The sequence below is a fragment of the Tetrao urogallus genome (assembly GCF_951394365.1).
Source record: "Tetrao urogallus genome assembly, chromosome: 3".
NCBI classification, from domain to species: Eukaryota; Metazoa; Chordata; class Aves; order Galliformes; family Phasianidae; genus Tetrao; species Tetrao urogallus.
The window spans coordinates 77,402,932-77,547,110 of NC_136815.1; the positions used below are offsets into that span (position 1 = coordinate 77,402,932).

Genomic DNA, 144,179 nt, shown 5'->3' on the forward strand with positions numbered 1-144,179 from the left:
GCCCAAAAGCCAATTATGTCCTCATTTTCATTTCTTAGCAATCGTATAAATAGTTCTTTATTCTCTCAACACAGGTACTGTGAAGAGCAACAAAGATACATTTTTGGGGCATTCAGAAAGGACTGTAATGGAAATCATGGGTATATCATTTATACCTCTATTCCTGAAAGATTTTAAAATCCTTTCAGGAAATGCAAAGATGATTTAGACAAAGGACAACGTACTTAGAGTGTGTTTGAGTGTATTTATTTGGGACTGTTATCGACAGCAAACAGGTGAAGGAAAGTGCCTCTGAGATGAACTTTCTCTCTGAAGGGTGGGAGATCAGAACAGCTAGAGTGTATAACCTACTTCATTTTAGGACCCCAGTAAAAACCTGAAATTTGAGGGCACCTGAAATACCAGGCATGAGAATGAAATATCCAGGTGAGCTGGAGAAGATAGCGACTCTCTTTTCTTCCTTGTTTTCAAGCAGCTCTTTTTCTTTTCTCAACAGGGGAGATCTTTCCAGGCTCAGCCTACCTGTTCTGGCCAGTACACTTGGCTGCAGCTGTAAGATCAGCCTCTCTGCACTTCCGGCAGATCTTCCAGCATGCTGATACCTGCCAATGCACTCCAGGCAGCAACACTTCTTTCCCTTAGCTCATTACCTTCCAGATCAAGAATGTCCCTACAAACAGAAAATGCAGACAAAAGAGACTAAGGTCTTTTTTTCTGCAGGCTTCAGAGAGTTCCTCTGGCTGAGCAACTCACTGCAACAGCAATGTGGTAGGCTACCACAAAGAAAATAAAGTAAGGAAAATAAGACAAGTGCAAATTCATCTACCCTTGCTTCATCTTACAGAGAAGTATTTTAAAGGAGGAATCCAGCTAACAACTAACAAGTTGTTGTGATGGATGGTCCTACCTAGCATTTCACTGCTAGGCAGCTGTACTCTGTTGATGAAAAATTTGCTGCAAAACACACCATCTGTAATTCAAACTGGGAATACATCAGGATACAAGGGAAGAAAGCTGTGAAATATTTTTTAAAAGCCTCACTAAACTAAAATCTCCATCTTCCCTGCAACGTGAAATGACCAGCACACCCCTAGACTGGTAGTCCATTTTAATTAGTGTTCACATATCAAGGAGACATTATACCTTCAAAATATAAGGAGGTAACCAATTTTTTTTAAGCAAAATCCATTTGAGATTAGTGGTAGATGGTCTAACGGGCAGCTCTGTACAATGCTTAAAGACTGACATGTGAGAATGACAGATAGGGATTATGGACTTTTTTCTTTTTTAGCATAGTAATACAAGTTCATTACGCAGCCATCATCAGTTTGTTATATAGCTGCTTTCCAGGTCATTCACTGCATATCCCAACAAGGAATCACATAAACAGACAGAATCCAGAATACCTGCCTGACAGCACACTAACCTAGGCTTACCAGGGAAGAATAATTACCAGAAACACTGATGACCAGTAATAATTACCAGAATAATTACCAGAAACATCTTTTTCTGAGTCTATACACAGTAAGATTTTGACCATTCCAAGAGTTAAACTGAGGCCTGCAGAGGGCAGTGGTATCTTCAACTGAACATTTTCACTATAGCTTAGACAACGAGTCAACGAGACAAAACAGGACCACCTTCTGATTTACTATTTCCCATGCAAAACTGTTTCAAATGCTGGACGCCAAACAGAAAACCTGTCAGGGGCAGGGTGAGAAAAATGCAGGGTGGGACATATGAGTCTCAGAAATTTTCTCAGAAAATTGTATTTCTCAGAAATCACAATACCATCTTTTTATCGCAATACTATCTCCACTAAAGATAAAACACTGTGTAGATGATCAACTCCCTAAGACCTAGCAGGCTTTATAAACTTCCACTAAACAAACTTTTCACAAGTGAATCACTTCATTTAAATACTCAGCCTGCATAATCGAATCGTCTTTGAAGTAGGAAGACAGATGATCAGGACTTGCCTTTTGATCTTCCCAAATTGTTTTAGTGAGTAACAACCATGCCTGAAGTCTCTTCTGGAAAATTTTATTAGCAGCAATGTTTACAACAGTCTTAGAAACGAAGGTTCTTTTAGTGTCTTACTGAAACTGAAATATCACAAAGTGAACTGCAGCTCTGCAAAGAATGGCAAATTTTAGGCAATTTCAACTAATATTCCTAATCAAATTATCTGTTTTGTTTGTACTATTATTCAATCATCTGTATGTTATGCATATTAAAACAAATTTTTAAAAAAAAAACGTTATTTCACAGGACCTGCTGGATCCACACAGACCTCAGTCTTGTTCTTCAGACATCTACTTGTACCCAAAACAAGTCAAGGAATTTTGCACCGGCACCTCTAGGTCAGAACAGATCAGGCTCTGGAGCAAACAAAAAGGAACTTCCCTCTATCAAGAAGCCAGAGATATATTCACATCTCCAAAAAGGAAGGAAAATGGTCCAGTCATATATGACAACAGTTCTGTTGATCCACCTGAGCTCAGCGATTATTTTTCCAAAATTTAAGTCAAACTTCACCTCATTTCTTTGTCACGTGGACTGCGTTCACTGTAAGTATTCTGTGCATTTCCTCATATTGCCAAACATGCTCACAGTCACTTTTTACTCAGAAAGATTACTGCAGCTTTGATGTAAAGGAAACAGTCTTCTTACAGATGAAAAAATGAAGCGTATAGGAAAAATGTAAGGAACGATGTATGGGAAGAACACAAGTGATGTTTAAGTACAAGCTGACACTTCCATTGGTGATATAAGGCATGATGAAATTAGCAAAGCAACCACACAAAAACAAAGGTGCACCTTCTATTTGTCAAACACTTGAATCTGGTCTCTGTTAAAAGAAAGTAACAGTGCACACGATTACCCATAACCTTCTACCAATGCACCACTTCAACTTATTGCTAGAAGCAGAGGGGCAATTCTACAGAAGAAATTGAAATACAAGACTTGGGGGCAGAGGGGTTGTTGCTTCTTGCTTTCTAAGTCTGTAGCTGTTCAGAGACATTTCAGCTTTTAATTTACAGATAGAAGCGATAAGGAGCTGCAATCACTTCTAAAAAGTCAAAGAACAGCAGCATCCAGCAGGGAGCAGCTCCTCGCCTTTATCTTGCTATTGTTATTATCCCTTCCTTTATGTTTTAATGGTTTATTACTGAATGTTTTTTTCTCTGGTCCTCTGAAACGGATTTAAAGCACCAATCCATTAAGAAAATACAATCATCCAAGCTGGAAGAAGTGAGGTAGTGCTGTGGGGTCAAGTTTTAAAAACATTTAAGCACACGTCACGTTGCATGTGTACAAAAAATGCTCACAAAAAAAAGCACACTGATTAGCTCAAAAGTGAAACTTTTGGAAGACATTTGAATAGTCTGATCTTTGTCCCCTTCAATAAAGTGCTTCCAGTGATCCCTGTCACACACCTACAGAAAGGTGCTTCAGACAAATGAAGAATTAGCACTGAAAACCAGTGCTAGAAAACATTGCTCAGAGTAACATGGCGATTTGAGCAAAGGGTTTTTGTTTTTTTTCAGAACCCCTGCATGAATCCTCTGGGCCACATTCACGTATCCATAGTCAAGAATCTGCCAGGTTACTTTATCAAATACATTTGTTATTCACACTAGGTAAGGTGAATAAGTGGATTGTCAAAAAAAAAAAAAATATATCTGAAGAAGGTAGAAAACGCAGAGCTCAAATTTAATCTTTTTTTTTTTTCTTTTTTTTTTTTTTTTCCCTCCCTTGAAAGGAAGATGCAGAGATGACTTCACTACACAACAGGTACTAGATGACACTTTTAGCTCACAAATCAGCAGAACAGAAATGAATGGCGGGAAGCAAGCAAGTTAAAAATAGAAATACAAACATCCACAATGAAGGCAATATTTGGTTGGAAAAGCATCAGTAGCCATAGTAGCTGTTTCATTATTTGGGACCATGCAAAGGTTTCCTTAAAAAAAAAAAAAAAAAAGTATCTTACACAAGCCTTCGACTTCAAAACTGAGCAACTGGATGACATAAAGGCAAGTCAGCAGACTTGGTTGTTCTGGTCTTAAAACCACCTACAAACTACATTTCTGGAAAAAATTCTGCCCTACTTTTAGAAATGAAATTCACCAAGCAGTAAGATGAGAACAAAACGAACCTTGCAAATGTAAATTATGTATATTCTCTACAAAAACAAACAAACAAACAAACAAACCTGGTATTCTTTTGTTTCAAGATTACCCTGCTTTCTTCTCCGCCCTCCCCTCCCTCCCCAGACATTCACAATATTGATTTAAAAGAACACCTTCCACATATCTATGCCACTGCGAAGGTGTGGAATGGTCAGTTCAAAATGTTTAAAACATAAGCAAACATCTCTTTGGCCTAGATTACTGTACCAGTCTAGGTAAAAGGACCAAAAGTTTACAGTTGTGGTTTAGAAGAGTCTAAAATTACATTTAGCTTCAAAAGTGGAGTTGGGTACATACTTAATTTCTCTGCTGATGCTGTATGCCATCCCTTTTCCTTCCTCCACAATTAACTTCATGCAATAATTGACAAAACAATGCAACACAGGAGACTTGCTAAACAGCATCTTCTCCTAAAGACTTTTGAAATTAATACTTTATTATTTCATACAAGATAGCAAAAAGAATAAAAATAATCCCACAACTTTTCATAAAAATTAAAATTTAAAAACAAATCTTATCAGAAGAAAAAAAAAAAAAAACTACCACCTGATACTTAAAACCAAACTAAAGAAACACTATATACACACTTCAAAGTAGAGATTATGATTTTCTATTTGATATCAACAGTCGCTCCTCATTCATCATCTGCAAAAAACTAGGTTAGGTCTCCATAGGCCACAGTCAGAGTTATTAGGTAAGTAAATATGCCACTGCTTCCGTGCCCTCCTTTTATTTCCTTGCTTCTTCGGTCTCATCCGTCTCTCTCTCTTGATGCTCTCTTTCCCACCTCATTTCTTTCAACTCTTGTCTGTATTTCCGTTCAATGAACCGTTTCTGATGGGCCATCTGGGGAAAGTTATCTGACACGAGAAAAAATATTTTACATTAATAAACAAACTGATAACACAGGGAAAATTTCATTATTTTTTTTTTTTAAGCTTTCATGAGATCAAGGTGGGATGAATAATATTATTACAATTTTTACTCATTTCTAATAATCCATAGAAACAAAAGGCTATCATAAGACTGGTTTCTTTATGATTTCCACATTTCTCCTGCAACAAAACACTGACAAATCTAATACACTCAGAAAAACAAAATATAAAACTCTAGTCTAGCAACATGGCCAGGTGTTGCTTAGATTTTACATTCAGTTCCCTTAGCAACAGGTGGTCAATTTTGAAATATGAATGCGATTCTACTGTCAAGGCTGCAAGCTTTTTTTCCCTTGTTCTCACTCCAAAAAGTATAAACCACTGTTTCCAAGTATTGCACAGGCGTTCCTTTTATTATTACTTTAGACCAGGAGGAATCCACTAGATGCCCCACGTTATGGCAAAGCTCCTAATGGAAAAGTAATAGTGTAGCAGAATAGATTGCAGTAAAATCCATTCTTGAAAAAGTTAGTGTTTAGCTATGTGCCAGTACACAGGCTTAGTGCAGTCTAGGGGCATAGATGGGTGAAGACTGGCTAAAACAGACTAGACACAGATAAGGTGATGGAGAGATAGCTAGGGAGGAAGATACTTCTGATTTCAGACATTTGAAGCTTTGCTGATACACAGGTACATGAGTAAAACAAAGGCTGTAAAATTAGCTTATGTGATTGATCAGAACTGCTCTCCATTTAGTGCACACCTGGCAGAAAATGGCATCACATGGGTGATGACATTCATCAGTGTCTGTTCTGCAGAGTAGTGCTTAGACCTCTGTCTCCAGCCAGCCTGAAAGCAAGAGGTGGAAGCTTGTGATTGGCAGCAAGTCCTGCCAGGGGCATACAGCAGCTGAGCTCTGGGATCAGTGCTGGCTGCCGTGTCTGAGATAAACGCAACAGGCTGCTGCACTGACCTTTAAAGCCATAACCAAGTCTGGGAAATGTCTTGGCAAATGTCTTCCTCGCTAGCTAGAGAACACAAAAGAATTTAGCTGAGGCTGCTCAGGAAGAAGTGCCTAGGCACCAAGAGAGATCTAGGTTCTGGGTGGGCTTTTCCCCAGGAGAGTTTCCCTCTTCTTTCTGAGTCCCAGGCAGCACTGTTTTTTTTTTCAAAGCGAGAACACAGTGCAGAAGCCATCTAATTTGCAGTTTGTGGTAGAGCAGAATGACTTTCTACTACTGCATTTTACTGGCTGGTGAAATGGGTTGTTTTTTTGTAGGTTTTTTTTTTTTTTTTTTTTTTTTTTTTTTTTTAAATAATACTACAGGAATACAAAGTTTACTCATCAGTTATTCACAACTTGGGTATAGGAGGGTATATTTATTTAAAATATAAAACCACCTAAACAAAAGTAAATTGTTTTTAAATTGTTGTTGTATTTAAAACTTCAGTACTTTGTTTAATGGAGTTCTGGGAGATTGTGTTGCTCATATGCACCATAAAACAGAAATTGCATTTTCAGTGCTGTGCCTGTAATGTGATTCTTTAGGAACCTGCAGAATTCAGCTTGGTAGCAACCTGTTTCATTTATAACCCATTTATGATGTAGAGAAATAAATTTATGTAATAAACATATCACAACTATCAGACATACGAGCCATGCTCCAAAAGTAATGCCTCCTATTTTATTTTGTTGGCCCATGAGGTCAGAAGCAGATGTTGATGATATGGCAGTAGAAGTTGAACCTTCCCACCACTATTCCGTTACATGCTGTTGCCATGTGATAGATGGCAGCAGAGGGGCAGTTGGACAGAATACCATTTGACATGGAAGTGCATACGAAGCAATGGTGCATTACTGATTTCTCCCATGAAGAAACAATGCCACCCACTGACATTCATTGAAGCTTGCAAAAAATTTATGATGACCAAACAGTAGATTGAGCACAGTGAGGCAGTGGTGGTGTGTTTCAGTAGTGGCAACAGCGAATCACCTCCACTGATGTTTAAGAGCATGGCATGCAGACTCTTGTTCATTGCTGGCAAAAATGCATAGCTGATGGCGGTAAGTGGCTCAAAAATAGTGTTTTGTTGCTGAGAATTTGCTCTATCAAATAGTGTTGCTCTGATCTTTGTAGTTTCCATGGAAATAAGTAGGAGGCATTAACTTCAGAGCAACCCATGTATAAACAAGTACACAAAAATGAAGTTTACTTGAAATAAACTACATATATATTCCTTAAAACAAAACAAAAAACCTGAAACCTCTCCATAAATCTTCATACCAGAAAAGGTGTCTGTAAGGCCTATGGAGTCTCTGTCTCTTAAAGAGACTCAAGATTTGACTGTACAAGGACCTGAGAAATATGATCAAACTTCAAAGTAGAGCTTGCTATGAGGGATAGATGGAATAGAGTCCTCAAGAAGTCCCCTCTACCTAGATTATTCTATGGTACCCAAACAGAAACACACTTCAGAAAAGAGCAGTGAGAAGTCTTACACTAAAATAGGGGATGAAGTTCACAGCTCTTTGAGAGGCAACACTCACAAGAAAAAAAACAAAAAAAACTTCAGGGAGATTCTGCAGTTATTTGCTGGAGAAGTTGTGTTTTCTACTTGTCAAATTTACTGGTGGTGAGATGTCTATGCCTAGCAGGTGAATATGAAAGTCTGAAATCCCTGGAATGACAGGGATTCACTGTCTCCTGAAAATTTAAGTCCTGCAATTTCCATATGCAGACATAATAGATTAAAAAGCTCTGGCATTTGAGAAACTGCAGATATTTCAATCAATCATAAAAATGAACCTTTAGCCTTTCTATATAGAGAGCTTCTTTTGCTGCACAGAACATGTCATCTATTTGTTTGCAACACCTGCACACCTGGCATTTTAACTCAAGTGACTGGTTTTCATCTAAAATGTCTGCATGTGCTCACTTCTTTCACTTCAGATTTCATTGCAAATGCTCGCATGCTGGCATTCCTTTGCACAATTTTGAAAGATGCAGGCAAGGATCACTGTACCTTCAGCTGATATAAGCTGTTGTTAACAGAAAAGTATCAACTTACATTGGATGGGGACCAGCCTGTTGGATTTTAACCTATCTTCTGTAAAACGTATGATCAAATTGGCAACTTAAAATTAATTTTCCTCCTCTTCTGAATTACATCATGAGATAGACAGCTTCACTGTGAGACTTACTAGGTTTATCCCACTGCATTTTTAAGGATGAAATAAAATCTAAATACATTTGCTGTAACATATCAACTCTCTTTAAAATGACGAATGATACCTGTAAGTTTTTATAAAATTGCTTACAAGTAGTAATAAGAAAATCTGTTACTCAGAAGCTGAAAGTATTCAGTACATTCTGTGTTTGATTTTGCTCCCACATAAAACCTGCACCTCACACTGAAGTCCGAACTAAAAGCAATTTTGTTTGTTGCTCAAATATCTTACATTTTTCAAGTGCATCCATTGCAGCTCCCATTTCTGCTTGTTGGATACTGTGAAAGCCAAACAAAAACATGTTAAATATGATTTAACTTGTGCAGAATAAACTGAAGTATCTATTTAATAAAGTTATTACAAGACAGAGTTTTATTACAAAACCCTTTGGATAACCCTTAGCCAGAAATTTCCAGAGTATCCATCACCCTTTCTATAATTATGAGAGCAATAGCACTACAGCTCCAATAGAACATTTTATAACTTAGATCAATAACGTTAACAAAATATTCTACTTTATCCTTTGTTGAAGCTTTTGAGCTGTGAGGAAAAAAGGAACAAAATCAGAGGTATGAAGTCTTGAAAGACAAAGATATTTTTATAAACACTACCAGTTTTGGTAGCACAAAATAAGATGATGTATTTTGTGTGTGCGTGGTTGAAAACTTTGCAATTTTAGAAGTCTTTCCAAAATTCCTAGATGTGATAACATCTGATGAAAATTAAGAATCTTGCACCCCAACTTTGCCAGCCTAAGCTGAAAAATAATCTAGCAGTAAGGCCAAAGACAAAGTTGTTATTTCCAGCACTCTGTTCTGCAGTTTCAACTCTGAGAGTCACAAATGGGAGATTACTGCTGGCCATCTTGTTCTTAAGTTCACCAGAAAATGAAGTTTAAGATCCAGAAGTATACAAACACTGAGCTCTTCAGGTATTCCTGAGGCAGAAACTCTGACCAGAGGAATGCCCCCTAGTGTTAATCTCCAAGGCTAATCAGATTATTCCCTATCTTCATCACGGTGGGTCGTTTTGGACACTGTCACAGTCAGACAAACTTTAACAACACAGGATTAATTTTTTCCACTATACCTTGGGCCTTTACCACATCCTATTCTTTCCCCTTTGAAATAAACAGCTACTGTGTACGTTCTGGCATGAGATGGTCCCACTGTCTGTAGAGTCCTGAAATGAGAGACATGATTTATTCAGGCAGGAAGTATTAAAAAGCAGAATCTGTCAGTGGCACATACATCACCAAGCTTTCAGTCCGGTAAATACATTTAGCGGAACTAATGCACAGCACGGAGCAAGAGTTGAAGGATGGCTTTATAAACTACATTAACCCACAGATCGCCCATATGGTGCGTGTGCAACAAAGAGAAGTAATTTATATAAAATGCATCTCATTCATATCGAATGTACTTATTCCTCAATGTTTAGTCAGGAGCACTCCGTGAAAACAAAACTTTCACTTGTAGGAAAAAATGCATAGTATGCACAAAGTGCTGAAACACTGAATACACTTGGAATAAAATCACTTAAATTACATGAATCTGTGCAATTGCAAATAAACACACCAATATGATTGTGCACTCTATAATTTTAATCACAGAGAGTTGTTCATCTGGCAAAGACTTCATACAGGACAAGGCACCTCACTACACCATGAATTGTCACAGTATTTTTCCATCAGCTTTGTAAAGTTTGAGGTTCTGCCACAAAACAAACTTTCCTTTTGAACTAGGAACGTCTAGGACATGCATCAACAACCACCTACAGGGGAAAAAGATAATTCCCTAGACATGCAATGAATTTGCTTCTTCGTCTGTCTCTTCCTTCTGTCCCAAATCTCTCCCTGCTGTCAGCTTGAGTTCTGTCCATTACCTTGTTTCTTTTTGGAAGAAGCAACAATTTCACATCAATTTTTTAAGCATCTAACTATAGTACTCTGTGTGCTGTGTAACAATAAACACGAGCAAATAAATGTCACCCCAGTGTGGCTGACTGGGGTGCAGCACTAAGTGCAGCAAAACACATAACCACAAGAAAAAGAATTTAACAAGATAATAGGAAGATAACAGCATATTACTAGCTCTAAGCTGTAAGACAGAAATCAATTTATTGCCATAGCAAAAACAAAACAAACATTTGGTACTTGATACTCAGTGGGTCTTACAAGAATCAGGAATCACATCTTTCGTATTCATTTCCCTCACTCAAGATGAAGGTGTAAGCCCTCACACCGTGACACTGAGAAGTGATGCTTGCAAAGCATCAGTTACAGTGTTGAAACGATCATATGTCTGAAGAGTATTGTTTCTCACTAACCGAATTGCTACAATTCATTGAGAACTTTTCTTCAGTAAATGTGACAAATGCACTCAGACTTTCATTCTTCATGTATTTTTGATCAAATAATACCAACAGCAAAAATCTTGAACTTTCTTAGCCTTTAACTCTTCTTTTGGAGATTAATACTGCACACATTCCTACATAATTGAGTAGATGTGAACAAAGCATACAATTCATAAATTTTATTATTGCCACTAAAGCAGCTATTATCTATTTTAAGACTGAAAGAGAAGGGAAATCCATCTAATCCTGATTTAGGTATCTAACTGAGGTGTCCTAGCTAAAATTCATCGCCCTGAGCTCTTCTGTTACTATACAGGAAGACAGATAAAGGGTAAATTGCACACCAAAAATATCCAGGATCATGGCTGCCCTTCAAATGCATCTGACTCTGCGGCCCACAAGCAGAATATGTAACAAAACATTCGTTGTGCTTCTGCAGGGATGCAGAGAAACTTCATACTATTACTGTCAAGATACCTCCATCCCATTTGTCTTCATATCCAAATAGCCACTGTTGTAATCATTCCATATAAAATATTCCAATTCCTTACACTGAAGAAATAAAAAATAAAGAATTATGCCAGTGAAATAATTCTATCTGTCCATCACACAAAACCTTTTCCCCTGAGCCTGTAAAAGTTACAATCACTTGCTAATTCTGTCATGGTTTAGGTCATCTAAAGCTTGGAAAACAATAGTTCAACATTTTCTATCTTCAGAGACTGGAGGGCTTGGATAACTACAGTAAAACTAAGCTTTGGGAAAAACATAGGATAATTGATATCACCTTCCTCCTTATAAAATAAAGATTGATAAGGAGTTGGTATGTGTGAGACACTGGCTCTTACTTGTAAAGAGGAATGTCTGGTTCCTTTCCTTCTGTCCTGAGAGTCAAGCAGCACTGCTGAAGCTGAGATTTAGGGTCATTCCAATCTTGATTTAAAATGAATTCCTATAAGAAGTTCACAAAAAATGTTTTTGCAGTTGAGAGAATGTGATAGGAGTCCAAAATATGATAATGTGTTAAAACACAGTAGTGACAGCCAAGTAAGAAACTGACTGGTCTTACCTTTAGTCGTGGAAAAAAACATACATTCATGAAAGTGTGAACATATTCCAAATCTTTATCAATGTACAGGGCAGCAATAAAGGCTGGGGGGAAGGAGAAAAAAAAAAAAAAGGCACTGTCATTCATCCAAGGAGAATGTTAATGGCTTGCACTTTTAGAAAAGAGCATCTCTCTCAGTACTCTAAAGCCACATTCAATTATGTTTCACAGCAGCAATCTGATGAGGGGATTATTATCTTGAATACACAGGAAAAAACAAAGTTGACCAAGAGATTAAATGACTTACTCAAATCCACTCAGTCACTTAAGGAGTTAGAAACAACACTCAGCTCCTAATCTCACATTTTAACCAGCAGACCATGGCTACTTACTAATAAATCACTACTAGGTACCATAAAAGAAGTTTCAGATATAAATCATTACTGTTTGTGCGCAATTTCCATTTGCTAAGAGGATTTGGCAAAAGCCAAGGAGCTTGAATGGCTCACAAAATATATCAAAACACACAAAATACAGATTAACTTTCTTTGCACGATATCTATCACTATTTCCACTTTATCTGGAAATAACTTAGCACACACTTTCATAAATGGAGCATTTAATTTCCACATAGCTTTCCTTCTAAGAGAATGATCTTGTAAAATGTAGTTAAATAAACCACAGAAATACTCACAGCTGATGGCATTACTTTATCTTCTAATAGTGACAAGAACCTATCACAAACACTGAAACTACTGTTAAAACAGCTTGACTCAATGGCAAGTTTTAACTTCTAAGACATTCTTCTGATCGAGGCAACATTATCACCATGGTCATCACTTCTAAGACTACAGTTTTATATCTGCAGTTACACTTCCCTCATATGCTCACATACAGACTTCACAAATTTAAGTTGATGTTTCAAAATTTGGTAAGCAGAGATATAGACAGAAGTGATTAGAAAATCTCAACATTCCTTTTTAATAGTGATTTGTATGTTTTCTGATGGCTTTCTTAAATAAGCCCTGAGGAAAAAAATAAAGTTACATAAGTGTGGTTATAAAAACCACACTGACTCACATTCCAAGAGATCAGCCAGAGTTTTAGTTCGAAGAGCTACGGGTCTTTTTGTCTTGTCATTAGTGATGGCAAACTCTTGCATTCCTAGCTCTTCTGCCACTTTGGCCTGTGTCCTGTTGTTCACCAAAGAGCTTCTCAACAACTGCAATAGAAAGAATTCCACCCAATGGTAACAATTAGCAATGCCAAAATATAAAAGGTAGCGAGACCTGGGGGAAATTATTCGTTTTTATTCTTGCTGCCTCTCACTTGCCAGTCTATTGTTGCTTGTTTCAGCACATCCTAAATTATTTAGGTAGACACACAGACACACACACACACACACACACACTTCTCCACATCCACATCCTCATTCTTTCTACTGATTTTCTCTTTCTGCTGATTTTTCCCTTATGCTTCACTTCTCATCAGATTTTAATTCTTTCTATCTCAAAACGCATGCCTTCTACAGACAAGTCTTACATTTAAAATGCTGGTTTGGGAGTTTCTTTGCATTCACATATCATCTCTTCATCAGTTCTATACTTTCTGCATTTTTCTACTATAAATAGTACACAAAGTTGTATAAACTTTATTCCACACAAAGTATAAACACACAACATTCCAGAGGCTATAGCACAGTCCCAAGCATCCACCAAATAAGAAATGGGCAGTAATTAAACACACATCGAAGGAAAACTGTTTAGTTTCAGAACCAGCAGGTGAGAAAGATGCTCCATTCATCTGGGCAGAGAAGAAAATGCTTATCTGGATAACCCATTTGCACTATTACACTGTTCTACTCAAGGCAGCATAGCTGAACTAATGCATCCTCGATGTAGATCAGGCTCTAACATTTTCAATGTGTGACAATGCCCAGGATATCTGATTCTCTAGCAGCCTCTGAAGTGCTTACCTCTGACTTTAGGCAGATTGCTTAAATAAACAGAAATCTGTCAAAGATAAAATCTCAGATAGCTGAAAGGAGAATTTTTGACTTTCAGGTTTCCATTCAATTTTCTGAATGCCTAATAAAGATGAGTTTTTTCTTTTTTTTTCTTTTTTTTTTAAATTAGATAGTGTTGTTTAAAAAATAGGGGATATTCTGAGAAGCACACCTCTCCTTTCCACCACTTATATATAATTTAGAGTCCTGGAGCTGCATACGACATTTTTACCTCTTTGTCTTTCATGTCACATTTGCACAGCTTATTAGATCCAAGTTATATTCTACCTGGCTCCAGAATGTCAACTGAGCTTATGAAAATAAAGATTTATTCACTACACTTGATACTTCATCTCTGACAACAGATAAATAAAGAACAGTATGTTCATAATTTGTTTGGCAATGATGTATGAAGCAGATACTCACAACCTGATCTTCATAAACTAGGCAGACTGCAGAAAGGATTAATATCATTCTTCCTAACCTGTGCTAAAACTCATCTTCTGTTTGTTCCTTTCCAAAATCATTCCTTTTCACATCCTTAAGACAAACAATCAATATTCCTCCCAACCAAATCCTAACTACACTATACAACCTATGAGAAAGAAGTGCGCCAAAAATCAAGTGACAATTATCAGTTCCATGCAATGAGAGAATCACGATTTCTTTTGCTGCATTCACAGAATGTTTACTTCAGCACGACCCAAACCCATGATTAGTACTATCATAAAATAACCACATACACATTACACAGAGTATTAGAGATGACAAGAGCCAGTTGCACTACCACCCATGCTGCAGCACAGTGCTGAAGTAGCTTCTAATACTCAACAGATTTTTTTCTTTTTAAAGATCATTTAGCTGTCTCAAAATACACATGTAAGATTACAATCCCCTTTTTCTTATATACAATTAACTTTGATTTTTCATCACAAGTTATCACTGCACATCAGAAAGACACTGCATAGCCAGTCAAGCAGTATCTTCCCATCCTTTACTGACACTGTTTTCTACACTACATCCATCTGATGTTTCATTACTTCAAATCTCTCCTGGAGGAAGGAACCTCATGTTTGCTGTTTCTCTTCAGGTCCCACATAATTCGCGTGCTCTTACTTCACAAGCCTCACTTCATTTGTCCTCACACTTAAAAGACTTTCAAAAGACTATTTTCTTTTCTACTGTAAGAATCCACAAAATTAAATTTCTGTTCTAGGCACTGCCTACCTCTCTGTACTGTTATGTACTTTCAGCATTCATTCTACTCTTTGTAGTTTCCCCTAAATCTTGGGCAATGTACAGCTTGTTCTACTTGCCAATTCACTTATCATTAAATTGAACAACACAGAGACATTCTGATTGCTGTTCGAGTATTTACACCCATTAACAGCAACACTATGTCCTTCCTGCCAAGCAATTCTTGAAAGATTTATCTTACTATAACAACACTGATGCCTACGTTCTTAAAAGTCACCTACAAAGGAAAAAAAAACAGAAAATCTGGATTTCTGCCTTATGTTTTTGTTTCCTCTGTGAAAAATTAATGACAAGCCTCTTTCCCTTTTAATTTTTACATCAAAAGATCAGGCTTAATCAACTCCTTCTCCGAAACAGTGCAGAACAATTCATACAAATGTAAATGAAAGTTTAGAAATGGTAAGGAAAAATGAAAATGAGAGCACACACACTTTCTGTTTCTTTCCCTTTCTTGACTTCAGAAAACCACTTACGCTAGCAAAGACATCTAAAATGTTACTCCCTAATTTCAACTAGAGAACTTGACTTATATCCACAATACATGCATCAATAAGAAAAAGTTAGAAAGACTAAGGAGAGTATCATCTTCTCATAGTACTCAATATGAACTGCAGTACTAAAGGATTCAGTTAATCAGGAGAAAAAGCAACCTATCTTACAACCCTACATTTACAGTAGTGTATATTATTGTAATACTAAAACCAAATTCCAAAGTTACTATGGGGGATACAGATTAAAAGCAATAGGTAAAACATAGTAAAACAGATAGTAAGAATTTCTTGTCTGGAAAGGTAACCCTGCTACCCTGTTACAGGTTCAATGGAAAATGAAAAAAATTCTGTTCATAATGTGTGTATTTAAATAAATGGTTTTAAACACGTCTTTAAATACAACCTAGTCATATTTCTCAATTTTATAACTGACATCCTTAAAATTATTGATTCCACAGACAACAGAAATTATTGCGCTGAGCTCATAAATCACTATTTCCTACTCACTGCACAACTCATGGCTTAAAATTAACCAAGTTTTATTAAGAACAGTGGTTGCTGGGGCTTCTTTTATTAATCAAATCTAGAATAATTCACTTGCCACTTCCATAATTTCAGACTCCATCCCACACTTGCTTTCCCGGAGAGCATGATTGATGGCAGTCTCACCGTTAAGTGCCCTTCATGATGATCGGGGAAATGTATGAATAAGTACTCTGTGGCTACCAACTGCATTATGGAGTCACCCAGGAATTCCATCCTCTGATTGTGGCCTCTGAAAAATGAGACATCAATCCAGCAAAATCAATAAGTACTCAGGGAGGAAAAAACAAAAGCAGCATGCATATACAAATTAAAATAAAGAAAGATCTGAAAGCGAGCCTTACTTATTTTTAAACACGTTTAAGACAAATTTCCAGTGTTAACACTGATGAGATGCAAACACAACAGAAACTGCTGTAACACTGACTTTGAGTTGGACAGCAAATCAGGGTAGCTATAGATAAACACAGTTATTAGATTACAGTCTAGGACAGCCACTGACATCAGGTTTGTGATGGGATGAAGTCTCTAACTGTAACTTCTTATAAGTAAGCAAATCAATGCATGCAAATGCAATGTAACTAATGCAATGACTTCATTAGAGAAAAAGGGTCTGTGTCTTCACAAGAAAAAGAAGGATCAGCGTTTAAATCCATGTGAGAGCTTGGACTAGGTATCTGCTGGTACGACTGTTTTCTTTACAACAGGGTCTAGCAGCTCTAGTCAGACACCCAAAGCCTGCTGCACATTATGTGATGTACACACAATATAATAAAGGGCTGTAGTTATCCCAAAAAGCATGACTTTACTTTTTGCCTCTGACCAAGTGTACCTTCAAGCATGTTCTGATACAGTGTCAGGAATAATGTCCCAAAGTCAACAGTCCAGGAAGCTCAGAAGACACATCAGGATTGTTCTCTAACACCCCTAGAATTCCCAAATTTTCCACTACTGATTATTATCAGAGACAGGATACTGAGCCACAGAAAGCTGGTGAACATTTCTATTCTTTCTCTTCTGGGGAACAGACAGATCACCTAGAGTTTGTCAATAAATAAAGCAATTTGGTCTACTAACAGTAGAGACACTGAGCTCTAAGAGGGCCCTTGCCACATACTCACAGAGTCAGGTGGTTAAAGCCTACTGTCCTCAGAGTGAATGCACGAGCTAGAAGTCGAACATGAGTAAAGATGACTCCAATTGCCTCCTCAAACTCTGTAAGCTTTTGAAGAACTGGCGAGGTCTCAATGAGTTGCCTGTCAGTATTAGACTCCTGCAGCTGTAAATAAGATGAAAAGCAAGTAATGACAAACTGGTACTTCAAGATATTTCAAAGTATTTCAAGAATTTTTCAAAAGAAAAACAAATCTTCTGCAAAACAAGGTCAAAGAACACAGTGAACAATGCATTTTCTCAGTTATAGCTTAACTGAGAAAACCCAGTTTTCTCTGGGTTACTATCATTCATAATTAGCACTAAAAGAAATTGCCAAGTCTGATGAACTTGCTTGAGATTTTTTTGCTTGCTGGTTTTGTCATTTGTTGTGTGTTTTTTTTTTTAAAGCAACACTTGAGGTATTTATAAGATATTGCTTATATAGTCTTACCTCATAGTGTGACAATGAAGCAAGACAAGAAAAAACAAATCTATTTCTCTCACTTTAGTATTAAAAATAAAGTATATAAAAATCACAAAAAACAAGAAAATTAAAATGATCACTTTAGGTCACTAAGTGTTCTTATCGTTTTCTTGTCTGATGTCCCTGATGTGTGACATTGTTAAATAACTTCCCGGGACTGGTAAGTTACTTAGGCATTTCCTCCAGCCACCCTAGGCATTTGTCTTGTATACCAATGCCTTAAAGGAGAAGGCACTCTGATGAGGATGCTTGTAATAAGTGTGCAAGCATATTAAGGGCTTTCCTGATAACTATCTAATTCTCCAACTATCAACTGCAAAGGACTGCCAAGTTTTATGTTAAGCATACTTAGTGCTCTACAGTAGTTTGTGCAAATCTCTTTCACAAGCTTGATCATTGCCACATGAAAGCTTTTGGAATTCCCAGAAATGTTTAGCAACATGTTCCAGATCCACTACTTTTTCCTAAAAAAACAGCTTACTCAATTTTGAACTACTGCTGCCTGTACTGAAACAGGCAGTGAGCAAATGGCTAACTGCTCATCTACTCATGTTTTGGATATGTCTCTTCCAGGCCCTCCCTTCATCTCTTTCCCCAGCTTGAAGATCACAATCTTAACTTGCTTTTTTCAAAGAGAAGCTCATCCATACCTTTGATCCTTTTTAGGATACCTTTGCTGCCTCACTAGTTCTTTCTTCCCAGCATCTTTTATGTTTTACATTTCCACTATAGTCTTTTCTCAAAATGTGAAGCAGAACACCTGATAATACCCAAGTGTACACAAGCCACACTGTTATCACCACTTCTTTGAAGTGGCGTTAGGTTTTTTTTGGTCTGTTCTCTGTCCCTTTTGAATTAATTGATAACATTCAGTTTGCTTTTTTATTTAAACACCACTGAACTTCTACTCTGTTTTTCATAGGCTATGCAGAATTTCATCCTCTTTTTCATAGAACAGCTACTGACTTTTGTATCCTGACTGTCAGGCTGCAATTCATCAGCCACACGACATCCCTGCTACCCTGAATAATTTGGTACTGTTAACCAACTGCCACCTCACCACTCCTCCTTGTCCCTAAAGCGTGGATGGGAACTGCTTGTATTTCAACAAAGATACCTGGGGAAATCTGATGATGATCTCCATTCCTTGTATGACTTGGTCATTGTAATCCACCCGTTTCTTATGTTTCAGCCATTCCTTTAAATCTGCCTAACAAGTGACCAACTCACTATTTTGTTGTTGCTTCTGTTTTACTTACTATTTTCCTAATCATAGTTTCCACTGATTTGACTGCTTCATAAAGATAAGGTTACAGGCCTACAGTCCTATATATCTCATCTGAAATTACTATTATTTAATTTGAATCTTATTTGCCATACTGTAATAGACACTTTAAGAATTTTTCAGGATAGCTCTATTCAAAGGCCAGCCTGAGGAGACTACATATCACTTCCCGACACATAGAGAACTAGGAATGGTTTCTGGGACATGGAAGAAAATACGCTTTCATCATTCAGAAGGCAGGAGTAAGAAATGACAAGCTGCATATACTATATCCAATCTCTAAAAAAGCATCTAAGCCTTCCTCATGAAAACTGAGGCAAAGAAGATAAAACAAAAAAATAAAGAAATTCAGAATAATAAAAGTTTTGTTGGGAACCGGTGTCACCATTTTTAGCATTGCTGGTGCTGTGTTCTTGGGAGTTTATCTTCTCACTAACTCTCTTTTCTGTTTAGTTTTGTCTTATACCCAGCATAGAGTTGATTTTAAAATGCTTCAGCAAGTGCACTGATTTGCTGCAAAAGATTTGTTACTACTAATCTAATCTATGTAACTATAGCAATAACCATATAGCTATATGCAATTCTTCAGATGAAGGACTCAAAGTGACCTGCTGAGGAGTGTAGTTACAAAAAATGTTTCAAAGGACTCAAACTGACTGCAAAAAACATCAGAGATTTGTTTGGACAAAAGAAACACTCTTAGATGTCTGTGTGATCCTGAAAACCTTACTGACTGGATCACAATGTGAATACAGATATTCTGGTGGCATTCCTGCACGCTTGGAAAATGTGAAGATGGGGAGCCACAGTGCAGAGAGGTTCTGTGACTTGCTTTAGTTCTCATCCAGAATTCACTCGGGGGCACAGAGTGAGAATGAGTTGTCCCAGCTTCTGGCCTTGTAAGCTAACTGCTTGAGCACTTCGTAAATGCATGAAAGATACATCAGTTTTCAGATACCTTTGAAATTACAGGTATTCAAATCATAGAAACAATGAACAACAAAAAAAAATCCAGCACTACACTCCTGAGACTTTTAAAGATTGTGCTTTTCTGTTGCTAAAGTTTTGGTCTTAATTTCAGGTTAACAAAATACATACACAGACTGTTTTTGTACCCTTCCACCAGCTTGCAGAAGATGAACAGGCAGATGCCAAGATGTTACATCTCACTAGATTTATCATAAGAGAAGTGCAGTTATATATCAAACGTGAGCCAAGGAAAGGTGGATGATTAACCCAAAGAAAGGCAGAGATTGTTCCTTACCCAAAAAGATCACAAAGGCAAATACATACACTACTCTGGTCACTTTTTAGAAAATTTTCTGAGATGTCACTATGCTGAAAACCTATGGAGAAGAATCCCTGAAAACAGAACAGAGCTATGAAATTTATTAAAGAAAGGAATACACTTACTTGGAGTGGGTGTAGTGGATAATTAAGCCATACATCCCGCAGGTCCTGCAAACATTGAGAGATGCCTTTAATGCTCAAGGGAGTCATTTAACAAATTCCACAGCACTAAATAAAATGTCATTACTTGAAATACTGAACTATTTCAGATGCTGACACTGCTTATTGCAAATTCAATAGTGCTGGCAAACTAATTTTTAAAATCGTGTATTTGCTGTTCAAACTGCCTGTAGTTCTCCCAATTAGCTTGTGTCAGAGGAGGAAGAATCCTTGAACCAAATAGAAAGTGGTTAAAGGAAATAATAAAAAAAAAAAGAAATAATTTTTCAGTCATCAGGTTTAACTTTATTTGCATTCTTTAGAAGCAAGGTTGATTTAACCTGAAGTGGGAATTAAAGAAGACAAAACCCTCTTCGCTCTTGTCTTTCATACAGGTTCCTTCATTACTTGCTTCTAAGTGCCTGTAAACACTGAGGGACAGCAGGCTTCAAAATTTCAACTACAGTTTGTTATTTCAGATTTTAAAGATGGAAAAGATGGTGTAATTAATCCCCTAATTACTGCCTCATGTATTGTCCCAGCAGAATGTACAGGTTATTTCCCTTAGTCATTATATGGGGAAAATTCCAACTAAAAGTGACCGAAGACAAAACGTGCAAGAAAGAATCTGACTAACAGGGTGTTTAACCTATTCCAGAATACCTTTTTCAAAGATACACCTAAAACTATTGGGGATCATATGATTCCCTTAACTTATGAAACAGAACAATTACTCAACATGTGCATCCTTTCTCCAAACTATGCTGTCCGAGTGGATCCACAGCACCAAACACTCATCAGAGCAGCATCGCATGGAAGCCTGCAGGTTTCCCACACCACACACCCTTCCCTCTCTAAGCCAACCAACACACAGCATCCCTGAGGGAACACCATGAATTTCTGTGCCTGAACCAATACAACTTGCTGTCATAGATAAGCTATATTAAATTTAATTTCTAGGAATTAACTCCCAGCTGTCTTCTTCATTTGTGATTCCCAGATAATTTATTTATTTTTAATGAAAGCAGAGTCATAAAAATACATAAATACCTTGTCATTGAAGAGCAAACGTCCAAATAATTGTTTGGCTTCTTCAAGACTACCCTCCAGATAAACTGCTCCTATATAAGGAGATCAATATGTTAAAGTCCAATAACACACTTAGTACCTAGAAAATACTAACCACAAACATTTTGTAACAGCATGCTGTGGTAATAATCAAAACAGAATATCCAATTTTTTGAGAAATCTAAAACACATTAGACACCAGCATAAATCAATGGCTGTAAAACACACAGAAAAAGCTGACACAGTTAAGTCTTTGAGAGAAAATGGTACATCCAAAGAGCAAAGTTTAAGCAAATTAGGCCAGAAGCAATCTATTTCTAGAAGTAGTCTGCACTTTTCCAGCTGTCTATACCATACGTGTAGACAGTGACAGGCATTAAATACATTTCAATATGCAGCAAATAGTTTTTATTTGCTCTGCACTTTCAACGTTATATTCTACATATAAACATGTCAGGAGTATTCCAAATTTCAGTGCCTCCCCAGTATCACAATACATTATCTGAAATGGAAACAGCATCTCTCGCAATTTTTAGAGACTACTTGCAGATATAAATATTAACTGCATATTCAGTCCTTGCTATCCCTCCAGTGGCATGTTTATAACAAACTGTGTGACTTGTGCTAGCAAATAACGCCTTTTGTGTGTATCATATGCACTCTGTATCTGCACAGGAGCTTTTAAAATTTAGTAACAACACTTGGTCCTCTGATTATATTTTACAGAAGGGCTTCGGAAAATCTCTACCTAGTCCTTGCAAGCACACCTGCTTAACAGCAAAGGAAATACACAGCTATGTTAAGCACAGCAACAGAGTCACTGTTCCCACAAAGTGAGAACACTGTATTACTGAGCTTCCACCCCTTCCCTCCTTTTTAATGCTCTCAGTAGGTCAGCCACTTTCTTTAGACTCTGGAGCATGGCTGGGGAGTTTATAAGAGCGTCTTACCTAAGGCACTTTATGAAACCACTGAATTTCAAGCAGGCCCTAGACAGTCTACTTACATTTTTGCTTACGATTTTCATCACAAGGAAAAACTGTCAGACTTCTAGAAGGGTTCTCAAGTAGGCGATTCAAGCCCCATGTCCATTTTTACAGTCCTTTTGCAAGGTGGCCAGATTTTTGCTATGATCCTGACAAAAACTTACTGCTCAACCAGCTTCATGAACGATTTCATATTGGATGTTAAACAGCAAGCCTATCCTCTCACAGAATTCTCATAGAATCTCAGTGCTTGTCCAATAGTCCTCTTTACCATGTCCCAAACAGACTGAAGGATATAAATGAAGCCAAAGATACATATCTAGACCTCATCTTCTGTGTTTTTTTTTATGTTGTTTATTCTTTTTTCCATTTTTTATTTTTAAATTAAAGATCAAAGCACCCCACAGAAAGCAAAAGAGTTAAAACGACAACTCTCATTTCTTGATAAGATGAAATACAATTTGGCCCAAGGCAGAACACAAAAAACTTGCCATCTAAGCCTGCTGTGATCTTTTTTTCAAAGCAGAACAAAAAGCTTTGAGAGCCTGGATAGAATGTAAAGACCTAGAACATAGTTAAGCCTTTACCATAGTTAGTATCACATACAGTACATCTGTACGAATATGAAAAATGAATCACACTCATAGTCAAGTTTGAGTTGTTTCATGCAATCAAATGGATTTATTAAAAAAAGCTACTTAAAATAGAACTCGTGTGGACATAAGCAGATTTCTCCCTTTCTTTTTCCTGATTTCCGAAACTGTGTTCAGGCACCCCTGACTTCTCCCATGTAAATTTATCACAGACAGTCACTGATCAACATCCTCTTGACCAGCAGCAAATTTGACCCAATTCCCCTTCATCCTCAGCTAGTGGGTTTTAGTAGCTTAATGACATATTGCCATGCTTTTTTATTTGTAAGAAAAATGAAAAACGGAAAGACAAAAAACCAAAACAATTACTGGACAAATGTCACGCTTAACCCACAGGTGATCAGGGCACAGAGGAAATGGTGGACTGCTGTATTCTGAAAGCAAACCACAGATTAAATGTCAGGGCTGAAGCAGGACTCCCTGCTTGCAGGTCTGTACAAATACTAATGGAAGCAGTGAGATTCCATCCTGACAGGTGATGGTGGACAAACAGCTTCCTCCCAGAAAACTGCACATGCCAGTCCTCAGTGGTGCATGAGTGGTGGAGTCCTGCAGCGACAGGTGGAAATGCCACACCACAACATCATGAAATGAGTGCATATTCTATACGTGGGAAGCACAACACTGAAGATGAGATTCTCCTTTATAATACTGCACGTTCATAGTGTTACACACATAGTATATGCACAAGAAATGAGAAGAGATGACAAATTTAGGCTTTACTGTTACCTACTCTTACAAGCACTACTCAGGACAGACCTACATGCTACGCAGACATAACGAAACAGAGCTATTTGCATACACAGAAACATGTGCTTTACCTATTAGGGCTTCAAAGCAGTTGGCCATGGCATGGCGGAGATCCGATTCCCTGCAAAGGTCTGGACCGTGAGCATAAAGCATAAATCGATCTAGTTCCAGCTTCTGCAGAACATATAAAAGAGTCAAATAGATGGTTATAAATACCAAAGAGTATAAGTGCTAATCACTAGAGCTCAATTACAATGCTATTACATAGCACCTGGATTTGAGGGAACATTAAAGCTGTTCTCCATAGTTTCAGCTCAGACATAGACTTTAAAGATAAAATTAGAACATTTTGTTTACAGGAGGCAAACAGTGCAATACTGGGAGAAAGCCAGGAATTACCCAACCAAAGCTTCAAGGGAATCCAGAGCAAAGCATGTTACTAGTTAGATTTAGGAAGGAGTTCATAAGGAAGGCTGAGAGTGTGACAAAAAACATCTGATATCAGACGGATGTTAAAACATGCCATGTTTCTTGCTATTAGTTAGCACCCACAGGCTTTGCTTTCAGAAATGCCAAGGGGGCATTCAAGAGAACGGGACTTTATGCTCCTACAGGAAGAGGATGAGAGAATGGGAACTCTGGTAGATACAATCCAGTAAACATCTGACTTATTCCTTTATGAATTTCAACAGGTGGTAATACCAAAAGCCTCTGGGCATTGAAAGGTGAAAAATGATATTTTAATCCACAGTGCCACCTAGCTTTCTTTTTCCCTTCAACTGAACATCATTAACATTCATGTTTCATAAGCCATAATTCTGCTTGCCAGTCAGAATCTTAGGTAGTAAGTAAGATACCTTATATAATATATGATAATTCTGCTATAGAAATGCAGGCCAGAGCGACTAGTTTCTCTTTCTGTATTCATCTTTTTGACACAAGCCCATTATTGAGATTTTTAAGGAGGAGAATCACGCATCTTGCAAAATTTGTATGAGAATAGGTACTTCTCAAATGGGTGCAAGTTGCTACTGATTGATTCCTCATTAACTTTGAACTTTGTCTTTCCAGAGCATATCTAAGAGGTAAAAGTGAACAAGCTAAGGTTTTGGGATGTGTAGTTTTAGACACACTTCAATTTGAAAAAAAGAAGTCTTCCATTTTCAGTGAGCAATTGCCTTTTCACTGCTCCTGAACAGAAGGAACCACCATTTACCACTTTACACAGTGCAGGAAGCACTTGCTACAGACAGCACCAAAGTGGAATATTAGCTTCTTTATAATGAATTTAAACTACTTAAAGACTATTTTCATTTGTTTGTATTAACTCTTTCCTCCAATATCCTAGCTCCAGTTTCAGAGATTGCATTCAGCACATTTTGCATGTTTTATCTGCTATTTCTGATTAAGACAAAGGGCTCAGATCATTTTTAACATTTCTGCTACAACTTCCCTTGGAAGCTACAAAAATTTATCTTCTGACCTTCAATTAAAATAGCATTCCATAGACTTATGAGAACTTAAGGAGTTGAGAATGTTATTGAGGAAGTAAACGGAACACAACATGATACTCCTTGGGTTAAAGGGCAAGAAATCAAGGTCACATAAAATGCACATGAACGTATAGATTTTTCAAATACTTCCAGTTCTATCTAATACAAATAGAGTTTAAAAAAATGTCACAAATTTTCAGAGGTAGACCATTTAGAATGACAAATACTGTGAACAGAGCTTGAAAAATATATGAACTCTCTTGATGTTAGTTTTAAAAAATAAATTCAACTGTCAGACAGTTTAATACCATTTTTAAAAACAAAGCCCCAATTGAACTGTTTTTCAATCAATTCATGTCTATCTAAATCATTAAAGAAAGCTTTGGAGGAAAATTATTGTGTTCATTCCCTACTTTGCATTTCTCCTGAGGTTTCAGCAAAAAGGCATGATAGAAATCATGCAGTTTTTTTGCCAAAATCTCAAGACTGTATAAGCTTGTTTAAATTATTATGTGAGTATGAACAGACAAGATTAAAAGAGACTTGAAAACCATCTGCAATACACAGCGGAGTAGTTGGGGGGTGGGAAGATGTGTGCACATATGCATAGAGTAATATATTATACCACTAAGCCTCAGTCTAGCCTTTATAAAAATGCTACCAAACTGTCTACAAACACAGACCTATTCAGCTTCATATGCCAAATTTCCACACACCAGTATCATGCAGAAATGTAAAGAAAAGCTCCCATCATTCACAGAATGAAATGAAATTCAGGGGCTACTCAGTTTCTTCCATGATTTTCTTTACTTTCTACTAGAACGCTTCCTAACATATCACTATTTCACAGTTCACAGTAAATTTGAAGGTAAAGGCCGAAGTTGTGGAGTGGACAAAACGATCCCTTTCTCTCAATCTTTACACTGTCACTACTGCCTACTGCCATATTCTATCAGGCAGTTCCTTTACAGTCAGCCAGTTTGTTAGGGTTTCCCTTTCAGTCCCACTACCTTTCTGTTATCAGTTTTGCCATTTGTGCTGAAGTAGTTAAATACAGAGACAACTTCAGCTAAACATCCTAAAAACCTATTCTGCTAGCAAAAAATTACTCAATTACTCTTCCTAAAAACCTGCTTTTAGAGTACTTCCACATTGAAAAAAGCTCTTGTATCCCAAACCTTGTGCACAAAAAATTGCAAAGATTGATACTTGAAGAAGACAGATCCTTCAAGAAGCAACTCAAGCACTAATAATCTTGTATACGGGTTTCAAATACAGACATGTGAATTACAGGAGCATACCTTAGCCAACATGGCCAGATGTTGGTTCTGAACTATAGCAGTTCGGTACGTAGCTAATCCTCCTTCCTCCAGAGAGGGAAACAGGTAGTACAAGTGGACACTGGCAAAACAAAATCAAATCAGACGCTGGCAGCACTCGGTTAAAGATGATTCACATGTCTTTACAGAAAACTGTTTTCCCATCAGTTCCTAGGTAGAAACACCACTTGAAGGTAAAGGAAATCAAATACTAAAACATTTCTCAATAATATTGACTGAGTAGCAGAGAGAATAGGGAAGGAAGAGTTCTGATTCTTTATCAGACAGCATATAATTTCCAAACCCCTGCAATGACAAGCAACATCATCGTCTGAAGGTCTAGCAGCAGTGGGCCCAGCAAGGCTGACAGACAGAGGATGTTGAGGAGCAAAGCAGATGGGTACAGCGCAGGTTGAAGACCATGACTACAGTGCTTTACTGATGATACTTAGGATACAGTATCATAGGATACTATGATATCCTACATATAGGATATTATTAGCAAATAACTGCTCTTAAATGCCAGCAAAAACAGGTTGCTTAAAAACAACAGCATTGAACAGATGCTAATGACACTAAAAAACAGAAATCAACAGTCTATATTTACCGTATCTGTAAAGTCATTAACATCATAAACAGAAAAATGAGTGAAAAATCACAGGCTTCCAATTGCCTTTAACAACATTTATCATCATAAAAGTAAGATACTTCATAGAACAAAAACAAAACAAATGCAGTGATACAAACAAGACCTGATTAAAGAATAACTGATTCTGACTCTCACTGTATGGCTATCTAACCCATGTCTGAAAAGTTAGAGACAGCATCCCACAACTGGTTGAATAATTAGTGTTCCCCTACCGATGTTTCATTAATCCACAAGAAAAGGAAGAATCTGCAAAAGGGTACAAAATTTAAGAACAAAAATTACCGTGGAACTCAGAGGCAATCTTATCAAGGATTATAAGTCACAAAAGCAGAATCCTGACGTTGTGTTAGGGAATAAAGCCTCAAATTTAAATAGGTGCTTACATGCTTTATTGAATAAAAATGCAGCTTTTCTTAATTGAGACAAAAGTTAGCACAAAGTCAAGCGATGGTTGATGAAGACAGACAGTGAAAAATGTAAGACGATTCATTTAGTAAGTCTTCCATCTTATCAGCCTGTACTTTTCTGTGAGAGAAAAGGCCATGTGTTTTAAGGGCAGCAAAGACCTTTATAGAGTAGAAGCTTTTAATACTGAGTAGCTAATAGCTAGTGGAGTCTAATAGTGAATGGAGATATGAGCAATTTGGTTATTTTTTTTAATCACAGACTTACTGTAAAGCTTTTCTTTATGCAAACAAGACTATTCCCTCATTAACAATGGTAAAACAAAGCAGTCAAAATGGATAATAATCTTTATTTTGTGCAAATTGGTTGCACTAAAAAAAAAAAAAAAAAAACAACAAAAAAACAGCGAAGGCAACTTTTACATTATCTCTGTATTATTCACTAATTTCTGAGTACTAGGAATGGACCCAAACTGGAGCAATTTTGATGAACCATGATTTTTTGCTATTACTTCTAAGCAATTTAGATTTGTCCTCAACATAATCCTAATAGCTAGAAATTAAGAACTGCAATACATTCAATATTACCAGTAAATGTTCCTCACTAGCAGCTAGAGAAAAAGAACCCATGAAAACAAAAATCTTAAAAACACATCTTAAAAATCTTTTTTGTAAGAAATTTTAAGAACTTCAACTTGTCTGCAGCTGAAATACTAATTTTTAATAACCTAAAATTTAAAGCACAATCCATGAAACGGAAATGGTTTTTCCATCAGCAGCAGTAGAAGTATTTTCAACAGGAGTTTGTAGATGTGCAGCTAGAACATCGAGGGACTGCCAACATGGACAGTAGTGAAGCATGCACTACAAAGCTGAATAAATCAAATGGTAGGAGAATAACATACAAAAATGAGGGCTATTTAAGAATTCCCCATTTACCTTGTTAAGAACTCCACCACAGCATCTCCCAGAAATTCTAAACGCTCATTGTGGTTAATCCTGAAAAAAGTATTTTTTAGGTATTTTTACTATCAGTTAAATATCACATGCTGGTTATTTGCATAGTATAACTAGAACAACGTTGAGTTCCTTGCTAGCCGGACATGAATAACCATTCTTACAGCCTTCTGCCACACTTTAAGCATGCACAATCTTTTCCAAAGCAGGAAAACCACATCAATCATGAAACTGATGAGTGACTCCACTGTCTTTGAAATTTTCCTACATTCTATTCTAAGACAGCATCAGAGCTTAAGAAACATAGAGAGGAAACAGCATTGGCATTCTGTTGACTGGCATTCTGCAGTACCCTACTGAGATTGAGCTGCCTTGTCCAGCAGAGGACATCAGGCAATTGAAACAAATGACCACCTTCAGTTTTCTATGTGCAACTAGGGAAGCAAACATAATTAACATCAACACCTGCAGGGTGTGATGATTCTGCAGCAGATCTGTTGGTATGGGTGAGCTACCAGGGAGTAAAAATGCTTTCGTTTTTCATGGTACTTTAAAATACCATACAGACATGCACACTATCCTGCTTTCTGTAATTTCCTTTGAGCTCAAGAGGAAAAACTACTGGACAAGAAGATGCATTCATAGATGCTACAAAGCTAGTAGAACTTTATATTCCCTATGTTTTTCCTTTCTTTTATGTCTGCCCATGTTTTCCCTTTGTTTTACATGAAGTTTCATTTACTTATAAAACAAACAGGACACAACAACTGAAAAAGAATTCAACTTTGTCTCCAAATATAAACAAATTTCTGCTCTATATCTTGAGGCATGTAAGCAGCATCATATGGACTACACACGTGATTGTAAGTGAATCAAAGCCACAGCCACAGGATTTCACTTTTTTTTTTTAATTTAATATTTCTCAAGTGTTTGACAGCTTTGACAATAATTTGCATTCCCTCAACAATTACATAGTTTATGTGCCTTCTGAAACAGCAGGCCTTTGTTATGGGCTGAAAGAATTCAAGTACCTATGCTGTTAACAACAAAGTGTGATGAATACAGCAATTACATCACATTGCACCACAGCAGAAAATACATCTTTCCGATGCAGGATTTTATATCTGGTATTATTTCATGAGAATCAATGCAATTTAGCTTATCTCACTTTGCTCTAAAAGAGATGAAAGAAGCTTGAGATTGACTCCCAAAGAAAAGGGCATGGTCTAGCTGAAACAGCATTTGGAGAAGACTACAACAATCATTTATTCAAAATTCAACTTCTCCCACTTCCCAGCTTCCTCCCAAACGATGACTATTTAAAGACCAAGTTATAACATTAGTTAACCAATACACCCTCTATCCTTTAGTATGTGAAATCTAAACGTGCCAACAACTGCTTCTTGCATTATCTCTGTCAGCTTTGTTTATTCAGTTTGGCTATATATGGTGTCTGTGGCTATTTATTTGCACAGAATTCTTAGTGGTTGTTTAAACGTTACTAAATAATGCCAATGACTCAGCTTTTTGTCGTTATCTGTTTATGCATGTCTTTAAATTGGAACAGTACACCAGTGAAGCCCAGACTGGACATCACACTCATGTTAACAAGATGCCATGCCAGGAAAGTACTGCTATGAGGAAAGGTGATAGAGAATCCAATTTACAGCAATGATAACAATAGCAACAAATCTTATTTTTCATTCTGCAGAAAGCAAAAGATAGCATTTTAGTTTTCCTCACCTCAAGGATAAAGAGAAATTGTAGAACTAGCTGTTAAAACCTTCCTCAGGAGGTCTCTGCAGGTATCACCAAACATTTACTATATCACTGCTGTACAAACTTCAGCATAACCCCAAAAAGTTAATTCAAAAGGATTTTCCATTAAAATTATTTTCCAAAGCTCTTACTAACAATAAGTTCATAGATTTTTCTAAACACCTCTTTTTAAAACAGTTTCTCTCCTTGCAAACATAGAATGTAATTAATATCCTCTACAAATCTAAAATCAATAATTATTATTACCTGGAAGGAGCTGGATCATCCTGTCCCAAACGGGACATAATATTTATCAGGGTGTTTATTCCTAGAAATATAAACAACGTGCTATTAAACAAACCACCTCTAATTTAATTCAAATAGACTTAAAAAGTAATTACTCAAAATGTTGCCTTGTAATACCTGTAACAACAAGATCTTCCTATTATTTACAGAGCTTACTTACAGTGAGTACTGTCTTCACGGAGGCACTCTGCCTAACTGACTGTAGACTCACTACAAGATGCTTTCATATGTTTGTGTTCAGAGAGTAAGACAGAAAGCCAGCAAGGAAGGACATGCCAAACATTATGTAAACAGTAAACAATTAAGTTAATTACATCTGAATGTACTTTTAAGTGGTAAAGAGTACTCTGCAGCACAGACCATGTATTCTCACATTAGGAAAATACTTGTACTGAAATCACCTCCAGGATGTTTACCGTATTGAAAAGCAAACTAAGAAAACAATACTTGCCAAAAATTAAAGAAAATACATCATTTATCACCCTTGCTTTTTCACAGCTAATCATTTGTTGACTAATCTCCAAAATTTAATCATTTAGAAAGGTTTCACTGGTTTCTGTGCAGAACCATTGAAATACTTCACTGAAGTGAGCTCAGAAGAGCAATGGCCAATGAAACAATTACGGAACTTCTTTTTACTGACTAAGGATGAAGCGATAGGAAGTGGTAGTGGTGTAATCCATACCTTTTTTTCTCATATGCATATGGTGAACTTTCCTGTCTCCATACTTTGGCTGCCGAATCCCACAATTGGATAAGGAATTTCTGGCATGGTCTGGATTCATTCCAAAGTTTAAGTGATGACTTGGATGAGTCATGGCAAGCTATAACATAACACATACAGAAATGTCTTAGGCATAAAAAAAAAACCATATTAGATTGGTACCTAATAATTGTTAGTTTTTAGTCTGAAGAAAGGCTACAGAGTGAAGTCGTAAATTACTAGCTTGGTTCCAGCAATTTAAATGTAGGATGTATGATTTCAGATGTCAGAAAGAAGTGACACGCTCAATCATCACTTTACCTAATTAACTTCCAGTAAGGTTGTGAGGTTTTTTTAAAAAGAAATAAATTAGCTTTGAAGAAGAAAGCATGAATTGCCAATTTGCCCTAACTTTTTTGCTTACCAGCTTTGCTGACTTCCTTTAAATGCAACTGCGTTTGATTATTTAAAAATACATTACAAAATTGCAAGAGTTAGAAAGGATCTCTAGAGATTGAGTCCAACACCCTTGCTTAAAGCAGAATGCACAGATAGGTGTCCAGATGGATCATTCTAACATTCATTCAAATTCAGGCCTATCACTGAGCAAAGATAGGGGTATGCCTAGATGCCTCTAATTTATTCAAAAGAACTGTTGGGATAACTAATACCTTGAAAGATCTGCAGTGCAAATGACCGACTATTTTCAAGCTATGTCAAAGCAGTTCACTTCTGTGACTTTATATAGAAGATGGGATTACAGACAAAATAATTTGAGGAAGACAAAACAGCAAGCAGTTTATTTTTTGCACATCTTACCTGCAGCAAGCACCTATCTCGAAAAGTGTAGCCTATCAACTTGTCCAAATGCATCAGACACTGATGGTAGCGAATATGGTGGGTGAGGACAGGAAGCATCATTGCGTGCTAAAACAAACCAGAAAAAAAAGCTTTCAACTTCAGTGTACAGAAGACACTGTTGAGTAAGCTATGAACAGAAACACACTCCATTTGTCACATGACCCACTGATTTTGGTTTAGACGACAGAACAAGAGAATTGGAGTTTCCCAATCCCCATCGTCAAAGATTTGCCCATCTGCATAATCACAGTGATGACCTGTATCAGTATAAATAGAATAATAGATACATAATAATAGCCTATTACCAAAGCATTCTGAATGAGTTTTAAAAATGTCTGGTCAACGGAAAGATCCATTTTCAATAAGCTGTGACTGAATACAATGCTAGATGCTTCTTCACTTTGAGGAAGAATTAAGGGCTTTTTGAAATGTCACAGTCTGGCAATTTCTGGGATAATGTGGTGGCAATCGAGGAAAGATTGTTGTATGTAGGACACAGATAATCTTTTCTGTTGGAGGAAAATTTAAATTAATATTAAGCTATGTTGCATCAACCAAAGTCTCCCTCTTTCAATATTTTAAAGCAGTATTTGTACACACTGTACAATTTTACTGTTTGTGAATGAATGTGTATTTAAATAAGTAGTATCAGTTTACCAGTACAGCAGTACAGCAAGTATAATAACTACAGACATCAGAAGTCTTGTATAGGAGTGAAAAGTGAGAGCGCTACAAGAACTTTATGAATGAAACCACTTCTGTGGCACTGATGTCAAATCTCACTTCATTTCTGTTAGTGGCATTATGTGAATATATTCAAAATAACAATGTGACTTAAGGCAATATAAATCCAAGAGCCACCCATATTAATTTCAGAAAAAAAAAAGAATGTATCTGATTACATATATTGTGTGGAGAGCTGAAAAAAGAGCAAAAATACAAAGAAGGTGATGTGTGATTTATAGCGTGACACAAAGGATTTCTGCATGTCATTAAAGAAGGGACAGCAGAAAAAAAATCTTGAGAAGTTTGAAATACTGAGAAGAGAATAACCATTAGCAAAGATTTCCACTTAAGTAACAGAAGGTCAGTTCGGTTCTTTAGTACTGAATACATAGCTAAAAGGTAGCAATGTACAGTAACTGGTTAACAGTAAGAAAGCAGTTCTCTGGATCTCTGAATGGCAGAAAAAAAAACGTAACCACTGCAACCAAAATGAATAAGTTATTCTGAAATTGTTTCCCTGTTACTCATTTAGAGCCACTTAGGGTGATGCACAAGCCGTGGGAATACTCCTCTCATCTCCACATAAACTCTTCAGAAGTGCTTCCTATGTTTTCCTTCATGGAAGAAATTATTTACAATAAAAAGGTTGCTTCCCTGCCCGTATGTTCCACTGCACAGACTGCCAGACAATGAAGTCCCTCAAGCCAAGTCCCTTGGTTTTCTTTACACTTAGCAACCAGCACACGTGGCCCAAAGTTTGAGAACTGGAATATGAAGTTTTCAACTATATCCGCCGTGGTGAAGTGAACGAGGAAGAAATATCTCCTGAGAGATACACTCAGAGAGGAGGTCTCTGATTTGACTCCTGCAGTTATATTGACAAAGTGCTGCTTTCACAGCACTAAATACTTGATTGGTTCAATTAATGTGTGTCATGTTAGATTATAGCTATTTGATGTTTCTGATGTTTTATTTATCTCCATAAGAAAATAAAGTGGAGGCTTTTAAAGTTGCATTAGTCTAAAAGAACAGCTAGTGATTACAAAAAATTTCCCCTGAAACAGTCCGGTTACAGAAGTTGCCCCATAACCTTTATACTTGAATCAGGTTATAAACACACTTGTAATCGTTATGTGTAGGATTCTAGCTGTGCTGCATTTTTTTTCCTGCTGCAGCTGCCATGGCAAGCAGCAGACTCTCACAGATGCCCCAGCTAGTCAGCAGTGACATCCTCCCCAAGGCTGCTAGGAGGCAAAGCTGCCAGTCTCTGGACGGATGCTTCTGACCTGAAATTACCAAGAAGTCCAGCAAGCCAACATAGTTTCATATTAAATCATTTCTCTCCTTATCCTGAATACTCAGCTGTTGAAGGCATGTCAGCAGCAACACAGGATGTGAGGAGTGGGTATCTTTTTGGTGGGACCAGTCTGCACCAAGGGTCCCATCTCAACCCTGGCCAAGAATTGCACTTCACCTACTGGATAATTTTAAATAAGCCTGGAAGAAGATTGTCACTGCACATTTTCAAACCATCATGCTCACCTTTCTTCCCCTCTCCCTCTAAGTATTTCATTTTGAAAAATCACAAAGACCAATGTTACAGCTATGTAGAACTTAGAGTAACTTTGAAACTTTTAAGTCATTGTAATAGCTTTAATCTTCTATCCACAATGCCTTAAAAAGGTAAGGAAAACGAGCTGCTTATACTCGCTACAGATTCACTCTGCCCACAGAGTTGATTTACATCTATTTAGTTTTAACATGGAAAAAAGCATGTAGTAACAATAGCAGCCTTTCATTTTTTACAGATATACTTTTTACCTACTCTTGACCTCTCCAAGAAATAAAATCAAAGGACTTTTCTAGTAGAACTGCCTGATTTAGATATTCTGGTTGTAAGTGTGCTCAAAACCACAAAATAGCTTCATTCCCATCATCCTTTACTGATTTGTTGTCCTTCAACAGCAAAACGAAAACCGAAACATCCCATGATACATTAAAAGATTAATTTTAAGACAATATGAATAACAAATAACTATCTCAATTCTCTCCTAAATTAGAACTTGATATTGTTTCCTTAACCTATAAAAATAGACACACTTTACTATGAAAAAAAAAACACAAAAAAAAAAAAAACACAAAAAACCAACACGATAACTTTTCTCTGCTACTATTTATTCTTTGGCTTTAGAAGCAATAGTAAATCAAAACAAACATTCCAGACAGGAAAAAAAAGCTATTTTAGTTATTAGTTTTTCTCTCTTAAACAAGTTTCCCCTCCAGCCTTAGGGAGGTTTCAATACATCAACACAATTTCTAATTATACCTTTACTAAATCAACCCTAAGTTAATATTGATTAAATTTTTAGTCTTCAATTCTTAATCAACACCTCCCAAACACCAAAAATGACCTAATTATACAACCAGTATATTTATTTGGCTGTTACACTTATTTGAGTTTTGCTAGTACAATATTAGACCAAAAAATGCTGGTAGCTGTCATCTGCTTTGAAACAGGATCCAGCAGAGATCTGTACCTTGAAAATGTCTCACATATGGGACGTTAACTTATCTGAAATACATCTTCCTACTGAAGGTTATCTTTCTATAATCCATGTTTGGTTTTTTTGGTTTTTTGTTTTTTTAACCTCTTTTCATGTTTCAGTGAAAAAAATAAATTAGAAATCCTTAAACAGAAAAATATCTTAAACTAAAAACATAACACCAACCCAACTGATGGATGCAGAAACTCTTTGATGTTTGGCACTAGAACCAAGACACAGCTGATATAAGTCAAGGCTGCTGCATTTCAGACTTCCAAGTCTCAAACTGGCCACTCTTGCAACCCCCCTACACCACTTTCTGCTTCACGTCACTCAAGAGCAGCAAGCTTCTGCTAGAAAATTAAACCTGTAAAATAGCTTTTTATAAGGAAAGGAAAGGAGGCTAGAATAGTTCCCTAAAGCAACAAACCATGTTGAGGCAAAAGTAGTAACTTCCAGTGGTTGGTTCCTCAGCATATAATCATAACAAACTCTTACACAAAGTAAGTGGCAGCTATCAAGAAAAACAACACATCAGGCATCTCTACAATCCAGTCACCTGGCAGACATCAGAGCGTATTCCTGTTTTCCAGAATCCCTGGCTACTCAACTCGACAGTCACTTCACGTCTCATTGTGTTCTTCTGCCGGATTTTCTGCAGTGCTTCCTAGACAGGAAGAAAATAGAGTTCTTGCAAAGAACTTTCTACAGCAAAGCAACATTAAAGAACGTATATACATTCACAATATTTGAAGTTCACTTTTGACAAACAGTTTCTAAAACTAGTCCAAACCTTGTAACTGCCAGCCACAGACTGTGATGGATGTGCCTGAGAATAGCACAGATAGAGGATTTTGTTAGAGTGAGTGAGAAAGAAGATGACTACAGTTTTTCTTGTAGATAACAAAACAAACCAGTTGTACTTGTACGTTCAAAATGATGCATACACAAGCAAGTTAAGATCCTTATAATGAAAACAATCTCTTAATTCAAGTCTACGTCCATATATATTTCTAGTTAGAAGCATTCAGTAGGAATAAGGTAATCAATAAATTGAGTAAAAGAAACATCTTGTTAAAGAATGCCAGCTACTACAGAACAGTTCCTGTTCACTACTGTCAGTATCACCAGTTTGGGAAATTGATTAGCATTCACTGATCCTGGAGCCTATTACAATCTTCCAATACTATTACAACGAAAGAACTAAAATTTTTTAAAAATCTGCTTTGCTTTGACCACAGTTTGTTCAGTGTTGTGTCAACAGTGGTTTTGTCTGTATACACCATGAAGTGGATGCTTGGCTTCTTTGACAGAACCATTTTTAAGAAGCACTTTCTGTAAAAATGGATGAAAGAAAAATAGCTGAAATAAATCACCTCCAGATCAGGATCTCCTCTTTGTAATATTACCAAGTCTCTGGAGTATGGAAGCTTTTCACACAGCACGCACTTAAGTAAAGTCTTCTTTTCTCTTTAGCATACAAAATTTCTCAAAGCTGCAATCCATCCTCCTTCTTCTCCTTTTCCCTGCAGAGCACCTGCTCAAAGCCATCTATTCTCAATTCCCAGTCTGAAGCCCGTGAGCATCTCTGGGCAGGAACGGCTCTGCCTTCTACTCCTCAGAGACTCATGGAATGGCTCCAAGGGGCACATTTATCCAGACAGCTTCATCAAAGGTATTTCTAGACGGAACTGAGATGTCTAGAATAGGAGGCTAGTTACCCTTTCATAATCAATGAGGGATGATAAACTGCTTCAAAAAATGCATTTCTCTCCCCACTAACTTCAGAGCGAGCCTTAGAGTCTCAACTTATGCTCCTACTGTAAGTACTAGAAGGTAGGTATAAAGCTTCTAAGCACCACCTTATCACAAACAACATCATGCAATCACATGCAGTGATGAGGGCAAAGGGAAGACAAGTGCCTACATTACTTCAACCCCTTGAGCATCGCCTACAACTTGCCTTTCAAGACTGTGCCATTGGGTGTTCTCCAGTAGGTGCTGCAGTGCTTGCTGTACTTTCAGGCTGACTAGTTCAGGAGCACTCCAGCATTATTCATAATACGCGACTATCTTTAAAAGCACTGGTACAACTTAGGTGCAGCCCTACAGCTCCTACCACTGCTCTCATGTTTATTGACACCCAATTGGCAAAATGTATTATTTATCCTCACATGAAGCTCCTGCTTCAGCCCCACACATCTATCTGATTGCAGACAACTACTTGAGAAATCAGTCATCCTAGAGGGTAGTCTACAGACACAGACCAGAACACCATACAGTCAGTGATAAACACCAAAAGAAGCATTTTATCTTTTGAAGCTAAATTATCACCCCCCTACAACGAATCTACTACAATTTTATGTATAAGTCATTCATTAACCCCTAATAAAAAGATGCCTGTAACACAACAGTCTCCCTTTCACTTGCTCTTCTCTGAGAGGGGAAAGCTGTAGCAAAGATAATTCTATCTTCTATAGGGTCAAGACCAATTTCTCCTTAAAATTTTTGCCACTGCTGTTTTTAATCCTGACTGGTTCTTCTCCCCCACATTTACAGGGAAGGAAGCCAAGGACTTACTTAGTACCTATATAAAGTAAATGTTAACCCAGTCTTCCTCACGCAACAGCGTAGTACAGGCATACTGTCAAATATACCAAACAGCTTCCACATCCACAGCATTATCAAACTAAAGATAATTAAAACAAAAAAGCTTTTTAATAAATAAAACCACGACAGCAGTTAATTCCATCATCTACCGAAGAAGTTCATTTCTCCCCCTACAGATTTTTTAAGTCAGTCAGTCAATTATGAGTGCCTGGTAGACAAACCATCAGATAAATCAAAGATCGTAGTCCATGATCTTAAGTGATGGATGCCTTAGGACAGATTACTTTAGTCTCTCTTTGGGTGACTATTACTCTAATTTTAATTCCCTATTGGCTGAGAATATACACTTAAGAATTGTTTATTTCTCAGTGCACTGAGGAGAAAAATGAAAAAAACAAAAACTCAAAACACACCTCATTTGTCATTAAGTTCTGTTGAAAATAAGAGCCATCAGATTATTCCGATTTTTTTTGTTTTTTTTTTTAGATGTTCTATTACTTGAAGATCTTAAGGAATTCACTAAGACTGCCTATTAAATTTGGGCTTAAAACTATGCACAACCATGGCAGTTTCTAATCTCAAAAGAGAAATGTTTAAAATTATGAGACACTTAAAAGAGCATTCTGAAATGAAAAGTCCCTCTCTATGCTAATTCCTGAAACCACTAAAGGCAAGGGTTATAAAGAAGTTATGGTTCCACAAGGATCATTTTCTGTAATTGGTTAAAACTTGCAGTAGTCTGGGAGTTGAAAAAAGGAAAAAAAAAAAATCCATTCACTAGCAAGCAAGGATAAAAATAAAATCTGTATTAACAGCCTGAAAAGAAAACCTTTTGTGAAGGATTTCTATTGTTTCCATAAAAAGGGCAGTCACACAGCTTTACTCCATCCTGAATTACTGTACTCAATTATCAGACACAGGAAGGCCCAGCATACCTCTCTCTGTGATAATTTCTGTTTATCAGCTTGTTTGACTTTGGGACTGTTAGCTAGCAGGTGACGCAGCTTCACATAACTCTTCCACAGTTTTTGATATCTGAAGGACAAAAACAGAAAACAAGTATTTTAGTCAGTACAGTTGAAGCCTCTTGTAGTTTGGCCTTCTGAACTAAAATACACAGATCTATGGCATCATTTTGCTCCAGAAAAATCTCAGTGCATTTTCCAAGAAAGGTGGCAGTGCCCCTGCAGTTGCTAGAGTGACATGATCACAACAGCAGTGTGCACTGTGAGGTGAACTGCAAAGCTCAGGGCAGAAGACAAAGTCTCAGATACCCACCCACCCTCACTGAAGGACACTCCGCTCACTGAAAAGACTTTCCTACAGTGTGACATCTCAATTCATGCAGGTGAAGGTTCCCTCTTCACTTCCTATCACTCACTGAAAAGCAGTTACATTTTGCAAGAAGTATCTGTCATTACATTGGATGAAACATTCCAATGAAGTGCACAACAACAAAAAGGTCTACCAGCTGTGAGCTGCACACATTTATTTTATGACAGTGAAGTTTTATTCCCTGTGAAAACTGAAAGCCAAGTTTTCTATGGCTACCATATATGTATTTGTAATACTTTGGATAAAACTAGAAACACCTTGCCTGTTCATCATTCAGCAACATCTAATTACACATATATTTATAACAGCTCATCTGTAGAAGCCCTCTAATAACCTAACACTGATTTTCACAAACTAAGATGAGGATATTTCAGCCTCAAAATGAGAACTTGACATTTTGATGTACAACATATGCTTTACTACTAATATGGGCAGAAACAACTGTGTCATTGCACTTACTTTTGAGAAATAATGAACTGATGACAATACGAAAAAGTAACAAGAATTCTGTATTAGAATGTCACAAAAAACATACTATGGGAAATTCTTTTCTGAGCATTATATATTTCACACATACACCAGAGTTAAGGCTGAGATTTATCATGATGCAACTTTGTTACTTTGATTAAAGAAGCACATCAAAATTCTCCGGACAGGTCTAGTGAGGGAAAAAAAAAAAAAAAAACTTAAAATTTCTGTGGCCTTTCCTTTTAAGAAAGTCAAAATACAAGATGCTGGAAAAGTAATTTATGTGATATTCTAATATTTTCCATTGAGAAATTTAGCATCAAAACAGAGATAGTTTGCACATTCTCATTTAATTTTCTCATAGGTTAAAAAAAAAATAAATCAAGAAATTAAGAAATTAAAAGTTATACCCATAGTTAAAGAGAAAGTATGTTGTTGTTTAGATAAGTACTCAGTCTCCCCACTCCTGTGACTTATCTGGTGTTAACACGCAGGTTTAATTTCACATATCGTTTTTTCCTCATTATCAACATATCAAAGCTAATTAAAAGATGTCAACAGCATGCAGAATTTAGCTAAATCTATTATATTGCTAAGTTAGAATCCTTTCAGACTAATGTGGTATTTTCCTCATATAAATGGAAAAACACTGAAATAAACATCTGGTGGTGATTTAGAACTATTCCAGATATTAAATCTAAAATTCTCTGAGTTCTAGAATAACGCATGTCATACATTCACATGAGTGTCTAGGCCTCAAAAGTGCAAGTGAAATTCAATGTCATTAAGCGACACTGGAAGAAAATCAAGAGGAAAATGACAATCTTAACTATACTTGCACAAGAGATAGGCTCTGTATTTTCTGTCACCAGTCAGAAAAAAAAATATCTGTGAATTATTGGAAAAGTTCCCTGAAATTGTCAAATTGTTACCAAAAAAAATTGTAACAAAACCCAGAAAGCACTTCTACACCACTACACAAATCTAGAGTGAGACAATTATCTGCTCTGTCTGAACTTCTAGTTTCTTCTCCACTCCTTCACTTATGTTCACATCTCTACAGAGACAGAAAAAGATACAGGCAAAATTACCATGGATGCAAAAGCTTTAAAAATAGTAGACTCAACTTTGCAAGTCATAAAAAGAGACAACGAAGAATAAAACGACAAGGTGCAGAGAAACCAAATTCCATGAAGAAAGCAAAAATGAAATGGATACATTACACATTAGTAAACGTAAGAGCTGAAGAGCATCTAATTAAGTCAAATAGCTGCTCTGAAACAAAAGAAATCAGTCACTTTTAATATAATACGCAACAGAACAGTTATTACAGTACTTCCCTGTCAGTAGACTAAAAAGGTTCAAGCAGCAATTTGAGAAATTTAGTGAAGGTAGATTCACTCAGGGCTGTTAAACAAAACTCCATATTCTACACTGCCTGGAGAATGGTTTTCCCCTTCTCCTGTTACAATAGTCTCCCTAAAAAAAAAAAAAAAAAAAAAAAAAGACAACTGGCTGCTCAAGGAAATAAAATAGAGCCACAAAAACCTTTGGTCTCACCTAGAAGAGTTATGCTCTGGATAAGAAGTTTGCCATTGCACATGCATCAGAAGTTCTTGAACTAAATGAGAAAAAGTTGTATCTCATTCTCACATTTACAAAAGCTACTATTCTATGCCATAAGCACTATGCTTTATGTCAGATTGATAAGCTTATTTAAGTCATAGGTGACACTGAGTTTCTGAGCAGAAGATAGGAAGAAAAGCATCTTACTGAGGATCTCCAGCATAGCTGAGTTGAGCAGGTCGTATCCCAAAGTGGACAATAATGGGGAAAGTAATTACATCAGGATTGAATTGTTCACGGTCCAGTTGATCAATACGAACTGAGCTGGGTTTCTAGGAGAAAAACAAAATATACCTAATTGACAACAGCTCTATGGAAATTTTTTTTGTCTCCAGCCCACATTGTCCAGGCACTATGAAATAACAATATTTAAGCTTATTAAAATACACATAAAAATTATCCTTTATATAATACTCACTATTTTTCAATGGCAATGATTGAAATAAAGTTAATTGACTTAGCTCTCTCAGAGAAAAAAGAGAAGTCTATCTTCATTTTGAAAGTTAAGAAATATACAGTTTGATCACTTCTGAGAACCCAATGCAGCTTTCTTTGGTTAAGCATCAGGACTAGAATTCTGGCATCCAAGCTCCCACATGCCTGAGCACTTCACTAAGATTAGGTCACTTCTCTAATTTTAGTTCTCTTCCTGATTTCCCAATGTAAGCAAAGTCATTATTAGATCCATTCAATCACACAGACTGAACAGCATAAGAAAAATTTAAAGTGGAATGCTAGGTTGATTCATACAATGAGGAATACGGTTTTGTATAATGAGAAGACTGCCATCCTTCTTATGCTTCAAAACATACATTTTTCTATAGTTAAAAAGGACAGTGTAAAAGGAAGTGATTCTCATTTCACCTTTAAAAATGCAGAAAGAGTAATTACATGTCATCGCAGAAGACATGCTGCTTACAGAGCTCTTGATAACTTATCTAGCATTTAAAAAACTCTGTTGAAGTTGCAGTTTGTCTCCAAGTAAATATTTTTCCCCATTACCTTCCAACCTGCTTTGTTATATGCCTGTTTACTCCCTACTTCACAATCAGCTGTTTGAGGCCAATATTTTCTGCTTGTCTAAGCTTTCAGAAAAAGGACATTACTTCTAGTTATCTGCATCTCAAAACTTCTAATTGAGCATCGTGAACTTCTCAAAAATGGATTTCAGAATTACAGAAACAGCTCCCATCATAGTCTTCACAAAATAGTAAGAAGTGCATCAAGAACAAAGCTTTCACCCTTCAAACCACCTTCGGAGAACTGTTTGCAGGAATCATTTTCTGCATGGATAAGCAAAGCCAATTCTAGAAATAAAGGCAAACCTCCTCAGGTGGCAAAACTTCCAATCTATTCTAGAAAAAATGATTACCTAAAACTTGGGACTTGCAGATAGAGAAACATTTACCAAGGGAAAAATGCTTATCAGCTTCCTTTTGGATACGATGACAGAAAATAGCTGCTCACTCAAAAATTAAGTTACTCCGCTGATGCTAGCAAATTTTAAACAAAGAGGAATAAAGGTTTTTCTCACAGCACTTCCAATAGGAGGAACAGGGCAGCAAAACCTAATGAAAAACACATAATGAAAAGAGGATTTTTAACAGGCATAAAAAAATGCTCTTAGCCAGAACTTAAATTCTTGAAGTTTAAGTGTGTCTAGTTTTGTGGGCTTTTCTTTTCCAGAGTTGAATTGAAAAGATTTGGGGGGTGTGGATTAGCGTTAATCTTCAGAGAAGTTGCTTGTTTTTCTCCCTCTTAATGTTAAAAATGTGAAACTTTTTTTTTCTCCTCCTTTTTTCTACCTGTTTTTTTTAAAAGATATGGTTTTACTTCACAGCAACACCTCTGAGAATCAAAAAGACAGTATTACTGACAGAACACATCAACAATAATACTATGTACACTGACTAAAAAACACTACATTAAGGTACAATACAATGCTTTTGTATTGAAATACCTCACATTTTAGACATGTACAGACAAGTAACCTGATCCTCAAAAGTAAATGTGAAGAGATTTCAACACATCTGTTGCAGGGTGCACACCTGTAGCAAGCTCTGTGTGTAAAACATGTGGGCTCAGGACCACTTAAATCAAGCTGTTTTAAATCATCATAGAATCATTTGAGTTGGAAGGGACCCTTGAAGGCCATCTAGTCCAACTCTCCTGCAATGAACAGGGACACCTATAGTAAGATCAGGTTGCTCAGAGTCCTGTCCAGCCTGTCCTTGAGCAAAACCAGGGATGGGGCATCCACCACCTGCAACCTGCTCCAGTGCCTCACCACCCTTATTGTACAAAAAATTCTTCCTTATATCCAATATAAATCTCCCACTTTTAGTTTGAAACTATTTCCCCTTATGCTATCACAACACACCCTTGTAGAGTCTGTCTCCTTTTTGATACTGAAAGGCCACTATTAGGTCTCCATAGAGTCTTCTCCAGGCTGAACAGCCCCAGCTCTCTCAGCCTGTCCTTGTAGGAGAAGTGTTCTATCCCTTGAATCACTTTGGTGGCCCTCCTCTGGATGCACTCCAACAAGAGCCACTCAATTATGCAGTTGTTAATATGTTCTTAACTACTAGGACAGAAGAACTTATATCTTGATCACAATTGTTGCTTCAAAATGGTGAAGGTTATGAGAGGTATAACCACTCTGTGTGTCCCATCACTCCCAGATTATGATGAACACCAGCTTACCTCTGGTACTGTATAAGCAGCATCAAAGAAATACACAGTATAAAGTGCGTAGCAGCAAACAGGACATAAGCAAACTAGATGGTTTTTGTCCAGATGTTTATCCCTCCCTTCTTTAAAAAGGGCTGTCAGAGAGCATTTAACAATCACATTCAGAATCCTGTTTTTAACATCTCCCCCAAACCCAAGAAAATCTAACAGAACAGTGCCCCATTATCTTTGTTTCCTATTGCAAACCTCATCAGTCAAAGCTTTGCTCACAGCAGAAGGCAAGGTTGGGACTGCATGCAGATGTAGTACAAAAGCATGTTACAAATATATGGATTTGTACTGGCAGAAAAAGCAGCAGCATTTTGAAAAGAATGAAGTATTTAAAAGGATTAAAATCTGAAACTTTAAATCTCTTATAAAAATTCTTCACTGAACTAATGAAACACGATGAATAAATTAAAAAGTTATAAATACAGCTGAACTATTGTTAGTGGTTAAGTGGGACATATGCCTATCAATTTTTTTCCCCCTCTAACATGCATAAGATTCACTTTACATTTTATAGAAAAATTGGATCTGTTCAAAAGAGAAATTACTTCTGAAGTGACATTGTGGAAGAAAGCAGCAAAATAAAATTTAGTGTTTTTACTTTGTTGTGTCAAGTGGATAAAATTGAATTGAAAAGCTGTCATTTTCTAAAAGTTTCACATTGTCTCTCTAATAGAACTGTTTTATCTTCTAACCCTATAAAATGCACAGAAAATATTTTAAACCCCATTTTTCACTTACTTTCATATTCAACTGAATATATGGCAATGAAAAAAAAAATCCACAAACTAAGAAAAATATCATCACGTTTGTCTCCAGATACAAGTATGTACTAAGGACGGCATTATAACATGACAACTTTTCAAAGTGTTGCAGATTTCTTTTATGTTTACGTATTTTGAGGCCCATGTATCTTTGAGAACACTTTGTAGAATAGAAAGTTTGTCAGTAAAAATCACACAAAACCTCAGAATTAACACTGCCACTCAAAACGTGTTGCCTTGTGCAGAAAGACATCTGCAGGATGCCACAAAGGAGTGCATATGCATACCCTCACGTTAAAGGCCACCAAGTTTTCAGCTAGCTGAAGTCAGTGTACCTTTGGCAAAAATTAAATTAGTGAGTACCATTCAAATGCTGATGACTACACACTACCGAACAATTTGTATCACATAAACCACTAGCAATATTAAGTTAAGCAATTAAGGCTAACAATTTCTATTATAAGAGTCTACCTTAGTTTTAACCACCTCATGTAGAATTTTCCATACTGAGAGTTCACATGTACTCTGTATTTCACGTTCCCACACATGGCCTTATTTTCCTTTTGGTGTAGGAAGTTTTAGTCAGAACAAAAACACTGAATGAAATCAAGGGAAAAAGAAATTAATCTGACAAGTTATGATTAACTAATTTACTACGTGTAATACTACCATATTTAAAAATAGGAGTTTGAGATACCTATCTAGAAAGGTGACATGGCTTCAGTTTGGGGAGAGGTTCTTTAATTAAATTCCCCCTTAGGCAAGATTACACCACAATTTTTTTTTATGAAGAAGCTGAGAAGTTCTGTAATAATTAAAAGTAGAAAATGAAGTTGGAGGAAGAAAGGTCTTGTAACAGAGAAAGCTGCACAAAACTCCAAACTGAGGTCCAAAACATGCTGCTATTACCGAGATACCATCTCCGTGACGCTGGCCAAACCACGTGGACAGAATTTTGCAGCTTTTTGGAGGCACCTTTTAATCTTTCACACAATTCTTAAGTGTGAAATTCAGAAAAAAAAACGGCTAAATCTCCACATACGCTGAAAGAAGCCAAGAATTAATGCTCTAAATACTAACTGTTCCAAAAATCATAAAACAATATTGGTTTCAAGTTGGACACTGGATATGTGACACTGGATGCATGTATTCATTTATGTACATAAAATTCTTCAGTGTGAGCAACAGCAGTTTGAGAAATGTTGTGGGAAAAGATACCTCACAGAAAGGCAGAACATTCTCTATATTCAGGGCAGAATCTATAGAGAGCACATTACATAGAGTGTCAAAAGAGAAACATGAAATAGCATAGCAAATAATTACTAATTCTCTGGTTGTATGTCAGTGAAAATAGAATAAGATCACGTACATAAAGACCATCAGAAAAAATATGATTGCAGAGGAGCAAATAACATTTTCCTATACTTAAAGTACAGCCATTCCTTTCAATGTGCACATTGAAACCATGCTTCTCTGGAAATCTGCCCTTGGGTAGGACAGCAAAAGATAAAACTAAAACTCTTTCCAGGGTTGGAATAATGCAATAAGCTGTTCCTATAGCAATCTGCAACTGTCTCTGATCATCTTCACCCTCTGCAATTCAGACTCCAAAAGATTCTCTGAAACAAGATATGTACATGCTATTGAGTTATTAATTTGTCTTAATTATTTGTTCTACCATGCCAGGGCTGGTAACGATCATCCCTTTGCATTCCTCTGCATATTTCTGCCATTCCAGCTCTTCCCACTGAAGCATGTTGGCAATCTCTTCTTCAGGCACCAAAGCTTTATTGCATCGTAACAAGTAGAGAAGAATCTGATGCATCGACAGTACTTCCTTCCCTCCATCTTAAAAACATAATAAACAAAATGCATTTCAGATATTCACTCCTAAAGCACAAGGAAAATACGCAGCACATAAAATATTCAGATGAGCAAAATAAAATGCAAAATGTTTAAGCAACTTGACAAATAAGGAAGCAAATGTTTTACTGATGAATAGTGCACATACATAAAACACACTTCTTTGCTAAACTGGAAGCAATAATGGTAACAGTAACAAGAAAAACAGTTTCATTGTTCTGTAATGCTGAGGTTTCTAACTTGCCTGAAAAATTTCTAAATGAGTAGGCAGAACAAATCAGTTACGTAGTCCGGTTATGCCTTCCTTTTCACATTTCTACCATTCCTTTTACAACAGAAGTTAAAAAGCCTTTAGGCGCCCAAGCAGCTTTTTAAGGACCACTCAAGATTTTACAGGATACTTCTGGATGAATGTGGTAAGTTATCCTTGCATTTTGAATTCATCTGTGGTGCTTACATGCTGCACCTGCAGTAATGAAGACTAAAGAGCCTCGTGCTGTCTTCTGTCAGTAAATGAATTGAGAGCATGTGAAAACTGCTAAATACTTCCGAGACCTCTGGAAATACACACAGCAAAGACTGCCTGCAGGGAATTAAGGCAGTGTAATAAACATCTGATCAGTTCCAGGGAGCCAGTCAACATACAAACAGCAAAAGATGAGTGATAGTCCTGACAAAATAACACTCAGAAGACACTGGCTATTCAAATTCTGTATGTCTGCTCATCTGAGTAAGAAGACAGATATGTTGCTACAGTGCTTTAACTCTGAAGGAGGAAGTCAGAGAGATTTGTGCCAGCAATGGAGAGTTTATCTACAGTTATAGAGGCATCTTAAAGTTTCATCCCCGACAGAAGTAAAAACGTCCATCTCCCTTCCAAGAGAGCCATGGAGTACACACTCTATCACTAAACACACAATAAAGAACAGAGAAAAAGTAAAGCCTTCAAGTGGTATGAAGGATAATGCCACAGCATAGGGAACATGACCCCAGCACTCATAGAGAGTCTCGCAGAATCTCAGTGCCACAGCAGTGCCGCCTTTCACAAGACACTTGAGGAAACAAACACTTCTGTTCCAGCTGGGATTGCAGCACTACTCGGTAACAGGAAAGATGTAAGGGAATAACGCAACTCAGCCTCCTAAAACAATTAACCTCATTCAGCAATTTACCACGACAGCCCAAAGCACCAACTGCACCAGGTCCAGCACTGCCACCAGGCAAGGGGAGAGGTTGTCCCACTGCGCTCTATGGCTGCACTTCCAGCGCTGAGGGAAGGTTTGGGTGTCACAGTATAAGAAGAACGTGTAAACTATTAGAGCGTGCAAAGGAGGTGGGGGTTACAGAAATGGTAAAAGGTCTGGAGGGCAAGCTGTGTGAGGAGCAGCTGAGGTCCCTGGGTTTGCTGAGTGCAGAGCAGAGGAGCTGAGGGGAGGCCTCATGGTGGCTGCAGCTCCTCACAGGGAGTGGAGGGGCAGCGCTGAGCTCTGCTCTCTGTGACAGCAACAGGGCCCGAGGGGCTGCATGGGCTGCATCAGGTTGGGGGTTAGGAAAAAGTTCTTCAGAATGGTGGGCATGAAACAGGCTGTCCAGGGCAGTGGGTATGACATAGAGTTCATAGATTTCAAAAAGCACCAAGAGAGAATATAAAATGGGGAAAACTAACCCCAAAGTTCAATGGAAACTGAAGAGTTAGAGACATTTTAAAAGTTACTTTTCCCTTCAAATTAAAGAGGAATTCTATTTGCAAGACTTTTGGCTTTGCGAACTGGTTTAGACTGCTCTGCAAGAAGCACACCACATCCAACTTCTGAAACAATGCACAGCCTTACATACTGAAGATTCTACAGGAAGAGCACAAGTTGTAGCCATTTGCTACAGAACAGTTCAGAGACTGGACCTCTTGAGTCAAAACATGCCATAACTGGAAACTTACAATAGTTTTACAGTGTTTCATTCTTTAATACATTTTCCATCATTACAATACAGCAACTATTCTGCATGCCATGCATCTCTGGCACTCAGCAAACCTGACATGATTCACTCAAAGCTACTCTCAAGATCTGTCTCTGTAAGTATCTAAACACTGAAAACGTGGGCTGTGAGACAGGTTGCTCAGAGAAGCTGTGGACGTGTTTGAGGCCAGGCTGAATGGGTTCCTAGGCAGCCTGATCTACCCACAGCAGGGGGGTTGGAACTAGATGATCCTTAAGGTCCCTTCCAACTTAAGTTACTCAATGATTCTATGAAAATCTGACATCCTAAACCTTGAATTTTCAGACCGTGGTAGGAAAATAAGAAAGAAAAGTAGAAAGAATGAGAAATCAATTGATTTCTGTCTTTAAAGAAGCAGTTGATGGATCCGTGGGGATCTGTTGCAACCGTGTATCTTCTTTTAATAGACAGAAATAATGTTTTGCAACAGTATCTGAAGGACATGAATTCCCACTCTGGAGAATAAAAAAATATGTATATGTAATTAGAAATTTATCATCATAAAGATGCTAGAAACAAACTATATATGCAGAAATAGCAAGAAAAAGCCATCTTTATAGAGTTAGAGAACTGGGAGTGTTAGAAGAGAAGCACAAAGGAATACGTGTTAGACAGACTAATCTCTCCCTGCCAATAAATCTAACAACACAGGAAGAGGTGACTTCCTAACTAAAGCTAAACAAACCAGAATATAAAAACTCCAAAGTAACTGGAAAACACCCTCAAGCTACACAGTCCAGGCAGGTCAAACTTGCTCTCATTTTGTGATGAGGTCAAGTTAATCAGCCACATGCGGCTTGATAGCTTATTTTGTAAATTGCTTCAGTAGAACCAAATCAATGTTTGCTAGCAAGCCGCACAGCTCAGCTTCTGACTGAACAGTGTTGTGTATTCAGGAAGGAACAACAATTAGAAATACAGTCATCTAGCCTTCAGTACTCTCCACAGTAGTGAGCCAAACCTCATTTAGCTCCAGCTATAATTAATATAACAACTAAGTTTCCAAAACCCAAAGTAGAGAACACCTTCAGGCCACAGCCTTCTTGATGAAGTCCGTTTCACATCTAATCTGTGCTCTCAGTCCAGCAGCTGAGCACATCTTCCTTTCCACGCAACCCTTTCAGAACAATCATCAGGCAGCATCTCAGCAAGACACATTTTCAATGGAGACATGACATTTATATCAACTTGAAGTCTGTTCTACTATCTTAGGATGTGTTAAATGCTTTTGTAAGCTGTTCACTCAAACTGAGCATAGCTCTCTGCACTCAAGCTTGTCCTTGGCTGGCAGGCTAGGTCTGAATTGTACTACAATGGTGTTTTTCTTTCTTTCACTATTTCTTGCAAGGGCTAAACTTACATTAAAGATAAAAGAAGAAAGCAGCAGAGCAACCTGTGCTCAGGGGTGACAATCTTGCTGATTCTCAAAACTGCACATCAACAATTTCTGTGTAATCACATGGCACGATGGAATATGAAATTCAGTTTTATGTGTGAGAATAGACAACACTGCTCAAATCCCACAGCTCCATCACAGGACAAGTAAAGAATGACCCAACACTTCCTGCAGTTACCACACAACAGACAAAAGCTGAGGACGATACCTGGCCTGTCCATCAGAATTCTGGTGCTGAGTAAGCTACACAAGCTATCAGCGAGCAAGAAAGACTTCAGATGGACACATCAGTTCTTCACAACTGAACTACTTGACCTGCAATGAGTTTAAGCTCTTATTACGTTACCTGGAAGAAATCTCACAAATCGCGGCATGAAGTGAAATCTGGGGCAGGAAACAGAGTCATTTTCAAGTGAAGGACCTTAAACATAAAGGGAAAAAAAAAACATGGAGAATTTATGAATAGCAGCATATTTGCAAAAGAAGAAAAAAGAAGGAAATCCTGTCCCATATAAAGTCAGTGACCAGTGATTACATTTGGCACTAATTTCATACAGAAAAGTAGCAAAAAGCATGCAACAGAAAAGCAACTTTTAATAAACGCTTCCACGTAGACAATTTCAAAAGAAATTACAGTAGCTTAAAAACTAAAGAATCTAAAAACCACAGTATTCTATTTAAAACTGCAAAGAAAAATGTCTTATAAATTTTATCCACTTCAGTTTCAGAGGCAAACCACCAGTATTTGATTAGTCCCTTCCAGTTAGTGGTTTGTTTGTTTGTTTTTTCCTGTTATAGTAATAAAAATAGTAAGGAAATTTCAAAAGACAGTATTTTCTGTTTTTTTTTTTCCTTTTTCCTTTCCTGTTTCATCATCCAAAGCCTTGCACAAAAACAAAAACAGTAGGCACCTGCCATTAAAAAAAGCAATCATAATCAGTGGTACAAAATAACATTAATATCTGAAGACATTTAGCCAAAAATTACTACACAAAATGTATATTTGTGTGCTCCTCTGTTTAACTACAAGCGTACAGTATATCTCTATAAAGAGAGGACAGGAAAATAGCTACACATGCTGAATTAAAATTCCTTTGAAATTCTCTTTGTTTTCTTTTACACCAAGGGAAGGATCATTCCTGAAATTCTCCTCTGCCATAGCCTTCACAGGAACATACATTTTCATCTCAGCAAGTTAAAAACATTGTGCTATAACTCACCCTTCTAAAGCTGTCTGCATGATACTGCTATGTGAGCTGACTGTTGAGAAAAACTGCATGAATACTTGTTTTTTAGCTTGTAAAAACAGAGGATATTTTACCCGATGCCTTGTACATGACAATACTCTGCCCACAATACTGTCTAATAACAAACAGTAAGTTCCATTGCAACAGACAGTTTTTGGATTAAAGAAGAAATTTAGTTTATCTGTAGGAAAATAATGCAAGATTTTTGTATTTTCATTGCTATAATCCCCACTAACAACCTCAATAAACTTCACCCTCTTAAAGAACAAAGTGCAAGATTGCTCCTCTCACTTAATAGAGCATTTGACTATTATTTTGAGGCCACTCCCCAGCTTTTTTTTAATGTTTAAAATATAAAACCATAGCAAAACAGAGGTCAACTTTCCAAGTTTTTTTTTTTTCTTTTCTTTTGGAAATAAAAGTTACCTTTAAGATTCCAGTCATACAGCTCCAGAATATCTTTGAATAGGTAAGAAGAGAACAGCTCAAGACCTTTCACACAGAAATTCTGTGGAATAAAAACAAACAGGTTTATGATTACATAATATTGTAATACAGATAATGCTACTACCATTGTCTTCATATTTGTCAACTGCTAGAAATGAGGTTTTGGAAACAGCATTGATGCATCTTTAATCATTTACTGCAGCACAGTGGTCTAATCAGAAAAGCACTATTAGGAAAGCACCATAATGAAGATTCTGTATGTAATGCCTACATCCACCGTATAGGCAGAAATTACAAACATGGTAATCCACCACGTATCTCAACACTTCCTCCTTAGTAAGCTCATATTTCTGAGAAACATTTTTAATATTCCCTTTTTCCTTCATGTTTATAATAAAAATTCAGAAGTTATCAGCTGTAGCATTATGATCACTTCTTCCATTACACCAAGACAGTTCAATATAAACGGAGGATTATGACCTTAAAAGGCAGTGGGGAGGGGAGGAGGGGAGAGAAAAAGAACAAAAAAACCCATCTCTTGCTCATCAGATAGGGAAGCAGATCCTCCATAGCAAGGAGCTTTCAATCAGAAGTGACTTTACAAAGTCTCCCTGAACAAACAAGACCAGGTCAGATCAGGACAGGACAACATAAGTAACACATGTATGAAAATGGCCATAACTGCCAAGCTGAACAACTCAATCTTTCACAACAATGCATCAGTAAAGATGGCTTTAAAGTAGGATTTAGCTACTGGGTGTCAGACCAGGAGTCCAAAAAGACAACACACCAGATTCAGTAACAAGAAACGACCTGCACTGATCACATCAGTCTTGCTGAGGAATTTCAGAGATCTTGCATATATTTCAGATGGTGCTAAACAACAAAAAAGGAGATAACTAGAAAGAAAGATGCAACTATCAGACTAAAATACTGATCCTATCTTTGTAGTTAATATGCAGGGGTATTTCTGTACCTACATCTGCTGTTCTAATGCAATTTAATTCACAAACTGACTTTACCAGAGATAAATTTGTAATTTAAAGAAAAAAACACAATAGATTAAGAACTGAATGTGCTTTGTTTGTATCCACCAGAAACTTTTTTTGGCAACAGCTTATAGTAAGTACTGATAAGTGATACTTAGAGCTTCGTATTCAAGATTAATTTTCAGCTTGGCATTGACTCGTGGGTCTGGAAAACCAGCACCTCCACATACATTAGTTTTGTCATTTGTAAAAGAATGATAATGCCTAAGTTGGTTCACAGATAGAGTATCTGGCATAACTTACGTAACTTAAAATGAATAAAAGCACTTCTCACTATTTGATTTTAATATATGATAGCCTAGGTGGATGGATTTATGCTAGTACTTCTGAAAGAAAATTCCTTTTCAGACATTCTTTCAGAACATAGCCTGTCTCTTACCATCTTCTCTACAAGAAGGGATTGTGAAGAGTTTAATCCATTAACAATGTCAACAACTCTTAACCCACTCTGACTTTTTGACTAATTATCCTTCTTACCTCAGGCATCATCTCTTCAATGAAATGAATTGTATAGTCAATGTTAAATCTGATTACTTTACACAGAGGAATCTGGAAGGAAAAGAGATTCAGCATGAAAAGCTACACAGTGACAAACGTACAGTTCATACAATTTTGTATGCAGGGGTATTACTGTCTGCTGAAAAGGGAACTTACTAAAACAGCTGCTTAGTGGGATCATACAAAGACAGGAAAGCAAGCATTTGCAAGAGAAATGCCAATTTTAACCTCCACCTTTGATTACACAAGGCTAAAGAATAGTAAAGTAAGATAAAATAATGCCATCTACTGGAGATAAAGGTTTCTTTAGAAGAAAAAGCAAAGTTCAGTCAGAAGTTTCCACACCTGCTCTCACTTGTATATTTGGAAGTGAACTTATTTTTGGTGACACAACATGTCAGATAGATGCACTGACAGGCAAGCTGTTTTTAGTATGTTGACAATTCTGTTAGCCATACGATGCTAAAACACTGCTCCAAGTGATGAAAATACAATCCAGGAACTTTCAGGATAAATGTAAAAGATGTGCATAATTTCATTCAGTAAATAAATATTTCTACAAGTGCACTCACCTAATTAGTAAGATAAACACACAGTTCACTTCTTTGCCTATGCTGGCAAAGTCCACAAACTGCTGAAGGCTGTTTTGCAGCTGCTGATTTGTGCATTTTCTTGGATTTATATTCTTAAGCCAAAAAGCTACATTTCTAAAAAACTAAGATGCTTAATCCTGCTATCCACTGCCCTTGTGAGTGTAAGAGACAATCTCAATCACTCATGAAAGCGAGAAAATTTGTTTATTTTGCACTGATATACATACAGAGATTCAAATAGTGTGAGAGTTGCACTGGAATCAATGGACCTAGAGCCCAAGCATTCTACTTGCATCTTCTTGAAGCAAACTGTTAAACACTTATCTGTTTTGTCTACATACACCCTCTGATGACAGAAGGATTTATACCAAACAACCAAATATAAAAACTGCATTAGATTTTATACAAAGATTTCAGCCACTAAATTATTAAATGTTGTAAATAGAATAGTAGAGAAAAAAAAAAGTATTCTAGTTTCATCTAGAATGTGAGAGGGAAACCTGTCCCATTCAAATCAGTGATGCTTTAAAAAAAAAAAAGTATACAGGGAGTGTTTTCTTTTTAATACACAAGTTCAAACAGGATAAAATGTTCTCATACAGAGACTCAATAGCCTGAGTTGTTTTTTTTTTCTTGCTCCCATGTAGAAAATGAATGCTTTGGAGAAATGACTATGGACAAGATCTCCATTAACTAGAATTTTGTTATGGCAGCTATACTGAAAGTTATGTGCACCAAAATCTTCTCATAGAGCCAGGTAATCTCTCTCCAAAAGGTTTTATGCCTGTTTGAAACAAGAACAGGCTACAGTATCATGTTGTATTCCAGTCTGTAGAAAGGTAATCATTTGCTGCTGACCATTTCCCCCAGTGGGAATGAGAAATTACTATGAGAAATTGCTACCTGATCCTTGCCTCAACACGTGTACTTCACAATAAGAATCAGTTTAACATCTGCATTGCTTATGTCACACGAGAAAGGTTTCCTTGTTTTTTGTTTTTTTTTTTTTTTTTTTTCCTAACACTCTGCATTCTTGTCATATAGCAGGCAGTGTATGATAAAGATAAGGTGGCCTCTTTATCCTTTTAATAAGATAAAACAACATAACTGTTCCTATTTGCTTATTTGCAAAATGAAAATAAGGCCTTAGGCTAAATCTGTCTTGAACCCCAAGGCTGAGTAATGCTGCAGGGCAGGAGTGCAACACAGTACTACCCCCCACTAGCTGACTACCACTGATTTGCAGAGCTCTTGTCAACAGCAGACCTTTCTACTCACCAGAGCTAAAGCATTGTCATATTCATAATATAAGCAAACTGTCAGTCAAAAATCCCTTTTTTTTTTCCCCTCAGTGTCTCTTAATTCCAGTATTCTTAGATTGCAGTCCTGTATTGTGACCGTTTTTGTACTGAGCTTTGACATGGATAGGGAAGGTAATAACAGGTATAAAAAACAAAGAAATAGTATCCCAGAGCATTTGAAAAAAAATCTCAAAATATCAAGATATAAAAAAAAGGTACAGATATTTTTAATTATTTGTATATTATTTTGTTCTGATATGGTTTATACTGCAAGAGCAGAGTCGTCTGGTATCAAACCTTTTTTGTTGTTATATTTGCTTTCATCAATTGCCCTAAAAGCTTACAAGTTTTAATAAGAAATCATGAAGAATTCAGTCACTGAAGAAATCAAACAGATGTTAGAAAGTAATAGATATGCCTAAGAAATTTTTTTGAAGAAAGAAATCCTTTCAGAGAGGATATCTCAAAAAAAAAAATCCAGTATCCATTTGTCACTAAGGGAAAAAGTTTTAATTGTTTTTTTTGAACAAACTTTTTCAATTTAACAAAGCTCCTCATCCAATTTAAAGCCAATTAACAGTTTTAGCAAGTTATTCCATGATTTTACACTTTCAAACTGCAAAATGTAAAAATATGACTGTGATGCACGTCACAGTCTCAGTCACAGTTTGAAGGCAATGCCTACCACCGTTGCATAAGACAAAACCTGACACTCATCAGCACAAATGTTCTCGTCCCGTCTCCAATGCTGGCAAAAAGTTTGTTACACCCCTTGGAGTGAAGCTCTACTTCAGGGCAAAAATAGTTTGCCTTCCAGACAAATCCCGCATACACTGCAAGGAGTATACTTACGTTTGTTAGTGGGGCATGTGAGAACATGGAGAATCCTTCAAATATATATTCGTGGTCATCATACTCAATAACCGTAGGTCTGTCTGTCTAAAAAGGTAAGCAAAAACAGCATGGAGTGAAAAAAGAAGCAGTACTACTTCCACTCTGAAAACAAAATTCTTCTGGTTCTGGTTAGAATTATTTTTAAAGGACTTACTAAGAAGTTTGTGGGAGGTGACACCGTAATTCGATAGTGGTACAGTCTTCCAGCATTGTTGGTCATGGGGCGACATGGTTTAATGGGCTTAAAGAAAGAGATAAGTAGAATTATGTGCAAAGCCAAGGCAAATTTAGATTAAAAGAGAGAATAAAGCATTTCTAATAGCCATGAAATATACACTAGGAAAAATTAAATAAAGAAGGTTGTCATAATTAAGGATTCCAGGAAAAGAGAAACTGGCTATATCTATGTAGTCACTTCTAAAAATAGTTCTAGTGCTATTCAAACCAAAGAAGTGAAAAACACTGCTGTAACTTTTTTATTTGCCATCTGACTCTTCATGTTTTCTACAAAGCAGTTAGCCATTTACACAGCAGACTGATTTCCTCTTTTATACTAAATTGTTTCAAGAAGCTGATTTTAAAACTTTACAGAAACAAACTTAGGCCATGCATAAGAAGATCCGAGTACATTATCAAGAGACAAGTACTCACTCATCTGCTGGTGGTAAACCTGGGCCCTGAAGAGAAGGGTCCATCCCTGGCAAATGTAATTTTGCTCTGTCAGCTCATAACACCTGCCTGTGAGAATGGTACACTAGGAGGCAGCTCTCCTCTGCACTGAACTGCTGGGGACTTGTGACCTGCTCCAGCTTCTTCTGAAGCAGTCCAGTTTAAGACCTAAAGATCTAAAAACCCCTTAGCAGTTTGACAAAACCCATTTCTCATGTCTGATGGGCTGCTATCAATCTGTGAAGATATGACTATCTGCAGGGAAAATACCTGTGACAAGAGGGGTGCTATACAAGACAGCACTATAAAGTTGGCACCACAGTGCGACACCACTGCACAATTCTGTGCCATTTGCAGAACTCATCCACAAAACACAGTGGTTACTCTGCTCAGATGCAGGCTATGCTCCTCACCGCTGTGACAAGACAGTTACAAACCACATTGTTTAGAAGCTAGCCAGGATTACCTGAAGGATAGGATAAAAATTAATATATACTAGATTTTCTGAAGCCTCACATTCTTATTTGGTCTCACTCCTTCATGCAGCAAATTTTATTTATTAGTTTTCTCCTGGTAAAGTTCTCTTCCTCCTTGCTTGCAAGAAAAATACTCAAGACAATGTGGGGAGGAATTGATCCTCAAGTGATTTATGGAGAGCTTCAGACCAAAGCCATTTTTCTGAAATGGAATAATTTATCCCTTGCAACAGTAACATTCACAAACCCTCAACTGCGAAGAAATAAAAGGATGTTTCACTAAATGTTTTGGAAGGCATACTGAAAAACTAAATCCTTAAAGGAAATCTACATAGGTGAAGTGTAAAACTACATGCTACTTTTCTTAAATGTTTACAACCACGCTGCTGTTTTTTGTTGTTTTTTTTTTTTTTCAATAAAAAACTTGAGGTGGTCTATTTCCAGAAACACAGCCCACAGAGCAAATGAATATTCCTATGGAAAACCACCAGTATTTTGACAACATTTTCCAAATGAAGGGCACTACCATTACAAATGTTTCAGGAAGCTGATGGGCTCAATTTTTTTCTAATTGAGTACTAATTAAAAACTTAAACTGTTTGACATTTTGTAGTGCAGACGTGCTTTCATCACCAAAGCAACACCATCTCCTGAAAAGCCTGCTGCTCCTCCAGAAGCAGATCTACGAATTCATTTATTTTTAAAGTAGAAGAAGGTTCTTATAACATACTCATCCTCTTGACAACAGGAGATTTTTCCTACATTCTCCTTTTATTTTAAAAACCTACAGCCAAGCACCAATGTGCAAAAGTTTTCTGTAGTTCTCACGTGGATTTAATTACCAGTATTCCATTTTTAAATGTGAGGTTACACAACGTGATTTGATTTTGCAGAGAAGCTGTTACTAAGCCCGTAAGCCATGGAAAAAAAAAAAAAGAAAAAAAAAACACCAACAAACAAGCAAAACTTACTAACCCAAGTACAAGTTCACTGCAGTAAGTCTGTATTCAAAACTACAATCCTTAGAACTACTTACCTCTTCACCAGGATAAATGCCGTGTCTTATCCCTGTTCGTCGAGCTTTAGCGCTGCACTTGCACAGCGGTCCATCATTCATCTGTCAAAAACAAAATAGGATTCTGTTTTTATTGAAAGACAGTAGGTGATTGTGTCTGGAAAAGTATGTTGGTTTTAATGCCAAGAGTGCTGATGCTTCTAAAAGCCTGTCATGCTTAGATTAAGTGGATGCTCTTAAGCCAGTAAAAATGGAAACAGTATAGACTAACGTAAGAAAAACACACAATAGCATTATAGCTCCACGACTGTTTCAGAAGCACAAAAATGGGAAAACAGTGTCAGCAGTACTGTACAATTCTGCTGTCATATGCATTTTTCCATATCATAAACACAGAAACAGCACGTCTGCCTGAAGTAAAAATCAGGCCTTAAAAGTGCACATGTAAATACATGGTGAAATCTCTGTGTTCAAACAGTCCCACTCAGTTCACACACTGAAAGCCTGGTCCTGATTAACCCATCTATAACACAGTAAGGCCTTCAAACAAGGTACATAAAGAAGACCATTTGAAAATTTTACATGGTACTTTAAAGTATCAGGGAAAACTCAAACGCATCCTGTGAACAGATTGGAAAATGGGAAAACACCCACTTCAGTATTCCATGTGGGTGCATGAAGTACCTATAATTTAAGAGAGCCATAGCACAAAGTACAAAGCTAGTGTCGGTCTTTTCACCTTTAAGACACTCAATGCAGACTATCAATTGCTGCAATGCACTAAGGCTTTCTGCTCCTAACATCACATCCATCGCTGAAATCCAACAAAACACAGAACCAAGCCAGAGAAATGAGCTAAGTTCTGTACCTTGTGCTTTAACGGAGAATTTGAAAGTTTGAATCCAAGAAGCAAAGAAGATTTTTCAGACCTAATATAGGAATGCAGCACAAGAGCCAGCAGAACTTTCCATACCAGTATAAGAAGGCTGAAAATGTAAACCCCAGCAGGACTAAATGTCATCAGACAATAGACATGATGTGAAGACACTCCAGGAAGTAAGAACCAGCAAACTGCTGCTACTGTAGCCTTTAGACTATTGGGAAAGGAACACAACTTTCAGCTTGCGGTGTTAATTCCCTGAAGGTTCATCTCAGTCTGGTTTCTTCAGACTGGCACAGTAGATGTGTAATGTGTGCAAAGCAGGGCACCCATTTATTCCTCTGAGAACTTACGCAGTGTTATTTAAGTGACACAATGCATTTTGTTAACTTCCTATATCCCACACTGAAACCACTGAGGAAAGCAGAGGTTTCATAAAACTGATTGATGTTTATAAGTAAATACATACTTCCACGCTGGCTTATATAGTCACAGAGCAGCTAACTTAAATAACGCAGTCAATAAAGAATCGCTCAGTACTCCTTGAAAAACAAGGGCCTACTAAAGCTATGAAAATAACCATAACTTCTGAAAAAAAACTCCTCCTTAGCTCTTAGAACTGTTCAGCATGAACATTGGCTCTGTTACATTAAACACACAGAATGAGACTGATGGACATGCAAGGTACCCATAACGCCCAGGGCGTGAGAAGCAAGTCAGATACACAGGACCAAATCTCAAGAAAATTTGGGAAGGGAAGTTTCTCAGCAGGAAATTCATAAACCACACATTCCTGGAACTATTCATGCAAGTTATCCTACTTCATGTTATGGGCTAGCACACTACTTTGAAATATGCCCAAGAGCAACACAGAGTTTTTTTCCACTTAAATGCCTAAACAGTTTGCTAATTTTGTTTTCCACATAAATAAAAGCAGATAACTCAGTCAAATCATTATTATTATTATTTTTTAAACTAGAAGCATAAATATGAGTTGGTAATAGAATATTCAACAGACCTCTGAATTACCACAGAGGCAATAAGCATTGCAGTATCTCTCAGCATTATGATTTGCTGCATTCTGGACTCATGAATCATACAAAGTGCCAGAAAAACAAATTTACTGGGTTGCCATTTGACAAGGAGTTAGAATAGACCATGAAATATTTAACAAAGAAAGATGAAGATGGCAAATTTGCTAACAAAAACTAGTCTTCTGTGCAATGTATACATTCAAAACAACATTTTGTGAGCTCAGCAATTACATTTAATGAGAACTATAATCTCCACGCAACTACAAAAGAACCATTAGACAAGAAATTAGGATCATTAACAGCATATTTAAAATATTATTTATCATTACGAGCTGAGAGCTTTTAGGTGAATAATTTGTAACGGAGATAAACATGCTGCCTTCTCTCGATCCCAGAACTCATCCGTGAACCTTTATCTCAGCAATAATAGGCCAGAATTAGCACACTGCTAGCAGTTCAGGTTTTATTAACGCTGTCAGATGCGATTCCAGCCAAATACTCCACAAGAGTCATGATCTGGAACCACACATTTGGAATCAAAAGTTAAGTGTTATGAAGAAGATGAAATAGAAAAGGGAAAAAGCGGGGAAGTATATTGAAATAGATGTCTCAGTATATCTGAGAACAATGCAGAACTTTAAGTCCACAGGGGAGAAAGACTTTCAGAAACAAAACTTCCTCCTCTCACCATACCTGTCCTGGATCATTGTACCACAGTTCCTCATGAAGACGATCGGGGTGTGCTTTTTTACGCTTAATTTCTGCAATGACATCAAAAACTTCTGAATCCGAACTGCTAGAGCAGCTGCTGTCATCATCAGAGTCGCATTCTGACTCACTGGAGCTCTCTGATTCAAGCAGGGAAAATAAAGTTAGTTCAAAAACACTTCCACATATTCTCTTTTCAGAATTCTCTAACAGATCATAGCTCATAGTGGCAGAACAAAAGCTTAAGTAGTGCATGACATTCACCCTAACTAAAAATGCAGTTGCTGTCATTTTCATTAAAAGTGATAGCATGTGCTATGGATATTAGAAGACCTACATCCATGTCATCTGTTTGCAGTTTGGCTGTCCAGTGGTACCACTCATCAGTTGCTGATGAGGAATTTCAGTTAAATGACTTTAAAATGCTTAATAAAACAAGACTATAGACCAATACAAATATTACTCTAAAGTTAAACAAAAACAGGGCAGCCTGGTCCACTGGTCGGAGACCTTACACATAGCAGGGGGTGGGAAATTAGATGATCATTATGGTCCTTTTCAACCCAGACCATTCTATGATTCTATGAAAAACAAGATATAGAAAAGAGAAATAAGACAAATTCACAAGAATGAGCTAAACAGAACCTCTTGCTTTTTAAGAAAAAAAAAAAAACAGATTGCTGTAAGTGTTCACATTCAGTTTCATTTTACCTACAAAATGCTTCCTGTCTGTAGCAGGACAGGAATGTCTAGTCACAACTTTCAAAACAGCACGAATGGATACAGCTATTAAAGGATGCATGCTGTTACTCATTTTTAAAATCAAGTATCTCTAATAAATCAGTTATCACATAAAAAACACATATTTTACATAACACATTTTATCACATAAAATGAGAAGTCTCAAAATGAATGAAAAAAGCTGCTGATGAAACCTAAATGAATTCAGTCTTAACTTTCACAGAAGCCCTGTTAAATGAGCTTTCCTTAGTTGTTTGGGTTTTTTTCGACATTTTCTTTGTATTTACTGAAACAATTCCTCCGTTATATCAAAGCAGAGAAAAATGCTGAAGTAAAAAAATCACAGGTCTCACACTTGCTAAAATATCTCCTTTGCACTGCTGTCAAAGTGATGGTACAAAGTAATGGACTTAATCCGAAAACTTAAGGGCCTGAATCTCACACAGATTCTTCCTAACAGCATTTCAAACAGTTCAAAGTCTGCCCACCAGATGTTCAAGGTAGCAGTTTTGCTGACTACCCCCCCACCACCCCGACTTCACCAAGAATATTCTACCATTTCATGGTTGCTCTGCGCAAGACAGCTCCCAACCTCAGTATCTCCCCCCAGTCCTTCTCTGTGAACAGCAGGTCTAGTGAGACACCTCCCCAGTAGGCTCTCTTAACAGCTGTGTCAGGAAGTTATCTTTCGAACACTGCAGAAACCTCCTGGACTGCTTCTCTGATAAACACTAACAAGCTGTGTAAGTCTAACTTAAAGCGCGAAAACAGGGTGGAACTTGCGAGAGTGAACTGGAGTTCTGAAAGATCAGTGGAGAATTTTGAATTTCACGTATGAAAATCAGCCCTTCACAATCAAAAATGACCTTGGAGCACATTACTCTCACTAAAATGCACAACTACTGCTAATGAAAGGCACAACAGGGATATCTGCCTAGCTACATAATAAGATAAACTATTAGCCTCAACAGAAGCATGGTTGTGAGAGAAGATTGCACGGGCACAGTGCCACAGGCCCAGGGTACAGTGCAGATGGGGAGCTATGGAAAAAGAAAAACAGCTAACATTGTTCTTGGCCCCATCACTGTTATCCTGGAACAGAGAACCAACACTTTCAGTGAAGATCCAAGCAAAGCTTAGAGAGGTAAGCTGGATGTAGTAGTGTTGCCCCTCAATTGTGTACATGAAAATATATCTGCTAAATGTGCAGTAGACTTTGCTGGTGATTCCTGATTGAATTCAAACATGCAAATCTGCTGTTCAGAAACACAGCTTAAATAAAATAGGGATCTGTTATTGTTTGTTTTTTGTCCTTTCATCTTTCTGTTATCAGTCAGTTACGTGGTGACAGTTTAAAATGTGCATTATACACACCTATATTTCAACTTAAGAATTTTAGGTATTTGATTGCTAGAATTGCTACGCTCAGATTTGAAAGAATACACAGCTAAACAACCAAATATGAAGTATCACTTAGAAAGCAAGCCCAACAGAATATCTAAGACAGTGTGACATGCTTAAGAATTTCTTAAATTACTTTCACAGCCATAGAATCATAGAATGGCCTGGTTTGAAAAGAACCATAATGATCATCTAGTTTCAACCCCCCTACTATGTGCAGGGTCACCAACCACCAGACCAGGCTGCCCAGGGCCACAGCCAGCCTGGCCTTGAATGCTTTCAGGGATGGGGCATCCACAACCTCCTTGGGCAACCTGTTCCAGTGCATCACCACCTTCTGAGTGAAAAAACTTCCCTCTAATATCTAACTTAAACCTCCCTGTTGTTGTTTAAAACCATTCCCTTTGTCCTATCACCATCTGCCCTCATAAAGAGCTGTTAAGAAAAATCATACTACGTAATGCTGAAGGGCTGGAAATACACTAACAACTAAACAATTCCCAGTAAACAGAATCAGAAAAACAGCTTTCAGTGACTTCAAATTTTTATCAAAAGGTATGCCCTGCTATTTCAACCAGTAATTCCCCCAATAACTCATACAGCTAGCAAATTCATTTCACTGCAGAAGAGCCATGTAAGAACCATGACAACGCAGATAAACTCTTTTGAAAATTAACACTTCTGCACAGGATGATAATAAACAGAGTTATACAACAAAAACACAGTGCAGAAGGAAAATAAATACAGTGCCATAACAGGCAGCCATATGAGTTTATCATCCCTGCCCCTGCTTCCTTTTTATAAATACAGAGAGTGCAAGCTCCTCAAAGCCTCAAGCACTACACTTTGGCTTAGCTGATCATACAAAGGGCATTTCCATGCCGTGGAAGAGACTTCAGCCTAAGGCAGTGCTGGATACTCTCCCTTCCCTTAAGCTTTCTAGATAAAGCACGTAGCTCTACTTCAGTCAAAATAAAACTCCACGAACTGCACTAGAAATGATGGATTTAAAAACAGGTATTAGCCCACTGATATCACCAAAACCACACAACTTCCAAATAACAGGTGATCTATAGGTTGCTCCATTTCAAAGCTTTGCTATCATCTCTGCCTACCAAGATCTTCATCCAGCTTGGTCTTCGGTGGCTCCCATGGCGGCCTGGCTGCTTTGGCTTTCGCCTGTCGTTTTCCTAGCTCCTCCTCAAACTTTTCATACAGATCTCGGAGCTTGCTGGTGCCTACCACAGTAGAGTCCCCCTGTTAATTAAAAAACAGGAAAAAAGCAAAGGCAGTGGTGACACAAGAGAACAACGTGTATCAATGTTTCAAAGTAAGAAGCTTGGGCAAAAAGACAAATCTCAGTACTGTCGTTTAAATGAAGTACAGAAATATTTGATAAGGCTTAAGTGTATAACTACATTGCTCCGTTAGGTAAATGAGCAGAGAATTTCATTTCTTGGAGAATGATCATCTAACCATTGGCCAAGCCAAGGAGAACTACAGCTAAGCATATTTAATAAAGCTGCATGCTAATATCTAACAGCTCAGATTCAGAAGAAACAAAAGACCTTCTGTGCAAATATTTTGCAATTCACAAGAACCATATAATGCCCTAGAAACACAGAACTTGGCCCATTTTGTTGCCTACTTGGAATTAGTGATTTCACCCTCCATTTAATTCTCAAAAATAAAAGAGAAAAAAAATGAAGATAAATCTCCTCACTCAAACACTACTTCCCTGCCCTGCCAGTAACCACTACTGGCAAAGAAAAAGAAAAAAAATTTCCTCCTTCTGCATAAAACTTTGTCAGTATTTAAGGGAAGATAGGGCAATTAGGGTAGTTTTGCTCAAATTGAGCAAAGGGAGACAAAGCCCCTCTTCCATGTACCAATAATCCAAATAAAAAGACATTAAAGAAACTGATGAAAATAGAGAATAGATCTATAAGGTTTTTTCTCTTGTTGAAGACTAAGATGCTTGGGAGGATTCAAGACTGAATGACACAAAACACAACTCTGCTGAAGAGTTCACATGAACCGAGCAATCAAATAATCAAAAATAGACAGTGTGCAGTAATTTCAGAGATCTCAGGAACGTACCACTTGATCCATAGGGTCATTGGAATAATAGCTTTCAGAATGGGTACAGCGAACCCAGACTGGTTTAAGTAATTCATCATCTTCATCTTCATTTTTTTCAGATGCATTCTCCTCTGACTCTTTGTCTTTGATACTAGTGTAATTTTTTTCTTTGTTGCCACTCTGGCTCTCAGACCACCTTTCTCTTTCTTCCTCCCATCGGGGCCTTTTCCTTTCTCTGCTTGGAGAGCGGCTTAATAGGAGAAAACAAACAAAACCAATTAGTTTTTTATTATAAAGACAACTAGGTAGCTTCCAATAAGCATATAGTTCTACTAGATGAATTTCATCAAAGTCTAATCGCCTTTTCCAGCTTTTAACTTTTCACTGTAATAAATACTTTGAAGTTTAGATGTATTACAAAAGGAGTTAAAATTACAAGTGCTTTCATATTCTGAAACCTTATTCAAGAATTAAAACAGAAAAAAAAATGTTAGTTTACATTAAAAGCTTTACTTAAATTTGAGAAGAGCTTTTTAATTTTTCCCCCAAATTTGAAGTCCATCTGCAATTCTATAATGCAATGGAAAGCACAGCAATGATAGTGGAGGAGCAAAGTCCTAAGATGCAGCAAGTGAGGATATGCTCAATGCAGCAGCTGTGGGCACAGAAACAAAGAAAAAAAATCTGCTTACCCTTACAAAGCCTCAGGTAGGCAGGGATCTCCAGCAAGATACCCTTGCATCCACTGTCAACCCTTGAATGGGGTTTGGGAAGGGGTGGATCCTGGCTCCACCCTTCCAGTCCTTCAGCTGCACTGCAAGCACCTGAGCTCCCCTGGATTCGCCTGCCTTCCCACCAGTTGCTCAATCAATGGTTCAAGCCCTGACTTAGCACTTCTATTATACCATCAACTAAAACTTAGAGTGCTATTAAGTTTAAATATATAGCCCACAGACTATTTGTATAAGAAAATATCTAAGTTTTTACTGGATTATATAGAAAGCAAACTGCTTGTGTAACTCTAATTCTTGCAGTTTGATCAACACCAGTTGTGATTTTTTCTTTTCTTTTTTAAACTTCTCTGTCTACAAAGCCCATAATGTCGCAGTGAATTCAACTTGCCAAGATTTAAAAGGAAAGGAGCATCAACACAAGAAAAGCTCCTAAATCATGATCTAAAAATTAAATGACTCTAAGAAAACTTGGCACTTTACATATACTTGGAGCAGATGTAAAAGAGAGTATGGTATGCAGCAGAGTACCCAGAGACTGATCCTGCTTCTAATTCTACAAGGCCTTTATATAAGCACGACATTTGTAAATTTGTGAAGAATGGTTATAAACCTAAGATTCATCTCTGAGTTTCAAACCAGGTATGTATGCACATATTTGTACCTTCAGAGCCTCATAAAAACAAGGGAAACCAAACGTGTCCTCCTTACCTTCCTGTTCTTTTATAATCTTTTTTGTAGGACCTGTCTGGTGATGGTGATCTTCTGCTGTCACGGTGCCTATGCCTGTCCCTCTCACGCTCCCTTGAAGAATTCAAAAACAAATTAAATGAGAAATCTGGCACTTTCATACGTTGCACGCCTGAAAGGGATATAGAAGCAAACTGAAATCATGTTATTCTGAATGACATGACAGTTAATAAAGTCATCCATCTCAACAATATGTAAATTCAAACAACACAGAGGTATCTTTGAGACATTCACCACAGCACTTATTGTCATTCTTCCTGTTCTTCGGTGACAAACAGAGAAGGGTAAGATTATTACACCTTTAACCACTCTTCATGCCTCAAGGCATGGAACAAAATCCTATTCCACAAACAACTTTGGAAGTACAGCAGTAACTCAAGTATTTCAGGCAAGCCCTTTTCTCCTGACAGACACACACACAGATACAAAAAAAAAAAGGTCTGCATCACAACAAAACCATGAATCTCACCTACAAGACTCAGCTTGCACATAACACAATGAACTGGGGTTAGAGCTTCAGGATCCTTGGGGTCCCTCCAAACCCAAGCCATTCTGTGATTCTATGAAGTTTAGCAGGAATTACTGGGTATGTTAAGTGTCAGAGATATCACACTCTGGCACGTTTCCAGACTAACAGCTGACAATCTGTTATTCTACAATCACATGTGTAACTGTCACACTTCCTAGTAAAAGAGTCTGCTGATATACAAGGGATCATACATACATATCTCAGGTAGTTCTGTGGGCTGTTGTAATGATGAATCATGTATGAATATATGCATGTTTCCACATGCATATGCATGAAATAACATGCAATTTTACAAAGCACAGAGTTCATATAATTTATCTACTGGTCTTCCCTACACCCACTAATTCTTGCTCAAGTGTAGGTATACTGTATATCCTACCTGCCCTCTGATTTGCTTGAGAGATTGATGCTGCGCAAAAAGAAAAACCAAGGCAGGGAAATAATTGCCTTTACAATAAACAGATACATTGTAGATTAGATCTAGAAACTGTGGTCTTCAATAAATATCAGGCCAAACCTCTGAGAAGGAAGCTGCTGGAAATACATACTTTCAAAACTTAAAACTAAATTTTTCAATCCAAACTGTAAACTGTGAAATTACGTGGCAAACATCTGGGTAGCTGGGTCATCCATAAAACACTGAAAATTCCACATGCTCATCATACAAAAAAGTCTTAGGGAAAATCCTTTTTTTTTTTTGGAAATCAGATTAAGATCAACCAAATCGAACTACACTTAGTACATGCACGTGCTTTTTTCTGTCTGTTTGTTGCTGCTGTCTTTGTGTTTTTAATACAGGTGTTGTAAAATTTCTGCATTTCAAAATCCAAGTAGTTTCATTATGACAGACACTTAGTATAAATTCATGTTACACTTGAAAACACCAGGTCTTCCAAAATTAGAAGCATGTGATCCAGCTGCCCCGATAAACTCTACTTGCAAGTATCTCTGTGAACTCTCACACAGATCATTAGACAAAAAGAGCAAATGAATTGATGGTTTGCTCTAGAATACCACACAGCAAACTGTGCAAGGTCAGCTCATAGCTCTCAGTCTGATTCTATCTGTAAAGCAGAGGGACAGAAACTTCAAAATACATCCCAAAATGAGCACTCTGCTCATCTACCTGAATCAAGCCACATAAACATAAACTTCTAGGTAAATCCCAATGAGGTCAGAGTACTGCTCAGCAACCCACACTGTTTTCAAGGATAAGGGGCCAAGTGTGCCAGTCTGCAAAGGTGAAGCAGAAAGAACATATCTGAAACACAGCACAAGAGCAGCTCTTTCCATCAGAGCCGAGCACTGACTTTGACACACAATGGAAGGGAAAGCAAGGGGGAGCGAAGAACACAGATTCATAGACCACAGAACAACAACCGCACGTCTCCCACTGCAAGCAGAAAGTATCTCTCTACCTGCTACGCTCATAACTTCTATGATGAGGTGACATTCTTCCTCTGTCATACTCTGTCCGGTGCCGACTGCTTTCCTGCCTCCTCCTGTCAGGACTGCGGCCTCGATCCCGACGATCCCCGTGGTTATTGGACCGATGCCTGTCACCGTGGATGTGACTGTGCTCACGATGCCGGTGCTCATCGTAGTGCTTGCTCCTCTCCGGAGATCGTCGATCACTTTGTGATTTTTCTCCCTGGTACTGACCCGTGTGCCGAAAATGGCTGCTGCTGCTGCTGCTGCTACTGGTACTGCTGCTCTGAAAGGAGCCAGAGTTGTGCTGATAGCTATTAAAGTTAGGTGGTGGGAATGACTGTTGGGAATACCCTGTGGAATACACAGGTTGGTAGCTGACTTGCTGTGGTATGACTGGTGGTGGGGGAGGATGGGGTACTGCGGGAGGAGGCATCATGTATGGAAAGGTGCTCTGTCCAGTAGGAGTTGCTGGTACAGGAGCACTGCTAGGGGCTGGCACTGGTGGAGGAGCGGGAGGGAAGCATGGAGGCACTGGGAAGCTCTGCCTCATCTGATGGTTTGGAAATGGTGGCCTCATGGGACATTGGTTAATGGGATTTTGTGTGGAAGGGGGAACCGGTGGGGGATATGGAACAAAGTCTGGCCTGGGAGGCATGTAACTGGTGGCTGAAGGGTTTGAATAGGTAGCTGAAGGTGCAGCTTGTTGGTCATACTGGTACTGTACAGAGGGCTGTTGGGGGTGAAGCTGCCGCAGGTTCTGAGGACGATAACTCTGTGCTGAAGTTCTTGCTCCTGGTCCCCCCTGCCCACGGGGACATCCTCGTCCAGAATGGAAAGACATGGTTCACCTTTAATGAGGAAAATATAAAAGTTGATTGTACAAACCTTTGTAGAAGGCCCTCAGTATATTTGCAAGAACTATTTATATTTGCAAGAACTATTCCTGAAATAGCGAAATTAGTTTCTGTCATTTCCTTTAATAGAAGCAGAAGATGGCAGTCTTTCAGCTCTGTAACTTTTCAGAGCTCTAGTACAGATCATTATGGCCCTCTGATTTCTTTAAGTCTTTAATCCACTACAGTAGTTTACCAATAGTCTTTAATCCAGCACTCCAACTGGACATGGTCTCTGACTTAGGACAAAGTTAATTTTAACAGGTGACTGCAAGGATAGGCTATGGTTGCGAGCAGCTCCATTAGTATGTACCAGATACATCAGTATAAAGACTTCAGATACCCTGTATCACCATAAAAACCAATCATGTTAGCATCTTCAACAGTCACCCAGGTCCTAAAATGAGGAGATCTTTCTAGCACACCATTGCTAGAGTTCAGGTAGGAAGACTTTTCTGACACCTCATCACAAGTCACCTGGTCCTACAAATCATACACATTTTAAATAAGCTAAGCAGCAACTAACATTCATGATTTTCACCCCAGTTTATCACAGGGACAAATTCAACAGACGTTTTGCAATACTTTAAGTTAGGCAAAGGTCTTTTTGTAAGATGAGAATCTAACCGTCACAAAAAAAATTTCAGTGTAGACTGCATTGTTACTCTAATGTAATTGAAATAAACAGTTCCAAAAGTTCATAAATTCAATTCTTATCTTACCAGTAATTGCCACTGTTTCAAGTAGGCTGAAGTTGTGTTCAAAACTATGCACATATGTAATGCACTGTATTAACTGACAAATGAAAAGTACTGTGCTTCATAAAAGTTAAAGTTCATTCTTTAATTAAAATTCCTAAGTTTAAAACCTGCAGAGGAAAAAAAAAAGAAGAAAGTAAAATAAAGTTAAAAAAAAAAACCCACTCATTGAATCGCAGAATTGCTCAGGTTGGAATAGGCCTTAAAGTCTTCAAGTCCAACCACAACCTAATCAAACTACCCTAACAACCCTCCATTAAATCATGCCTATGAGCAGATGTCATGATGTTTCCCTTGAAATGGAGAGAAAAGTTAAACAGTTAAGTAGTCACATAAGTCAAGCCTTGTTTTCATAAAAGATCACAGAACGGCTTGGGTTGGAAGCATCCTCAAAGACTGCGTAGTTCCAGCCCCACTACTATGGACAGGGCTGCCAATACCAGCCAGGCTGCCCAGGGTCCCATCTAACCCAGTTTGAACATCTCCAAACATGAAATGCCCACAGCTTCTCTGGGCAGCTGTGTCAGTGCCTCACTGCCCCAGGAGTGAAGAATTTCCTCCCTAAGACCCAACATAAATCTTCTCTCTTTAGGTTTAAAGCCTTTCCCCTTTGGCCTATCAATTGGTCCTGGCGATGGGATTTGTTCCCTTTTCAAAAGGAAGAGAGGCCAAGGGATTCAGTAGAAAGCTGAATTTCTAGGAAGCAGCAGCCACAGTGGTAAATCTATTTTTCCCTTCCAGTCAGCAGTGCCTCTCCAGCATCCTTGCTTCTATAAAGGCTCTCAAGAAAACCCACAGTTCATAGAATCATAGAATGGTCTGGGTTGACCCCCCTGCTATGTGCAGGGTCACCAACCACCAGACCGGGCTGCCCAGAGCCACATCCAGCCTGGCCTTGAATGCCTCCAGGGATGGGGCATCCACAACCTCCTTGGGCAACCTGTTCCAGTGCATCACCACCCTCTGAGTGAAAAACTTCCTCCTAATATCTAACCCAAACCTCCCCGTGTCAATTTAAAACCATTCCCCTTCGTCCTATCACTATTCACCCTTGTAAAACAGCCATTCCCAGTCCTCTTTATACGCTCCCTTCAAATACTGGAAGGCCATAACGAGGTTTCCCCGGACAGCCAGAGAACCATTTTGGCTCCAGTACTTCCATAGCTGCTAAATACCCAGAATAACAGATAGAGCCCCTTTCCTCCTACCACACAGAGCACCAAAGCACGGCCTTCCCCTCCCCCAGGCTCACAGACAGCAGGGCAGCTCAACACCCGAACTCGGATCACAGCCCGCTCTCTAAGCTCCCTGCCCACCCTCAGACCCCCGGCACACAACCCATCCCACCTACCGCCGCACAGCCGCGGCCAGCCCTGCCCGCTGCTCCGGAAGAGGAAAGCGCAGGGCGGGCGCAATGCCGCAGGAAGCACCGCCCCGCCCGCCATGAGCGGCGCTGCGGCTGCATGCGGGCCCCGGCCCCGGCCCCGGCCCCGCGGCGGGGGGCTGCGGTCGTACCCTGCGCTGCCGGTGTGGGTGGTGGAGGACCACCAGGACGTGAGTGGCGGCGTCAGGCAGAGCGCCGGGCTTGCGGGGGAGGTGGCGGTGGTGCAGTCAGCTCGCGTTCTGTTTTCGTCTGGAGATATGTGGAGACAGCGTGTCGTTTTCTTAGCCAGCCTGTTTGTGGCTTTGTTCTGGCGGCCGGGAAAATCGTTGCCCTTGAACAGAGGGAAGCTCCACTGGCTGCAGCTCTTGAGTGGAGACCTCCAGCAAAGGATGAGGTTGAGCAGCGGGAAAAGCACGTGCAAATCAAGTCGTGTGGGCATCAGGAGTTAAACCCCTTCTTTGAAGGTGGATAGGTTAAATTATCTGTTGTTCCATTTTCTTCTCTCACAGGGCAGTGAGGTGCTGGCACAGCTGCCCAGAGAAGCTGTGGTGCCCCGTCCCTGCAGGTGCTCAAGGTTGGATGGGGCCCAGAGCAGCTGAGCTGGTGCTGGCAGCCCTGACCACAGCACAGGCTTGTGGCAGGGACCATTCCAACTCAACCCGTTCTATGACTCTATGATAAAACCCAACAACAGCAAGCGTCTAGTCAGGGAGCTGATTATTGAGAAGAGTTGCTGCAAACACAGTGCCTTATAAAGAAGGAAAGGAAGTAGAAGCATAATCTGACAGCTTCACGTGTGTAGAGCTCCAGGGCTCAATGATTGTGCCTCGTGAACTAAAATTGCTGCCTCTCTGTATTGTTTGCTGTCTCCTTTCTCTTTCAACATATAACCCAAATTCTAAGGGAGCGTGAGTGGGACTGGTGTTTCTGCTCTTATACCTGTCTCATTGGTTACAGTGGAAATATGTGCTCTTTTAGGTGCTGCCTTTCATCTATCGTGCAATTGGTTCAAAGCATCTGCCTGCCAGTAACATCAGCTTTGTTCACCTTGATTCCCACCCAGACCTCCTTATCCCTGTGAATATGCCTGCAGATACCGTGTTTGACAAAGAAGCACTTTTTAAGTAAGTCTCTTGTGCTGCATCAGAATACACTGTCCACTTCTGGCTATGCTTGCTTTATATTGAATATTGATACAACTGCATATGAAATATGAGCAACAGATGTGTAAATCAGCCTCATGTTGTATTTTCTTTATTTTCTGTTCAAAACTTCATAGCTGTGGGTAGAAGAAGAAGTTATGTTTCTTTTTTGAATGTGGTCAAATGTTTATGTTGCATATTAGGAAGATGTTAAAACTTAAGAATTTACTTTTGGTTCACATTATCAGACTGGGCATTTCCTCTGAGTGGCAGGACAGCACTCCAAATGGATGCTTTTCAGTGAACTGCAGGTTTTAGAACAGCTTTTCTCTCTTAATGGTGACAAATGGACTGAGATTAAAATAACATTTCTTTTGCTGACCTGGTGCATCTGTGAAGTTGAATATGGTAATTAAGACCAATGTTTATCCCGATCTGCTCAAGTGGGGAACAGGGGTGATCTGGTTTTGTCTATTATTTCTTATTTTAAAATATTGATTGTTCCTATGTTACACTCATACACAGCAGTGAGAAGAGGAGATAATCAATATATTAGCAATTGTGTCACCCTGCCCATGGTCCATACTTAGTTTTCTTTGCTGGATGAATGAGAAGCCTTGTGGACTATACATGAAAAAATAGGATGATAAGAACAGATGCTATTCTGTAGATGCTGATTGGCTCACATTCACCACTGAGGTTATATTTGAAGTCTGCTTAGAGCAACACACCATAAGATACTCCCTTGGGGTCAATTATGTGGAATGGAGTTCATGATGCACCTTGCAGTTCTACTCTGTCAGGTATATTCAGAGAGAAAGACAAGAAGTCCATGTAGTTAATAAAGAACCATGCTAAGAGTGAAGCTGACTGCACTTCATAATCCAATTGATTAGTATTTTTAAAATTTTATCATATACATTTTTGGTTCTTCTTACAAATCAAGATTTCAATCCTTTCTCTTTTCTTTGGTGGTATGACCTGTACACGGAATGTTAACTTCGGATGATTTGCATGGGGGTATTTGTGCTGTTCTTGGCAATGTTTTACTTGCTGGTAAAGTAAGTGTTATTGCCAGTCTTTCTCTCATCATTACAGTGAGCTAAGTATTGAGAACTGGATTATGCCTGCTGTTTATGCTGGCCATATTTCTCAAGTGGTGTGGCTTCACCCACCGTGGGCTCAGCAGATCTCAGAGGGAGAACACAATTTTTTAGTTGGGAAAGACATATCAACAACTACAATCAGGTAAATAGTTTGTTATCCAGTTCTGGGAACATAAAAGCTATGTGCCATGTATTTTGTATTCTCCAATAAATATAGTGATACATCTTCTTTTCTCAATGAAAATTCAGTTTGTATTTGTTAATGTTTTCGGGTGTCATGTGACTGTTTTAAGAGGTACAGCCTAAGTTGTGCCTTAGTCTCTTTTTTTTTTTTTTTTTTAAAAAGGTAATTCAAGTTATTTACACTTCTTTGCATTCAGCCAAGTTTTCAATTAATTCTCTTTGATAAAATGAAAATCTTAGAAAAAAGTTGTTTTTTTTTGGAGGATTGGGGTAACAGAACAGTACTTAGATTCTCCTCAGATATCCCTTATCAAGATGAAACAAGCCCACTTGTTCAACTTCCCCTTGTCATATGCTCCATCCAGCCCTCTAACTTCCTTAGCCATTCTCTGTTAGATCCTCTCAGTCTGTTGACATCTCACATGTTCTGGGGGTCCAGACCTTGGTGGAATATGTCCAATGAGACCTCAGTGGTGCTAAATACAAGGTGAAATCTCTCTTTTGGTTATGGGTTTGCTAGTACATGAAATTTTGCAATTAGTCTTTATCATTGTAGGCTTGTATGGATTGGTTGCACTCACTTTGCTTTATACTTCGACTGACCATTCCTCTTCTGTAGCATCCTGCTGGTGTATGCCAAGCTGGTACTGCTGCATGATGTTATTCTTTCCCAAATGCAAGACCTTTTCTTTATCTTAGTTCAATGTAATGAGATTCCTGTAGGCTATTCCTCTGGGTTGCCTTAGGCCCCTCAGAATGCCAACACTGGGGAACTGAACTTCAGGTTTCTGCTGTATCTGAAATTATTTGAATGTGGCAGATGGATGGTGATACCCTGTAATTGATAGGGGCCTTAACAGCAGTGCACAGAAGTTCACATTTCCTCTCAACGTTATTTCTTTAATCTGAATTGAAGGTTTTGCACTTGGGCCAGAAGAATCCCAAGCATTCATACAGACTGGAAGGAGTAGTCCTTGGGAGCAGCCCTACAGAGAAGGACCTGGGGTCTTCACGAATGAAAAGCTTAACGTGAGCCAGCAGTGTGCTCTTGCAGCTCGGAAAGCAAATGGTATCCTGGGCTCCATCAGAAGAGTGGGGTGGCCAGCAGGGACAGGGAGGTGATTGTCCCCCTCTACTCTGCTCTTGCGAGACCCCATCTGGAGTGCTGTGTCCAGGTCTGGAGCCCCCAGTACAAAAAAGACAGGGAGCTGTTGAAGAGGGTCCAGAGGAGGGCCACAAAGATGATCAGAAGACTGGAGCACCTCCCCTACAACAACAGGCTGAGGGAGCTGGCTTGTTCAGCCTGGAGAAAAGAAGGCTGCAGGGTAACCTCATTGCAGCCTTTCAGTACCTAAAGGGAGCCTACAAACAGGAGGGGAATCAACTCTTTAAAGGGTAGATAACAGCAGGACAAGGGGAAATGGTTTTAAGTTGAGGGAAGGAAGATTTAGATTGGATGTCAGGGGGAATTTCTTTACCGAGAGAGTGGTGAGGTGCTGGAACAGGCTGCCCAGAGAGGTTGTGTTCCTTAGAGGTGTTCAAGATCAGATTGGATGGGGCCTGGGCAGCTTGGTCTAGTATTAAATGGGGAGGTTGGTGGCCCTGCATGTGGCAGGGAGGTTGGAGATTCATGATCCTTGAGGTCCCTTCCAACTCTGGCCATTCCGTGATTCTGTGAATTTATGGCATGTAAGGCTTAATGAGTTGAAATATGGCTTGAAAACAGTATTTTTTTTTTTTTGCTATAAGTGAACTCCAGGTTTTGGGTTGTTTTTGTTGTTGTTTCTGTTTATAAATTAAGTGGATTCCGTGGATATATAGCTATTCATCCTTGTTACCTGCTCTCCTCACACTTAGAATAAGGATTCATATTTCAGGGTAAAAAGCAGTTAAATGCTGCGTATTAATCCATGTTTTATTGACATCTGTGGGTTCCAGAGCACTTCTCAAATGCAACCATAACGATTTTCCTCACAAAGAAAAAAGTGATTGAAGGCAAAATATCCAGTGCTTTGCATTATTATCCCATAAAATTGATTGTGTCTTGTCAAATTCTTGATGTAAGATACAGTTCATTGGCACGTTAATTTTAATAGCGCATAACATAAATCTTTCTTACCCACTAAAAATCTTACAGGACTACTATCAAAATTCCAGAATGAATTTTAATACATTGATTTAGCATTGAAGAGGTAGAAAAAAATCCCATTTAAACACTTGCAGATTAAAGTAAATAATTTTGTATACACATTTTTATTGCTTTTGCTACCTATCAAACGTGAATTAATTTTTCTTTTGGTGACTTATTTGCAAAGCTTTTTACAAAGACGTGTATTAACTGTGAGTTATTGTCTATTGTAGGGTTACAGGTACAGATCATTACTTTTTAAGTGATGGTCTTTATGTCCCTGCTGATCAGCTAGAAAATCCAAAGCCTTTAAATTTACATGTCATCCTCATTAATCCTACTGAAGCATCAAACAGCCAGGAAGAAAATGACAAAGTAGCATCCGCTAAGAGACTGAAGCTAAATACAGATGACACAGCAAACACTGCTGCTACCTCTTCATCAGTGGCTCCTGGTGACCACGATAACAACTTCTCAAGTGTGAAGGACAAGGAAGTACAACATGCAAGTGCCCTGAACAGGGCAAAAATGTTGCCAGAATGCTCAGCTTCAAGCTCCCTAAGAAACAATGAATGTCCAGTAAGGGAGGTTGCTAAAGATATCTCCCAAGTTCTTCAGAATGGGGATGCATTTGTTTTAGACATTGACTTAGATTTTTTTTCAGTTAAGAATCCATTTAAAGAAATGTACACAAAGGTAAGTATGACAGTGGAGACTTCCCTTACCATTCATAGAAGAGTACTCATCTTTCTAGCACTTGATGTCTATGGAGGAACTCTCTTCTAAGATAAATTAGTGGATCAGCTGGTCATAACTAATGAATCATACTAATATTTGAGAGGGAGACGGTATAAAGGGAACATATACTCCAAAGCAAAGCAACCTAGCAGGACTAGGTCCTTACATTTGAAATGGATATTCAGTGCACATGCAAGCTTAGAGATACATGGCATACCCCTGTGTGTTGTATAGAACATAAAAGCCATGCTTGGTTTTCTACAGGTAATGTTCCAAATACTTGCATCGGGATTAATCGGGGAGAGGTGAGAGATTGTACTCTTCACCCTTTCCCATAACATGCTTTTAGAAGGCCACAATAGTATCAGAGGCTGACTGTCCAAAGGATGTCACAGTGCTGATTATTCAAAGAGTGGTGACTCCTCTCGACGAGAGACTGTAAATCATTTCCTTTGACTGGGCTAATGAACAAGCAGCTTTTGTCTCTGGTGCCATGGCTCTGAGCTCAAAACTATGCCTTATGTTCAGTTTATAACTTGACTGTACACAAAAGATACCTCTCTTGTACAGTGTTATAAATATGTAGATTCTCAGAGTCGCCGAGCAGTTAGGAAGCTTTCTTGATGTGAACATGATTTTTAGGAACTAGCTAATCTGCCCTGAAGATTGCATGTAGTACTAAATGCAAATTCTTTTTTAAAGATTTACAATTTACAAATTCTTCTGCAATATCACAACTGTTTGTGGTGGCTGAGCTTTTCTTTAATGGTACTTTAATCTCAGCCTATGCTGGAGAACATCTGACTTCTCTGAGCTTCGGTAGGATACCACACCACTTCTTTGTTCACTGTGTAGAAATAAATACAGCGGTCCTCATCTCTGTTAGCTTCTGACATTGAGTCTTTACTCATGTTACCATCAGACTATCAGCAACACTAATAATTTAGGATTTAGAATCACAAAGGAAGCATAAAGCAAAGCAGAAGCACCATGGGGATCTTGTCATATAAGACCCCTCTGAGGCCTTACAAATCGTTCTGCATAAAGCCATAGAAAGATTTTTGTTGGTAGATTTGTTTATTTGGGAGGTGGTTTTTATTTTCTTGTACTGTGCTAAGTTCCAGGAACCACTTGTGGAAGTGGGCTTGCACAGAACTCCAAGTATACCTTTACTGATAAGAATTTAATTTACCATTAACATTTCTTAACTGTGTTCCCTCTATTGTAAAATGCAGTCATTCTATCAGAGCATGTTGCTCAACTTCACACTTGGAATATAAGAACCCAAGGAAAAACTAAAAAGCAAATATGGCTTGTGAATTCGGAAGGATGTTCTCTTTACACACATGAAAAAAAATCCAAAATATTTTGCTGGAGATGCTTTATATTTCTGTAAAATTCAATGACCTCTTAGTTTGCCCTTTCTTTCCTCTTCTGCTCCTGAAAAAGTCTTCTGTTCGTCTTTTCAGTGCTGTTAAATGAATAATAACATTTGTTTATCTGCAGTATTGGAGTAGAGAAATTATTATGTTCAAGTTTGTTCTGATTTTCAAAGGTGCAGTGCTCTGAAGTTTTTGATTTCCACTTGAAGAAACTAATTTTTTTTTTCTCCTGTTTCAAAGACAGAATATGAGCTCTTACAGGAGTTGTACAAGTTCAAGAAACCTCACAGAAATGCAACAGAGGTATGATACTTCTTGTGAGACACATGAGGGAATTATTCTTTTGATTTACACAGTAAAAATGACTTAGCATAAAGAAGGAAGGTATGAAAGATGCTTAATGAAGAAGTCTTTAATTAAGCTATGCTGTATGCTGAACACAAATCAGCAGTGTCTTAGTAATTCTTTTGTATTAAACACTGTTTTAACATACGTGTAAATATTTAACACAAATGTAAAAATTAATTATTGCAAACAAATGGTAATTAACAAGATAGAAATGAAAACAAATCATCTACTGTGTTTCTTTGCAAGGTTCAACAGGGTTTTTTGGTGTTGTGCTCCCCCCTCCCTTTTCTGGGTCTGCCTTTCCTTGCCCAGGTTGCCCTTTTATAGACAGAGTTGTGCTAAATGCCTAGTTGGCATTTTATTTATTTATTTAGTAGTACAATTGGATCTATATTTCTGTCATACTGTTACAGTCAGAGAAAATACTGTTGTGTTTTTGTCTTAAGTAGCGTAGGGATTGGCTCTTTAAGGTTGATTACTGGTGCAGCATAGAAAGATGTCATACCCCAGGATCGTAAGGTGTACTTCAGGAATGGTTAACACCCTTAGCTTTTCTTTAAATTTAACATGAAGTTGACATCACTGGCAAAAAGAAGCAGCCTCTAAAGTGAGAGCTGTTATACCAAATAGGCTAAGCATTGCTTGATATGCTGTGTATCCTGCAATATTTACATGCACAACTGTATGCATGCATGTATGTAACCCTTCTTAATGAAGACAGCCTCTTCATGTGCTCAGAGTGTTTTAAAACAGTGCCTAAACTTTTGCTGGATCAGAGCTGTAACAGCCATTTTAAATTAATCCCAAATTCTTTCAGGCCTGAAAGAACTTTAAAACCTCAGCTAATTCTTCTAATTCTTTTTTTTTTTTTTTTTTTTTTTTTTTTAAATTTTATTTAGTAATATTTTTTTAAACCTGAAATCTGATTTCAGGTTTAAAAAAACTCATTTCATTACAAGAGTGTAAAGCTTGCATTCATCTGAGTTTCTGCATGTTCATAATAAATTAATCAAATATGGCAGCATTTCAGTGCTATACAAACAAATCCAGCAATTAATCATATAGTTTTTTTGTTCTCTTTAATGTATTCTGCTAGAACATAGATGTGGTCTTTCATAGGAAAGTCAGAGCAGAAAGAAGTGGTGTTTTGTGTTGTTGTTGTTTCAGAAGGTACCATTTCTGCAGGCAGTCATTCAGATCATCTTGAAGAGAGATGCCCTGTAGCAAAGAACTAGTTGTTTTCCCATTTTACACGAGATGAACCATTTAAAAGCTTGACTGGTAGTGTAATCCATGATTTAGCTAGGAGAATCATTCTTACCTCTTTTGTTTTTTACATGCATATTTAAAGGAGGATTTGCTGGATTGTGTTGAAAACCGTGTCCATCAGCTAGAAGATCTAGAAGCAGCGTTTGCAGATTTTTGTGACAGTGATGATGAAGAGACCTTACAGAAGTGGGCTTCGTATCCTGGGTAGGAGATCTCTAAATGGCTTAAACACTCCCGTCGTTGGTTTATTCCTGTAGCCTTTGGAGAAGAATCTTCCTGAACTGATGACACAGTTAGCAGTAAAGTGTTCTTCCTTATTACCATCATATTGGAACCCTTCCTGGTCAGCTTAAGTAAGTTTTGAGATTACGACATTTCAAATAAATAAGCCTCTTGTTGATTCTTTCCTGCTAAAACTACTAGAACAGTCATCTCTCATGAAAGACCTTTACCTTTTCCATACTAGTAGGGGTAGGTTTTGATTTTCCTGTGGAACTCGCTGTTACTACCTTCCTTCCCTTTCTAAGATTCATCTCCTTACTGCAATAAAAGAAACCACTTACCAGTACCAGTGAGATTTTTCGTGCCACCTCTCCTTCCCTGGGAGTCTTTCTGGAGCACAGAAGATGAGGCTCTCATTCCTGACCTGTTGCAGAAGTAGAGCTGCAAAGAGACTTCCAGACTTAACCCACTGAATTGTCTTTGCAGAGTCAGCAGTGCAAACAGAATCATACATCAGTTATTGCCAGACCCACGTAACAGTGACCAGGAGCATTTCTTACCATAGTACACTACTTTTGAGTTGCAATAGCTTTTCTCTAGGTTGCCATAAAAGAAAGGCAAAGAAGTTGTATGTGGCATAGATAAGAATATAGAGATTTCTTGAGGAAAATCTGTTAAAACAGCACATGATACTGGTACTCCATTTTTCTCAGGTGCAAGATGACAGAGGAGCAACATGTTAACTTCTCCGTTATTTTTTTTAATTTGCACATGTATGTTTCCAACTGCTAACATGAGTTTTGGTTGTGTTTTTAACTCCAGGTTGAAACCACTTGTTCAACTAGTACACAGTTTGAAAAGCAGAATGGAGAGCCCAGACTATGAAATGGTAGGTCACTGGGTAAAGGGGTAGAAAGTAATTAATTTCAAAAATATAGCTTCATCAAGCAGGGAAAAGGACATGCTTAATTTTAGATTTGCTTCTTGACTCAAAAGTTTTAAGTTTTTGTTTTTTTTGTTGTTTTTAATGTTATTGCTTAGGCAAGCTTTTTTAAAAGCTTCTGAAATTTTACTCTGCTTGTCTATACTTCTGCAACATTAATAAGATCTTTCAGGACTCTCATGTCTCAAGCTGTTTCCTGTGAAGTAAGGTTTCACTTCACCAGGGTCTGGTTATTTTATTTTTAACTACTAACTGAAGAAAAGCTTCCTGCCTGAAGATGTGAAAGTTACCTGCTGGGCTGGAGTAGTTTAGGGATTTATTACACAGATAAGCTATATTACTAATTTGTCAACAGAAATGAAAATCTGTTTAATTTGTCTGCAGGTCCATCAGGCTGGTCTGACCTGTGATTATGTTGAACTTCCCCACCATGTTAGCACCAAAGAAGAGATTGAAGGCCTCTTACAGTCCATGAAGATTCTGCTGATAAACATGCCAAAGCCCATGCTTGTGACAATAGCTCGGTAAGACTATCGGTTCTTTTTTACTCAAAAAAATTCAGATTGTGCTTGTGAAACTAAATGATTCTATGACTGTGGCATCGGTTGACTTATCTTCTAAAGAAATTCTATCTCCAAGAGAAAATATCTTAGCATAGTAAAAATTGGCGTTTGGAAGCATGAATCATTAGACAGTGACAGTACCTGTACTGCTGAGGGAGGGTTCTGTGCCAGTGTCCAGTCTTACTGGGCTTCAGAATGTCCAGCACAGATGTCAACAGTGGTGAAGACATGATGATATAACCTTCATTGTAGGCTACATAGAGGCTTTGTATAGCCTCGTGTGGCGCAGAGGATAGCTGACACTGTGGTTCATATTATCTTCGCTGCTTCTGTTAAGATAGAGCCTGCACGGGCTAAAATATGCCTTTCCCACTCTTGGTCTAGAATTAATTGCACTTCAGATAAGATTTCTGTTTCTAGTGAAATTTCAGATGGAACTGGGACAAGTTTTCATCTAATAGTCTGAAAGGTATTTATATTGCAGAAAAATCTAATCATAGAGTAAAATTTGTGCTTCTGGAACTGCAAGGGAATTATTTGGGAGGGCAAAATGGAGTTTGAGGCCAGGGTCAGAAATCCAGTCCCGAGAATTTCATTTGAAGACCACAGTGTATCTACTGATAAGTTATGGCAACTTACTCATTTGAAGAACACTAAGTGTGCCCTAAAATACAGGCAGCAATGCCAGTATCTGACTTGAAATAATTCTTGTCAAGAACATTAGTGTGGCTAATACTTAAAATAATAGAAGGCTGTTTTTCCTGTGCCAGCCACAGAGTTGGAAAATTCATTAGGAAATAAAGAAAAATGTATGTAAGTCTTGATAGATCTAAGGTTGTGGAACTGTTAGCTCAGCCTTTTGTTAGCAATACTTGTTAGTGGTAAATGTTATATACCAGGAAATGTGCAGATTTTTCTTTTAGTTTTCCCATTTATTTTAGTTTTCCTATTTTAACTAGCAGCAATTGAATTTTTTTCGGTTTTTGCATGTTTTCCCTTTTTTTCTACTGGTGCTTTAAATAGTCATTTGCTTGAATGCAAACTAGAACACTCTCTCATTCTTTTTTCAAATCTTTGTTACAGATCAAGTCTGGATGACTATTGCCCTTCAGAGCAGGTTGACATCATTCAAGAGAAGGTTCTCAGTTTACTTGGTTTCGTGTATGGCACTCTGGATGTGCATTTAGATTACTCAAGCAATTCGTCTTCTTTGTGATCTTTCTTCATGCACTGCTTTCTAATGCTGTGGATGAATTTAAATTGTGTATTGGCTGTTATTTCAGCAGGTGGCACTAGAATCCAAGCTTACCAAGAGTTTAAATTACACTGTGTTTTCCAAACCAGCTGCATCTGAACTATTTCTAATGTAGGATTGTTGATGATTCTGTGATTCTTGTTTTTCTGTCTTGCTTATTCTTAACACAGATGCACGAGGAACTATTCTTTGTCCACAGAATGTATTTTTTAACCTAATTTCTTTAAGTATGTTTAGAAAAGGACATTTTAAAAATAAATTGATTTCTTTTCTGTAGTTAAACATTTTGATGAAGTTCAGCGAGTAACAGATTTCATGATATGATGATAATGAGATAGTTAGAAAAAGTATGGAAAAAAGAAGACAGAAGAAAGGAGTGAGAAGGAGAGAAAGAATCAGTAAAAAAAACTGTTACACCGTATGTATCACTTAAGTAAAAGCCAACAAACTAAAAGAAGAAGGGTTTTCTCACTTTACCTGATAGAAGTAATGCCTCTTTACTGTTGAACTTAATTTCACCATCTGCTGACTTCTCTGAGAGCACAGAAAGGCCCAGAAAATAAATCAGTATCTACAGAAGAAGATGTGAGGTATATGGAAGATTAAAACATAAGATAAAAGGTCTATTGCATGCATCCTTCAGTTATGGAAAACAACTTTTCAATATGATTGCTGCTGCTTGGTAAAATCTGATGCCTGTTGGCTTTTTGCAACCCTTGACTGTCTTAACCTGCTCCATTATTGATTAACTAATGCAGTGAATGGCTGAAGCTGGAAAAGAACTCTGGAAGTCATCTCCTCCAAATACCCTGCCCCACTGAAGCAGGTCACCCAGGAGCTTGTTCAGATTTCTGTTGAAGATCCCTGGAGATCTTTGAAAGGATTAGAATTATTGGACCTATTGACTAATGCCTGAAATAATACTATCCTGCTGTATTTTTCTATATTACACTTCTTCTCTGTCCTCGAAGACTATGTACACCCTTGAAAGTGAGTAAAAAGAGACAGATCCCCACAGGATAATTTCGGTGCCTGATTTGAGTTGAAGAACTTTTCTAATGTGTCTTATTTTCTCTTTTAGTAAAGTGTTAAGGAAGACAGTTCTCCTGTTTTTAGGTTCTTCAGTCGACGGCTAAAATTTGATCGATGGACTCTACTCATAAATAGAAAATATTAAACAGCTTTTGCTTAGTCTCCCTTTGTCACACTGTTAAGTTCCCGACTTCAAGAGTTCGCAGATACAGAGATGATGTGAAAAGGATTGGAAAAAGTTAATGACAAAAGCTAAACCTGGAAAGTAGAGTGAAACAGCAGTTGTAAGCTACACATCTACTAATATTCCATATTTTCACTTTTCTTAATTGTTCTCAACAACTGTGAAGTAACAGTAGGAGAAGCAGTGTAAGATAATGCACAGGTATATTAATTTATTTGCTAAGGCATAGAAGAATACTGAATTGCAGGCCTGATACACCTAAATAGTTCCATGAAACTTTGATATGCAGTAATTCATGCTGATGTTATTGCCCTTTCTCCTAAAACACTATAAAAAATGTCATTATTGTTAAATAAATCAAAGTGGTTGCAATATCTGGGGAAAAACAAACAAACAAAAACAATGCCAGGAAGATAAAGGAGAAATAGATCTTGACCTGTGTCTGGCTAACATTTTAGCACTGATTATATTGTTAAATGTTATCTAAATTTTGTCAGAGAAATGCTGGATTCATTCTATTTTTATTTTTTTTTTTTTTTCACATGAAACAAGTTAAATATTCCCACTGTTTTGATTGGAAAATGAATGACAGCTGAGGAATACACTATTTATCTCAGTCTTGACAATGAAATAAAGTAGAAGTAAAAAGGCACTAAATATGGATTGCTAAGGACTTACAAGTAGAATAAGTTGTGATTACAAAATTATCTTGTTGAAGTAGGCAGACAAAACTAGAAAAGTGTTCTTAGGGTTCTAATGCTTCCAAAACATGAAGAAGTTCGTATTTAATAACTGAGAATTTTCTGAGTTCTACTGTTTCTGGATATCTCATTTCTTATAGAATAAGACTGAGATGGAGACTTACGAAATGTAGAGCCATGTAAAAAAAGTTGGCATTGTTTTGGATTGCCATGTTAAAACACTACTGAGAAGGATCAATAAGGTTTTGGAGCAAGAAAACATAATTGTGTACACACTGAATCAGGTAATAGATTGTCCATCATGAATGAATTTAAACTGGAATTAAATTGTGAGATACTTAAAACCAGCATGGTAGTTGCGTGTTCTAGATGCTAGGTATAGATAATTAAAAAAATTTTGTTTTCTCTTAAACCAAGTGGTTTTTATTTGGGAAGACTGATGTATTCACATAGATAAGCAGTAAGGTTGGAGTAGTTTTCACACTAAATTTTAATATCTTACATCTAAGATCTAATTATGGTTATCTTGTAGTGACACAGCTTGAAGAAATAATTAGTTGTGAAAGATAGGCACCAATTAGGCTTTTAATTTGGATCCTAACAATCTCTCCGAAGAGTTATTTTTGTCTTTTTGAATACATGCAGAGGACTGAAAATTTCAAGTTTCTTAAAGAGATACGGAGCAGGTAGGAAAAAAAATATTACTGTTTAGTTCCAAAACCTTTAAATAAAAGAATTATATGCAAAGAAAATACATATATACATGAGTTTTATGAAACATTTACATTTTCATAAATTACTTTGGTGTTTAGAGTGTTGGAATGAGATGATATGTAAGGGTCCCTCCAACCTAAGCCATTCTATGATCCTATGGATGTAGGGCTAGGAGCTGTTTTGAGCAAGTTTGCTGACAATACAAAATTGGGAGGAGCTGATGCCAAGGATGGGGAGGCGTTGCAGAGAGATGTAGACAAAATAGAGAGCTGGGCAATCACCATTTGCATGAAGTTGAAGAAGAGCAAGTGCCTGATTCTGCACCTGGGAAGGGGCAATCCTTGTTATGCATGCAGACTGCAGGATAAGATGCTGGAGAGCAGTCCTGCTGAAAGCGATCCGGGGGGCCTGGTCAACAGCAAATTGAAAATAAGCCAGCAGTGTGCCCTGGTAGCCAGAAAGGCAGTCATATCTTGGGCATAGCACTGCCAGCTAGCTGAGGGAAGTGACTGTTCCACTCTGCACTTCACTAGTATGGCCTCAGCTCAAGCACTGTGTTCAGTTTTGAGTGCCATACAGGGTCCCCTGGTTTGTTCAGCATAAAGAAGAGGAGGCTGAGGAAAGGCCTCATTGTAGCCTAGCGCTTCCTCATGAGGGGGAATAGAAGAGCAGGCACTGATTTCTGCTCTCTGGTGACAGAGGAGGGTCGGATTGGGTGTTAGGAAAGGTTCTTCAGCAGGGGGTGGTAGGCATGGAACAGGCTGCCCGGGGCAGTGGTCCTACCCCAAGTGCTGGAATTCAAGGAGCATCTGGGCACTGCTCACAGATTTACTGTCCGATTTTTGAGTGGTTCTGTAGGGAGGCAGGAGTTGGACTCAGTGATCCTCATGGATCCCTTCCAACTTGGGACATTCTATGACAGTGAAGGCAAGAGTGGCTCCATAGATGTCTGTGTGCATCTGAGGCCTTCTAAAGGTAAGCAATCTTTCTTCCATTTCTGTGTCCCTGGCTGCTGCATTTGGGCTTGTTCTCATTTGTTGTAGCTAGGGACTTTGCTACCCTGCTATTATCAGTGTACTTTCTATCACATTGTAGTGTTAAAATAGGCATTGGGAAGCATATTTAGAGTCTGTTGTGTTTTATGTGCTGATACCTTGTAGTACTGGCATGGTCTGTGTCAACAGCCAGCTATCTTTACTGTGTGTGGAAAAATAGTAATGAAAAAAGAATTTTTTTTTTTTTTTTTCTGGAAAAAGCAGCTTTGTAGTCTTTCCATATACTTTCTCAGGTTGACCTCTCAGTATGTATGTACTTTTTAGATACAGCTGTAGCATCTGTATGAATCTTGCAGCAAATTTAGACAAAGGAGGTATAGAAGTCACTCTGCATTATATATGAACATGAAGACAAAATATCAGCATTCTGTGCAAAATTTGCAGCTTCTGTTTTTTGTCTGGTTACTTTTCGTTAGTGTGCTGAAAGTTGTCAACTTGGTCTCAGAATATTCTGTACTGAAGAAATAGAGGGGGAGATTAACATGGTTTCAGGGTGATATTCGGTCAATTCAACTTCCATTTTCAAACATTTCATTATAGAAATGAATATTTACCTTAGAAAATGTTGTTAATAGAAAACGTAACAAGTGGACCATGCCCAGTTTTAAACATTGTTACACTGATCTGGAATTCAAGTGAATATTTTAAACTGCGGTGATTTTTGTTCTACTCGGAGAGTTATCTATTTAATTTTTCTTATCAGTTATCCTTGTGATGCAGTCACACTGACCTCTGGTTATCAAATGTCCTCCCTCTGATGCACACATGCCATGTGAACCTTTACATTTTTTGGTAGGAATTCCAATTTAGAGCATTCATTGCCTCATAGTGTTACCTATGGCTAAATGTAAATCTGTGTAGTTTTAAGGATGCAGCTACAAGAGAAACTTCTGCTTTGCCTGGAGGAGTTTTTAAATGCCCGTGTTCTTGCCACAGGTGTCAGTTCTGATGGAGCCAGAGGCTTCTCTAGTGCAGCTAGAAATGTCTTGCATGTTTTCGACTAGGTGGAGAGATAAATGTGTTACTGTTTCTACTGTCCCAATGATCTGAAAGGAAGCAAACACATTTCTGCTCTCACACTGAGATTAAACTCTGTTTATCCTTTGGAAATAAAAGAAGAACAGAATAACAAGCCTCTTAAATGTAATAAAAAATTCCTGCCCACACAGAACTCTGCATCAGTGTTTGTCCTTAAGATTTATCATGCAGATAAACTAGTGAAATGTGCCTGAGTTGGGTGGAAAAAAAAAAATAAAAAAAAAAAAAGTGTAAAATGAGCCTGAGGTAGGTGCTGAATGCAATAAGTTTTCTTGAAAACTCAGCTGAGGTTGTTGTGGTTTAACACAACAGGCAGCCAAGCACCACACAGTTGTTAGCTCACTGCACCTGAGGCTGAGATAAGGACAGTTTTGTAGGACGGGAAAGGAAGGGAAAATAACAGTGATAAAAGAATACACAAAAAAAAACAAGTGATGTCTAGCCAGTTTCTGAGCAGCAGCAGCCCCCAGCCAGCTCCCCCCAGTTTTGCTGTTCAGAATAGCTTCCTTTCTAGCAGTATGAAAAGCTGATAAGTCTCTGATTTACTGTAAGCACTGCTCAGCAGCAGCTAACACATTGTTGTGTTATCAGCATCATTCTCATCCTAGCTCCAAAGCCCAGCACCATTACCAGCTACGAAGAAGGTTAACTCTGTCTCGGCTGAAACCAGGACGTAGTTTTATGAATGTGAACTTACACAAGTAACTGATACTTCAGTGCTGCAAGGATTAAAGGCCTATTGCAGAATTTCAGTTACAGCTGTTAGAGATCGGTTGTCTGAGAGCAAGCAGTTTTCCATATATAAATGGTGTTCTCAGCATGAGGTTCCAATGCAGATTGGTGTGTTAAGAACAAAAGTGAAGTTATTCTTAATAATTAAAGACCACCACAACAATGCTTCCAAAAATTATTTAAGAATCTTTAGTAGAAAAACGCACTTTTTTTTTTTTTTTACATGCCTGACTGAGGTGATTTAATGCCTTTCTTTTCTGTGTGTTTCCCACACCTACATCTGGATAAACATCACCACCTGATCTAGATTTAGATAAAGCTATTTGGACTTAATCAAATTGAGTCAATTTCTTGGATCAGGATTCTCAATCAGAATCCTTGTTACTTGGCTGCTATTCCACAGGGTAACCCTTGCAGAAATCTTCCCCAGGAATCCATCTCTTAGTAGAAATCTTAGTAGAAATGCTGGAAGATTTCTCAGCCTCTCTGAATGCAAACTGAGGAGGTAACACTGCCTATAATTCAAGGGAGTTCCTCTTACTAGAGCTGTTTAAGGCACTTCCCTTAAAAGTTGTGTAATGAAGAAACAGTTTCAGAAAAATTGGCCCTAATTACATTGCAAGATTTGAGATGCATGTGAGTTGATTGCTTTTCATGGTGTGTAATTTACTTGTCTTGATAGGCTGAGCAGTTGGCATCTGTACCAGCTCAGAAGCCTGAGATGGTGCAAGGGTCTATACCATGAAGCCAGCAAGGTTATTGCCCTCTCTTGGGGAAATACCTCACTGTCCAGATTCAGCTGTTCTGGATCTTAAGATTCTGCCAAGGAATAAATGTCCATTTTTGTGATGTTAAGCCTTGTATTACTGCCACAGTGTAGGCTGGGAATACCTTCCCTTTGCTATGCTGAGGCCTGTGATGGAACAAGAAAAGCCCCATAGCTCTTTAATATCATCTGTTAAGTAAACGTACTATCTGCTTTGTTTTCTTTGAAGGCATTATCAATGCTACTGAAAGCTTCCTTAACCTATTCACTACATTGAACTGATTACTAAACAGAGGCACAATATTGAAATAGCTATTTTTAAAAGGAACTTGTAATCAGAAAGTAAATAATCAGACCTGCCAAAAAGGCATAAGAAAGAAATGACCAGACTTTGGAGCCAGCAGAGGCACTGGGCAGAGCACGTGTTGGGAGAAAGGGGAAGGGTAAGCACAAAATGACCTAACATTACACTGTCCTATTCTCATGACAATAGCCAAGCATCTTCTTTAAGGGCTGCTGAGTTGCAGGACTGTCAGTGGAAGGTGCAGGTGTTTTTGTTAGTGTATGTTTGGGTACCGGGGGAGCCATCAGCCCTCATTGCTCCTGCCCTTGCCTGGGGCTAACCCCCACCCACCCAGCTTGTGCCCATTGTGGAGTCCCAGTGCCCAGCCTTGTCCCTGTGCTGCTGTATGGATTGACCACACACCTGGCTTGTTTCTGAGCTAACACCTGGTAATCACAGGACCACCAGTGGGACCTGCTGCTATTGCTGCCCAGCTCTGCTGTGGGGTTTCATAAGTACGTAGAACATCTGTGCCTTAAACTTATACTTTAAGTAGTTTTAAGTAACCTCTTTTTTTCTGTCAAGTAACTAAATAAAACTAGCATTTCTCAGTACTGATGTAGTGCAGGAGGTTTTGTTCCCTTGTCTGAGGAGTAGCTAGTTTTTGATAAAGATTGTTTTCTTCCCATAACTAACAGAGGCTTTTAAAATTGATTTTATTCCAAAGTGTGTTAGGACTGGAGAGTTGAATATTATCTAATGGTTTGGAACATATACAACTAATGTAGTTCATTTTCTCTCCCTACACTTATGCACAAATCTAAACAGAAGCCCTATTTTTAAGCATTTAAATTAGTCAGAGTTCCTAAAATGCATCTTTTCTTTTGTATCTTTCCTCTTCAAGGATCTATGAAAGGATCTATCTCCTGCAGAAGCTGGCAGCCCAAGGCTTGGATGGGTACACTCTTGGCTGGGTGAGGAGCTGGCTGGAGGGTCGGGCACAGAGAGTGGTGGTGAATGGAGTCAAATCCAGCTGGCGACCGGTCGTGAATGGTGTTCCCCAGGGGTCGGTGCTGGGGCCTGTCCTTTTCAATATCTTTATTGATGACCTCGATGAGGGTATCGAGTGCACCCTCAGTACATTCGCAGATGACACAGAATTGCAGGGGTTGAAAGGAACCTCAGGAGATCAATTCTCCCAATTGAGGGATGTATCTGTTCTGGTCACTAGGTGGAGCAATAAATGCACCATTTGAAAGCTGCTTGGAAGGCTGGAAACAAGGTAGAAGAAACATCGTGCCTTCACACGTTCATCCCCTGACTGAGTTGTGATTATGAAAAAGAAATGAGACAATCTCCTCTTGGTTATTCCGGAATTTCTGTTAACCTGACAGTTCTGCACTACTTCTCACCATTTTAAAAGCTGGTGTACCTCCAGGAAAGCTGCAGTGGAGTAGAAGTGCCCCAAAAAAATATGAAGGATGCATATAAAAATAGAGGAAGTGCCATAGAGTATCTATTTTTTCTTTAGGGAAATAACAAAAACAAAAACAAACAAAAATCCTAACCTTCTAAAAATGTTTATTTTTAGTAAAAATTTTGACCCAAGCTTGGCATAGGTACTTTTCCTGCAAAAGGAGAGGGCCTTTGGTAATATATGGGACAAAAGTCAGAAGACTTTGAAGTCTTAAATAAAATTCCAATTTCTTACTAATGCAGTCATTTCACTCTCTTCAGCTACATCTGGATTTTTCTTTGCTGAAATCACTGGTAGCTTATCTCCCTGGGAGCACTATTTCACTACAGTTCCATATCATAAATTGTGTATGCGTTAGGAAGGTTGTTTAAGAAATTTTCTTTCAGGCACAGTTTTTTGCTCATGAATACCAAATTGATGTCATTTGAAATCTACAACTAACTCAGACTGGCTACTTATTAAAAATATATATACATAAGTTTTACACAATTGCAAAAATATTAATTTTTATAATGAGAGGAAATTTGAAAAGTTATTTTCTACTTCGGCAGCAAGTAATCAGGAAGCAAACCCAGATGCAGATATTTCTGTTATTCCTTTCTGCTGTATATGGCTCTTTTATTGACCACACGTTCAAATTAATGCATCACAGCTGTAATCCATATTGTAAGGATGGAGCAGTAACATCCTGTAGAACTACATATGTTGCTCTGAAAGTAATGCTTCCTATTTATTTCCGTGTAAACTGCAACAAATACAAAGTGCACAATAATACTATTTGATTAGAGCCAATTGTCAGCTACAAAACACTACTTTTCAACATAGTCACCACCATCCGCCATGTATTTTCACCAGTGATGAACAAGAGTCACATGCTGCACTCGGAACAGCCCGCACCAGTGATGGTGACCCACAGTTTCACAGTGTTTCACCATCCACCACCTCACTGTGCTGACATCCACAGTTTGGTCTCCAACAATATTCACCAAGTATCAGTTAATATCAGCGTGTGCCATGTTTTCCACATAGAGGAATTCAATGACACAACTTTGCTTCACACACACTTCCTTCTTAGACACCATTCTGTCAGAGTGCCTCTTCACTGCCATCTGTCACACAGCAACAGCAAATAATGGAATACTGGGAGGAAAGTTCAACCTCTACTGCTGTACCACCAACATCTGCCTCTGATACTGGGGGGCAATATAATAAAATAGGAGGCATTACTTTTGGAGCAGCCCTTGTAATGACACTTCCACTGAATGTTTCCTGACTGGCCAACACAGCACGTTGAATAAGGATTTAATATCATTCAGGGCAACAGAGGGATGGAGATGTGTTAGACCTGCTGTTGGAGTTCTAGCCCGAAGTTTGCATCTCACTGGCCCTCAATCTGTGATGTAATGAAACAAACATGCAAATGTAGTATTATTTTTTCTATGTTTTGTCAAAGGCCTTCAGTAAAGTGATATGCTAATGACTCTGCTAAGGTTACCTCATCTCATAAGGAAGCTTCCTAGCAGACAATGCAATCCCCTGTGGTAGGCATGTAAAACCACTGGGATTTTCGTGCACACTGCTGACAACACGCAACAAGCTTTTAGCCAGGGAGGGACGGAGTGATGTGACCTCACTCCTTCCCTGGAAGGGTTAAATGTCCTTATTGGAAATAGTGCATTCCTTAAGTGAATTGCAATTAAGTGGTAAACAAATAAATGAACAAAAGAAATAACAGTACCAGCTGAACATTCAGTGCAGACCCTCGCTCTTGGTGTAATAGGAATGTTTCTTTCTCTCTGAAACTGACCCTGCTGGAGAGCAATTCTCTTGCTTTCTTGCCCATCTTCCTCAGCGGCAGCAGCAGCAGAAGAGAAAATTTTTTTGCAGTTGCCTCTTTGACCCCATGACCCAGCTCAGTCCCCAGACAAACTCACAGAGGAGACTTCAGATGAGGAAGGGAAAGGAGGGAGCCGCCATAGACATAGACTGAAAGCCTGCAATGAGAGTAAGAGTTGGTAATGGAGGGCATGGTGACCTGTATCTCCCTGGTTCATCTCCTGCCTATTTTCCCTGAAAGAGCTCTTCTTGTTCCACAGTCAGGGAAACCTCAGCCAAGAGCTAGAGGTGCACAAGGAAGAATGTTGCTGTTCAGTACACCTGGTTAAAGATCCAGTGTTGTATTATACACAATATAAATAACTGCTTGATTTCTTTCTAACCAAATGCTCATTCTGATTGTCTGTCTTGAAAGCTGCCTAGAAATTAAGGCAGAATTCTCTCTGCGTACTTCTGCTGCTCAGGAGCATCTGTGACTGCCATCCAGATTATACTGCCTCACTCCTTCACGGTGCCAAAGGGAGCAGCAGGGACAGCAGTGGAATTGAGCTGTGGTGTGAACTGCTGCTGTTTAAAGAGGCATTGCTGTGCCAACATCACCCAAATTATGAGGGCTGCTCTGACATCAGTGCCCCAGTGTTTTATTCTGTTGGAGAACAGATATCCACCTATAACATCAGAGGTGGATGTTGATGCTATGGTAGTAGAATTTGAAGCTTCTCACCAATATTCCATTCCATGTTGTTGCTGTGTGACAGATGGCAGCAGAGGGGCAGTGTGACAGAATGCTGCCTGACATGGAAGCATGTACGAAAGAAAGCTGTGACACTGAATTCCTCCGTGTGGAAAAAATTGCACCCACTGATATTCACTGATACTTGCTGAACATTGATGGAGATCAAACAGCGAATGTCAGCACAGTGAGGTGGTGGGTGGTGTGTTTCAGCAGTGATGGCAGTGAGTCACCTCCACTGGTGTGCACTGTTACCAGAGAATCGTGCAGAGTCTTGTTCATTGCTGATGAAGATGCATAGCTGATGGTGGTGACTATGTTGGAAAACAAGGTTTTGTAGCTGAGAACTGGCTCTATCAAATAATGCTATGGTGCTCTTTGTATCTGCTGTTTTTTCCATGGAAATAAATAGGAGGCATTACTTTCAGATCAACCCGTGTATTTGAAATTGAGATAATTTGCTGAATCTCACTGTACTGTGTACCGTTCCAATATTTATGCCCTTTGTGCTTGGCTTCCTATTCAATATCTGTTCCAGATATTCTTATCTCTATCACCGTGTTCTGAAAAACAAATATTTATTTCATAAGACTCCACGCTGTATGAAAACATTCTCAGATGCTTTGCATGAGGTGGCCCCTTCCTGTTGCTGGATTTTGCTCCACTCTGAACACTCGTGTTCAAGCTAGATCACTCGACTTCAATGCATCACAGCCCTTCTTAGGGCTTTCTTCTCTTTAATTTAGCTCTTTATTTTTTTCACCTAAAGGTAGTATAGGTCACTCCATACCAATTCCCAGTTGTACAAGGTTGTGTAATGATTGTCTGCTATTTTCTCTGCACTTCAAGTTGCCTGATATGGAAAGTCTTCTTTTTCCAGACAGCTTGCTCCACCTCAATCCCCTTCTGTCTCGGTTCTAAGCCAGTCATTAAACTGGGAGATGGTTTGTACCATCTTCAGTTTGTACAGAAGGCTAAATCAGCACTCGTGATGAGTCTGAGTATTTCCTCACATCATGAACTGAGAAAGAAAGACATTTTCTCTCTTATTTGTTTATTTTTAAACAGCTCGGCATTCTGGCAAATGAAAACAGATCTTGGATGCATTCAGTTTCCATGTCTCTGAGAGCTATTTTATTTCAAGTGCATATGAGCCTGGTTCATGGCTGGCTTATTAAGGCCACTGAGAAGTGCAAGTCAAAAGTTGATGCATTGGTGACTTGCATTTCCCAGAACAGTCCCAGTGCAGACTACAGCACTGTGTCAATCAGAAATACTTTACTGATAGGATTTTTCGTTTCCTTGTTTATGAATTTCAAGGAAAATAGATTAAAACATACAAAATATAAGTAATATGGTATCATTTTTGTAGGGTGATTGACAGCAAAAATATTCAAAGCAATTTCTCAGTCTTCTAGTTTCTAATGAAGTCATTTCTATTCTGAAAGGTTTGAGACACAAAAAAATGTGGATTACAATTCCTTCCTTTGTTAAGGTTATGGATGCTGTACCTTCTTTTTGAAGGTCACAAGTCACTTCATGTATCATTAGGCAGTGCCAAAGAACAGAAGCTATTCTCATTTTGTCCCTTCTATTCGGATTTCATAAAGAGAAGCAGCACCAACAAGAAAGTCTCTGCTCCTTCTCCTCAAAACAGCTCATCCTTATGTAAGTCTATTTCCTTCCCTTTGGTTCTCTTCTCTTTGCTTCTAGATATCTGCCATTCACACTTCACACCCTCTGAAAAACATCATTCTTATTAATTTACCTTTCTGTTAATCATTTAGGTGGTTTCTTTTGTTGAGACAGGAGGAGATAGCTGAGATAAATCTTGGAATTTCAGACTCCTTGACCCTTCCTGGTCCTGGGTTCTGTGTTTCAGCAAGAAATCAGGTGTGATAGAGTTGCAAGCTGTAGGGCATGTGGAGCACAAGACATCTCTAAGCCCTGAATGTTAGCCAACTCTATCCTACCTATTTAGTAGCCACTACCTGTACGTGGTACAGGTAATCTCATTATGTATGAGCTTCAAAAGACCAAATGCCAGGCTCTGCACTTTGGTTGCCACAACTCCATGCATCGCTATAGGCTTGGGGCAGAGAGGCTGGCAAGCCTCACATGGAAGATCTCCAGCTATGGGAGAGTGTTAGTCAACAGCCGACTGAACGTGAGCCAGCAGTGAACCCAGGTGTCCAAGAATGCCAGTATCCTGGCTTGTGTCAGAAATAGTGTTGCCTGCAGGAGGTGAGGTGATCGTCCCTCTGTACTCAGTTCTGGTGAGGCCACACATTAAGTTCTGCGTTCAGTTTTGGGCTGCTGATTGCAAGACATTGAGGTCCTGGAGCACGTCCAGAGAAGGGTAATGAATCTGATGAGAGGTTTGGAGCACAGGCCTCATGGGGAGTGGCTGAGGGAACTGGGATTGTTCAGTGTGGAGAAGCGGAGGCTTGGGGTTGATCTTATCGCTCTCTACAACTGCCTGAGAGGAGGTTGTAGTGAGGTGGGGTCAGCCTCTTCTACTGGGTAACAGCCATCAGATGAGAGGTGATGGCCTTGATTGGCACAAAGGGAGGTTCAGGTTGGGTATTAGGAAAAAATTATTCCCAGAATGAGCAGTGAGACACTGCAATAGGCTGCCCAGAGAGATGGTGGAGTCACTGTCCTTGTAGGTGTTCAAGAACCATGGAAACGTGACAGTGAGTGATATGGGTAGTGGGCATGATGGAGGTCAATGGTTGGACTAGATCTTAGTGGTCTTTTCCAACCTTGATGATTCTATGATCGTAAATTGTGCTGCTTATGCGCTTTCCAAAATATCCCCATAATGGCATCAAACAACAGAAAAAAAGATCAGTGAACAAAATGGTTGGGAGTGGCCCCGTGGAGAAGAGACATTTGAAAAGCACGAAATGCTTTTTGGCGGATGACTTCCTACTGATGTGTTTATTTTTGGTGTTTCCTGTGATTCTTCAGGTTCCTGGGGAAACTCAGGTAAACACTTGACACAGTCAATAAGCTTTTAAATAGTGCCTTTAGGCAGAAGTGGCAGCAGCTGCTCACTGAAACGTAATTTTAGGAGAAAGTTCCAAATACAAATGACTCTATTACATCCTCTTCTGCGTTTATGACCTTCCCTACCCTGTCGTGCTGTTCCCTCCTCTTCCATTTCACCCTTCTGTGTTCTGGTATCTCACATATTTTATGCCTCATTTTATAAATTATAATTGGTAGATGTCTATTAGGTCATTTGAAAAAAAAACACCTTCCTTTTGATTCACTGGTAATAACAAAACATCAGAGATCTTGTTTGCAGTTTCAATAGTACATAAAATTTTTCTCATACTGAGTTGGTAAAATCTGCTTTATTAAGATGCATTTACTGAAATGTGGAGTCTGTAAGTATTTTGAGTAAAATTAGGGAAATATACGAATGAAAACAATTTCATTACAATAATGGGAAGTGCTTACTGGAAGAAAAAAAGACAACTCAAAAAACACAGTGTAAACTTGGCAAATAGTGGCAAATAGCAAGAAAAAGCATTGTCAGTCAGGATGTTGAAATGTTGTATAAAACTGAACAGTTGTGGGTTAGGATTTATTGTACTTAATTTCTTCCATACTTTTTTTTTTCAAGAAGTAGTACTTGTCATGGTCTATGTCACATTACTAACAGCAAAGAAGAATTTATTTAAAAACGAAACAGGCAAAAAGAGTAGCCTGCAAATCGCAGCAGCTCTACTTGATGTACATTTTTTCTCCCCTAGTCATGCCTATAGTCCCAGAGGAGTAATCAATACAAGTAAATTAAAGGGCTTTTTAGCAAGTGGACTAATTGTGGTAAATAATTTATTTACTACATTTAGCTTCTTTGCCTGCTGATAAAAAGAACGACCTGGATCTGGATTTTGCAGACTGATTTGCTCCGTGCAATAGCTTGCATTTTTGTGTGTGTGTGTGAATGAAACAGATCGCTTGTTTTTGCTCTCTTTTGCAAAGTGTATGATTTTCCTGATAGGATTTTTGTTTCTGCAAGCTAAAATTTTGTGCTGAGTTCCTAAATTTGAGGGTTTTCCACATCAAGGTGGTATTCTTTGTCCTGAACAGAAAAAACTGTTTTTTGTCACAGGAACATTGCTATCTTATGCTCAGTGTTTTAGCTCCTTTAGACGAATACCCAGAGTTCTTTAGATAAAAAAAAGGAACTGATCCTTGTCTGGACCATGTTTTCTAATGCAGCATTTGAGAATCACCTAAAAGAAGTTAATTTAACACAATTGGCAGGTACAACGTATATACTATATGTCATAGAATCATAGGATGGCTTGGGCTGGAAGGGACCTTAAAGCCCATCCAGTTCCAACCCCTGCCATGGGCAGGGCTGCCACCCACCAGGTCAGGCCGCCAAGGGCCCCAGTGGCTTTAGAAATTTACTTGAAGTAAACATATACAAACAGCTTGTTTGTCTCTGGTCTTAGAATAATTAATTCTACAGTGTAAATCTGTACAATGAAGATCTTTTATATTCGTGAATACATCCCTATAAGTGTATGTACCGACTGTAATTATACTGTGTAGAATGGCTTGTCTTCTATTACAAAATAGTCTTCACCAAGGTAAACTTTACCCAGATTTCTCCATCCCAGGGAGCCTTGTGCTGAGTCAAAAAGAAAGGGAAGAAGGGGATGTTATAACATTATTTTCTGTGCTTGTTACCTCAGAATTTTTGTTTCCTGGATTCTGTCTGTAATTTTGATTGATAAATGCAAACACAAAAACTAGTAAGTAGTCATGAAAAGGGTAGCTATTAAGATATTAGGTACCTCTGACACCACCTTAAACATGTTGAGTGCTCTCCCTACGATCCGCAAGGTTGGTGTTGTGGTTATGTTTCAAAGATACAGTTTTGATTATCAGAAGTGTGCATTTCATAAGGGTAGAATAACATCAAATATGAATTATTTGTTGATAAAGGTCAAGATGTGTATATTACTTTCAAATATTGAGCTAGGGAAAGGGAAAAGCCATGGCTTTTTTTTGTTGTTGTTGTTTTTTAATATAAAAACAAAAAATATATATAAAGAAAATATTGTGTTGTTTGTATCTGCCACATCCTGAAAATTAATCTTCCAGTTGCAGAACGTAAACCTGAGAGGAAATACTGTTGAAAATACAATTTCCTTTCTCCTCTCCTCTCCTCTCCTCTCCTCTCCTCTCCTCTCCTCTCCTCTCCTCTCCTCTCCTCTCCTCTCCTCTCCTCTCCTCTCACAGAATGCACATATGTTTGCACAGTCAAATAATGTTGATATTTTATAGCACAGAACAATATTCCTTGTTACAGTTTAGAAGCTTTAATTTTTTCATAAGCTGAGGATTTCAGGATAGCAGGGGTGGTGGAAACAGACTCCAGTTCTGGAAGGAAGGGACAGTGATAGACCTGCTGACCTGTACTCTGTAATCAACTATGAAGCAAAAGGAGCTGAATTAACACTTTTAAGTTCTCTCTGTTCTGCAGATAGAGGACAGATAAAAAAGTTGGATTTGAGAAGAGCTACAGAAATTCTCAGTAATGTGTGGTGTCCAGAAGAAATAAGGCAGATATCACATTATGAGAGTCAGCATGACTGTTGTCATCCATCTTCCCATGTTCCCAGACAAGTGCTTATTCTGATTGATCTCAGTCTCTTTGACTATCAGAAAGTCTGCAAAGGTTTGGGCTTAAGCTGTTTCTTCCAGGGATTACATCTTGTGCATCCAGTGCACCAAGTATGGACACAGCCATGAGAAGCAATGGAGCAGTCAGAAATGAAGATGAAACTCACAGATCAGCAAAACAGAGGTTTAGTGGGACCAAAGCCAGCTCCAGAATATCTGCAGTAGGAAAACACTGTTGAAATTGAGATCAGCAACTCAGTGTGATGGAAAAGCCGTTTTCTGCACCACAACTTGTTTCAGAGGGTCCTGCAAAACTCTGTGCCTGGGAGAAACACTTAGACTTTAATGGCTTTTACCTATGAATTTACTTTCTACAGTTTTGAAGGTTTTTCTAACAGTGGTCTAGGAGGATGCTAAGAGGAACCGTGGACACAGTATTTTCCAACTCATTTGAAGCCGCTTATTTTTGTACGTATGGAGATTAAGCAGAAACAGTCTGAAAGTCAGGAGAACGTTCCTTGAAGAATGGTAGCAGAAAACCCAAAAGTATCTGAAACAACCCTTACCAAAGACAATCTAATTATACCTTCTTCCATGGTGTGGTGGAAGTGCTAAGTCATGGCTTGAACCAGTGATTGAGCACCTGGTGGGAATGCAGGGCCAACCCCAGAGGAGCTCAGGTGCATGCAATGAGAGGGTGGTGAGCACGGAACAGGCTGCCCAGGGCAGTGGGCAGGGCCTCAAGTGCTGGAGTTCAAGGAGCATCTGGGCAGTGCTCTCACACACACACTTGGATTGTGGTGTTGCTGTATGGAGCTAGGAGCTAGGCTTGATGATCCTTGTGGGTTCCTTCCATCTCAGCGTATTATATCTTTGTACAAAAGCAGATTTCATTCCCGTGAGACTTAAACTACGCAGAGACACAGGAGTTAGAAATAGTCACAGAAATTACTTGGTCTGCTTTCTACGTTATCTCTTCAGTTGCTGTGTTAGCTCCTTCCTTCCAAATCTGTTCTGGATCTGCAAGTAGAATAATTTTTCTTTAGTGTTATATAGTCATATATCTTTGTGGCTGTGAACATATGATAAGTTCTTGTGGGTGGCTTAATGCTTCATGTACTTCTGCCGCTACAGATGTGGAGGTACTTCAAAAGCCTGCGGTTCAGTTACCTTCTCTTAGAGCAGCAATTGCTTCATCTTCACCCACGGAGTATGACATCTTCAGGCTTCTTTCTGTTTCCCCAGCTCAGAGAGCTAATTAAAGCTTTCTTTCCGGATTTCAACAGTGTATCAAATGTGTCAATACTTCAATTCTAAAGTTGCTCACGTATAAAGGAGATAAAAAGCATGCTAAGAAAGGTGATGGACCTTGAAGAGGAGATAGAATTGACTGTTCATGTATATAACCTTTATTCCGGTTCTTTTTCCTGCAATTGGGATGCTTCCTCTTGCAACTCAGCCTTACCAGAGGACCCCAGTGAGATACAGAAATGACAGGTTCACTGCATATGATGTACAAGATCCCGAGCCTCTGTTAAACTAAGCAAACTCCAGTGCTGCCTAGGACATCTGGTCTAGATTCTGTATTGTCTGACCACAGAAATGGCTCTTAGCCACTTTGCTGTGTCGTGCTTTGTGATCAGAAGTAACTTACGGGGAGGAGAAGTGAGTACTTCAGCTTTCACAGGAGTAAGAGTCTCAGGGAAGTATCTTTCAAGATGTCACAGGTGTTACATGAAAGCGATGAGGGAGTGGTTGATGTTCATACTCTGAATGAAGCTGCTTACGGTGATCTGTGATCGCAGAGATCTTTACTGCTTTTGAATGGTGAAATAGCAAGGAAAGGTGGAGGGCCCAAACACTTGATTATTCAGCCTGCAAATCTGAATGTTGTGTCTCAATCCATCCTGCTCAGTCTTGTACAATACAGAGAAAATTTGAGGCCTTCATGCTCACTGGGTAAGTTAGTGGCATTCTTTTTTGGATGCGTGTATGCGCTGGCTCAGACACTTTCCAGCTGAAATAGCTTGACTTTGGTAAGAGGTGGGTAAACAAAGCTTTTGCTAAGAAATTCTTCTCTTGGTAGCTACTTTTTGAGATGCTTCTCCTTGGCAGATAATGGCTTCAGACATAGTTTTAGCATCCCAAGTTAAACAGCTCTTGTTATCTGTATTCATTGCCAAAGGAAATTGTGATCTTCGTTCTTAAGACAATTGAATTATGCTTGAATAATAGCAGTAAATTGCATTCAAATTGGCATGTGAAGAGTTCTGTATCTTCAGATTAGATGTAGAAACTGAATTGCTCTTTAATGTTCATTCATTTTTCGTTGTTTTGAAACCCATTTGAACTGAATCTCCCCTATGGAGGCAGATTGAGTAGAACTGGCATTTCTCTATTCTGCAGTTATTGTCCCACTTCATTTCTTTCTGTAAGACCACTTTTTCAAGAGGAAAACGCCTTTAATGCTTGCAATTCTTATTCAGTTTCATGTGAAAAGAATTTAGAACTTTTCCATCTGATTTTTTTAACAGAAAAACTGAAAATGCTATTGTAACCCATAAACCTCATACTATGTGATGATGCCTACGCCAGAGAAACAGAAGCACAGACCTATATTGCTTTTCTGAACGGACATATGATCTGGTGATAGGCTATGGCAATCAAATATCAGAACTGAGATCTTTCAGAAAGAAATGCTGAAGAGGTTGCCACTGTGAAGATGTGCTTTTGCTAGATAGAGATTCCTGCAGGAGAGAGGGGAGTGCTGCAGAGAGAATTAAATAATGGGCTATTACCATTTCTCTCTTCTTTTTTTTCTTATAAAAGCTAGTAGCATATGTGAATTTTCAAGCTACTTGGCATTAGATAAAGCAGTGCATTTCTATTTCTCTATGGCACGTATTATCATGGCCCTTTCCCTAGACCTAATGGCCTTATGGATTCTGTCTTTTCTAAATGGTACTTCAAAATGTGGCACGCTTTCTGAGGCTTGGGGCAGGACAAATAATTACTGGAGAGAATCTGAAACCAGAATTTGCTACCATGTGGATGGAAGTTAGTGTGACTAGCTTCAGAAGAGAAGAAATTAAACATACAGGAGCTGCAGGCTGTTTCCCAGGGAAAATGCAGTTCCTTAAGCACCATGTTTGAGTGTTAAGCCTCAGATGCTTACCTGGATCCTTGCAAGGGGTCCCAGTCAAGTATTGCTGGACATTTCTAATCGGGGCCTTCTTGCTTCTTGAGACTGCAGTTTGTGAGGATTGAGTTCTCGTCATTAAGTACAGAAAAATGAAGACTAAGGAGGATGAAAGCAAGACCTTCTAAAGAGGGCTTGCTGTCCCTTTACCTGCAGATGGTTTTTCAGTAGAATTCATGTTTCTGCTCGGATCTGCCATTCTCTTACCTTATGCCTTAATGGCAATGAAAATCAGCAATAGCTGTCCTTGCTAAACAGAGCTTTCTTCGTGACTTCCTGTTCAAGAGTTTTTCTTCAAGATAGATGTGGCGTGATGGATATCCATAAGAAAACTCTAGTGAACACTAGTGTGGTTTAAAAACTATGCTCTCGGGGATGCTCTTGAAGATAACATGATAAATATATGTGGAATCTGAGTGTTTCTGTGTGTGCTCTTTCCTTAGGGTAAATACTTTCCCCAAGAGTTTCCCTCTTCAGTTACGTCTTATTAACTCAAGCTAGTATTCCTTCTTTCCAAAGTCAGGAAAAATGATCAAGTGCATAAAACTGTGTTTTTGAACAAAACCATAGTATTGGTTGCATAGATCTGTGACGCAGACAGTTTCACTTCACATCATTGCATCTTTATTCTCATCAACACAGTGATGCTCTCTGCTTTGTAGTGACTTATTGCAGCTGAAATTCCATCCGTGATACTCCTTTGTTCAAAAGCTTCTCTTCAGATGATCATATCTTTACTCCTATACCTAAGAACCTCTTTTCATTTCCCTAACCTTTCCCCTTTTTCTAAGTAATTTGTAGGAAACTCTATTCTAAGTTTCTCTTCCATTTCAAATTCTCCTTACAGCGTAGCATATGATTCATTAGAGGAAAAAAAAAAAACAAAAAACATTCCATGCATCAAGCTGCAGATCAGCCTGTGGTTCTCTTCCCCAAGTGTATTTTCTAAAATGTAGTCTAAAATGTAGTGGAAGCTAAGATGATATTTGGAACACACAAATCAGGATAAATGATCATGTGTACTCAGTCCAACATGTGGGATTAAAAGCAGCAAGTGATAGATAAAAGAAGCAAATAAAATGGCTTATCTAAAAGTGAAGAGGAATGGAGCAGTGATTCTGACTCTTATTCTTACTGTCACAGCATGGTCGTTGTTTTATTTCCTGCATAACACTTGAACACCTAAGTCAGCAATGCAGAAAGCATGTGTTTCACTTAGGAATGCAGTGCATACTGCCTTAAGGGTGTCCTATGTTTAAGCTCTTTAAAACAATTACTGGGTATGAAATGGTTGTTTGCTCTCACTTAGATACAAGTGCTCAATTAATAGAGTTCTGCTAACATTCAGCTTGGAGAACAAGACAGGACTCTGTGGGAATACAAGAAAAACTGTTCAGAGCAGAAGCTGTGGAGCAAGATGAACAGCATGAGAACCAAGGACACCTCTAGAAGAAAGAACATCTCACGGCTCTGACTGGATAAGTGCCTGTGTGAATATTTGAAGAGTGTTTTGTAGAATGCTCTGTTGACATGTAAAGGTGGATGGGAAAGCTAGAAAAAGAAAACTTGTGAAGGTATATAGGTGATGTGAGAACTTGTGCTAAATGATTTAGATCATTCACATCTGAATGATAGTCCCTGCATCAGACGCTGCACACCTCTGGTACAAGGGACAGGCTGAGAGAGCTAGGGCTGTTAAGCCTGGAGAAGAGAGAGCTCTGAGGTGACCTGATAGCAGCCTTTCAGTATCTAAAGTGGGACAATGAGAAATAAGGGAACAGACTCTTTAGCAGGGTCTGCTGTGATAGGAGAAGGGGAAATAGTTTCAAACTAACAGGGGGGAGACGTAGATTGGATATAAGAAAAAGGTGTTTTAAAATAAGGGTGGTGAGGCACTGGAACAGGTTATCCAGAGAGGTGGCGGATGCACCCCATTCCTGGGGACTTTCAAGGTCAGGCTGGACTGGGATCTGAGCAACCTAATCTAGCTGTAGGTATCCCTGTTCATTGCAGGGGAGCTTTAAAAGTCCCTTCCAACTCAAATGATTCCCCTGGCAATCTATGCATTTGTCTTCCCAATAGCAGTTCTTATGGTGTAATTAGCATAGATAATCATCCTCCAGAATAAGAGCTATGTTCTACTGGTTCTATGTCTCTACTTTTCCGGAGTTCAGGTCTCTAGAGAAGAGCAAGAAACAAATAGTAAGAATGATAGGGTGACACAAGAAGGAGAGATCATTACTGTTCCTCAGTATCAAACTGTAGATGAAAAGGGGTGAGTGCAGTCTTTTCCTGTGCCTTTTCCGTAAAACTCTTCTACCTGAGCTCAAGTAGGTGTTTTTCTTTTAAATGTAAGGAACTGTTCTAAGCTGTCAAAGTGAACTTTTCATGCATCCTGTTCTTGAGTACATTCCTCTGAATACGCACTTCGGAGTGCTTGCCCCAAACTAGGAATGGCAACGAATTTGAATACTAAAAGCATGCATAAACGTTGCCTGCGCTTTATCTCAGTGCCTAATCCAAGCCCAGCTGCGCTGACCTGGGTCTGTTAGTTCTGGCTGTTTACAGACATTCTCCTATTCATCCAGCTGGCTGTCACTTTGTATCTTGGAAGTAGACAAAAAAGAATTACATTTTAGTATCTTTCCCAAGATGTGCCAGCCAGCGCGTAGTGTTCCAGTCCGACAAAAGGCTTGTGAATTTCGTGCTACTCCAGTGGATCCTGCTACTTTTTATCAAATTAAGACGGCAGAGTACTGTGATTTTGCTGGCCCCTCATTTCACTTTGGTTTGTAGTCGCCCTTAAGCAGTGAGGGTCAGCATATTTGCTGTAACCATTTCTTTTTTTTTTTTTTTTTTAATTTAAAAATAGTATTCATTTATGTGGACTTCACATAGTAGTGGCATTGACAATTGATGATTCTGTGATTTTTATATCCTCTTGGGAGAATCAATATTGTCAGTGAAAACCTGCTCAAAGTTGCAGTTTGCAGGCAAGGTGACAGGAGGGTGATGCTCATTGAGCATAAAGGATGCTGATGTATTCACACAATATTGTTTTGAAAATAATGTAAGAATTGCCATGTGCTAAGCTTTAGAAATGGGCAACTTCCTTTATCTTAAGTTGGATAACATTGCTTAACAGAACTTGTTTACAGTTTTGTAGGCGTCAAATCCAGAGATGTTTCTGCAAGTTTTTCTCTCTCTCAGGAGATAACTGTGCTACCATTTAGGAAACACCCACTACTTTGCAACTTTGGTTTGTTTGTACAGATTTATACATTGCTCTTGCACCACAGATTCCAGTGGTTTTGGTTTTTTTAATAATTATCACTTCTGAAATTGTGCTCTGTGCTATGAAGGTACACTCTGCTTAAAGGAAGAAAGACAGTTTGCATAGGGCACGGAGCCTTATATACAGCTTACACTTTTAAATGGCCCTTACAAAGCATGTTTGGTTGTTTTTTTTTTTTTTTTTTTTTTTTTCTGTAAACAGGTAAGCTACAGGATAAATTGTCAAGGAAGTTTCTATAATTTTTGGTCTTAATGCTAGATAAGATCAAGGTAAGGGGGAACCAAAAGGCTTTGGGCCAAAGGCTTCACTAAAGGCTTGTAGCAGTTTGGTTAGCTGCCATTGACCCCAAGATGCTTGCAGCCTTCACTACAGCTTGGCCCTTATTCAGAAAGATCAAGCAATCAAGCAACCTTTCATTTGGTGCTAGAGAGAGGCCTGTACATAAACACAGTGTGCAGTGCAGCTCCCAGACAGAAGCAGCAGTTTGTGCTGCAGCTCATGCTAATTGCTGAGCAGGTGTCCCTGTCAGGGAAGAAGCTGTGACCCAAAGGAAGACTAAGCGAAATGTGGCTCTGTTATTAATTGATGTGGGGCCCTTGTGACACAGAACTGGGAAAGGGCTGAGTACTGAATGCCTTCTTCACTCGGCTTTTTACTTTGCAAGGCTGACCTCTAGAAATGACCTCGATGGCAGTAAGCAGGGAAGAGAAAAAGTAAACCTCTTCCATATTTCTTTATACACAGTGATGTTGCTCTAGTCAAATGCTGTCTGTTGCAAGCCTTCCTTTACAACTTATTTCACAAACACAAAGTAATGTTTGGCTGTTATGTATATACACTCTTGTCTCAAGCTATGCAGAATTTCTGTGAATGTTTTCAATGGGATATGAAATTAAGTAGATGAGGAAAAACACACCCTGTTCACACTGATCAAATGGATTTAATGGCACCAGTAATAGTCTGTCTGAGTAGTGCATATACTACGTGTTGTTGCCATGTGACAGATGGCAGCAGAAAAGCACTCCGACAAAATGGCACCTGACGTCCAGGAAGTCTGTATGAAGCAAAGGTGTGTCACTGAATCCCTCTGTGTGGAGAAAATGGCACCCACTAGGTGTTTGCTGAATGCTTGTGGGTGTGAGCACAGAGGGGCAGTGTGCAGTGTACTTCAGCAGTGATGTCTGTGACTGTGGGTCACCTGTGCTGGCACAGATTTTGAAGAGCACAGCATGCAGTCTCATGCTTATTGCAGGCAAAATTGCATAGCTAATGGTGATGGCTATATTGGAGAACAGTTGCTTTGCAGCTGAGGATGTGCACTATCAGAGTCACTGTGCTCATTTCACCTGTTTCCACGAAAATAAGTAGGAGGCATTACTTTTGGAGCAAATATAGGTGGCCCAGGACTATTTGTCTTCACTCAGTGCAGCCGAAGCAAACCAGCAGGCTGGACACTGGCGCTGTACACCATCTGTACCACAGCCAGTTCCCTCAGGTCCTGGGTGCCTTTCTCCTTCAGGGTATTCCATTTGCCTGGCTTACATGGGCTGAGTCATTGCTGCTGCTGCTACATTCTGTTTTGGCTTTGGTGGGAGCAGCAGTTATTCTGTATCCACCCTTTTGTCTCTTCCATGGTCCTAGTTTGTGCCATTGCTGCAATGAGAAAGAACGTAGCTGAGGACAGAAGGAAAGGAATTGGGCAAACACGGCACTGCAAAGCCATTAGGTGAGCATTTCCAACCACGGTGTGTGAGTGAGTTACAAAATTCAAGCAGCTCTACAAAACAGGAGCATCCTTTGACAAATAAATGATACCCTTCATACACTAGCTGCCAGCTTGTTTCACCCTTTTCCCTTAGCAATGGCATTTCGGAGGGATTTTTGCTATAGGGGCAGAGATGGGAGGTGTCACTGGGAAGAATTCCTTAAAAGATATAAATATATTTTTTAATTATGGTTGTGGGCATCTGTAACTCAGGAAGGAATACCTCATACCTCATATGCGTATCACTGCTAAAAGAAACCGTGAAATGAAACCACGGAGTGCTGAGCCGCGGCTTTGCCCTGAGGGGATGGATGGCAACACCTGTGAGCGGGGCCGTGACCGACAGGTGACCCCGGCCCGGCCTCCGTTAGGAAGAAAGGGCGGGAACATCGAGGGGATTGGAGAGAGAACGGCGGGAAAAAAAGCGCGGGAAGAGGCAGCGGCGCCCAGCGCTCCTATTGGCTGGCGGGCTGAAGGGACAGCTATAAAAGGTGCGCGCGCAGGCAGGTGAGTGAGACGTTCTCCACAGCGTGTGAAGAGCACTGGGGTGCTGTGAAGGAAAGACGCCGGCGGTAGCAGCGGCTGCAAGCGGTCTCCCGAGCCGAGGTGCGGCGGGGCCGGGGTGCAGCGGATCCGAGGCAAGGCGTAGCGGGGCCGGAGCGGGGGTGCGGCGAGGCTGGGGCCGGGTCGAGGTGGGGTTGGGCGGGGCGGGGCACGGGAGTCTGCTGCCGCTGCGCGCGGGCTCTGGCGGATGGCAGCCGAAGTCGCAGGCGCCGGTGGCGGCCGGACCGAACCGGGGCTGGAGCTGCTTGTTGCGCTCCGGTGGCGGGAGGAAGGAGGCGGGGCTGGAGTCGCCTGCTGGGCTCCGATGGCGGGCGGGCGGAGCCCCGGGGTCTCCGAGGGGGCTCGAGAGCAGGGAGCTCTGAGCGCGCTACCAGAGGAGGCGAGGAGGCGCGACAAGCGGGGCGAGTTGCCACGTACAAGAAGACGCTCCGAGGCAACAGCGAGCAGCAATAATAAAGCAATAGTAACTGCTATCGCAGTGCTGAAACAGACGGCTTTTTTTCTCTTGTCACGAACGAGTTGGTGGGAATGGGGGAGGACACGAGAGTTGCACTGCTGCTGAAAAGGGGGGAGACGTAAAGTAGCATTGTGCTGTTTAAAAATGTAAGGGTGTTAAAGAAGCTCAATAGGAGGAAAGGGTGGATGCTTAGAAAAATATAGGCTTCAATGCCAAATATTGTATTCTTCTAAAACACAATCCATGGCAATAGATGTTACAAGTTGGAAATGTCCCTTGTAACTTCACGCCACATTATTGCTACGAACAGGAGAATGAGAAATGAAATGAATTAATCGGAGCTAGAATGTGAAATGTTCCAGGTGAGGGGAGAACCACGAGGCAAAAAAAACCTCCCTTAGGGATGGGCCACACTGACGATACAGAAGTGCAAGACGGTACAGTGGTTAACTTTATGTACAACAATTACTATAATAAAAGCTGTTGTCGTTGCAAGAAGCAGTGTGGGGACGCGGGAGGCAGGAGCGAGCGAGAAGAGGATGCCGAAGCGTGCCGAGGCGGGGGGGAAGGAGAGAGGCACCCTGGGCAAAGCAGCTGTCCCGTTAGCGGGGCCGCAGTCACATGAGAGTTTGAGCGTTGCCGGTGCCTTGGCCGGCTTTGTGCTGGGCGACCTCCCTGTAGGCAGGGCTCGGGTCTTTGCTTTTGCTGTAGTTGGGCTTTTGCCTTGGTGCTCCTTTGGCTGCCTGGGGAGCGTGGCCCCCTGTAACGGAGGGCGAGAGCCACCTCTCCGCACCTGAGTGGGAAATGGAGCTCGCCGGACCCCGAGGCCGCCCTGTAAGCAGGGTAGTGCCGTTTCCCCGTCCCTCTTCCTGCTCCGGCCCCTCGGCATCGTTGCCCGGTGGTGGCCTGTCAATGCGACGGCCCCGTCCTCGGGGTGCGCGTCACGGCCTCTGGCCTTTGGCTTTAGCTGGGAAGCCCCTTGGCACGTTGAGGTCTGTGGCCTCCGTGCAGGCTAGGGACAGGTCACAGGCTCTTGTCTGTTGCCCGCGGTTGTGGGTTTATTCCCAGGGTTTGGCTGCGCTGCGTTGTCCTTCCCTTCTGGAAAGTCGCATCTGTGTGCGTGCGTTCCCCTTCCTTTCCATGTTTGTGTCTGTGGTGTGATGGAATGACTGAGCTTTCCCTTTAGGCTCCCACAAAAATGGCTGCAGCCTAGCTTCGACTTCCCAGGGGGGAATGGAGGACTTTGGTGCATGCCACAAAAGGGGTGTTCCCTCTCAGTCCCGCGAGCGCAGCGAGTGTCCTGTCTTCCTCTAAATTACTTAGCATAGACCAGAGCCACGTGGTAGTTCTGTGGCTGAGGCCACCCTGTAGCCAGGGCTTAGGCCAGCTCTTTAGTGGGCGCCTGCTCCGCTGGCGGTGTGGCAGCCCCGTAGTCGGGGCGTGTGTCCCAAGCTGCGGAGCCCTGTGTCCCGCGAGCGGCCCGCCCTGCCTGTAATCAGGTGTGGGAGGCTGCAGCATTGCAGCCGGCTGCTCTAGCCATCCAGCTGGTGGGAATGACCCCTCCCTGTCCCGTCAGAGGGTGCAGGTTGAGGTGCTGGTTTTGTGTGTGGGGCGACCTCCCCGCTGGGTGGGTCGAGGTTGCTCGGCGGGTTCGCAAAGACGAGAGGTTGGTGATGTTGTGCTGCTGCCGGGCGGGCCAGCCTGTAGGTCAGGCGTTGGCGGGAGCCTGGTGCTCCGCGGGGCTTCTTGGTGAGGGTGGGGTGTGGGGGTACCGTCCTGTAGGCAGGGCTGTGCGTGCCCCCCGTGTGTGCTTGGTGAGCTGCGTTCAGAGAGACCCCCTGTACTCAGGCGGGCATGTGGCCCCGGCCTTTCAGAGGCACGGGGCCGCGAGCTGCGGGGTTGGGCTTGCGCCCTCCCTGGAATCGGGGCTGGGATCCCGAGCGCGGCATGTGGCCGTGTTGCCCCGCTGCCTGGCAGCTGAGAGTCGCTCCCGCCGCTGGGGGGGAAACCGAGCTCTGTGGCTCCAGGGGTGTTGTCCACCCGCCTGTAATCAGGGTGTGGGTGCGCGAGCGCTTGTGCTCAGCTGGCAGCCTGTGTGGGGTGACCGCCCCGTTAGCGGGGTGCGGGTCAAGGTGCCCCCTGAGTGGGAGAGAAGGAGCCTCCCGCGGCCGGTAGGGATGGGGGCTGCCCTGTAAGGCGGGGAGCGCCAGTGCCCCGCAGTCCCAGGCCCTTTGCAATGGATGCAGTGGCGGGGGTCCCCTGTAATCAGGGAAGTGGACTCTTTGGCCGCTGCTGTGTGTGTGCCCAGCTCCATTTGCCCAGTCTGCCCGCCTCTGTGATCCCCCGCGGCACCGGCTGGAAGCGCGCCGTGCGCCAGTGAGGTGAGAGAAGCTGCTGAAGGTAGTTTTTGCTGGGATGAACTGGGGAGGGGGGATGCCCGGCCTTGCTTGGCTGGGTGGGGGCGTGCCGAGTTCCAGTGTGATGTTGGGCTTCCCTTTCCCTTGCGGTGGGGGGCTTGTTGCTGTGCAGGTCTAATGGTGTCCTCGCTGTTGTTTCAGGAGCTGCTGCAGGAGGAAGAGGAGGAGGAGGAAGAGGAAGAAGCAGCAGCGTCGTGGGGACGCGGGAGGCAGGAGCGAGCGAGAAGAGGATGCCGAAGCGTGCCGAGGCGGGGGGGAAGGAGAGAGGCACCCTGGGCAAAGCAGCTGTCCCGTTAGCGGGGCCGCAGTCACATGAGAGTTTGAGCGTTGCCGGTGCCTTGGCCGGCTTTGTGCTGGGCGACCTCCCTGTAGGCAGGGCTCGGGTCTTTGCTTTTGCTGTAGTTGGGCTTTTGCCTTGGTGCTCCTTTGGCTGCCTGGGGAGCGTGGCCCCCTGTAACGGAGGGCGAGAGCCACCTCTCCGCACCTGAGTGGGAAATGGAGCTCGCCGGACCCCGAGGCCGCCCTGTAAGCAGGGTAGTGCCGTTTCCCTGTCCCTCTTCCTGCTCCGGCCCCTCGGCATCGTTGCCCGGTGGTGGCCTGTCAATGCGACGGCCCCGTCCTCGGGGTGCGCGTCACGGCCTCTGGCCTTTGGCTTTAGCTGGGAAGCCCCTTGGCACGTTGAGGTCTGTGGCCTCCGTGCAGGCTAGAGCCAGTTCACAAGCTGTTGGCTGTCCTTTAGTGGGCGCCTGCTCCGCTGGCGGTGTGGCAGCCCCTTGGTCGGGGCGTGTGTCCCAAGCTGCGGAGCCCTGTGTCCCGCGAGCGGCCCGCCCTGCCTGTAATCAGGTGTGGGGAGGCTGCAGCATTGCAGCCGGCTGCTCTAGCCATCCAGCTGGTGGGAATGACCCCTCCCTGTCCCGTCAGAGGGTGCAGGTTGAGGTGCTGGTTTTGTGTGTGGGGCGACCTCCCCGCTGGGTGGGTCGAGGTTGCTCGGCGGGTTCGCAAAGACGAGAGGTTGGTGATGTTGTGCTGCTGCCGGGCGGGCCAGCCTGTAGGTCAGGCGTTGGCGGGAGCCTGGTGCTCCGCGGGGCTTCTTGGTGAGGGTGGGGTGTGGGGGTACCGTCCTGTAGGCAGGGCTGTGCGTGCCCCCCGTGTGTGCTTGGTGAGCTGCGTTCAGAGAGACCCCCTGTACTCAGGCGGGCATGTGGCCCCGGCCTTTCAGAGGCACGGGGCCGCGAGCTGCGGGGTTGGGCTTGCGCCCTCCCTGGAATCGGGGCTGGGATCCCGAGCGCGGCATGTGGCCGTGTTGCCCCGCTGCCTGGCAGCTGAGAGTCGCTCCCGCCGCTGGGGGGGAAACCGAGCTCTGTGGCTCCAGGGGTGTTGTCCACCCGCCTGTAATCAGGGTGTGGGTGCGCGAGCGCTTGTGCTCAGCTGGCAGCCTGTGTGGGGTGACCGCCCCGTTAGCGGGGTGCGGGTCAAGGTGCCCCCTGAGTGGGAGAGAAGGAGCCTCCCGCGGCCGGTAGGGATGGGGGCTGCCCTGTAAGGCGGGGAGCGCCAGTGCCCCGCAGTCCCAGGCCCTTTGCAATGGATGCAGTGGCGGGGGTCCCCTGTAATCAGGGAAGTGGACTCTTTGGCCGCTGCTGTGTGTGTGCCCAGCTCCATTTGCCCAGTCTGCCCGCCTCTGTGATCCCCCGCGGCACCGGCTGGAAGCGCGCCGTGCGCCAGTGAGGTGAGAGAAGCTGCTGAAGGTAGTTTTTGCTGGGATGAACTGGGGAGGGGGGATGCCCGGCCTTGCTTGGCTGGGTGGGGGCGTGCCGAGTTCCAGTGTGATGTTGGGCTTCCCTTTCCCTTGCGGTGGGGGGCTTGTTGCTGTGCAGGTCTAATGGTGTCCTCGCTGATGTTTCAGGAGCTGCTGCAGGAGGAAGAGGAGGAGGAGGAAGAGGAAGAAGCAGCAGCGTCGTGGGGACGCGGGAGGCAGGAGCGAGCGAGAAGAGGATGCCGAAGCGTGCCGAGGCGGGGGGGAAGGAGAGAGGCACCCTGGGCAAAGCAGCTGTCCCGTTAGCGGGGCCGCAGTCACATGAGAGTTTGAGCGTTGCCGGTGCCTTGGCCGGCTTTGTGCTGGGCGACCTCCCTGTAGGCAGGGCTCGGGTCTTTGCTTTTGCTGTAGTTGGGCTTTTGCCTTGGTGCTCCTTTGGCTGCCTGGGGAGCGTGGCCCCCTGTAACGGAGGGCGAGAGCCACCTCTCCGCACCTGAGTGGGAAATGGAGCTCGCCGGACCCCGAGGCCGCCCTGTAAGCAGGGTAGTGCCGTTTCCCCGTCCCTCTTCCTGCTCCGGCCCCTCGGCATCGTTGCCCGGTGGTGGCCTGTCAATGCGACGGCCCCGTCCTCGGGGTGCGCGTCACGGCCTCTGGCCTTTGGCTTTAGCTGGGAAGCCCCTTGGCACGTTGAGGTCTGTGGCCTCCGTGCAGGCTAGGGACAGGTCACAGGCTCTTGTCTGTTGCCCGCGGTTGTGGGTTTATTCCCAGGGTTTGGCTGCGCTGCGTTGTCCTTCCCTTCTGGAAAGTCGCATCTGTGTGCGTGCGTTCCCCTTCCTTTCCATGTTTGTGTCTGTGGTGTGATGGAATGACTGAGCTTTCCCTTTAGGCTCCCACAAAAATGGCTGCAGCCTAGCTTCGACTTCCCAGGGGGGAATGGAGGACTTTGGTGCATGCCACAAAAGGGGTGTTCCCTCTCAGTCCCGCGAGCGCAGCGAGTGTCCTGTCTTCCTCTAAATTACTTAGCATAGACCAGAGCCACGTGGTAGTTCTGTGGCTGAGGCCACCCTGTAGCCAGGGCTTAGGCCAGCTCTTTAGTGGGCGCCTGCTCCGCTGGCGGTGTGGCAGCCCCGTAGTCGGGGCGTGTGTCCCAAGCTGCGGAGCCCTGTGTCCCGCGAGCGGCCCGCCCTGCCTGTAATCAGGTGTGGGAGGCTGCAGCATTGCAGCCGGCTGCTCTAGCCATCCAGCTGGTGGGAATGACCCCTCCCTGTCCCGTCAGAGGGTGCAGGTTGAGGTGCTGGTTTTGTGTGTGGGGCGACCTCCCCGCTGGGTGGGTCGAGGTTGCTCGGCGGGTTCGCAAAGACGAGAGGTTGGTGATGTTGTGCTGCTGCCGGGCGGGCCAGCCTGTAGGTCAGGCGTTGGCGGGAGCCTGGTGCTCCGCGGGGCTTCTTGGTGAGGGTGGGGTGTGGGGGTACCGTCCTGTAGGCAGGGCTGTGCGTGCCCCCCGTGTGTGCTTGGTGAGCTGCGTTCAGAGAGACCCCCTGTACTCAGGCGGGCATGTGGCCCCGGCCTTTCAGAGGCACGGGGCCGCGAGCTGCGGGGTTGGGCTTGCGCCCTCCCTGGAATCGGGGCTGGGATCCCGAGCGCGGCATGTGGCCGTGTTGCCCCGCTGCCTGGCAGCTGAGAGTCGCTCCCGCCGCTGGGGGGGAAACCGAGCTCTGTGGCTCCAGGGGTGTTGTCCACCCGCCTGTAATCAGGGTGTGGGTGCGCGAGCGCTTGTGCTCAGCTGGCAGCCTGTGTGGGGTGACCGCCCCGTTAGCGGGGTGCGGGTCAAGGTGCCCCCTGAGTGGGAGAGAAGGAGCCTCCCGCGGCCAGTAGGGATGGGGGCTGCCCTGTAAGGCGGGGAGCGCCAGTGCCCCGCAGTCCCAGGCCCTTTGCAATGGATGCAGTGGCGGGGGTCCCCTGTAATCAGGGAAGTGGACTCTTTGGCCGCTGCTGTGTGTGTGCCCAGCTCCATTTGCCCAGTCTGCCCGCCTCTGTGATCCCCCGCGGCACCGGCTGGAAGCGCGCCGTGCGCCAGTGAGGTGAGAGAAGCTGCTGAAGGTAGTTTTTGCTGGGATGAACTGGGGAGGGGGGATGCCCGGCCTTGCTTGGCTGGGTGGGGGCGTGCCGAGTTCCAGTGTGATGTTGGGCTTCCCTTTCCCTTGCGGTGGGGGGCTTGTTGCTGTGCAGGTCTAATGGTGTCCTCGCTGTTGTTTCAGGAGCTGCTGCAGGAGGAAGAGGAGGAGGAGGAAGAGGAAGAAGCAGCAGCGTCGTGGGGACGCGGGAGGCAGGAGCGAGCGAGAAGAGGATGCCGAAGCGTGCCGAGGCGGGGGGGAAGGAGAGAGGCACCCTGGGCAAAGCAGCTGTCCCGTTAGCGGGGCCGCAGTCACATGAGAGTTTGAGCGTTGCCGGTGCCTTGGCCGGCTTTGTGCTGGGCGACCTCCCTGTAGGCAGGGCTCGGGTCTTTGCTTTTGCTGTAGTTGGGCTTTTGCCTTGGTGCTCCTTTGGCTGCCTGGGGAGCGTGGCCCCCTGTAACGGAGGGCGAGAGCCACCTCTCCGCACCTGAGTGGGAAATGGAGCTCGCCGGACCCCGAGGCCGCCCTGTAAGCAGGGTAGTGCCGTTTCCCTGTCCCTCTTCCTGCTCCGGCCCCTCGGCATCGTTGCCCGGTGGTGGCCTGTCAATGCGACGGCCCCGTCCTCGGGGTGCGCGTCACGGCCTCTGGCCTTTGGCTTTAGCTGGGAAGCCCCTTGGCACGTTGAGGTCTGTGGCCTCCGTGCAGGCTAGAGCCAGTTCACAAGCTGTTGGCTGTCCTTTAGTGGGCGCCTGCTCCGCTGGCGGTGTGGCAGCCCCTTGGTCGGGGCGTGTGTCCCAAGCTGCGGAGCCCTGTGTCCCGCGAGCGGCCCGCCCTGCCTGTAATCAGGTGTGGGGAGGCTGCAGCATTGCAGCCGGCTGCTCTAGCCATCCAGCTGGTGGGAATGACCCCTCCCTGTCCCGTCAGAGGGTGCAGGTTGAGGTGCTGGTTTTGTGTGTGGGGCGACCTCCCCGCTGGGTGGGTCGAGGTTGCTCGGCGGGTTCGCAAAGACGAGAGGTTGGTGATGTTGTGCTGCTGCCGGGCGGGCCAGCCTGTAGGTCAGGCGTTGGCGGGAGCCTGGTGCTCCGCGGGGCTTCTTGGTGAGGGTGGGGTGTGGGGGTACCGTCCTGTAGGCAGGGCTGTGCGTGCCCCCCGTGTGTGCTTGGTGAGCTGCGTTCAGAGAGACCCCCTGTACTCAGGCGGGCATGTGGCCCCGGCCTTTCAGAGGCACGGGGCCGCGAGCTGCGGGGTTGGGCTTGCGCCCTCCCTGGAATCGGGGCTGGGATCCCGAGCGCGGCATGTGGCCGTGTTGCCCCGCTGCCTGGCAGCTGAGAGTCGCTCCCGCCGCTGGGGGGGAAACCGAGCTCTGTGGCTCCAGGGGTGTTGTCCACCCGCCTGTAATCAGGGTGTGGGTGCGCGAGCGCTTGTGCTCAGCTGGCAGCCTGTGTGGGGTGACCGCCCCGTTAGCGGGGTGCGGGTCAAGGTGCCCCCTGAGTGGGAGAGAAGGAGCCTCCCGCGGCCGGTAGGGATGGGGGCTGCCCTGTAAGGCGGGGAGCGCCAGTGCCCCGCAGTCCCAGGCCCTTTGCAATGGATGCAGTGGCGGGGGTCCCCTGTAATCAGGGAAGTGGACTCTTTGGCCGCTGCTGTGTGTGTGCCCAGCTCCATTTGCCCAGTCTGCCCGCCTCTGTGATCCCCCGCGGCACCGGCTGGAAGCGCGCCGTGCGCCAGTGAGGTGAGAGAAGCTGCTGAAGGTAGTTTTTGCTGGGATGAACTGGGGAGGGGGGATGCCCGGCCTTGCTTGGCTGGGTGGGGGCGTGCCGAGTTCCAGTGTGATGTTGGGCTTCCCTTTCCCTTGCGGTGGGGGGCTTGTTGCTGTGCAGGTCTAATGGTGTCCTCGCTGATGTTTCAGGAGCTGCTGCAGGAGGAAGAGGAGGAGGAGGAAGAGGAAGAAGCAGCAGCGTCGTGGGGACGCGGGAGGCAGGAGCGAGCGAGAAGAGGATGCCGAAGCGTGCCGAGGCGGGGGGGAAGGAGAGAGGCACCCTGGGCAAAGCAGCTGTCCCGTTAGCGGGGCCGCAGTCACATGAGAGTTTGAGCGTTGCCGGTGCCTTGGCCGGCTTTGTGCTGGGCGACCTCCCTGTAGGCAGGGCTCGGGTCTTTGCTTTTGCTGTAGTTGGGCTTTTGCCTTGGTGCTCCTTTGGCTGCCTGGGGAGCGTGGCCCCCTGTAACGGAGGGCGAGAGCCACCTCTCCGCACCTGAGTGGGAAATGGAGCTCGCCGGACCCCGAGGCCGCCCTGTAAGCAGGGTAGTGCCGTTTCCCCGTCCCTCTTCCTGCTCCGGCCCCTCGGCATCGTTGCCCGGTGGTGGCCTGTCAATGCGACGGCCCCGTCCTCGGGGTGCGCGTCACGGCCTCTGGCCTTTGGCTTTAGCTGGGAAGCCCCTTGGCACGTTGAGGTCTGTGGCCTCCGTGCAGGCTAGAGCCAGTTCACAAGCTGTTGGCTGTCCTTTAGTGGGCGCCTGCTCCGCTGGCGGTGTGGCAGCCCCTTGGTCGGGGCGTGTGTCCCAAGCTGCGGAGCCCTGTGTCCCGCGAGCGGCCCGCCCTGCCTGTAATCAGGTGTGGGGAGGCTGCAGCATTGCAGCCGGCTGCTCTAGCCATCCAGCTGGTGGGAATGACCCCTCCCTGTCCCGTCAGAGGGTGCAGGTTGAGGTGCTGGTTTTGTGTGTGGGGCGACCTCCCCGCTGGGTGGGTCGAGGTTGCTCGGCGGGTTCGCAAAGACGAGAGGTTGGTGATGTTGTGCTGCTGCCGGGCGGGCCAGCCTGTAGGTCAGGCGTTGGCGGGAGCCTGGTGCTCCGCGGGGCTTCTTGGTGAGGGTGGGGTGTGGGGGTACCGTCCTGTAGGCAGGGCTGTGCGTGCCCCCCGTGTGTGCTTGGTGAGCTGCGTTCAGAGAGACCCCCTGTACTCAGGCGGGCATGTGGCCCCGGCCTTTCAGAGGCACGGGGCCGCGAGCTGCGGGGTTGGGCTTGCGCCCTCCCTGGAATCGGGGCTGGGATCCCGAGCGCGGCATGTGGCCGTGTTGCCCCGCTGCCTGGCAGCTGAGAGTCGCTCCCGCCGCTGGGGGGGAAACCGAGCTCTGTGGCTCCAGGGGTGTTGTCCACCCGCCTGTAATCAGGGTGTGGGTGCGCGAGCGCTTGTGCTCAGCTGGCAGCCTGTGTGGGGTGACCGCCCCGTTAGCGGGGTGCGGGTCAAGGTGCCCCCTGAGTGGGAGAGAAGGAGCCTCCCGCGGCCGGTAGGGATGGGGGCTGCCCTGTAAGACGGGGAGCGCCAGTGCCCCGCAGTCCCAGGCCCTTTGCAATGGATGCAGTGGCGGGGGTCCCCTGTAATCAGGGAAGTGGACTCTTTGGCCGCTGCTGTGTGTGTGCCCAGCTCCATTTGCCCAGTCTGCCCGCCTCTGTGATCCCCCGCGGCACCGGCTGGAAGCGCGCCGTGCGCCAGTGAGGTGAGAGAAGCTGCTGAAGGTAGTTTTTGCTGGGATGAACTGGGGAGGGGGGATGCCCGGCCTTGCTTGGCTGGGTGGGGGCGTGCCGAGTTCCAGTGTGATGTTGGGCTTCCCTTTCCCTTGCGGTGGGGGGCTTGTTGCTGTGCAGGTCTAATGGTGTCCTCGCTGATGTTTCAGGAGCTGCTGCAGGAGGAAGAGGAGGAGGAGGAAGAGGAAGAAGCAGCAGCGTCGTGGGGACGCGGGAGGCAGGAGCGAGCGAGAAGAGGATGCCGAAGCGTGCCGAGGCGGGGGGGAAGGAGAGAGGCACCCTGGGCAAAGCAGCTGTCCCGTTAGCGGGGCCGCAGTCACATGAGAGTTTGAGCGTTGCCGGTGCCTTGGCCGGCTTTGTGCTGGGCGACCTCCCTGTAGGCAGGGCTCGGGTCTTTGCTTTTGCTGTAGTTGGGCTTTTGCCTTGGTGCTCCTTTGGCTGCCTGGGGAGCGTGGCCCCCTGTAACGGAGGGCGAGAGCCACCTCTCCGCACCTGAGTGGGAAATGGAGCTCGCCGGACCCCGAGGCCGCCCTGTAAGCAGGGTAGTGCCGTTTCCCCGTCCCTCTTCCTGCTCCGGCCCCTCGGCATCGTTGCCCGGTGGTGGCCTGTCAATGCGACGGCCCCGTCCTCGGGGTGCGCGTCACGGCCTCTGGCCTTTGGCTTTAGCTGGGAAGCCCCTTGGCACGTTGAGGTCTGTGGCCTCCGTGCAGGCTAGAGCCAGTTCACAAGCTGTTGGCTGTCCTTTAGTGGGCGCCTGCTCCGCTGGCGGTGTGGCAGCCCCTTGGTCGGGGCGTGTGTCCCAAGCTGCGGAGCCCTGTGTCCCGCGAGCGGCCCGCCCTGCCTGTAATCAGGTGTGGGGAGGCTGCAGCATTGCAGCCGGCTGCTCTAGCCATCCAGCTGGTGGGAATGACCCCTCCCTGTCCCGTCAGAGGGTGCAGGTTGAGGTGCTGGTTTTGTGTGTGGGGCGACCTCCCCGCTGGGTGGGTCGAGGTTGCTCGGCGGGTTCGCAAAGACGAGAGGTTGGTGATGTTGTGCTGCTGCCGGGCGGGCCAGCCTGTAGGTCAGGCGTTGGCGGGAGCCTGGTGCTCCGCGGGGCTTCTTGGTGAGGGTGGGGTGTGGGGGTACCGTCCTGTAGGCAGGGCTGTGCGTGCCCCCCGTGTGTGCTTGGTGAGCTGCGTTCAGAGAGACCCCCTGTACTCAGGCGGGCATGTGGCCCCGGCCTTTCAGAGGCACGGGGCCGCGAGCTGCGGGGTTGGGCTTGCGCCCTCCCTGGAATCGGGGCTGGGATCCCGAGCGCGGCATGTGGCCGTGTTGCCCCGCTGCCTGGCAGCTGAGAGTCGCTCCCGCCGCTGGGGGGGAAACCGAGCTCTGTGGCTCCAGGGGTGTTGTCCACCCGCCTGTAATCAGGGTGTGGGTGCGCGAGCGCTTGTGCTCAGCTGGCAGCCTGTGTGGGGTGACCGCCCCATTAGCGGGGTGCGGGTCAAGGTGCCCCCTGAGTGGGAGAGAAGGAGCCTCCCGCGGCCGGTAGGGATGGGGGCTGCCCTGTAAGGCGGGGAGCGCCAGTGCCCCGCAGTCCCAGGCCCTTTGCAATGGATGCAGTGGCGGGGGTCCCCTGTAATCAGGGAAGTGGACTCTTTGGCCGCTGCTGTGTGTGTGCCCAGCTCCATTTGCCCAGTCTGCCCGCCTCTGTGATCCCCCGCGGCACCGGCTGGAAGCGCGCCGTGCGCCAGTGAGGTGAGAGAAGCTGCTGAAGGTAGTTTTTGCTGGGATGAACTGGGGAGGGGGGATGCCCGGCCTTGCTTGGCTGGGTGGGGGCGTGCCGAGTTCCAGTGTGATGTTGGGCTTCCCTTTCCCTTGCGGTGGGGGGCTTGTTGCTGTGCAGGTCTAATGGTGTCCTCGCTGATGTTTCAGGAGCTGCTGCAGGAGGAAGAGGAGGAGGAGGAAGAGGAAGAAGCAGCAGCGTCGTGGGGACGCGGGAGGCAGGAGCGAGCGAGAAGAGGATGCCGAAGCGTGCCGAGGCGGGGGGGAAGGAGAGAGGCACCCTGGGCAAAGCAGCTGTCCCGTTAGCGGGGCCGCAGTCACATGAGAGTTTGAGCGTTGCCGGTGCCTTGGCCGGCTTTGTGCTGGGCGACCTCCCTGTAGGCAGGGCTCGGGTCTTTGCTTTTGCTGTAGTTGGGCTTTTGCCTTGGTGCTCCTTTGGCTGCCTGGGGAGCGTGGCCCCCTGTAACGGAGGGCGAGAGCCACCTCTCCGCACCTGAGTGGGAAATGGAGCTCGCCGGACCCCGAGGCCGCCCTGTAAGCAGGGTAGTGCCGTTTCCCCGTCCCTCTTCCTGCTCCGGCCCCTCGGCATCGTTGCCCGGTGGTGGCCTGTCAATGCGACGGCCCCGTCCTCGGGGTGCGCGTCACGGCCTCTGGCCTTTGGCTTTAGCTGGGAAGCCCCTTGGCACGTTGAGGTCTGTGGCCTCCGTGCAGGCTAGAGCCAGTTCACAAGCTGTTGGCTGTCCTTTAGTGGGCGCCTGCTCCGCTGGCGGTGTGGCAGCCCCTTGGTCGGGGCGTGTGTCCCAAGCTGCGGAGCCCTGTGTCCCGCGAGCGGCCCGCCCTGCCTGTAATCAGGTGTGGGGAGGCTGCAGCATTGCAGCCGGCTGCTCTAGCCATCCAGCTGGTGGGAATGACCCCTCCCTGTCCCGTCAGAGGGTGCAGGTTGAGGTGCTGGTTTTGTGTGTGGGGCGACCTCCCCGCTGGGTGGGTCGAGGTTGCTCGGCGGGTTCGCAAAGACGAGAGGTTGGTGATGTTGTGCTGCTGCCGGGCGGGCCAGCCTGTAGGTCAGGCGTTGGCGGGAGCCTGGTGCTCCGCGGGGCTTCTTGGTGAGGGTGGGGTGTGGGGGTACCGTCCTGTAGGCAGGGCTGTGCGTGCCCCCCGTGTGTGCTTGGTGAGCTGCGTTCAGAGAGACCCCCTGTACTCAGGCGGGCATGTGGCCCCGGCCTTTCAGAGGCACGGGGCCGCGAGCTGCGGGGTTGGGCTTGCGCCCTCCCTGGAATCGGGGCTGGGATCCCGAGCGCGGCATGTGGCCGTGTTGCCCCGCTGCCTGGCAGCTGAGAGTCGCTCCCGCCGCTGGGGGGGAAACCGAGCTCTGTGGCTCCAGGGGTGTTGTCCACCCGCCTGTAATCAGGGTGTGGGTGCGCGAGCGCTTGTGCTCAGCTGGCAGCCTGTGTGGGGTGACCGCCCCGTTAGCGGGGTGCGGGTCAAGGTGCCCCCTGAGTGGGAGAGAAGGAGCCTCCCGCGGCCGGTAGGGATGGGGGCTGCCCTGTAAGACGGGGAGCGCCAGTGCCCCGCAGTCCCAGGCCCTTTGCAATGGATGCAGTGGCGGGGGTCCCCTGTAATCAGGGAAGTGGACTCTTTGGCCGCTGCTGTGTGTGTGCCCAGCTCCATTTGCCCAGTCTGCCCGCCTCTGTGATCCCCCGCGGCACCGGCTGGAAGCGCGCCGTGCGCCAGTGAGGTGAGAGAAGCTGCTGAAGGTAGTTTTTGCTGGGATGAACTGGGGAGGGGGGATGCCCGGCCTTGCTTGGCTGGGTGGGGGCGTGCCGAGTTCCAGTGTGATGTTGGGCTTCCCTTTCCCTTGCGGTGGGGGGCTTGTTGCTGTGCAGGTCTAATGGTGTCCTCGCTGATGTTTCAGGAGCTGCTGCAGGAGGAAGAGGAGGAGGAGGAAGAGGAAGAAGCAGCAGCGTCGTGGGGACGCGGGAGGCAGGAGCGAGCGAGAAGAGGATGCCGAAGCGTGCCGAGGCGGGGGGGAAGGAGAGAGGCACCCTGGGCAAAGCAGCTGTCCCGTTAGCGGGGCCGCAGTCACATGAGAGTTTGAGCGTTGCCGGTGCCTTGGCCGGCTTTGTGCTGGGCGACCTCCCTGTAGGCAGGGCTCGGGTCTTTGCTTTTGCTGTAGTTGGGCTTTTGCCTTGGTGCTCCTTTGGCTGCCTGGGGAGCGTGGCCCCCTGTAACGGAGGGCGAGAGCCACCTCTCCGCACCTGAGTGGGAAATGGAGCTCGCCGGACCCCGAGGCCGCCCTGTAAGCAGGGTAGTGCCGTTTCCCCGTCCCTCTTCCTGCTCCGGCCCCTCGGCATCGTTGCCCGGTGGTGGCCTGTCAATGCGACGGCCCCGTCCTCGGGGTGCGCGTCACGGCCTCTGGCCTTTGGCTTTAGCTGGGAAGCCCCTTGGCACGTTGAGGTCTGTGGCCTCCGTGCAGGCTAGAGCCAGTTCACAAGCTGTTGGCTGTCCTTTAGTGGGCGCCTGCTCCGCTGGCGGTGTGGCAGCCCCTTGGTCGGGGCGTGTGTCCCAAGCTGCGGAGCCCTGTGTCCCGCGAGCGGCCCGCCCTGCCTGTAATCAGGTGTGGGGAGGCTGCAGCATTGCAGCCGGCTGCTCTAGCCATCCAGCTGGTGGGAATGACCCCTCCCTGTCCCGTCAGAGGGTGCAGGTTGAGGTGCTGGTTTTGTGTGTGGGGCGACCTCCCCGCTGGGTGGGTCGAGGTTGCTCGGCGGGTTCGCAAAGACGAGAGGTTGGTGATGTTGTGCTGCTGCCGGGCGGGCCAGCCTGTAGGTCAGGCGTTGGCGGGAGCCTGGTGCTCCGCGGGGCTTCTTGGTGAGGGTGGGGTGTGGGGGTACCGTCCTGTAGGCAGGGCTGTGCGTGCCCCCCGTGTGTGCTTGGTGAGCTGCGTTCAGAGAGACCCCCTGTACTCAGGCGGGCATGTGGCCCCGGCCTTTCAGAGGCACGGGGCCGCGAGCTGCGGGGTTGGGCTTGCGCCCTCCCTGGAATCGGGGCTGGGATCCCGAGCGCGGCATGTGGCCGTGTTGCCCCGCTGCCTGGCAGCTGAGAGTCGCTCCCGCCGCTGGGGGGGAAACCGAGCTCTGTGGCTCCAGGGGTGTTGTCCACCCGCCTGTAATCAGGGTGTGGGTGCGCGAGCGCTTGTGCTCAGCTGGCAGCCTGTGTGGGGTGACCGCCCCATTAGCGGGGTGCGGGTCAAGGTGCCCCCTGAGTGGGAGAGAAGGAGCCTCCCGCGGCCGGTAGGGATGGGGGCTGCCCTGTAAGGCGGGGAGCGCCAGTGCCCCGCAGTCCCAGGCCCTTTGCAATGGATGCAGTGGCGGGGGTCCCCTGTAATCAGGGAAGTGGACTCTTTGGCCGCTGCTGTGTGTGTGCCCAGCTCCATTTGCCCAGTCTGCCCGCCTCTGTGATCCCCCGCGGCACCGGCTGGAAGCGCGCCGTGCGCCAGTGAGGTGAGAGAAGCTGCTGAAGGTAGTTTTTGCTGGGATGAACTGGGGAGGGGGGATGCCCGGCCTTGCTTGGCTGGGTGGGGGCGTGCCGAGTTCCAGTGTGATGTTGGGCTTCCCTTTCCCTTGCGGTGGGGGGCTTGTTGCTGTGCAGGTCTAATGGTGTCCTCGCTGATGTTTCAGGAGCTGCTGCAGGAGGAAGAGGAGGAGGAGGAAGAGGAAGAAGCAGCAGCGTCGTGGGGACGCGGGAGGCAGGAGCGAGCGAGAAGAGGATGCCGAAGCGTGCCGAGGCGGGGGGGAAGGAGAGAGGCACCCTGGGCAAAGCAGCTGTCCCGTTAGCGGGGCCGCAGTCACATGAGAGTTTGAGCGTTGCCGGTGCCTTGGCCGGCTTTGTGCTGGGCGACCTCCCTGTAGGCAGGGCTCGGGTCTTTGCTTTTGCTGTAGTTGGGCTTTTGCCTTGGTGCTCCTTTGGCTGCCTGGGGAGCGTGGCCCCCTGTAACGGAGGGCGAGAGCCACCTCTCCGCACCTGAGTGGGAAATGGAGCTCGCCGGACCCCGAGGCCGCCCTGTAAGCAGGGTAGTGCCGTTTCCCCGTCCCTCTTCCTGCTCCGGCCCCTCGGCATCGTTGCCCGGTGGTGGCCTGTCAATGCGACGGCCCCGTCCTCGGGGTGCGCGTCACGGCCTCTGGCCTTTGGCTTTAGCTGGGAAGCCCCTTGGCACGTTGAGGTCTGTGGCCTCCGTGCAGGCTAGAGCCAGTTCACAAGCTGTTGGCTGTCCTTTAGTGGGCGCCTGCTCCGCTGGCGGTGTGGCAGCCCCTTGGTCGGGGCGTGTGTCCCAAGCTGCGGAGCCCTGTGTCCCGCGAGCGGCCCGCCCTGCCTGTAATCAGGTGTGGGGAGGCTGCAGCATTGCAGCCGGCTGCTCTAGCCATCCAGCTGGTGGGAATGACCCCTCCCTGTCCCGTCAGAGGGTGCAGGTTGAGGTGCTGGTTTTGTGTGTGGGGCGACCTCCCCGCTGGGTGGGTCGAGGTTGCTCGGCGGGTTCGCAAAGACGAGAGGTTGGTGATGTTGTGCTGCTGCCGGGCGGGCCAGCCTGTAGGTCAGGCGTTGGCGGGAGCCTGGTGCTCCGCGGGGCTTCTTGGTGAGGGTGGGGTGTGGGGGTACCGTCCTGTAGGCAGGGCTGTGCGTGCCCCCCGTGTGTGCTTGGTGAGCTGCGTTCAGAGAGACCCCCTGTACTCAGGCGGGCATGTGGCCCCGGCCTTTCAGAGGCACGGGGCCGCGAGCTGCGGGGTTGGGCTTGCGCCCTCCCTGGAATCGGGGCTGGGATCCCGAGCGCGGCATGTGGCCGTGTTGCCCCGCTGCCTGGCAGCTGAGAGTCGCTCCCGCCGCTGGGGGGGAAACCGAGCTCTGTGGCTCCAGGGGTGTTGTCCACCCGCCTGTAATCAGGGTGTGGGTGCGCGAGCGCTTGTGCTCAGCTGGCAGCCTGTGTGGGGTGACCGCCCCGTTAGCGGGGTGCGGGTCAAGGTGCCCCCTGAGTGGGAGAGAAGGAGCCTCCCGCGGCCGGTAGGGATGGGGGCTGCCCTGTAAGGCGGGGAGCGCCAGTGCCCCGCAGTCCCAGGCCCTTTGCAATGGATGCAGTGGCGGGGGTCCCCTGTAATCAGGGAAGTGGACTCTTTGGCCGCTGCTGTGTGTGTGCCCAGCTCCATTTGCCCAGTCTGCCCGCCTCTGTGATCCCCCGCGGCACCGGCTGGAAGCGCGCCGTGCGCCAGTGAGGTGAGAGAAGCTGCTGAAGGTAGTTTTTGCTGGGATGAACTGGGGAGGGGGGATGCCCGGCCTTGCTTGGCTGGGTGGGGGTGTGCCGAGTTCCAGTGTGATGTTGGGCTTCCCTTTCCCTTGCGGTGGGGGGCTTGTTGCTGTGCAGGTCTAATGGTGTCCTCGCTGATGTTTCAGGAGCTGCTGCAGGAGGAAGAGGAGGAGGAGGAAGAGGAAGAAGCAGCAGCGTCGTGGGGACGCGGGAGGCAGGAGCGAGCGAGAAGAGGATGCCGAAGCGTGCCGAGGCGGGGGGGAAGGAGAGAGGCACCCTGGGCAAAGCAGCTGTCCCGTTAGCGGGGCCGCAGTCACATGAGAGTTTGAGCGTTGCCGGTGCCTTGGCCGGCTTTGTGCTGGGCGACCTCCCTGTAGGCAGGGCTCGGGTCTTTGCTTTTGCTGTAGTTGGGCTTTTGCCTTGGTGCTCCTTTGGCTGCCTGGGGAGCGTGGCCCCCTGTAACGGAGGGCGAGAGCCACCTCTCCGCACCTGAGTGGGAAATGGAGCTCGCCGGACCCCGAGGCCGCCCTGTAAGCAGGGTAGTGCCGTTTCCCCGTCCCTCTTCCTGCTCCGGCCCCTCGGCATCGTTGCCCGGTGGTGGCCTGTCAATGCGACGGCCCCGTCCTCGGGGTGCGCGTCACGGCCTCTGGCCTTTGGCTTTAGCTGGGAAGCCCCTTGGCACGTTGAGGTCTGTGGCCTCCGTGCAGGCTAGAGCCAGTTCACAAGCTGTTGGCTGTCCTTTAGTGGGCGCCTGCTCCGCTGGCGGTGTGGCAGCCCCGTAGTCGGGGCGTGTGTCCCAAGCTGCGGAGCCCTGTGTCCCGCGAGCGGCCCGCCCTGCCTGTAATCAGGTGTGGGGAGGCTGCAGCATTGCAGCCGGCTGCTCTAGCCATCCAGCTGGTGGGAATGACCCCTCCCTGTCCCGTCAGAGGGTGCAGGTTGAGGTGCTGGTTTTGTGTGTGGGGCGACCTCCCCGCTGGGTGGGTCGAGGTTGCTCGGCGGGTTCGCAAAGACGAGAGGTTGGTGATGTTGTGCTGCTGCCGGGCGGGCCAGCCTGTAGGTCAGGCGTTGGCGGGAGCCTGGTGCTCCGCGGGGCTTCTTGGTGAGGGTGGGGTGTGGGGGTACCGTCCTGTAGGCAGGGCTGTGCGTGCCCCCCGTGTGTGCTTGGTGAGCTGCGTTCAGAGAGACCCCCTGTACTCAGGCGGGCATGTGGCCCCGGCCTTTCAGAGGCACGGGGCCGCGAGCTGCGGGGTTGGGCTTGCGCCCTCCCTGGAATCGGGGCTGGGATCCCGAGCGCGGCATGTGGCCGTGTTGCCCCGCTGCCTGGCAGCTGAGAGTCGCTCCCGCCGCTGGGGGGGAAACCGAGCTCTGTGGCTCCAGGGGTGTTGTCCACCCGCCTGTAATCAGGGTGTGGGTGCGCGAGCGCTTGTGCTCAGCTGGCAGCCTGTGTGGGGTGACCGCCCCGTTAGCGGGGTGCGGGTCAAGGTGCCCCCTGAGTGGGAGAGAAGGAGCCTCCCGCGGCCGGTAGGGATGGGGGCTGCCCTGTAAGGCAGGGAGCGCCAGTGCCCCGCAGTCCCAGGCCCTTTGCAATGGATGCAGTGGCGGGGGTCCCCTGTAATCAGGGAAGTGGACTCTTTGGCCGCTGCTGTGTGTGTGCCCAGCTCCATTTGCCCAGTCTGCCCGCCTCTGTGATCCCCCGCGGCACCGGCTGGAAGCGCGCCGTGCGCCAGTGAGGTGAGAGAAGCTGCTGAAGGTAGTTTTTGCTGGGATGAACTGGGGAGGGGGGATGCCCGGCCTTGCTTGGCTGGGTGGGGGCGTGCCGAGTTCCAGTGTGATGTTGGGCTTCCCTTTCCCTTGCGGTGGGGGGCTTGTTGCTGTGCAGGTCTAATGGTGTCCTCGCTGATGTTTCAGGAGCTGCTGCAGGAGGAAGAGGAGGAGGAGGAAGAGGAAGAAGCAGCAGCGTCGTGGGGACGCGGGAGGCAGGAGCGAGCGAGAAGAGGATGCCGAAGCGTGCCGAGGCGGGGGGGAAGGAGAGAGGCACCCTGGGCAAAGCAGCTGTCCCGTTAGCGGGGCCGCAGTCACATGAGAGTTTGAGCGTTGCCGGTGCCTTGGCCGGCTTTGTGCTGGGCGACCTCCCTGTAGGCAGGGCTCGGGTCTTTGCTTTTGCTGTAGTTGGGCTTTTGCCTTGGTGCTCCTTTGGCTGCCTGGGGAGCGTGGCCCCCTGTAACGGAGGGCGAGAGCCACCTCTCCGCACCTGAGTGGGAAATGGAGCTCGCCGGACCCCGAGGCCGCCCTGTAAGCAGGGTAGTGCCGTTTCCCCGTCCCTCTTCCTGCTCCGGCCCCTCGGCATCGTTGCCCGGTGGTGGCCTGTCAATGCGACGGCCCCGTCCTCGGGGTGCGCGTCACGGCCTCTGGCCTTTGGCTTTAGCTGGGAAGCCCCTTGGCACGTTGAGGTCTGTGGCCTCCGTGCAGGCTAGAGCCAGTTCACAAGCTGTTGGCTGTCCTTTAGTGGGCGCCTGCTCCGCTGGCGGTGTGGCAGCCCCTTGGTCGGGGCGTGTGTCCCAAGCTGCGGAGCCCTGTGTCCCGCGAGCGGCCCGCCCTGCCTGTAATCAGGTGTGGGGAGGCTGCAGCATTGCAGCCGGCTGCTCTAGCCATCCAGCTGGTGGGAATGACCCCTCCCTGTCCCGTCAGAGGGTGCAGGTTGAGGTGCTGGTTTTGTGTGTGGGGCGACCTCCCCGCTGGGTGGGTCGAGGTTGCTCGGCGGGTTCGCAAAGACGAGAGGTTGGTGATGTTGTGCTGCTGCCGGGCGGGCCAGCCTGTAGGTCAGGCGTTGGCGGGAGCCTGGTGCTCCGCGGGGCTTCTTGGTGAGGGTGGGGTGTGGGGGTACCGTCCTGTAGGCAGGGCTGTGCGTGCCCCCCGTGTGTGCTTGGTGAGCTGCGTTCAGAGAGACCCCCTGTACTCAGGCGGGCATGTGGCCCCGGCCTTTCAGAGGCACGGGGCCGCGAGCTGCGGGGTTGGGCTTGCGCCCTCCCTGGAATCGGGGCTGGGATCCCGAGCGCGGCATGTGGCCGTGTTGCCCCGCTGCCTGGCAGCTGAGAGTCGCTCCCGCCGCTGGGGGGGAAACCGAGCTCTGTGGCTCCAGGGGTGTTGTCCACCCGCCTGTAATCAGGGTGTGGGTGCGCGAGCGCTTGTGCTCAGCTGGCAGCCTGTGTGGGGTGACCGCCCCGTTAGCGGGGTGCGGGTCAAGGTGCCCCCTGAGTGGGAGAGAAGGAGCCTCCCGCGGCCGGTAGGGATGGGGGCTGCCCTGTAAGGCAGGGAGCGCCAGTGCCCCGCAGTCCCAGGCCCTTTGCAATGGATGCAGTGGCGGGGGTCCCCTGTAATCAGGGAAGTGGACTCTTTGGCCGCTGCTGTGTGTGTGCCCAGCTCCATTTGCCCAGTCTGCCCGCCTCTGTGATCCCCCGCGGCACCGGCTGGAAGCGCGCCGTGCGCCAGTGAGGTGAGAGAAGCTGCTGAAGGTAGTTTTTGCTGGGATGAACTGGGGAGGGGGGATGCCCGGCCTTGCTTGGCTGGGTGGGGGCGTGCCGAGTTCCAGTGTGATGTTGGGCTTCCCTTTCCCTTGCGGTGGGGGGCTTGTTGCTGTGCAGGTCTAATGGTGTCCTCGCTGATGTTTCAGGAGCTGCTGCAGGAGGAAGAGGAGGAGGAGGAAGAGGAAGAAGCAGCAGCGTCGTGGGGACGCGGGAGGCAGGAGCGAGCGAGAAGAGGATGCCGAAGCGTGCCGAGGCGGGGGGGAAGGAGAGAGGCACCCTGGGCAAAGCAGCTGTCCCGTTAGCGGGGCCGCAGTCACATGAGAGTTTGAGCGTTGCCGGTGCCTTGGCCGGCTTTGTGCTGGGCGACCTCCCTGTAGGCAGGGCTCGGGTCTTTGCTTTTGCTGTAGTTGGGCTTTTGCCTTGGTGCTCCTTTGGCTGCCTGGGGAGCGTGGCCCCCTGTAACGGAGGGCGAGAGCCACCTCTCCGCACCTGAGTGGGAAATGGAGCTCGCCGGACCCCGAGGCCGCCCTGTAAGCAGGGTAGTGCCGTTTCCCCGTCCCTCTTCCTGCTCCGGCCCCTCGGCATCGTTGCCCGGTGGTGGCCTGTCAATGCGACGGCCCCGTCCTCGGGGTGCGCGTCACGGCCTCTGGCCTTTGGCTTTAGCTGGGAAGCCCCTTGGCACGTTGAGGTCTGTGGCCTCCGTGCAGGCTAGAGCCAGTTCACAAGCTGTTGGCTGTCCTTTAGTGGGCGCCTGCTCCGCTGGCGGTGTGGCAGCCCCTTGGTCGGGGCGTGTGTCCCAAGCTGCGGAGCCCTGTGTCCCGCGAGCGGCCCGCCCTGCCTGTAATCAGGTGTGGGGAGGCTGCAGCATTGCAGCCGGCTGCTCTAGCCATCCAGCTGGTGGGAATGACCCCTCCCTGTCCCGTCAGAGGGTGCAGGTTGAGGTGCTGGTTTTGTGTGTGGGGCGACCTCCCCGCTGGGTGGGTCGAGGTTGCTCGGCGGGTTCGCAAAGACGAGAGGTTGGTGATGTTGTGCTGCTGCCGGGCGGGCCAGCCTGTAGGTCAGGCGTTGGCGGGAGCCTGGTGCTCCGCGGGGCTTCTTGGTGAGGGTGGGGTGTGGGGGTACCGTCCTGTAGGCAGGGCTGTGCGTGCCCCCCGTGTGTGCTTGGTGAGCTGCGTTCAGAGAGACCCCCTGTACTCAGGCGGGCATGTGGCCCCGGCCTTTCAGAGGCACGGGGCCGCGAGCTGCGGGGTTGGGCTTGCGCCCTCCCTGGAATCGGGGCTGGGATCCCGAGCGCGGCATGTGGCCGTGTTGCCCCGCTGCCTGGCAGCTGAGAGTCGCTCCCGCCGCTGGGGGGGAAACCGAGCTCTGTGGCTCCAGGGGTGTTGTCCACCCGCCTGTAATCAGGGTGTGGGTGCGCGAGCGCTTGTGCTCAGCTGGCAGCCTGTGTGGGGTGACCGCCCCGTTAGCGGGGTGCGGGTCAAGGTGCCCCCTGAGTGGGAGAGAAGGAGCCTCCCGCGGCCGGTAGGGATGGGGGCTGCCCTGTAAGGCGGGGAGCGCCAGTGCCCCGCAGTCCCAGGCCCTTTGCAATGGATGCAGTGGCGGGGGTCCCCTGTAATCAGGGAAGTGGACTCTTTGGCCGCTGCTGTGTGTGTGCCCAGCTCCATTTGCCCAGTCTGCCCGCCTCTGTGATCCCCCGCGGCACCGGCTGGAAGCGCGCCGTGCGCCAGTGAGGTGAGAGAAGCTGCTGAAGGTAGTTTTTGCTGGGATGAACTGGGGAGGGGGGATGCCCGGCCTTGCTTGGCTGGGTGGGGGCGTGCCGAGTTCCAGTGTGATGTTGGGCTTCCCTTTCCCTTGCGGTGGGGGGCTTGTTGCTGTGCAGGTCTAATGGTGTCCTCGCTGATGTTTCAGGAGCTGCTGCAGGAGGAAGAGGAGGAGGAGGAAGAGGAAGAAGCAGCAGCGTCGTGGGGACGCGGGAGGCAGGAGCGAGCGAGAAGAGGATGCCGAAGCGTGCCGAGGCGGGGGGGAAGGAGAGAGGCACCCTGGGCAAAGCAGCTGTCCCGTTAGCGGGGCCGCAGTCACATGAGAGTTTGAGCGTTGCCGGTGCCTTGGCCGGCTTTGTGCTGGGCGACCTCCCTGTAGGCAGGGCTCGGGTCTTTGCTTTTGCTGTAGTTGGGCTTTTGCCTTGGTGCTCCTTTGGCTGCCTGGGGAGCGTGGCCCCCTGTAACGGAGGGCGAGAGCCACCTCTCCGCACCTGAGTGGGAAATGGAGCTCGCCGGACCCCGAGGCCGCCCTGTAAGCAGGGTAGTGCCGTTTCCCCGTCCCTCTTCCTGCTCCGGCCCCTCGGCATCGTTGCCCGGTGGTGGCCTGTCAATGCGACGGCCCCGTCCTCGGGGTGCGCGTCACGGCCTCTGGCCTTTGGCTTTAGCTGGGAAGCCCCTTGGCACGTTGAGGTCTGTGGCCTCCGTGCAGGCTAGAGCCAGTTCACAAGCTGTTGGCTGTCCTTTAGTGGGCGCCTGCTCCGCTGGCGGTGTGGCAGCCCCTTGGTCGGGGCGTGTGTCCCAAGCTGCGGAGCCCTGTGTCCCGCGAGCGGCCCGCCCTGCCTGTAATCAGGTGTGGGGAGGCTGCAGCATTGCAGCCGGCTGCTCTAGCCATCCAGCTGGTGGGAATGACCCCTCCCTGTCCCGTCAGAGGGTGCAGGTTGAGGTGCTGGTTTTGTGTGTGGGGCGACCTCCCCGCTGGGTGGGTCGAGGTTGCTCGGCGGGTTCGCAAAGACGAGAGGTTGGTGATGTTGTGCTGCTGCCGGGCGGGCCAGCCTGTAGGTCAGGCGTTGGCGGGAGCCTGGTGCTCCGCGGGGCTTCTTGGTGAGGGTGGGGTGTGGGGGTACCGTCCTGTAGGCAGGGCTGTGCGTGCCCCCCGTGTGTGCTTGGTGAGCTGCGTTCAGAGAGACCCCCTGTACTCAGGCGGGCATGTGGCCCCGGCCTTTCAGAGGCACGGGGCCGCGAGCTGCGGGGTTGGGCTTGCGCCCTCCCTGGAATCGGGGCTGGGATCCCGAGCGCGGCATGTGGCCGTGTTGCCCCGCTGCCTGGCAGCTGAGAGTCGCTCCTGCCGCTGGGGGGGAAACCGAGCTCTGTGGCTCCAGGGGTGTTGTCCACCCGCCTGTAATCAGGGTGTGGGTGCGCGAGCGCTTGTGCTCAGCTGGCAGCCTGTGTGGGGTGACCGCCCCGTTAGCGGGGTGCGGGTCAAGGTGCCCCCTGAGTGGGAGAGAAGGAGCCTCCCGCGGCCGGTAGGGATGGGGGCTGCCCTGTAAGGCGGGGAGCGCCAGTGCCCCGCAGTCCCAGGCCCTTTGCAATGGATGCAGTGGCGGGGGTCCCCTGTAATCAGGGAAGTGGACTCTTTGGCCGCTGCTGTGTGTGTGCCCAGCTCCATTTGCCCAGTCTGCCCGCCTCTGTGATCCCCCGCGGTACCGGCTGGAAGCGCGCCGTGCGCCAGTGAGGTGAGAGAAGCTGCTGAAGGTAGTTTTTGCTGGGATGAACTGGGGAGGGGGGATGCCCGGCCTTGCTTGGCTGGGTGGGGGCGTGCCGAGTTCCAGTGTGATGTTGGGCTTCCCTTTCCCTTGCGGTGGGGGGCTTGTTGCTGTGCAGGTCTAATGGTGTCCTCGCTGATGTTTCAGGAGCTGATGCAGGAGGAGGAGGAGGAAGAGGAAGAAGAAGCGGCGTCGTGGGGTTGCGGGAGGCAGGAGGGACCATGAAGGAGATTCTTTTTCCTGTCGATCTCATTGAATTAACTTGTGTTTTGAAGCCGCCGTTGAAGTGTGTGTATTGCTGTTGTTCCTTCCCTGTTCCCACTAGAGACCGTTGAGAATAAAATTGATTTGTTTGTTGTTGTTGCAATTGATATCTTGTTTTCATCTCTTTCCTGCACTGTTTTTTGATATTAAGTTATGCCTCAGTTAGCATAAAGCTTTTTTTTGTTGAATTGCTTTTCTGTCTTTTGTTTCTTTTCGCTACTTATAAGGAAAATTTTTTTATCTTTACTGAGGATTTTGGTCGGCTGTCTTTGGCGTGTAGTGGTGAGTAGTGGTGCCATTCCAGTTTTTCCTTACATGTCATGGCATGGGGTATGGAATATTGCCTTGGCCAGGTTTAGGTCACCCATCTTGTTTCTGTCCCCGCTCCCTGTGCTGCTCCCGGCCCTCTTCCTGTATAGTAGGAGAGTCTGACAAAACAAACATCATTCACTCTGTTCAGAACTGCTCCATAAGTACTGGAAACACTGGTGTGTTATGGTATTGTACCTCTCTGAAACATAGCATCATGCCATCCTCTTTGAGGAAAAGCTACTCTGTCCCTGCTGAAACTAGAGCCGTATCCACCCCTTGTCCTGTCTCATTTAGGTTATGATTAGATCTTGTAATGATCTTATACATCCTAAGCATTTATTGTCTCCTGTCTTACTTTGTGATGTTTACACACGTCTAATTCCAACTCCCTATGGCCCGTCCATGTAAATTTTCTGTCCATGAAGGTCATTCAGTTCATGAGTTTGGGCTGTATCTGTTATAGCAGTCCTTCAGTACAAGAGAGATTGTCAGATTACTTCTGGCTAAGGTAGCTTTGACTTCAACAGATTTCGTTCCTCTTTCATTGAGGTGGTTCTTATGGTAACAGTATTACTGAGGCCTGTAACAACTGTGGTGATGATGGCATGCAGTATTGTCTACCAACTGTTTATTCTTACGCGCCATCAAATCCCTTTGAGGTATGCAACACCCACCCACCATCCTGCTTTTCCCACCACGTGATTGCAGGTCCTTTAGGAGAAGTAATCCCACAAATAGGCTTGCCTTTGAGGCCGGAATAATCCAGACTGTCTTGCTCAGCATGTTTTTACATGCACCACTGCATGTTTATCTCCCTTCTATGGTACACAGAATGTTTCATTTGGACCATTGGACCAGCCCCACTGGCAGATCCCTGAGTGTTGACTAACCAGGTGGCTTTTGCTAAATATTTGTCCCGGTGTTTAAATGGAAGGCACCTATGGCTCCTAAGGTAGTCTGTAATAGGCCAGTGTATCAGCTGATTTTTCCAGATGCTGTGTGTGGTAGGAGATGTGATATACCAACTGAAAGCTGTGTTCTTTTGCCCAGGTGCTTATGAGATTGTTTCAGAAATGAGTCCTGTTGTCTGACTCAGTTCTTTCTGGGGTGCTGTGTCACCAGAAGGCTTGCTTTTCAGGCTTTTGGGCAGTAGCCATGTGCATGGGGTTTTGTTTCCGTCCATCCAGAGGTTGCTACCAGCGTTGTGTGCATGTGGTGCTTGGCTGGCTAACAGCTGTAATCTTTTTGCACACCTCATGGTTCATTTAATGTTAGAGTCAGTTTCTTTCTCCTCCCATTTTAGTAGTGGCTCTGTTCCACCTTCATCCTATGAGCTTCTCTCCTTGTTAAACGTTCTGGCTTTTTTGGATATTTTTTTCCTTCCCACTTTGAAGGGAGAAGAGTTACAGGCACTGGTTGGTTCCTTGGTTGAACTGTGGGACTTAGCATAGGGATTGGAGTGACCACAGGGCTAGTTGTGAGGGTCATGGCAGCTGTGGGGCCCTCGAGAAGGCTTACAGTGCCCACAGGTCCATTACAAGGACTGAAGCAATTGCAGGGCCTCTTGCAGGGATTGGAGCAGCTGCAGGACGTGTTGCAAGGGTTGGAGCAGCAGCAGAGCCCGGCACAGTTGCTGGAGCAACCATAGAACTGCAGAGGCTGCAACCTGGCTGTTCTTCATCATTGCTTTGTTTTCAGGTTTTGGAACTGTGATTAAATTCACTGGTAGCTATTATTAGATAATGAAAGTGAATTAGAAGCTGCACAAGTCTAGACATCGGTACTGAGCACTTGTGTCTCTTGCCTAATGTCCTCGATATCTTTAAAAAGAATAATTTTTAAAAAAAGAGTTGGTTGGCTTGCCAAATGCATAAAAAAGAAATCACAATCTAAACTAGGTCCCTTCTGAAAATGTCGACTCATACTGTCTAATGCTTCTCATTTATCTGATGTATTTATGGAACAGATATGTTTTCTGAATTAAGCTTAGTAAGCGTTCTTTCAACGCTGTTGTACTTGGCACATATCCTCTCAAGCATTTCATAGTAACTGCCTGTCGAAAGTCAGACAGGACTTCCTCTTACATCCTCCTGCCCGCACATACAGTAAAAGATGAGTGAGAGGAGAAAAAATCTTCTGTTTCTTGTTTGTCTGTACTAGGATGTGCTGGGATTTGGGAAGGCAAAACCCTTGCTGTTGTCTCCCATGTATGTTTATGAAGCTATAATGGATTGTTAAATTAGAGCTGTTGATGGGTTTTTAACTCCAGGTGGGGATCATTTTGTTCATTTAATCTGATGTCATGCATATCAGAGAACAGGGATCTTGTGCAGGGATCTCTGCACTGGGATTTTTTGGGAAATCTTACTGACTGTTAATTCACATCTTCATCGGCATTGAGGCTCCTGTTATACTTCAACACATAGCAACGTGGGTTTTATTTCTGTTTTTTGTTGGATTTTAAATGTTGGATTTACTATTTCCTGCTCACATAAACAAGGGCAATGTTGTTTTTCTGTTTATGTGGAAATTATTATCGGGAAGTGACCAATGTCACACGCTTGTAAAAGATGAAAAATTCCTTGCAGTTATGAAATCACCACACATCAACTAAGTTGCTGCTGTGATTCTGGATTCATTCATTGTCTATTTCCATTTGCTTTAGGATTTTTTTTAGCACTTTTAATCCTTTAAGCTTGTGGCCTCAGTTATACCTTTTGAAAAAGATTTCCAAAAGCTAATTAGGTTCGTGTTGATAACCAATGTTATTCTTTGTGAGTTTCACTGGATGTAGCCTCCTGGAGTTCTGAAGTTTGGAACTGAAATGCTAAAACTAAACAAAAAGATTAGAGCAGTTTGCAAATTGTGAACTTTAGCTTATCATCTTCTGTAAGACCACTTAGATCCCATCTCTTGAAATGGAGTCATTCTGCCTGGTTGTTCTCAAACTTTCTTATCGTTTAGGAATCTTTTCTACTTTTGCTATGACCAAGTCTGGTTATCTTATCAGTCCTATATATTTTCAAGCAGAAAAATCTGTGACAGTTCTAGAAGCAGTGCCTTTTGAAATGTTTCCCCTGCTCCATTCAGTGCTTTGGTGTAGTTTTCTTTTCTGAGTAGTAAAAGTCACCATTCGTTCCTCTGTAGTGATCACTGAATCTCAGTCCTGCGTATTTAAATGGAGGGGGAAAAAAAAGTTGGAATAATTCCCTTCAGCGCATGTTGATTTTTATTAACGTATTTTAAATGTATTTTAGCATTTCAGAATGAAACGTATCCATGTGATATCATCGTTACAGTACCAGATGTCGTATGTCAAACGCGTTATCAACTTGAGAGCATAGTAATTCTCCGTATCTATCATTATTTCATGCAAAGAGGGTTTGCTCTTCTTTTCTAGCTTCTAAATATCAGTTCTAGCAGGTGAGATGCCAACTGTTACAAATAAAAAAATATTTTAGGAAGTCTGTACTCAGATTCAAATCAGAGCTGGTTAGTTCTATGGAAAGCAGAGCTGTGTTTGCCAGCCTTCTGCGCTTTGTTTCCCATGCACATCTTTTCAGTAAGAATCACCTAACATCTTTTGATTTTTTTTTTTTTTTTTTTTTTTTATGATTTTTATTCCCCATCAAAATTGTGATCATCTCTTTACAGGCCTTCTGAAGGTGAGTATACCTCCATTTCAAAAGAGAAAGGAAAACTGGCTTTGAGACATAGATATCAGTTGTGCTACTTTGCATAGAATATACTTTCTATAAATTTCAATTATAACATTAAATAACATTAACTATTGTAATGCTGAGACAGTGTGAATAATATACAGGTGGGTTGGTTGTCGCAGAGTGATGAATGCATATTACTAGCTGACTCTTTCTTGAGTTTCTTCACTTCCATACTTCTTTCATCTGTACCAGCTGAAACCTACTAGAACTCCAGAAGTGTCAGCCCAGGGCACACATTCATGCCACTTCCTCCCCTTTTTTATAGAAGAAGAGGATAAATTTGTTTGCATATTTTAGCAAGTCAGTCATTCAGACACTACAAGTTTCCCCATTCTTTTGACAGTGATTTAATATCCCTGTCATTTCTAGAGCAACAACAACTACATAGGGATATTCAGTGAGTGAAGCAAAAGAAAATCAACGGGTGGGGTTCGTGTACAGACTTCCTTCTAAAAACTGGAGGTAGTGATTTGTTACCCACCTTCTAAACTGAAAATCAGTTTAGAGATAAATACACGAGCTAAAAAGCCCTGCTGTTGGAGCATCAGTGCACTCAGACTCGGATATTCCAAACTGAGTCTTCGGTTTGTCTTTGACAGAACAATTTCTTTGTAAGAGAAAATATTCAAAGGCAATAGATAGATTGCTGCCTTCAGTTAGTGTCAGCAGTTGAGAAGATCTGTTTGCCTCGACTGCAAGCACAAAATGACTGAGGTTGGAAGGGGCCACCTTGCTGAGTGAGAGGAAGCAGAGGGAATTCGGATTGTCTTTCCGGTTAAGTCACATCCCAGTCACAGGGTTACCAGTGTTTCAGCATGGATTGTATACAGCCTTCAGGTTGTTGGTTTTGTTGGTTTTTTTTTTGTTTGTTTGTTTTCTGCTATTCGTATTTTGTTTAGATTTTTTGAACTTCATTTCTAAAGTAGGAAAAAATATTTTCCTTAGTGAAAATCGTCAGAATGTTGAAGGTAATTTCTGTTTAAATAGATTATAATCTTTTCCTACGGACTTTGCTTTCATACACCCTAGATAATATGAGAAGTGATTACCTGTGTTTGAAAAGTAATGTTTTATTCAAATTTACAAACACATTTTATGTTGAGTTCTTCTACACGCAGCTCATTTTCACATTTTTTGTGCAAATCAGTAGAACAACTGTGCAATAGTGTGCAGCTAAATTCAACTAACTACACGCTCACGACTCAAGTGGAAGACCAACCTCATCTGGCATTGCACACAGACCCGAGCCTGCACATAAGGGATGAATACAACACATTAAAATGAATTAGATAAGTCAATGCTGTACTAGATGAAGCTACAAGAAGAACGTTTTGAGAAATGTTTCTTGAGCTCAAGAAAGCAAGTGATCAGCAGTGCAACAGAGCAACGATAAACAAAACTCAATTATTGAATTTTCAAGGTCAACAACAAGGAGTACAGGCAGAGGCTTAAGAGTGTTAGTTTCTAGACTCTGCATGGTTAGGGACAGCTTCAGAAGACAAGCTGAGAAGCGAGTTGATGCTGAAGGCAATTCTTCATGGTGCAATGCAGTCTAGACTGGGGGTGGTCTGACTTGACAGAGGTAGTACGTAAAAAGCAACTATGATTTTTGCGTGGAGTTTTCCCCTTCTTCTTAGTAATGAGAATGTTGCTCAGTTTTGAACTCAACTTTCTCATTCAGTGTCTTTTCTCTACTTCAGCAGTATGAATTTATAGGGTTCTCCTGAAATGATACGTATGAAAAGTAGAAAATGAACAAGATAAATTGTAATGTTGCAATGCAACACCTTATGTGTTTCAGGCATTGTCATCCTAACAGAAATCCACTGGAATTTTGGCAGCTTTTCTGTTGAGAAGACAGTGCCAGTCTCTTGGAGAACTTCAGAACGTTACAACTGATGGATTTCATAAGCAACCACAGCAGTCTTGCGCTTCCAAACCTACCGACATATAGATTTCAAAAGAGCACACGTAGCTCTGTATGCTTTCCAGTACAAAATAAAGTTTGATATCATTAAATTAGAGATGTAGTGTGGGCTTTAATTCCAATTGCATCATTCAACATACTTCAATTGTCATGTGTATCTAGAAAACTCAAACTGGCCATGGAATTTACGTAAAATGTAGTGATGTTGCTCTAGACTGAGGACGAGGGGTAAAAAATAACCACACACTTCAGAAAAACAGCTACAAATGCAAAGAAACAATGGAGTAAGCACAAGGAATGTATTGCAAGCACTAGTGAGGAAAATCTCTCAGTCCACTTTCAGGTGAGGTTTATTGCAGATAACTGGGCTGTAGAGAGTAAAAAGCTAAACGATCAGCTTTGAGTTTTACAATATTTATGGTAGGAAGAAGCAGCATTACGGCATTACTTGAGGTTGATTAAGCATGTCAACGAAGTGGGGGAAAAGTGAGCAAAACCCGTATGAGTGCAGACATAATATTGCAAGTGTTATGTTATTAGATAGAACAATAAATATAGATAACTTCAGATCTGCATCACAGCTACTAAAACTAGATATTTTCTGTTTGCAATACTGTGGCTGAAGGACAAAAGAGTTATATTTTTAACGAGGGTGAAGCTGGGTATGACTGGAAGTCAAGCACTAAATGCTTCCTACTTTTTTTTTTTTTTTTTTTTTTTCTTTTAAAGAGGAATGAAATAGTAACTACTTACTTCAAAACTGGGAGTCCCAAAATGTCAAGAGATTTCTATTGAATAGATGTGGAGCAAAGTGATTGGACTTACTTGGCCCAGTACCAGCATTTTTTTTCCTGCGTATGCATACCGAAGGGCAAGGGGACATAGGGAAATTTCCTTACCTTTTAAGTTTAGTGTGATATATTTCAAGAACTTGTACACAATCTACATGAGTATGAGTTAGGTAACTGGAAATTGAGATTTGGACTTAGGGCCCCAATACACACTGTCAGCATTGAAGAACGATGGACAGGCAGAGAGCGATGGTAAAGGTGCCCAAAATTATGTCAGAAAGAAAAAATGCTAAGGGCAGAAATAAAGCTACTCTGAAGGACAGATACAGAAAATCGGATGGATAAGACAGAAAAAAAAAATCACCTTTTGTTACGGAAATCTCTGCCAGTATTCAGTAAGGAATAATCTGCTGCCTTGTAATACTGCAGGAGCCAAGAAAACTTCCTACTCTGCTATGCAGTATGCTCTAAATATGTTATGCTCTACTGGCATATCCTCAAGGTTATATAAACTTCAGCTACAGAGCACGGTGGGATTTATATGAAAATTCCATATTAGGAGGATTTTTTAATTTAATTTAATTTAATTTTATTTTATTTTATTTTATTTTATTTTATTTTGTATGCTGGTGACAACTTACCTGAGAAGTGTACTTCCGCAAACTGCAAACACTGACCTGAACAATAAGTGCTACTATTTATCTCTGGTAGCAGTGTAGATGTTGACAAGGAATGAGTAATTTAAGCCAGAGCACAGGCAGCAAGACGGCCTCATCTCTTGTGAAATTTTGTATCTGATGTTTTCTTTGAAGTACAGATTGTATGCAGGTGTCCCGGTGTCCAGGAAGCCTGTCTGCTGTTTGAGCACTTGAATAGATACTGAATATGTTTGTATCTTTAGATGGCTCTCATTGCTAATCACATGCTTAGGGTCAGTTATTCAATTAGAAATTCATAATCACAGTAACTGGGGTTACTCAAGCTACTTCAGTTTTATGCTACAGTAATTTAGATGTGAATGTGACTGTTACATGAAATCCTGCTCATGCTCAGTGGGTGGCACTCACTGGTTTTCATGAAAACATCATTTGGTTCCGTGTGCCATAAGCAATTGCTTCATCTAGTTTAACATACATAAAAGTTTGACATTGTTCTGTGAGTATTCTTTGCCTTGCACTCTTCTGTACTACGTTTTGTGTAATGCTGTTCCTTCAGGTTACAAAGTGACGTTGTCTCCAGGCGCTTCATGTAACGTTGCCATGTCTCAGGCACTCGGATTGGTCTCCTGCTGTCAGTGGGGATTCTTCAGCGCTGCTAAAGGAGAGGGAAATGCATTCATTTAGGGGAATCCTGGGAGATGAGCTGTTTATAGAGGAACCTCTGCAATTTCCCCGCTCTCAAATGAAGATTTAAAACATGAATGACTTTCTGTCTGTGCAGTTGAGTATTTCAGTGAAGCTGGTTTGACAGCCGTCTCTGTGACAAAGCAGATGGTGGGAGAATATTCTAGGTGTATTCTTTCCCTCCAGTAGATCCTTTCATTCTGGCATACAGTCGATGCAAAGGGAAATTCACAGCACAAAGTGCTGACTAGAAACGTTGATTCTTGAGAGGGAAACGAGGCTTCATTATTTTTGGAGGGATTTGAAAACTATAGAAAATATTTCTGGTATTAGTTATTTGAAAGGACATTTGGGCAAAAGAAATGTTCTTTATGCCTTAACAAATTTTTGTGCGTTTTAGAAAGAGATGAGATACTCCAATGTGTGGAAAGTTGGGTTTCTGCCCAACTTTGAAGTTTCTCTTTAGGTGTCCTTCCCCCAGCACAACCTCACCTGATGCTTTAAAATCGGAGATGGAGAACAGAGAAGAGTTTATTTAAACGCCTGAGGACACGGCAGTAGTCCTGACAAGAGAGCGAAAAAATGGGTGATCCTGAGCTACCCTCTGCAACAAGGGAGTATCAGGACAGGGATCAAAAGAAATGCTTCAGTTGGCCAAGAGAAGATATGATGCTAGTTTCTGTGCTGATCAGGAGATGTGCTTTGTCAGACCTTTTCAAAGCAGCTGGGGGGCATAGTGAAACAAAGATCCAGTTACAGAGGCACAAGAATAGGCTGCTATTAAACTGCTGTGGCTGCAGTTTATTCTCCAACTATACACAACATTCCCAATTGAGTGTTTTGATCCCGTGTGCCTCTGCACAATTACTCAGCCAAAGCTGGCAATCGTAGCATGTAGAAATGCAAGGCTTAGTTTTGTTTAAAACTTGAGAAAACCTTCTCCTAGCTGTACATAGCACCTAATGCTAAATACATATCATCATAAAAAAACAGTTCCATGCAAAAAGCCACAAGCTGTAAAACTTTAGCAAGTAATATTATTGAGGCATAACATGAATGAAGTATCAAATAATTATTCTCTACAAAGTGAAAATGCATGGAAATTAGAAGCAATGATGAGTTAATATAGAAGTGAATCAGAACCTGCTGCTCTAAATTAAAGGGGTTTGAAACAGAATTGCTATATGCCTAAGCCATTTTGAGAGTGGAAAGGTGGAAAAACGCATGGATGTGTGTTCTGGGTCACTTAAATAAATGTGAATGAAAAACACTGTGTCTGAATAAGGTAGAAAGAAAAACTTCTGTTGCAGAGCAGCAGTAAGTCCATAAACGTTCAGTGGTCTCAAATGTCTGTGAGTGACTTCCTGTGGTACCACAAGGTTACATTGGGCACGGATTCAGTTCCTACCCCTACTGCTGATGATTTTATTAGATGTATGACATCATTTCTGTTCAGTGTACAAACATCTGACAATTGTAAAGCCAGCATTTAAAAAGTTCTCTGTGGTATGAATATGTGAAACCACCTTTTATGTGTTTAAGTTTGGAGTAACGTGTTAGAGATGGAGAGGAGAAAAAAATAAATAGTAAGGACTTCCAGTTTCCAACTAGCTATTTGAAGGGATCTTTTGGTTGTGGGTTCATGGTAGGGTTTTTTTCCTTAGTGTTTTGTTTGTCTGTTTGTTTGTTTGGCATCTAGCTGAGCCTGTAGGAAGAACTCTGTGGGAATACAGGAAAAACTGTTCAGAGCAGAAGCTGTGGAGCAAAATAAACAGCATGAGAACCTTCTCTAGAAGAAGAAGGAACGTCTCTCGGCTCTGATTGGATAAGTGCCTGTGTGAATGGTTGAAGAGTGTTTTGTAAAGTGCTCTGTTGACGTGCAAAGGTGGATGGGAAAGTTGTAGGGGTGGATGGGAAAGCTAGAAAAAGAAAACTTGTGAAGGTATATAGGTGATGTGAGAACTTGTACCAAACGATTTGGATCATTCACATCTGAGTCCGTGCATCAGACGCTGCGAGGACTCATCAGTTAATTGACTGTTCAGTATCCTGTTACTTCTGAAGATCTGAAACAAACTTTTCTTCACACTTAATGAACGATGGCATTTTAAATTGGAAAAATGTTTGCCATAATGCTCCAGCTGTTCCCATGATAAATGCCTGGGGACCCCTCTAGTTTAATTTGCTATGCTCTCATTTAAAGTTCATGACAACGTACTTTAAATGGTAACATACGGATCTGGAGAAAAAAATAAATCACCTTTTGCACCAGATTCTTCAAATGCTGAACAAAGCTGTGCTGCAGCCCTGAGAACACTTTGAAGCAGACATTAAAAGCAAGCTGTTGTTCATGGGAGGTGGCAGACCTCATAGCAGAGACCGAGTACCAACATCTTTTCCAAACTGTGGTGTCTACAGAAGCCATCTGCATGGGGGACTTTGCACCCAATAACCTGCGCTTGGGATGTTGCGGTTTTTATTATGTAGGAGGAGGCAATGGGGAAAAAAGCTGATGTTTTGGATATAACCCCAAAATGTGTTCTGGCTTCTGGAAAAAAAATATCCGAATGTCTGTTTTTCTCATTAGATTGACTTTGCAAGTGTTCCATCAGAGTTTATGTCTAAGAGGAGCTAAAATACCTGTGAAACAGTGGTGGGAGGAATTGATTTGTACCAGCTCATTTTCAGTTCCTTCCTTACATTGGGAAATTTCTGATGTACAAGCACATCAGAAAGGTTCCATTGCCTAGGAGAGGTATGCATGCTTAAAAGGGATTTCATGTTTCTGTATAGCTAGAGAGATGATCAAAATTGTCAAAACTCCTTTTCATTCCAATTTAAAACAGAATTTAGAATCCTTTTATATCTAGAAATTACAGATAAGAATGTCTCTATCATCATGGGATTTCCTTGATCACAAAGAATATAAAAAATGCATGGCTTTATCTAAATATTAATATTGTGGTGCAGCTGGTTTTATGCCTGTATGTGCTATCAAGGCAAAGAAAAGTATTAGTCATGGTGAGAGTAAGCAGTGACAGCGCTAGTCCCTGGAGAAGAACTCCAAGCCAAATCAATGTAGGATTGCTAAACAAGTTTTAATCAGAGTCCAACTGAGATCTGCTAGATCAGCGATTGCTGTTGTTCCTTAAATGCGTAGCCAAGGATGCCAAGCAGCCTTCTGTGTACAGATGGAGAAAGCAGGGGCTAGGCTTCTGCCAGAACAACTTCAAGCTTCAAAGGCAACTGATGCGGCATGCTTTCTAGTGTAGCAAAGTGACTAATTATTGAAGCACACTGCG

At 43.3% G+C, this 144,179-nt stretch overlaps 2 protein-coding genes across 4 annotated transcripts; one reads left to right on the forward strand and one right to left on the reverse strand.

Annotated features, from left to right (window-relative positions):
• Positions 1-4,925: 4,925 nt before the first annotated feature.
• On the reverse strand, positions 4,926-69,661 carry DROSHA (drosha ribonuclease III; the record flags this gene model as incomplete). Of its 3 annotated transcripts, none has more annotated exons than XM_079534012.1 (31): positions 4,926-5,056; positions 8,532-8,578; positions 9,390-9,482; positions 11,504-11,607; positions 11,725-11,807; positions 12,784-12,925; positions 16,126-16,231; positions 17,121-17,278; positions 20,337-20,381; positions 21,423-21,493; positions 23,901-24,003; positions 26,624-26,723; positions 28,634-28,693; positions 30,677-30,737; positions 31,401-31,539; positions 32,238-32,345; positions 36,108-36,215; positions 39,094-39,193; positions 41,735-41,859; positions 46,769-46,938; positions 50,691-50,765; positions 52,018-52,099; positions 53,565-53,636; positions 56,332-56,418; positions 56,528-56,614; positions 58,555-58,635; positions 61,141-61,295; positions 64,413-64,554; positions 65,398-65,629; positions 66,822-66,948; positions 68,815-69,661. In XM_079534012.1, the coding sequence occupies 31 exons, from the start codon at positions 69,659-69,661 to the stop codon at positions 4,926-4,928; spliced, it is 4,041 nt and encodes a 1,346-aa protein (XP_079390138.1). The 3 variants fall into 3 exon arrangements, with proteins under 3 accessions (XP_079390138.1, XP_079390137.1, XP_079390139.1); XM_079534011.1 differs by having other exon boundaries at positions 66,822-66,972; XM_079534013.1 differs by having other exon boundaries at positions 66,822-66,914; positions 68,808-69,661.
• A 2,253-nt stretch (positions 69,662-71,914) lies between these two features.
• LOC306944561 (UPF0489 protein C5orf22 homolog) lies at positions 71,915-83,095 on the forward strand (the record flags this gene model as incomplete). The annotated part of the gene is made up of 9 exons (XM_079533126.1): positions 71,915-72,025; positions 72,834-72,979; positions 74,096-74,245; positions 76,648-77,110; positions 78,775-78,837; positions 80,234-80,355; positions 81,196-81,262; positions 81,701-81,840; positions 82,963-83,095. 9 exons carry the CDS (start codon positions 71,915-71,917, stop codon positions 83,093-83,095), a joined length of 1,395 nt encoding a protein of 464 aa, XP_079389252.1.
• Between the last annotated feature and the right edge of the window lie 61,084 nt (positions 83,096-144,179).